The sequence below is a fragment of the Patagioenas fasciata genome, chromosome 2 (genome assembly GCF_037038585.1).
Source record: "Patagioenas fasciata isolate bPatFas1 chromosome 2, bPatFas1.hap1, whole genome shotgun sequence".
Taxonomy (NCBI): domain Eukaryota; kingdom Metazoa; phylum Chordata; class Aves; order Columbiformes; family Columbidae; genus Patagioenas; species Patagioenas fasciata.
In genome coordinates, this window is record NC_092521.1 from 40853475 (window position 1) to 40997653 (window position 144179).

Here is a 144179-nt window from a genome sequence, read left to right on the forward strand (position 1 = left end):
CATTTTCCTTTCCCTCCCTGGCAAATGAAAATAACAGAACCACTGTGAACTTCTGTGACTACCGCGTTTTCCTTCACTTCTGGGGCCAGGACTGGCAGCGCTGGGCTCCATACTGGCTTTCACAGGGTGCCATAGACTTCCATCTCCCTCCATAGATGCTTGCTGCGTGCTTTGCACCTGAGAAAATGTCTGCGAGAGGTAGCAGAAACAAGACTAGAACAGGTCCCTGATGGGGGACTGGTCTGAGTTGGTTACAACTCTCTCCAAATTCAGCGTTCGGCACTCAGGAATCTCTTACAGCAGAGATGAATGACGAACCCTCTCGACAGGTCTGCAAAGGCAGAACGGTCATTCTCATTTGAAAACAGATCTGACAGCGATGATGTGGTTTTTATGCAAACATACAGACTATAGCAAGACCATAAATAAACGAATCATATCTGCATAAACCGTAATAAAGTGACAAATGAAGGCAATTGTTATCTGCTTGTTCAAAGCCTTGTGGACATATTGTGATTTCTATTACTGCAACCTCACCAGAGCTGCAAGTTCAGTTGACTGTGAAGGTCTGGGTCCTGCAAAATCATATTCTCATGCACATTGTGAGCAGCAGGGACAGCGGAGTCAGAGCTTGTGCAGTGTCAAAGGTGCTGCCTAAGATCTCGGGTGAGGAAATGCTCTCTTACAGATAGCTCGCCAGCCTAAACCCCTTGTGGCACTGAAAGGAAATGAATTTGATTTCTCAAGAGCCTCTGGTTTCCTAACAAACCTTGGGAAACAAATTCAGAATACTAGCATATGCTCTAATCCATTTTCTAGTCATAAAGGTTTCTTTATTACTGTTTTTGGCTGACAACAGTTGAGATAGCATGTTTATCACCATTTTTAAAACATTTGAGAGAGAACAATGTGAGTGCATTTTTATTTCGGTTTTAACTTCTTTATTTCATTGCTGTACAGCTGCATTACACTTGGCTTTAATCCCTTAAGCATTATTTTCCTTGGCAAAATAGTCACTGAACTGAGTAGAACTTACTATTGGAAAAATATGCTTGAAAAATCAGCGTGATGTCAATGCCAACTGAAACCCATGGAGCTTAAAATGTCACAAATGTGCCTGTAGCTGAAATACATAGCTCCTCATTTTTTTGACCGAACTAGGAATGTTGTAGTCTTAGGTTGTGAAGCCAACTGTAAAAACCAAAGAGTAGATTCCTGAAACTGAATGTGTGCCTTTTTCTCCCCCCCATGAACAATCACTTGGAAAACAATGGTATAAAACTTGATGTAGGATAAATCCAGAGGCAACAAATGACTGCATGGCTTCGCTTCCAGTCTCGCCTGCATTGAATCTGGCTATCGGTAAGAAGTTGGGCTACAAGCTTCTTAGAGAAAAGATAGAACCCGACTCTGTAAAAAATCTTTAATATTCAAATATATAAATAAGCACTACTGAAGAATAATTCAGAAGACTGCAGTGATTCATTACGAACAGATGCTATAAATGGGGACAGTAACATTGCTAGGTAAGGAAGAAGCAAGCTATTTTAGGAGTCTTGAAAATTTCTTCTAGTTCTTCAGACAGATCATGCTGCTATAGTTACTTTATAAAAAATTATATTCTGAAAAGCACTTTAGTAAAAAGAAACCTTTTTACTGGAACTATTGTTTAACCAAGACCTTCTACAGCACTAAAACACACTGCAATTGAGTTCCCAATATAGTTTTTAGAATGGGAGGAGTTAAAAAGATAATAATTAAAAAAAAAGAACAAAAAACCTACCATACCTGCACCAGGAGCTATTTATTAGCATAACACTCTTCCTTTTAAAGATTTCGTAACAACTGAAGTATATACAAAGTCTTACAGCATTTACACAATAAAAAAGTTTCCTATTAGCTGATGAAGTATAAGTTAGTGCTGCAATTTACTTCAAAGCATGTATACAATAATCATGAAGCAGACCACTGTACTTTCAAAGTTTCTGTTATCACGCCACCGCTGTCAGTTGAAATGACAATTAACTAAATCACTGGGAAAACACAGATTGTCAAATGATCTGTAACAGGTTGACCTGCAGCACTAACCATCATAAGGAGGAGTGGGGGGAAATTAAAAAGAAAAGCTACATACTGTCATGTTTCTACAGTTTCCTAGAGCTGTATGTAACAAACTTTCACAGCCTTATATATAACATATGCAAGACAACATAATCACAATTTTTCAGTTATAGTTCAGCTACTGAGTGTATTTACTTCTGAATAGGAGGCATTATATTGATATGGCTGTGTGTTTCCATTTTTGTTCATTAAATGTTCAAATAGGTCTGCAAAAAACTTAAAAGACAGCATGGAGTTTGTAGTCATGACACGTTTCACTAATAAAGGCATTTAATATCAGCTATAGGATCTAATAATTCCTGTCAAAAGTTTAAGACCAGGAACCTTTGAATAAAAACAAACCCCACAAAAATCCCGCACCTACGCCACTTTCATGTGTTGACTCCAATCTTCTTTAAACTTTTTCAACAGGGATAATACAAAATCATTAAAACGCCTACACAAACCCAAATGCAAGACTCAGTTTGTAAGAGGTCAAGCAGATTCACTAGACTACTTCTGCTGTAAAACTGAGGGAGCTTACCGAGAAAAAAGAAACCTTTACTGAACAGTCCCTCACTGCAAGTAAGGATATATAGTTTAACAACAATATATAATTTAAGAACGTAGCATTCTTTGCCTTTTAGAAACAATTTTACATGTGCCAATAATGCACTTTCTACAAGATATAAGGCTGCTTTGCCTATCATCGCATGCCTAAACCTCTTATTTTGGCCAATTTTGCTTTTCTTCTCCCCAAAGGGATTCTGTTTCAGCTAGCAATGTCGGTTGACAACATCTATATTAAGACAAAAAGTGACATATAAAATCCACAAGGAACCACATAAATACCAAAGAAGTCATAAAACCTTTCCATGTAAACACTTTGATTATACTGAAGCCCTAATTAGATTCTTGTCTTAAACTTTTGGCAGATTATGTGTATGCTCAGCCAGGCTTTGTAGTTGGTTATTGTTCAAGTGGAAGCCAGGTCAGCTCACATGTTGACAGGCATGCAACTTGGTAACATTGCACAACAAGCAACACAAAGAGATTTGAGAAGTGTACAAGACTTCAAGTAGACTTCACAACCCTTCACAACTGAATATTCACAGACAAAGATACAGTCCTTGCTTTTTCTGCGGTGGATTTTTCTCTCACACATGGGACACTTTCTGTGACTCTCTAGCTTGCTTGATGCTATATAACCACTTGATGATTCTGGCATTCCTTTCAATGGCAGAAATGCCGTATGGCACACGGTCATTGGCACTGTCATCATTTCTAAGGTCACTGTTGCTGTCCTGAGACTGTTCACAGTCTGAGCTAATCATGCTTGCACTGCGAAAGTTGAGGGATATAATATCAGAGTTAGCCCTTGCAAAGTTTTCCATGCCAAGGTTTTCAAGCTCTTCAGGATCAAGTCCGCAGTAGTTAAAGAATCGTTCAACATCTGCGTCGACACGAAAGTATCTGTCGCTTAAGTCTGATTTTGATCGCTGGAGGGAGGGTCTTCTACTAACTCCGCATCCAGACTCGACTGCCTCAATCTCTGGGGATTTCAGGGTGGCGATGGCAGCAATTTTGGGCTTTGGAGGCAGAGGTGGGGCTGAACTACTGCAGGGTATTGCTTTTAAGGGCTTTGCACTAGTTACTTTCCTAATGTCTGAGGAGCTGTGAGAGACGTGCAAGAAAGTCTCTGCCGACTGATCCAAGAGCCTCCTGCTGACGTTGGAGCTGCTCTCCTGTGGGCTGCTACGGCCCTGCGTGGGGTAAACCTTCAAAGATTCGGCAAACGAGTGTCGGTTCAGCTCTGTCGAATCAGCTCTGTGGGGCGGCCAGTTTCGGGGACCGTGCTTATGCCCTGAACCCGAGCTGGAGCCTTCAGAGCTGTTGATGATGTTCTTCAAAATCTCGAGTTTCAGGTTTTCTCTCTGGACGCCGCTCTCGGTCTTGGCATTGTTGCTGAAGACCTTCAAGGTGGGGCTCCCCAGCGCTCGCTTGGCCGCAGGACAGACCGGTGGCTTCGCCAGCACCGCTGGCTTCACAGGCTCCTGCTTGGCGTTGATGACCTCCTGGCTCTTGACATATTTCGCCTTGTCGGCTTCCAGCCTCTCCACCGCGCTCAGTCTTTTGGGATTCGGCTCCGCCTGCCTGCGAAAATAGTCGGGTCCTTTGTTCAGGATGCGGAGAGGGACAGCGGACGTGAAAGTGACGGCAGGGCTGACCGGCTTCACCATGCTACCTGTCGGTAGTGTTTCTGTAGGCATGTTTGGTGGTCTTTCCCCCGCAGCCGTTTTGGATTCTTCTCTGGGATCTCCTAAATGCACGGTGCAGAAACATGTACATTAAGCACAATGAATAGCCGATGAATCCTGGGATCTGAGCGTTAGCAGCAGCGCCTCATCTCACAGCTCATTAAATAACGCCGCGTTTCTCTTTCAAAGGCAGCCTTTGTAGGGCAAGGCCACCCGACACAAGTCCAGATTTGTCTGCTCCGCCGACTCCTTTCTTCTTGCTGAGAGATGCGGGAGTCTCGCCGTTCCCTTTGTGCTCCGCTACCGGCAGCGATCTGAAACGCAGAGAATAACCAACCACACGTTAGCGAGAGCTCCTGACATCAGAGCGATAGCAACAGCCGCCTCCCGGCCCTCCTCTCCCACCACCGGGCCCTGGGACGCAGCCACCGGAGCTGCTGGCGCAGGGGAGGTGGCACTCGGGGCGCCCATGTCCCCCCGTCTTACTCTGCACATCTGGGTGTCTTACAAGAAATGTGTTGCTCGTTGCTTAGAGTCTAAGTTTACATTTAACATAATTACACTGGAAAGGAGAAAAAAGAAAAAAATCAAACCCCACCATGATACAGTCAGAGGAAGAAAGGGGAGCAAAATGGAACAAAATGTGCCAATTCATAGGATTAGATCTATCCGTCTCCTGAAGATCAGTGAGAGAGCTAATATCTTTGGCTTTGATTAGTTGATTTGTGTACATATTTTATCTCTAAACCCCAAATCTTTTTATAGGCAACACATTCTGTAAATCTAAGAAATTAAGTGTATTCTTCTTTGTTCTTAAATGCTCCAGAAAACTCTCTGGTCTAAAAAGCAGAGAACAAACGGAGACATGTAGTGTTTTAAGTGCAATGCACGCATTTCATCATTAATCTAATATAAAATCAACAATTAAAAAGTAGGAGATCTTGCTAAAGCCACTGATTCCAGTTTATAGCCTGTTTGAACAGTAGTTCCCAAAGCACAGGTGCTCCAGCAACAAAATAAGGATTTCCATGGTCTCGTGATCACCTTACTGGCTTAACAGAACAACAAAAAAAGGCTCTGTTTTTTGACAAAAGATTTTGGGAGCATACAAGAACATTCTGACTGGGTTTGAAAGAAAATAACTTGTCTTCACATTTGGATAAAATAATGCAAGTTTTCTACCAAGCACTAAGTGCAGATGTAGTTTACTTTCATCTAAACTATTTTAAGATCCTGTTGCTTCAGATTGCCACAACTGGCTAAATCCAACACCATGGACGATGTTACAAGTGCTGTAACAATTTTTCCCACACAAGGAACTGAAGGGCACTTATCACAGAATCTACTTTTCAAGCACTGATTTAGCTAATGGGTCCAATTTGTTTTATTACTGCCCCATTAATCTATACTGTCCTTTTTAATATCCTGTTTCTGTTATCGTTGTGCTCTTCAGGGAAGGAAAGAAAAGCAGCTGCTACTTCTTCACCCATCCTAAGGAATGCCGAGCAGCATCCTTCCCAGGGATGATGAGCTTTCATGTGCGCTGCCACGCTGTGTGTGCTCATCCGTCAATACCTAACTTACTGATACAGGGCACACCGTAAAGATATTGTTTGGAGCAAAAAAAAACCCCACAAACCCCTTTAAATTCCAGCTACAGGTACATTAACAGTAAAAAGAAAACTACCTCAAGTACTGATTCCCAGAAATACATTATATTTACATTGAATATTCCCTCTAAATCATTCAAGGTCAAAGCAAGTAAATAAAATATAACCATGCTATAATAAGATTATAGGAAAAAGCTGAGCTTTCTCCTGAAGGCTCACTGTCACAAGCATTCTTCAAATATAAACTAACATATTTAGGAGGGTGATAAACCAGACATGCATTCAGTGCAATTGAAAGGGTAGTGAAATGTTAATTAAGCTTCCCTTTCAATGTTGTTTTATAAATCCTAGCGTTAACTCCTCAGCAGTTTGACTTCCTGAATTTTAACTAAGTCTTTCTGAAAGAGAAAAAGCTCACTTTCCTCATTTGAATCAACATATTTATTGGTACTGTTTTGAAATTAAGTATCACATTTCCAAATGTGCTGAAGGCAATTCCATCACGTATCTGCACACACACATTTCTCTTCCGTACACACAAATCAAATCTTTCTACATCATCAGCTCAGACCTTGATGGCTAACTGCTTGTAAAAATATTCCCTTGGTGTGTATATTTGACACTTGTGTGCAGAAATCAAACCTATGTGAGAGCAAGGGTCATGTCAGGAGGAAGAAAACCCCCAACCAACCAAAACCTCAATTCTTTGTACTAAACATGGTCAACCAACTGAGTTAACACCAATGGAATAAGCGAGACCACAACTTTCCTTTTCCTTCTGGGCCCTTGTCACTAAAGGCCACCACAGTCCTGCCCTAGAGGACAGCTGCCAACTCCATTCTCCTCCCAGCAAACAGCACAGATCAGGGCTGTGGGAACCAAGGCACGGGACTCGAGGCTGTTTTTGGAAGTCTTTCCCCAGCACTTAACAACTTCCTCACTCACGACTGCCTTGGTCAATGCCAGCAAGCATCACATAGGAGGCTGAGCATCCACGTTGGCTTCAACACAACACTCAAAAGGAAAATAAGAAGAAAAAAAAAATCACTGTGGATGCATGTTCACCCAAGAGAACAAGACTGCTTGTTTGCAAGCACCTGTGGGGCCCAAGTGCCCTGAAGTCAAGGGAAATATGCTGTGGCTGGCAATGAGCTTCAAGCACGCCTAAAAAGAAAAGCAAAGACCTGGTGAGGAACCAGGCAGATATGTCCTGAGCCACGGTAGACACAGAGAGCTGGGGGAGTAACCAGCCACGTGGTTACATGGCTCAACATGGAGGTTTCGTACCTGTGGGGCTGCTTGTATAAATTAAGGTAAATGCAGCTATAAAAAGGGATTAACTACATTTCTGTGAGTTGTTAAAATTGCTCCATTTCACCCAGATGCAGCATTTAAATATCACTGGAAAGTTTACTCAGTAGTCCTACCTGAGAGAGCTAAAATTCATTAACCAGATATTGTTAGGAAAAAACAGTGGGATGAAAGAGAGGCAGATGAATGTAAAGTGCTAATGAAACAACTTCTCTTGCCTGTGCTGGTGATGGCTGCAGCCTAATTCTGCTGCTAGCTGGGAAAGTGAGCGCAATTCCTACCAGCCTCTGCTGTCCACGGGCAACTGAAACACAACAGCAGCACTGGAGAGCCCTGCAACTTATTAATTTCAATGGTAGAGAAAAAGGCTGAGCAGCAGCAGCACAGTCTGATCTTGGGAAGACAAAACCGTGCCACTTAGTTTCCAGTTGTGAAAATCATCATTGTAGCAACAGAGGTATAGAAATGGCTTTCTTCTGGCTTAAACTCCAAAGAAACTCACTGCTTAGGCATCTGAATTTCCTGTTGCAGAAAGCTCTGGTACCAATTTTGCACTATAGAAATTCAAAGGCAAATAGGTTTTCTTCATCCACTCCCAGAAAATGTAAGAAATATACTTAAGGACCTAAGAAGTGGTACTTTTACTCTATTTACATCAATTTTCTACTCTGTAGATGTAATTCTTCCATGGACTGAATTGGGTTTTTCAGGATTCACTTCTGATTTCTGTTATTGCTCTTCCTTACAACAACTACTAGACTGAAGAGATTATTTGAACAAAACCAAAGATAAAAACTTATGCACACGTTCAAATATATACTATGCATACATTAATGAAACCTTTCTTACAGATCTCGCTAACCGAGCCCCTCTAACACCCAGCAACTGCGGCAGACCTGCTGCGTAGGATACACAAAACGGACAAAGGGGCAACGGGTTTTGGCTTTTTTAAAGCTGCATTTTCAGCCAGAAACTTTGATTCAGGATTCCTTTGCAACAGAGGCCGAGATCCAAAGCATTTATTCATTCAAGGCATCATGCTGTAATCACTCTTAGGTCTGCAACATGTTTTTCAGGTATTCACTTTTAAATAATGCACTATCTGCATGATTTAGGGGATCACAATACAGCCTACAGTAGCAATAGTTATACAACTAACATTAACTATAAATAAATTATCTATAAAACATTCTTGCATTGATTTAAAGCCAAGACAGTAGGAGGAGATGAACTATGCAGAAACTTTGGAATGACAGTTTCATATATTATAAATATGCGGTTGTCTGATATTTTTTTAAAAAATTATGAACTGGCCACATTCTGGTAAGTATTTATTTCTACCGCTATTAATACAATGCTATTGTTCAATACTCAAGTTCATTTCATCTCTTGTACCTAAAGCATCATTCTAAACACAGACTGAATGATGCCAACTGACAGCAAACGTGCTTCCCTCCCTGATTCTGTGTCGCCCTGTAGCCCTGACACCTTGGCCAAGTTTCAGCCAAATATCCACAGAAGACTACTACATATTTTAACGGTATCCAAGTTGCAACAAAGCAGTAAAAATGGACAGTAAAAATCTGGCCCAAATGAGTGGAATTTCTGCTCTTGACTTGGGCGAGGACACAGCTTCAGCTGACAAAGCTACGATGAAGCTCGTGCTCTCAATCCATCCCTCTGGGACAAGGGATGAAGGGATTGTACAGGAGGTAGGATGAAGCACAGTGGATAAATATACTGAAGGCTGACCGTCTTTACTCTGCTTTCCTTGATATTTAAAGGCCCGTGTCAATTTTATTTTCCAGATGGCAAAATATAACTACCAATACCTCCAGATGAACCATAAACATCACATAAATTCCACCCTAAGTAATCAACAGGTGATCTCAATAGGCCTCAAAGATATCACAAAACAAGACTTGCACAGGAACACAGGATAAAGATGGAAAATGTCAGGTTCTGCTAACTGGGTGCACTTTAGAGCTGCTGGTCCCATTACGAAGATGCTGCTTTGTTAACAGTCCCTGCAAAGCCCATAAATGAGAGCTTCACTGAGAATAACTTGCCACAGGTCTATGCACTAACATATACTAATGTATATGTCTAAACCTGATATATGTTCTTCTGTGGATAATTATCATTGTAAACTTCACACTTCTATGTTCCTAGGTTTAAAAATATAGGCCACGCCTAACTAAATTAGGCTTAAATTGACAAAAGATAATCCACATCCAGAATGGCAGCAATATTTCATTTTTGAAACCAATTTTAGATAAATGTGTATGGATGTAGACTTGGTCTCACATAACACTAACTGTCAAGATAAAGCATAATGATACAGAACAATCTTTCAGATCTGCCATGACTCAAAATACTAATGAAACTGCTGATTTTCAGCTCTGCTCCCCCCTAAAATGTGAAACAGCAAACAGTAACCGAAGAGCAACATCTGTTCAAGCAGACATTTAAGACTTCAAAAGGTCCTAAAAGACGTGAACTACAGTGACCTAAACCCAGGAGTGGCAGAATTATGTAGATGTGGGACATTCTCCACCACATGTGAAGGCAATGACTTTGGCAAAGGCGGCCACTTTTCACTGCTGATGTGTTACTTCAACAAAAAAAAAAAAAAAACAAAAAACAAAACCAAATCCAAAACCCTACATACAACTAGCATTACATTTGTAATAACTTGCACAGACGAATGTGCAAAGGGTTGATATATTTAGGCTAACTCTGCTTTGCTCTTTCATCACACTCAAAGATTTGAAGATAAAACTCTCCACAAACAAAACTGCCATCACTTGGCTACCTTTGTATTTCACTATGTAGTTAAAATGATGACGTTTAAAGCAGGATGATGCTGTAAGCAGAAATGCTAACACTGTTGGGAGAAAACAGCTTCTGGAAAATCCACAGAGGTACAAATGCCTAGAAAGCAGGAAAGTAACTTAGCCGCTCTACTTACTTACATACTTCCCCTGCAATGTATGCTTAGTGCTCACTGGGAACTCGATAGATACCTCTTTGAAAAAAAAAAACCTTCAGAAAGCATTTTCCTTCTTTTTAGCTCTGAAATCCAGCACTGTTACATTTCCCACCCAGCAGTGAGAATCCATTCTCAGTGAGATTTGCTTCTGGGTAAGTACTGCCCTATAGATGGCTCCCAAACATGAAAACTGATTTCTTTCAAAATGCACAGACAGCTGCACAAAGAACAAGAAAGCTCAGATGTGAGATTTCTCTCTCTTCCAACTAGATAGTAAAAAAAACCATAAGTTGTCTCATTATTTAGACCAATATTGCATGCTGTGTTTGTAAAAGCTGTAATGGAAATCAGTTGTTTTCTTTGGACCCCTGTGTTGCCTACAACATACTGCACTCTTTCGAATAATTTCAGCCTCTCATTTAAACAAAAAAAAATCAGGAAAGGGCCTAAAAAAGTACAGTAAGGAATGTAACTTGTTATTACCTTTGTAGCTCTAGTTTTATGTGAATAACTCTATTTCAGTGTGCATTTTATGAGAATGATTCTCTAAACACTTTGCAAAGCTTTAGAAAACACCTTCACTGCTCATTCATCAGCCAGTGGCAACGATCCCAAGTTCAAAACACTTCTACCCTTTTAATCTTTTAATTCTTCAACTCTCCATAACCACCACGTTTAAACTTATAGCCTCCTCCTTAAAAGATCACAATTCCCAATTTACCTTGGGGTTTCCCGGGCCCATGTAATTTCCCCATGACCCCGTCTGCACTTTTGAAGAGGGGGATTGCATTGATTTCTAAATGCAGGATACCTGGTCCTGGTGCTCTGTTGCATTTCGGAGTTTCATCAGACCCCGTGACATGCCCCTGCTGCAGCGGGTCCCAGCTGTTTGGTCCCTCTTCTCTGAGAAAAGGGAGATTTTTTTTCTCTGCTTCTCCACCACCTCATCTTCAAACCATTTCCCCATTGCATCATCCCATTTTTGCAAGATGCAGTAACTCCTGCTCTGCTCTGGTTGAAAGAGCAGTGCTATCTGGACTACGCTTTTCCTTTCTTCTCCTCTACTCACAGGAAGAGCCAGCACATCGTCTCCTTGCTCCTGGCAGATGTCCTTCACAGACATGCTTGAATTCACCATCCTTAAAATGACTTTTTTTCCTAGTGTTAATATTTTCAACATGTAAAAAAATATTAATTGGGGGGTTATTGCTGAGCACTGGGAAAAAACAGAGGGAGGCAGAAAAACAAAACCGTTTTAATTACGAAGCTCAGCAAAAATGTTTTAAATGTAACACTATCCATCTTAGTTCACTTCTCAAATCTGTGGTAATTCTTAACAAGTCCATTTTAAGAGTGGGATGTATTTTAAGCTACTCAAACCTTTGCAGTGATAAGTTCAGTAGAAATCATATGCATTAGTGAAGAAGGAAATCAGAATTTTCTGTCTGCAACAATGTGAAGTTACACCTGCAAAGCACTCTTCTTCTAGTATTACCCCACGGATACACCACCACCTCACTAGCAGGATTTGCAGACTCCACACATCAGTCACCCCTGTGGCCCCTGACCACACAGCAAAGTCTGATCCCCTGCCCTGCACAGAACAACAGAAGCACAAGTGTAATCAGTAATTAGGCAGCTGGGAAACAGTTCAGGAACAGTTCAGCATCGCTCACCAAAAAACTTAATTACAATTAACTCAGCTATGGAAAATACATTTTGATAGCAGTATTTTCCAAATGCCAGTTCTGGGCCATTTGGCACACTGAGATAAATTAAACACAGTCCTAAATCCTTCAACTGTTTGGAAATTTGTACGAATGTTAAAGCATTCTACTGCAGCACACTTGTCATCGCCATTGCAACTATGGGATCAGACTTGGCTTAAACTTATGCTACGGCGTGACACCTAAAACATATATCAAGTTGGCTTGGAAGAACGACTGCATGTGAACTTGGAAATACTAAGAAATCAAGTCAGATTTTAATTGATAAAGTGAAAATAAACGTTTATATTAAATGTGCAGCATGTCTCCCAACACGGCCCTTGGAGTCAAAGATCTGAGGACCCACAACGAGGTGACTTCAGTACGTTTCTTCATAGCTACTGCAGCAAGGCAATGTGGTTTCCCTTTGGGATTTGGCCCCTTGCTTCATGCAAACCTCTTAAAGCAACCTTAGGCTGAGCACTCAAAACTAATGAACGCTGAAGCATACACATCTAGGGTGACAGATTCTGTAGGGAAACGGAGTCTCAGTGTTCACCACTTAAGTGATGGCAGTGTTCATAAAAATCTTGGGTAGTTGATATCTTGCCTTGAAGCATATGTGCTTCTGCCAGTACTTTTTTTTGCTTAAACTAATGAATTGAGAATCACTTCTGAGCTCTTCTGTCTGGATACAATACCCTAGCTATGTTCTGAACACCAAACCAGATCAAAACCTGGACGCTTTACCCATCTCCCATATTTGATTTCCATGGTTCCCCATCTCCCACATTAAACCTCCATGGAGAGGAACTGTTAGAAATCTAGAAGAAACATGAGAACATAAGACAGGCGGGATGTTCAGGGGAAGAGGCCCATAGGCATAGGTGCAGCTCTGATGTTTCTACCAACAGGCATGCACACAGCTAAGCCTGATGGCTAATTCCCAGGCTGTACAGGAACCAGAGATTTCCGTATCCATCTTGCTCATTCACAACATCTCATCAACAAGAGGGCCAACCATGTCCTGGGGTGCATCAAGCACAGCATTGCCAGTCGGGTGAGGGAGGTGATTGTCCCACTCTGCTCTGCACTGGTGCGGCCTCACCTTTAGTACTGTGTGCAGTTCTGGGCACCACAGGATAAAAGATCTTAAACTGCTAAAGAGTGTCCAGAAGAGGGCTACAAAGTTGGCGAAGGGTTTGGAGAGGAAGCCGTATGAGGAGTGGCTAAAGTCACTTCAGTCTGGAGAAGAGGACATGAAGAGGAAACCTCATCACGGTCTACAGCTTCCTCACAAGGGGAGGAGAAGGGACAGGCGTTGAACTCTTTGGCAACCAATGACAGAACCCAAGGGAATGTCAGGAAGATGTGCCAGGGGACGTTTAGGTTGGACAGTAGGAAAAGGTTCTTCACCCAGAGGGTGATGGAGCACTGGAACAGGCTCCCCAGGGATGTGTCACAGCCCCAAGCCTGACAGTGTTCAAGAAGAGACTGGACAATGCCCTTGGACACATGGTGTGAACTGTGGAGTTGTCATATGCAGGGACAGGAGTTGGACTCAATGATCCTTATGCGTCCCTTCTAACGCAGGACCTTCTATGATTCTATGATTATCTGGCAGGTATCTATTGGCCCTAAAAGTGCAGTCAGGGATAATGAAGATGACATCCTCTGCTTGACTTGGAGTGCAGACTGGAAGCAGGCCTTCAGGGTAGACGCTCAAAGTATGAGACTACACCGTATGTAGAGACAGATCCCTAGTCTGCACTTCTTTTCAAAGGTTTCCATTTTTGAAAAATAAATATTTGCAAGCTTTCCTTAAACTAAGGGAGAGTAAAAAAGCTCACATAGGCTACCTGGCAAGGAAAATGCATCACTAACCCTGTTCTATCTAGTACAATTAAGTAATTTCTAGAAAGTAGGACATTTCAGCTGAAATCAGAAGATCCACTCAATATTCTGCCAACTGGGTTCTTCCTCAGGAAACCTGCCCCAGTTTGGGGATTGGGGATTTCATCCATATCCCATTTCTCAGAGTGCAGCACTCTCTGATCTCATGGACATAAATGGATACCTGCTGCTGCTGCCAGCTTGTTTTTGTGGGGAAGGAAAAAAATTACCAGACTCTATCATAAGAGGCCAAAAGCCCTGAAATCTCAAGTTGCCATGTTTAGACGCTTAATTATTGAGAAAAGTTTTCTAAAACTGTTTACAATGAGAAATAGGCTAAAGGAACATAGTATCATGGCTATAAACAGATTTTTTTTTTGAGAAATAACAACAAACCCACAAGGAAAATAGCTGCAGTTAGACATTCCCTTGCAATTACTGCAGAACTCCAGAAACTCCAGACTGAAAGTAAACAAATATAGCATAGAAAAGAGAAATAATCCCAATAGTTTATGCTATGAAAAAACCAAAAACCATAAAGAGCTGTTATAAGTGGAAAAAAAACCCATAGTTAAAATTTCCTTTGCTTTAGTCAGAGATTTAATTACTAAGAGAGACTTTTTAAAAAATGTATCTTCAAAGTTTCAAAACAAAGCTTAATAGCATATTTCTCAAGTTTCTTACCCTTCATGAAAATATATTTGAAAGAAATAGTGCACAAGTATATGGAATATTACTTATAATGCTTAGCAATTTTTACAAGCAAGAAAACAGAAAGTCATATAAATGATGCATATTTAACTGCTTTTTCTGTCAGGTTAACAGCTTACTCTTGTTATATGGAAAATTATTTTTAATAAACTCTATACACAAACACAACCCTTTCATTTCTAGAAATAAATATTAAAATACAGTCAATGAATGCCTTTTACTGATATTAAGAGCCTACACCACGACCTTTAATAGCCAGTACAGAAGACACAATTAAAAACCGAGTATGCTAAAACCAATACCATTAGAAAAACAGTACAATAGAGTGGCCTAATTCTGACAACTGAGGACTTTGAGCCACTCCTTTGATTATCTGTGGTGCCTTGTTTGTCAGAACTCTTTGAATTAAACATCCTTTTCTGTAACATGAGATATTACTGCAGTAAGGTCAGCATGGCTACTTAAAAGTAATTTCTATACCATCACTGTTCTGAGTTAACCATTTCTAACCATTGAAACTTTACATATATAAAATATTGGCCAGTTATTTTTTCTTAATTAAACACACCATAAAGGTTTGGACTATGTAAAAACAAATCTGTTCTTTTTAAAATAATAACATCAACAAAAACAATCCACATGTGATTTACAGCAATGTTCCAGGGCACTGCAGCCTTCAGAGCAACTCCATGAATGCTATCTTTTATTTTTGACTGGTACAGCTGTGTTTTTCTCTAGATAAGAAGACATTTTCCCATACCACAGGATAGTTCATTCCCCTTTTCTCTGACCTCAAGTCTAAATATAAGTGGTGTTAGAAGTCAAGAAAGAAAATGAAAGGAGTGCTTTAGGTGTTAGCTGTTAGAATACACTGAGTATATTTTCCTCTTAATTGCTGTATTGGAAATACATGCACACATAATCCATGTGCTAGAACTACAGATCTTCACAAACTGTCCACAACCTGTTTGGCTGAAGATGAATATCCAGTTAGCTACCTATTAATCAGGATCCAAACTTTTATTTAATGTCCAACTTTGATGCTCAAAGTGTGCTTTCATATTACTGACATTTAATTTAATGGTTCTTCACTAAACAATGTTCTTAGGAACACAATTTTAAGAAGTCAGACTGTCCAGACTCAGCACACTGAATGGTTTTCACACACCTGAGGGCCCTGATGAAGGTATGATGATGGTGAAAATTCTTCCTGGACTCAACTTTTAAGAAACTGTAAAAACCTCACTGTCTTAAAGAAAAAAAAAGCTGTATCGAGTCACAACCAATGCATTCAATCAAGTGGAGATGGCTGCAGTGCAGAGAGGGTTGAGGCATCCCAGCTCCAGGAAAAACAAAACAAAACAATGCAAATCAAATCCAAATAAACACAAAACCAAACCAAACCAACCAAACAAAAAACCACACCAAATAACCAACAAAAACCTGGAATTTGGATTCTGGGGACAGAGACGAGTGAGAAATGGCAAGACACAGGGAGATAGAGGAGAAATGAAATTACTAGGAAAAGAGCAGAGAGGAAAAGGTGTTCGGAACAGGGAAGGGGCACCGAACAGTGGGTTGTGAAGCTGAAATAGATGACAAGGGCAGAGAAGGGTTAGAGGTAAAAGGAGAGACACATCAAGTGCTCACTACCTCCCTCGCAGCTCCTACATCCTGCAGAAGAAACAGAGCCAGCGTAAGGGTGCAGTGGAGAAGGGTATCACCCAGCGAAACTTCTCGTGAAACAAAGCTCCCCCCAACCCAGGCCACTTTTGGGTTGCAGTCGAGAGATATGTTCTCTCCTCTCTCCTGCAGCCTCCCTGTCTGAGGTAGACTGTCCATTGAGCCCCTAGCAGGTCAGCAGTGGAGGAGCTGGCACTGGGATGGTTGGCAGGAGGACATCGCAGAGAGATAACACCCTTTGAAACCCACACATTTTCAAGAGGAAAACAGTGGAGGAAATCCAGTCAAGCAGAAACACCAGCCAGTCAGTTGAACAAGCGCTGAGGTTTGCTGTAGCCTCCTCAGTAGATCCAGTCCTTTTGGCATCGCTTCAGCGTGCTTTCATGTGCTGTTTGTGTGTCAAGATATGCAATAGGTTTGACCCTGGGGATTCCTGAACTAGGGATGCTCTCAACCCTGTGTCCTGGCTTTGCTCCCTCCTGGCTTCTTGTGCACCTGGCGAAGCTGGAAAAGTCCTTGACTAACCAGCAACAACGAAAATATCAGTGTACTATTAACATTCTTCCAATACTAAATCCAAACCATAGCACTATGCCAGCTACTAGAAAGAAAATTAACTCTATCCCAGCTGAAACCAGGGCACTGTGTTCTCAAAAGTACCTTATACCATTGCCTAGAAAGTTTGCTAAAATAATTTCTCTATTCGCCCTTATAGTATCAGACTACCTCACCACTGCCATGTATCTGCTCTCCTCTTAGACCTGTGAGACGCAGCCACATCAGTAGGTCCTCCATCTCCTGTAAACAAAGCAATTTCTCCAAAGAGGGCATTAAATAAAGGATTGAGTATGATTGATCAAAGTAACAAGGGAAATTTCTTCCAAATTCAGAACTTGGATACAAGTATCCCAGGCTTGTAGCTACTGCTTTGCCTCAATAAATTGTTACTTTAGAGATTAGTATCAGCAAACTTTTAAAGTAGGTGTATCTAGAGAAACTGAACTTGAATGTCACAGCGCCAAGCTGCCTAAATCAGATAAAAAAAAGAGATATAGCAAACAAGGTGCCAAACCTCGAGTGAGGACACATGATGCCCGTTTTTCATCTGCCCGCATCTGCTGTGTTCAGGTAACCTCTCCTCAGGGTCAGCTGCCTTGCCAGCCCTCTGTCCCCATCACTGCTGGGGAATCAAGTCCCTCCAGTGAAGATGTCCCTCACTCATCAGCACCAGCTCATCACTGATCTGGAGTGGTTTCAGGATATCCTCAAAGCTAATAAGAAGGGAGGGCTGCAGCCAGGACCAAATGCTGCTTTCATCATAAATCAAGGATCCAGTCTTTGTGGTTTGTGAAATGAGCAATATATTTCCCACAAAACTACAGACCTCCTGGAGCATCTGTACAAACACCAAACATTGAATTCCCTTTTTAAGAAAGCAGAAATGAATCCCATATGGTGTGACATCAGGAAGGTAAAAATATGAAACATGAGGGTGAAATCAGTGTCAGTTAACTTGTGACCACAAAAACTAACACAGATCACTTGCACGGCTTTCAATGCTCCTGGTGTTAGTCCTTGGCATGGCAAACACAGTTTTGCTGCCTTTAATTTCATACTACAGCATATCTAGAATTTCAAGTTCCCAGTTTCCTCAGCTGACAGAAATGGCTTCTGAAACAATTCCTACATTCTGGGAATGGATTTTTACCATTAAAGTAGCCATGCATAGTCTCAGACTTACTATTTTTGTCCTGAAACAAAACAGCAGCAGTAATTGTTAATTTAAGACCCCACACGATGCAAATTTACATTCTGGAGCCAAATACCGTGATTGGAAACAGAGGAACATTAAACACCTTCTGCTGAGCAGAATTAAAACCAAATATTAGTAAAGCATGTTGCTGATTTGATACATGACACATCAGACATTGATTACTGTGTTTTTTCTTTGCTACCCTACTAGTCTTTCATGATTTGCACAACCATTGGTACACACGTACAACTCCTGTCCCCTCCTGCCCTCTTGGGTTTTAGCTGTTTGCCTCATACTCATCAAGGATGAGACTACTTGATAGATGACATTCTTTCTATTATTCCTGATACTAGATTTCCCTGTTTTGTTTAGAAATTTTAACAATTAATAAAATACACTTAACTTTAATGCTCATTTCCTGCTCAGACCTTGAAATCGGGCTCAGAGCATTGTCAGTGGACTCAGAGATGTTTTTTCTTCTATTGTTGAGTGCATTAGTAATAACCAGATAAATAACAGAAAGCACTGGAGGACTAAGGCTAGAAGCGCTTGCTTGCACTGAAAATCTCCGTTATAAAAAGTTAAATCAATCTACTGAATGAGAAGACTGTAACCGAAGAACAGGTTAGGAATAATGGATGGGAAAAATCCTGGAACTACTGGGCTGTTTGCAAACAGGACTCTACCGTGTTGACACATACATCGTTGCATGACTGAGGCCAGCAGAAGCAAGCCTCAATCTTTCTTAAACAGTACTGAAGTATATATCTGCAATTAATGAAGCTACCAACCCAACTGATTAGTCAAGGAAGAGAAATTTCTCACCAGAATATACATCCCAGGACAGCAGAAAAGGACATGTTAAAGTCCTTCTAAGATTGCTCTGCTTTTATCAAACCCAGGAAAAAAAAAAAGGGTATTTTAATTCAAAAAGCTACCTGTAAAAAGTGCAATGCCAAACTGTTGTCCACACTCTGAACAGAGGAATGTAATGCTCCAGGGGATTCTGGAAAAAAAAAAAGAAGAAAACAAAATATGCATTAAAATTCCCAACAGAACAGTTGCAAGGGAGGTGCACACACATCAGTGCTGCTGTGGTGCTGGAGGTCGTGGAAACTGGACGTCCAAGGCTGGTCCACACCATGAGAAGGGAGGGAAAGAGGCACACAGCAGCCACAAGAGCAACCAGGGCTATTTCAACAAAAGAGGAGATAAGTCAGGAAATCAGTGTGGCTGAGCACTAGAAAGGTACGGGCTGTGTAATAATAACAACTAATTAAAAAGTCATTTGGGAAGCCTCAGAACACAAGCTCACATATGGTGTAGTATCCAAGGTGCGAGACGAGACGCAGCCATGCTGTGGTGATCAACATATAAATGCAAACAGGGCCAAATTTCAAAATGACGTTTTTAATTCACTGAGGAAGGATAACATAAAATTGTGCATTTTAACTTCTTGCTACAGATAAACAATCCTTTTTGTTCTGGTTTTGGATATTTCCAGAAGAAGAAGAGAGAAAATACTGTAAAAACAAACAGACAAAATCCACCCCAACACCCTATTTCCATGATACAGCTTTAGCGGGGTGTGGAATCAGTGTCAGTTACTTTGCAAGTAACTCAGGAAAAATATCAACATGTAAATGCTAGTGTTACTTCAGAGCAGCTGCTATTAATAGTTGATTTTGACATGAAAACATAGAATTTACAGTGATGATCTTTTTAACTGACCTCCCATACTCAGAGTTAAGGTCAAAGAGCAAAAAGTTCATTCCCTTAAAAACCTCCCACACCTCCCTGCTGGGAACTACAGAGAGTTGACAAGATATTTTCCAAACTTACAACAACTGTGTCAAAAAACTACTAATGAATTTTTATACATCTATCAGGAATTAGCTACTTACTTTTCAAGACCTGTTTGAAGTGATTATTCGTGGAAGAACCATAATGTTTAACTGGTGGCACAAGATCAGTAAAAAAATCTGAATTTTGCTATTTTTTTTTTTATTAGCCTCCTTCTCCCCTTTTCTAAAGGACTCATTTTAAACAACACTTTCTTGAACAATGGCAGTAGTGTATTTACAAAGCACTACTCCTGCCTAGCCAATTGATACATCTTTTGTTTCATATGCATAATATTCTCCTTGTTATTTTCAAAATTATTAGGAACTTTTTTAGAGTTCAAAGTAGTTACTAAAATCCATGCAGAAAAAAAAATTCAATCCTCTGTATTTTATGTCACCTGCTGAAAATATTTGTATATATCTTCACAACACAATAGGCAGACAGAAAACACGTAATTTTAAAATTTTGAGATTATACTCCTGTTATTAAGGACTTGTAAACACAATAGTTAAGTGAAAAATAAATCATTGTATTCATCTGGGAGGAAAATGGCTCTGCTGCAGGATGCAGCCTTCCTCAGCACATTTTTATGTGCAGGGGGGCACTGACGCAGTGGGAGAAGCGGTTTTCCTAACCCTGCAATAAGGCTGGTGACACTCAGCTGAACAGTAGAAACACCAGGGTGAGGAAGACTCTCCAGCATAATGTTTTTTTAGGAGAGCTCCAAAATACAAACAGAATGTAAAGGCACACACCAAAAAGTTTCCTTCTTCCTGTAACAACATGCATAAACTTCTTTTTTTTAATTGATACAAGTCTCACATATATATGGTTAACTCCAATACTATGAACTCAAATGGACATGAAAACTACTCATGAGGTACACAAAAATAAATACCTTCAAAATTTTAGCATGACTAGAAAAGATTCTATCATATCCTCAAAATACGTAACACTTACTTTAGATCATCATTCAACAGCAATAGGGATCAACACATTTATGATGTGCCTGTGAGTGTGAACTATATAGTTGAATATGTTCTTGTTTAGTGAACAGCAGCATATATATTTAAAAAATGTGTAGTCTATTAGTTTAAGTGCTAGAAAGAGGTCATGGTAATAGAGAGTGCAAGTATTATTCCTGGAGTAGCGCTCACACTGTGGGTTGCCGTAATCTTCTGGCTCCACAATAAACAGTGCTCCAGTCCCAAGGGTTTCTTGAGAAGGTTTACATTGAACTGTGAAATCACCAGGAAGGGACATGCCACATGGGCTTCACTGAGCTTGGACCTGGACCCATGACAGCAACGTCTGAGGAAGATACACAAACAATGCTCAAGCAGATTAATGTTCTGCAGAGTTTTTAAGCACATGACTGGTTTCAGCATTCATGCTACAAAACAAAATACCAACAACTCAATTTAGCATCCACAAAACGAGCACACAGTGACAAAACTGTTAATGGAGGAGTTTGATAGTCAGACCAAGTGCTATGTCAGGTCTTCAACATGATAGCACAATATTCCCCAGTCTACACATCTCATCCATAGGTGGGACCAACCAGGAAGCATTACTGCAGACAACTATCTGTGAGGGCTTGGGTGCCTCCACTAGAAAGAGAGCAAATTTTCAGTCAGGCAGCACTAGATTTTGTAGGTGCAGGAAGAAGAGCCCAAGGCAGAGCCATGCATTAATTGTACTGTTTTAAATGGGTGAACTGTTCTGGTAACAGATCTACACCAGCACTTTATCAGTCTAACACAGTGCCCTTCAGTGACACATTTCAAACTTCTTCATCAGCACAACACCCTTAACACAGCTGAGAGGGACCAGGTACGCTACATTGAATATTTTTAAACATAAACACGCAACTGCAAGAAAAGGTGGAGAAAACATAGAATACAGCACAAATCTCAGAAAAAACATGAGTGAGGGCTTGTTGGGATAGCTAAAGGCATCAAATCCTCTTTTCCCGATTCACTACACTGTTTTAGTATAAGAGGTGTCATAGGAATATTTCTCAAGTTCTAATTGCCCATTCCTCCTGCATCCACTATGCCAGATCTCTGTCACAAACTTTTGGTTCCCCCATCTATTATATCTACTTGTATGGCCCAGCCCCAACGCAGAGCAACCCAGAAAGGTCACCACCAAATAACATGTGCTTGTCTTCTCCATGAGGCAGAAGGAAGGTGATAAGGAAACAGCTGCACTTGTCTCTCTGGAGAATTTGTAGTACAAGACGCCACCAGCCTTGGCTTGAAAGAGCCCACGTACTTGCGCCTAAACCACTACCAAATGCCTGGCTTCCAAGGAGGCAACATAACTTATGGTTGGCAATGAATATAGTTGATTCGCTGGTAATTTTAAAATATTTCTTGGATTTCTTCCTGGACCTGGAGGCTGAGGATTTGATTTCTCTTGCAGATGCATGGTTCAGATGAAAATACAGCTAGGCATGTTGCCATGCAATGGTACACTGGACACTAGTAGAGTCTGAAAATGTTTGCTGGCATGTGCGGCTATCAAGAGCTCAGTGCTTGTTTCTGGTGATGCGCAGACCTGCTCCCTGCAGACAGGGTACAGCAGGGGATCCCCATTGGCAGGGCTGCCCCAGCCTGCACCATCAGCTGTGCAGTTACCACTCCTTTTATTTCCCACTGCCACTCTTTCTGACATTATTTTTTCCCCAGTAAGGAACTTAACAAGGCAAGTGCTAACAGATTCCTATTACCTCAACAGGAAAGACTGGTCTCCACAATCCTTTGATTCAGGAACAATAAGTGGTCCCACAGAACTCCTCCTAAAAAACAATAATAGATGTGTTGATGCAGTGTCAAAGACATGGCAGCTGAGATCTGTGCACAGAACTGATCAGTCACTGGCTCTTTAACTAGAAGGGTACATGGGATGTAGTTGAACTCTGGCCTCAATGTGAATCCTTAAAGCGACTGTCCTTATTTTTCCAAAGATCTTGAAAAAAAACCCCCAAATTAAAATAATAATTAAAAAAAAGAGAGAGCAAAGAAAGAGATACAAATAAGAAAAAAGACTTTAAAACATCTCAGATCTTCAACAGCACAAGGAAAGCTTCTGTCAGACTTCTCAAAAATCACAAAAAACCACGAAAGAGAGCCATGTATACAGGGCAGTTTACGTCCTGAGCTTCAGCTGAAAGATTTAACCTACTCTGTAAGGGCAGAAGATGCCTAACATGTAGACAGGAAGCACCCAAACCAAGATAAGAAAATATGGACTAGAGTCCGACTGTAAAAAATACTTATTACTTAAATGTTTTTCAAATGAACCGATTATATGGGTGTGAACTATCACATTCTTCTCTGAACTGAGGTTTCTCTATAGCTTTTTTCCCTCTATAAAATCCCACAGCCTAATTCAAATTTCTCTCAAAAAAATCGTTCTGAAATGCCTTGGATAAAAACCACTCCACAATGGCCAGGCAGCTGGCATGCTGCAATTGCTCATTATCCTAACTCCAACAGTCTCTCTCATCTGCTGGTGAAATCAAGGTCAAGTGAAAAACATTAACAACCACTATAAGGAGATCTGGGGATCTCAGTTTTGTAGGTAAATAAATTCTAAACATTTCTACCATTTTTCAGATTTTTTTTTTTTTTTAAATTATTATTTGGCAAGCAAAAGGATATGCAAACTGTTCAGGAGGAGTGATGTTCCTTTTCAAGGATGACTGACTTGAGGAAATCCAAACCCAGGCTGGGCGCTGGCAGGACTGAAGTTCTCCTTCTATCTTTACCAGGATATTCTAGTAACGAGCCATGCTTAGAAGACATTAAATAATATTTATCTCCATAACAGGCTTGAGACCATTAGGACTAAGACTTACTGAAATGCAAAAGTAACTTACGAAAATAAAGATTTCCTTTTCTTTCTGCCTAGTATCCTTCCTTCTGTGGGTCAGCCTTATCTCTAAAGGTACCTGATCCTTCTGAGGTTGCATACACTTCCAGTAAGCGGGGCCATAAAACTCCAGTTTGTCCCACCAGTGGTCCCTTTAGTTGGCTGCTTGTCAGTTCAGGATCCTTAAAATAGAAAGCACTATGCTACAAGCAAAAACACTGTGGGTCTCAGATCACCAAGTATGGTGATCAATATTGCATATTCAGAATTTCAAAATCTCCAAGGAAGGAATGATCAACATGTCTGCCATGCAAGGAAGATACTGCTGAGGATTTTAAAAGGGAGAAAGTGGCCAGCCCAACATCCACATTTCTTATTTGAGATACATCTGAAGAATGAAAGACACCTAGCCCTGGATACTATCAGCAGACGGACATAACTTGTAATGAATTCTCAAAGGCATTGCCAAGGACACATCTTCAGCATCTCTAAACTGAAAAGCATGGTGAGCCTTGCTCCTGGGCTGAGCATACTGGCACCATGGGGAGGATTCAGGGAGCGTATCCAATGCTTCACATTTTTACTTGCTGGAAACTGGGGAGTTTGCTTCTTGAGCCAGAACCTGGCTTTTCCTTAGATATCCACAACCTGAGAACTGCCAAAGCTTATCTCCGTTTAGACTCAGATATATAAATCTGAATGAACAACAATTAAAACAAAGACCATTTCCCTTGCCTGATGGAAACTGAAATGAAAGAAAAATGGAACTAAATTATTATAAAACAAGTTTCAAGTACACAACATCATGCCAACTGAAAGCATCTTGCCTCTGCCCTCCTTACAAAAAGCTAAAATATTTATACCTAAATATACTTTCCATAGCTGTTCTGCTTTTTGCTTTCATCCAGGTTCATTGAAGTCTTGACCCTGAACATTAAACCCATAGAAATACCACAATAAGAAAAGTGAAAACCACACACTCAACTTTATTTGAACTATCCAGATGACAAGAAATCTTAATCAGGATATCACACACTAACAGGTGCAGACACATGGAGAGGAGAGGACCACATCCCCTGCTCCACTGAGGAGCACACAGTGCATGTAATACAGCCCATGCCTGGAATGCACTTGCCTTTTCAAAAAAAAAAAAAAAAAACACCAAACCAAAAAAACCCCAAACGTAATAGGGAGAAGCAAAACACATACACACAAAACCCCCCCAAAACAAACCCCAAACAAATAAACAAAAAACCCAACCCAAACCAAACAAATAAACTATGAGATAGTTCTAGAGCCACAAAGGCTAAACTTTTCAAGAACATAAAATTCAACTTATCACTGACCTTTGCCTGCATGAATCATGGGGAACCTTTGCTGGCTCTGCCAGCAAAAAGTGACTTCAAAGGTTTGATGGTTTATGTGAAAATACATCAGGATGTGCCACATTCTTATCTCACCCAAAAAGCGTACACAGTGTTTTCCACAATGGAATTCTCCATTTCCCTACTTCCATAGCTGTGTTGGTTTTGTTTCTGTGTATTTGTGTGTGTGTGTGTGGTTTTTTTTTCTTTTAAAGCCTCACAATATTTATGATTGACAAAAGACTGCAGGCAGCCTCTCACTCTGAGAGTTAATCTTGAATAGATGTTTCTGCACATCTAATTGTACTCAGTTTTGCCCAATCTACCACAAAAGAAAACCAATTTTTGAAATGAATAACTGTAGTTGGTGCACTGTAACTGGAGCATGTCTGAAGTATATTATCTTTCCCAACTGTTACTGTATATAATATAGATATAAACCTATTTTTATAAACAGACACATTTTTGCATAATTTTTACAAAAATGCAAATTCAGGTACTGAAGAGGTTAGGCCCAGATTTTAATGGAAATGGTTAATTAAGTCTAAATTCAGAGATGTTGTTCATCCTTTCAAGAGGTACTCAGCATCCTAAAGTCAAACTGTGATAATGAAGAAGTAGGGGCTTGGAATCTCTGAAAACCAAACGTAGCAATTCAAACGAGAACCTTTTGAAAAACTGGACCTCGCAGTCCTTTGCTGCATCAAGAAGACACCATGGAAGATGTAAGGAATATAGCCCATTCCTTCTAGTATCCGTGGTCCATCACCCTTGGCAGCAGACCATACATATCTGTTACTAACACCTCTTGGTGAAGAGGTGGAGATGAAAATAGGACTCAGATACATATGTGCTTTAGTACCAAAAGGGGATTCTTGCTTCCTCTCTCAAAAAAAACCCCCACCTTTGATTTTTATGCAGTTACCTAATTAAATTTCACTGTGCATATTAAGTTTTCTGATGTCTAGCTGTTTTATGTTCAGTCCAAAAATCAAAAGAACACATACACTAATAAATGCCCCTTTCATTAAAAGAAATCAAACCGAAAAATAAGACAAGGTTTGTCATATGTAAAGATATCCCCTGCTCTACTTTGGTTGTTTCCTCAGTTCAACCAAGGAAAAGAGATCATGCACATAACTCCTAACTAGGTCACAAACTCTACTTTCTTAATGTTTTATTCATGCACCTTGTAAATGAATGTACATTATGTCAAGTTCCAAAACGACAATCATGCTATGAGCACCAGCTCTTCAAGAATAGGTCAATATTGTGTTGGTTTTACTCTATTTCAGGGAGGGAGAGATAGACCTAATTTTTGCAGTCAGTGAGAAATAACTACAAAAAATAAAGTTGTCAATCTCTCGATATACTATTAGTTTTAACCTATAGTCAATAAGTAGTCCCTCGATGAGTATGTGGATTATTCCAGAGTAACTGTCAAAAATATTTACAAGATGAAAATGTTTTGTCCAAAGTCTAAATTCGCCATATAGAATTTACACATATATTACGTGACATTTAAAAGCCTGCACATCAAAAAAAAGTTGAAATCTACTGCTTCATATTACGTATTCTGAAAACCATAATGCTTTTACAATATACATAAAAAAGAACTACGTGCGAATTTTCAGCTGGAAGAGAATGGATATCTCAAAAAATCCCACTAGAATTCATAAGGTGCCTTAGCTCACAGGTCATTAACCTGGATGTTTACAATAAGCTTGATCCAACTTCTTAGGATCTTTCCAAGCTGATACCTTCTTTCAGACCGGTACTCATAATATGTGATTCACTAAGATTCTGAAATTCTATCTTGAATTTTATTTTTTCCCCCTCTCCTGGCTAGAAAATGTTGGATATCGACACCACACTCAGCACTGCTGAGAAAGAGCCTTTAGAGAGGTTAAAAGCAGACTCCGGGCACTGAGCCAGGCTCCAACTGTGCTTTGCCCTGCTAAACCATGTTTGGATTTGCTGTGAGAGTATACAGTATCTGTATAAAGGCTCTTGAAATGCCAGCAGCAACCTAATCTAGGGGAAAAAAAAAAAAAAAAAAGAAGCAGCAAAAGACACTGTTTAAGAGCCATTTTTCCACTTCAGTTACTAACAATGTGATTTACACCTGGATCCTGGATCTGGAGTAGCATCTGCCTTTTTGCATTGGATGTTTGCATTTGACCACAGAATATTTAATTTTATGCTAGATAATGCATTTTAAGCTCTTCAAGAAAAAAAAAAAGTCAGGATCAAGGATTGCTGGATGAAGACAGTTGTAAGAATGGACATTGCTATACACAAAAACAACTGTGCTAAGAAATAACAATTGCTTTTTTCTATTACCATACATAGAATTTGGTGTGACATCATAGTATGTGCAGCCATCTGAAAATGTTACTTTTTTTGGAATGTTACACAAAAAGATAGAAAAAAAGGGAGAGATTAAGATCAGTTGACACAAAAAAGGAAAAAAAAAGAACCATTCTCTGGATTAACATCTGGAACATAGCACAGGAAAAAGCAGCCTCGTCCCCTAGACACGCTGCCAGGTGCCAGACCCATACGGACCCACCAGTGTGAGGTATGGGACTGGGGCATTGGAAGTCTGCAACTGCCTGGTGGGAGGGGACACAGACTGTCCTCAAATGTGCTCAGAGAGGGAGAGGAGGCATCAGACAGAGCTGCAACATGTGAAATTCTGGCTTTATACAGGAAAAATTATTTTTATTGTCAGGGAGGTGAAACACTGGAGCAGGAGACCAAAGGGTCTGCTGGACCTCCATCCTTGGAGATACTGAAGACTGTCCCGTGCATGGCCTTGAGCAACCTAGTCCAATGGGACTCTATCTGGGCAGCAGGATGGACCAGGTGATCTCCAGGGGCTCCCTCCAGCCTACATGATTCTCTGATCTCACCTTGTTACCTCTGTTTCAGCAGTACCAAAAATCAGTGCCTCTTTACCTCACTCCATCCACAGGAGAGACAGTGATAAATATTACAATACACATATTAAAACTCATCACCATATATATCCATTCCTTTCTATCCCTCCTTTTTTTTTTCCATTCTTGAAAGACAGATGTTTTCTTCTCAGTATGCACCAGGAATTTCAACTGCTCTTCTGCTTTTTGCAACTCTCAGTAATTTAGTTGTCAACAGCACACGGAATGCAATGACTTGAGGAAATCAAGAAAACAAAGACCACCTAGGAAAAAAAAAAAAAGCATGATCTCTCCTTTTTAGCTGCACATACCTGTAACATAATTCAGTAATGCAGCCAGTTAACAGGTAGTGCTGTGCAGGACTTCTTTGTGTACAGCATTTAGGAATCAGTTCAGCAAAGGGCTGAGAAGGACAAGAAGCTGCTGATGCCAGTGTTTAACTGTCAGTAGGGGCTAAACAGGGCGTTAAGAGGCTGTGCCATTCTCTGCGAGTCTGGTTGGCATGTTGTAATATTCAATATGCTACCGGAACCCCAAATACACTGTACTGGTGATAACAGATATGCAGGGACATGCAGTGACACATAGGATTTGCTGGGACAGAACCAAGTGACGGGTATAACAAAAACTGCTATTCAGAAATGGTCTAATCAAATAACACTTGCTGATGCCACAAAACATGTACTAGGCAGGGAAATCACTAAAAGCCCCACGCAAAGTTCTGTATCACCTCAACTGAACTAGCCAGTTTGATAATCCTGATGTGATCTGCCCCCTGCAGCTCATGGAAGGTCATGTTTAGGCAAAACCGTGCCATGATTTTGTCAAAAGAAAAAATGCAAAAAAATCTTGAGTTAGGCTAATTATTTTGCTCTCTCCAATGCTTCCACCAACAGTACAGGCAAGAACATACAAATATTTCTAGTGATACAACTCAGAAGCCCTATTTCTATCAAAGAGTGACAGAGATCATCAAACACATTTTTTTCTGTTTAGTGGAAATAAATAATAGCATCATTAGAAACTGACAGAGAACAAACAAACCAAAGCAACTCAGCAAACCCACACAGAAACTGGCTAATTAAATAAACTCCCATTTTTTCACAGCAAGGATGCCTGGAATCTCAAGACTGTAAAACATGTGCCAGTCTTCCCCCATTTCATTTTGCTTAAAGCAGCTCTTTTTCTTCAGTATCCCAATCAAACACAAACTACATTTTACAAACATCCATCTTAAGAGATGAGCACAACTCCATAATGAAGCTATTGAAATCGAAGTACAACCCTCTGATGCTTTGTGACACGGCTCCTGGGCAACACTGTTGGGAGATGGGAGTCACTGAAGAAGCAAGTGGCTGCGCAGCTTGAATGTGTTCTGTGCAAGATCGTAGGGTCTGGATTCACAGCTATCTTATCTACTAATTACTAATGCATATGAAGCAAACTTTGCAACGGTAATACCGATGTTCTCACTAATGAGCCTCCAGATGTTTTTATGCTGCAGATGTTGTCCATGCTGTCTGTAAGCCATGGCACTACAAATGTGGTTTAAGGTGGGTAAGGTTTCCAACCAGTGTCTCTGCACCGCCCAACAATCTCTTCTTCAGTTCGTTTTCTCATCATGTTGTCTATGCTGTCCTTATTCAATGTGGTTATTACAACAGTATAACAGGAACCCAGCGAAAAGGAGTATTTATGCAGATGGAAATGTTTTACTTTTACCATTTCCTACAGAAGAACAAATGTATATGGCTCCTGTCACTGCATCTTAGTCTTCAGGTTCCAGGCATTATTTCCAGGTCTTAATAAGGAAGTTATTATTATGTTTACACAATAAGAGGTGATGTTAAGGATTAACAACATAAATGTAATGTTTATTAATTTCATACTGACAACTTATTTGCATTTATAAGCTATATCTCAGTTACAAACACAGCACACCTGTCCTCCACTAGTCACTGCAACCATGGTGCTTTCATCCTGCAATCCCTCCAACAAAGCTCACAGCAAAGAAAAGCATGACTAATGTAAAACGCTTCACTTCTGAATCGCTGTTTTATAAGTTATGGCAATACTACAGCATCCACAAGGTATTAGTTGCAGAGCACTGACCTAACAACTGAGTTCTCCTTCAGCAAACTGTATACCTGGTAGGGCCAAGCACCACCAGAAGAGGGGTGACCAGACATGGCATGTGCCCTCTCAGCCATTTCGTCTGTTCGGGATGGGGTGGCAGATGTGTGATGCTGGTGGACAGCTCACCTGTTAGATGAAACCAGCTTAGGGTAGGACAGCTCTGGGAGGGGGCTGTGCTACCACGGCTCTTGGCACAGCCGAATGCTGGAGCACTTGTCAGGCAAAGCTGCTCGCTGCTGTGACAAACACTGGTACAGCTCCCAGAAAGAGGGAGCAGAGACAGGCAGCTCAGCCCAGCCCAGTCCAGTCCAGCCCATCTCAAGTGGTGGGTGCTGCCCGCACTGCAGGTCAGCTCCTGTTCCCTTGTCTGACAATGGCAAATCTCTTCATCGCTTTGCAGTTCTGGGAACAGAAAATCGTCTTGTGAAATGACGATGTCGTTTACCATTATTAGCATTGTCTTCAGACAATAAAACGTTCTGTCGCAGTCGCTGTGGGATGACAGCAGTGAATTCACACTGAGTCACCCCACATCAATTTAAATAGCACAACTGTGTGAACACAGGTTCTTTAAGTAAATCCACACACACACTCAAAAGTAAAAATAAGCAGACCTCCAAGGAAGAACTCACTTTCTACAAAATGCAAAAGCAACCCTCGCTGCTGTGCTTTTACAGCTTCAACAAACACGTGACAAAGGGCTCAGTAAGACCACTCCTATTTTCTGATGTGGTAGTAGACAAGTACACAAAGCCACCCCCAAAGGGTTCTGTCATTAAAAACATATGTGCCTAAGCCTGGCTTTTTTTGGTGACCTCCACAGCCCAAGTGGAGACGGTACTTGCAAGCAGGTACTCAGCATCAGAACATTGGCAAAGAGAAATTTCGGGTTCTCCTCCCCACTTCAAATCTGAACAGCACCTCCCAAGATGAAAAATCACTCAGATATTTTTTTTGTTATGTGTAATAACGTACCTCAGTTATGTTCAACCCTATTCAGAGCAAGAGATACCCAGAAGATTTCGACTTCAAGCACAGGGAGACATTCACTCTTATCACAGGACTTGCTGTGCCGCCAATACACCACACACCGCTGATACCAACGCACATTCAAAACAAAGCAAACAACTGCTCTGTGTTCAAAGTTGTCCCTGCTTCTGCCCCTTAACTGAACTGCCACTAGGAATAGAAACTGGAAAAAGTTCAGCTTCTGTACTTTAAAATGAAACTACAGAGGGCATAGAGGGTTAAAATGAGCATACATTTTTTCATATTACACCTCTGAAACCACCTCCACAGTCGTCTTCACACCAAAGCTGCACAGCTGCCTGAGGGCACATTATTTTTACACTTCCTAAAACAAAACCTCCCACATCTAATGCTTCTGACATGCAATGAGATATACTCCAACCAGGAATCATCATTATGAAAGGATTTTGCTGTCATGCACACTCCCAATGTAGGGCACTTGAACAACTGCCCTGCCTGATGAAAGAATGACTTCAGTACAACATAGATGCAAAGCATGTAAACTGAGGTCAGCAGAGTATTCATACCACCAAGCTTCAGATACCTTAATTCTCTCTCTTTAGAAGGAGCCCTGGTGTGCCCAACCTGAGCTCCTGTCCCTGCCATGCTTGTTGGGGGAACTTCGCTTCCTCTCCAGTAATTCCTCATGGACAAGAGCAAGGGAAAGAAGTCCACAGGTGCCTGGCAGTTCTAAGGTCAAGTTAGACAACACAACTAAACAACACAGGATATAAAAGCATTCCTTTCAAGTGTAGATTTGGCTACAGTAAAAATAACACTAATAAAAATCCCTGTGTTTTTTTCCTCTAAGTATATCTGAAGGGGATTAGGTATCAAAGGCAAGTTCCTCCTTCCCTTGAAACAACAGCACCTACTGGAAAAACAAGTGATTTTCTTGCCTAACTGGAAGAAAGACTGGGTGTCAAACTCATTTTCCCCAGTGGCCACATTAGCCTCGCAGTTGCCTTCAAAGGGCCGAATGTAATTTTAGGACTGTATAAATGTAACTACCCCTACATTTATACAGTCCTAAAATTACATTCGGCCCTTTGAAGGCAGCTGCGAGGCTGACATGGCCCCTGGGGAAAATGAGTTTGACACCTCTGCTGCAGACCACAACTTCTTAGAGATCCAGAATGCAGGCAATAACTAGAAATCTGAAGAATCACGTTCCCCGCCCCCCGCATTTGAATCTTTACCCAAGTTTCTGCAATTGCCTAAACATAACATTAGACAAACAGTCAGTGCATCTTAAACTGCACTTGAGGCTATGTGTGAGCTGGAGAGAGGAGCGGGCAGTTGGCCACCTCACCAGGGACCAAGGTGACAGAACATGCTATTGTTACAAGTTACTTTTATCCTATGCTAATTTCCCCTTCTTCCCCTAGCAAGACTCTTGTGCATCTGTGCAACACAAGCCCGGTTATCTCTGCTGGACCAAACAAGCACAGCACAGCGTCCCTTCCAGACTCTGTGTTATATACAAACTCAAAATAACAGTGTGTCACAGGTACCGTGGCTGCTGGGGCTCCCTCGGGTCTGTATCGTGTGGGATGTGCGGTGGACAGAGACAACAGCTTCTGCGGTTCTCCCTTCTTTGCCCAACAGCAATCGAATGCCAGGTAACGTGCTCTGGGCATGGGAATACCTGGGAATAGCAACACTGGATATGCTTGGGAAACCACGACCTGGTAAAGAAGCACAGCACGCTACCGTCACCAACCCCTGCCCCTCTGAGAGCTTATTCCTCGTTAAGGAAATTAATGCAACTTCAAGCCCACAGAAATAGGGGAAGGACTATGGTAGAGAGAAATGCGTAGGTCTTTCCTGCAGAGTCACTCCCATCCTTATGTTGATCATTCTTCTACCTGGTTCCTCCTGCTGGAGACCACTGCAAGCCCCACAGGCAGGTCACAGGCAGGCTGGCTGTCACCCTTGCAAGTGGCATCCCACTCTTTTCAGATTAGACAACTGAGACAGAAATTACTAGCAGTGAGAAAAACTAGTCTAAGTCACAAAGTTGCACAGGGATCAAGGGTAATTTTAATATGGCACTCCTGAGCCAAACTATTAACTGGTCTCACATCATCACCACAAAGTGAAGGGAGCAAAGTTTCTGCACAGGTTGTTCCAGCAGCCCTGCACCAAGATCACTTAAACAACGTGGCATTTCCATTTTACATCGCCAAGCAGGTGAATCCTTCAAATGATACCATGCAAAACCTACATAAAACATCAAAATTTCAGTTCAGATCATTCCCTCTCCTGCTTGACCCCAGGCTCTTGAAACAAGGAGAGGTGCAGAGCTCTTCCAGAAAAGCCAGCTTTCTGGGACTTACAACTTATCCTTTGGAGCTCATGGGGAAGCTTGTGCTCTAACCATGTGAAAGCATTATCAGTTATTATTACATTGTTTCATGCAGATGCAAATAATCTATTTCTGGATTGTTTTCCCTCTGCCCCCCTCTTATTTCCTTCCTTTCCCCTCCTCTCCCAGACATGAACATAAACTTTAAGATTTATTCCCCAGTTCAAGAACAACAAAATTTTGGTGAAAAAACATCTAAGATGACAAAATGCCCAGTCAGATTTGCAACAGAACTTCAAACAGCCCCATCTATAGCCTATGAAGTGCTGTTATAATACAAACTTTAAAAGCATCGAATTTCAGTGAATTATGAAACTCAGCACTTCCCCTCTTTTTTAGCTGTAATCTTATATGGAAAGTGGTTACCAAAAAAGCTGCCTGCCCTTATGTTGTAAAGATGTTATTAGTTTATTTATTTATCTTACAGCTGTTATGCAAACCATGCACTAAATCACCCATTTTGTAAACTTTTTAAAAGGTTGAGTATCATTATGAGTTCTGGATTAAAATATGTGGCTAAAAGCAAAAGGCATAAGAAAAACAGGAGCTAGTAGGTACATAAAAAAAAATCAGGTTCATAAGTTTCATATTTTAAAATGCATGGGAGGCAAAAGACAACAAGAAAAGAAAAATCTGTGAAAACCACAAAATTCGTTAGTAATGATATGAAACTTACACTGAACAACTGTCTGCAGTTTATTATTTCTTTTTTTCTAGTTTCTCTTAGATTTCTGTATTTCCTGCAGGACTTCAGCAAAAACATATAGTATTCTGTTTTTTTGGGGCAAATCTGTCCATGTTCTTATCAACAAATCAAAATAAAATTTAACAAGTATGAATTTATACCTATTTTTCACAATGCACAAAGGTGAACAACCACTGGTATTTCTGAAGAAATCCATGTTAGCATACGTTCAAGACCTAAATACATACATGCATTTCTCTTAAGCATATGGAAGTACAATTCCTTGGGAAAGGGGAAGAACCCACAAAACTGCTAAATAAATTGATATGTGCTATATTTTTACAGTGAAGCATCAAATCATATCTATGTGACAGACTCCACCTTTTTCAAGTGATGCCATGCATGCACTGGAGGATAAATGTCCATCAGCCTGTTATTGAAAATTTCTGTAATAATTTGTGATTTTTTTAATAGCATCTTACTAATCCTCGTAAAAACGTTTGTCTGTTTTTTGTGGTTTTTTTTCATTCATTTATCTTCTTTCATTCATCATAGGTAGCTATAGCAGAAAACGAATAACTGAAAAGCCATATGTGGCCATTAATTTCAGTATTGCATGAAAAAACTTAGAACTTGAAAAGAGAGAATTAGAAATACCACCTTTTTTCTTTACATATACATATGTGTAATGTGCGCGCTTACAGTTTTTTGTTTTTTCTAATATTTTACCCTCAACTCCATAGAAATCACTGCTTTTCTCCCCACCATGCCTTCCAATTCCTACAAGGAAAGATGAAGATCTTAAGTACTATGTCATTGTTTATAATACAAAACATTTGATAAAGAGTAAACAGAATTTACCTCATGGCAGCGGGAGATAAGTGACAAATATCAGAAATACTGCCAGAGATATAGAGCAAAGACATTCATTAAAGAAGTTATTTAGTTCCTAGATTAAGATACCAAAGAAGGAAAATAACAGAGGATCAGCACTTCCACAGATTATGAGGATTTGGAGAGAGCAGAACAAAACATTTCTATACCAATCAAAACTAAAGAGTATCACACCTAGCCATCAAATTTTGTGCAACTTTTCAGTTTTTCCTCTGTGATGCAAATTGAATCTCCTTTCGCCCCAAAAAACCCTTTTCTTTCAAGACCTTTTCTGGATCAGTTCCAAGGGAACGGTGAGGCACAGATGAGCTAAAACAAGTAACCCAACTTATTAAACACACTGCAAGACTAGATGCATATGGAAATGAAATCTCCTACTCCCAAGCAGATAGACTAGATATGTCAGTATGTTTTTGCCATCTCTGATATAAAAATAAGTGTCAGCAAAACCCAGTTTAAATTCCTGCAAGCCCCTGCAGGAATGCTGCTGTTTTCCTCTGGACTGTTCAACCAGCACAACCACCCAGAAACTTCTCACAGTCGAGGAAAAAAAGTGTGTGGGGGGGACCCATCCCAAACACTCACTTGTGTTGTGTTCAAAACCCCCACCAAAACAACCAAAACGATTTTTCTTATCGTTCAGATGGACCTTGCAAAAAATATTCCTGGGTCATCACCACTAAGCCAGGGTTTGTCCCTTGTCCAGGAGGGAATGACAGGATCCCTTCCCTGGGGTGCTGGTGCCATCACTGGCAGAAAGGAAACAAGTCAGGAGCACTCTGTGGCCTGGCATTAAATCAAAACATATCTACTTTTAACACAGCAAAGGCAAAACGAGGCGTGCTTCTACAAGCTGCATCTTACTATTCCTGAAGAAAACCTCCCTGGCTTTTTCTGCTCTGTATTCTTCTGTGAGCAGGCATCAGGATCGGCAGGTGTGGGGGCTGTTGCCAAGTGCTCCTAAAACTCGCACTCCTACACCTTGTACGTGTGTGCCCGTGCTCACGCACGCAGAAAAAACAGTGGCAAACTGTGGCAGCCGTGACCCAGAGGAAGCACCAAGCACAGTCGGCCACCCGCTGAATCCATTTGTGCAGACTGCAAAGATGCTCTCCAGCAATCACTGTGGGCAACAGCAAAACACACAATAAAAAAACTGAGTTATTTTCAAAAATAATGAAAAAAAAAAAAATTGGAAATGTTTTGCCTTCAGGCAGCTCTCTGTTTCTCCTCCCACCCAAAAAAGCTAATGTTTTGCTTCTGTAACTCATTATTATCTTTCATATACACAAATATAATGATTCCATGCCTGTTCTAGAAAGCGAACAAACTGAACTGCTGAAACACACCCCAGCGTAGGACCAAAATGCAAGCTCTTGTGCATAAATCAAGCTCCTCAAGTAAAACTCCTATTTTATTTCTTCCTTTTTTTTTTTTTTTGCATTTCTTTCTCTTGCTTTCTCTAGTTGCCTTGATTTCGTTCCACATTTCCAATATCCAATTTTCAGTAGATTAAACTGGCAGAGACCTTGCTCCTCAATAAAAGCACTTGTTGGCCTGCAGCTGCAGCAGACAGACAGGTCGCAGCCCGAGGACGCTGGATCAGCCACAGAGTATGGAGCATTTCAAATTTAGGTCACTCGTGCTGCTCCGATCCCAGGGAACGGTGACGGCGTGTTTTTCCACACACGGCTGTTTTCCTGTTGACCTGCGTCTCAAATGAGGCAACAGTCCCAATGCAATATAAAGAACAAAGTCAGCACATGAGATATTAAATGCTGAAGATATCGGGAAAGGGTCGAAGTGACAGTGGAAAAAGAATTAACTTTCCCAAAGTTTGCCCCTGGAGGCTGAAGGTGCATGAATGTGCATCCTACGGCTGGGTTCACTGCCTGCATGACCAGGACACATCGGGGGGACTGACGGCAGGCAGAAATCGTCACCATGTGAGAAAAAGCGGAGCTGAGCCAGCAGCACATGCGATAAGAGTTATCTGTGCTGGAGGCTGCCCGCTGCGGCGCCGGCACCTCGGCTCAGCACTGACAAACGCCGGGGGGGGAACCAATGCAGAGAGGCTGGATCTCGGAAATGATAAATGTGACGCTTCGGGCAGTGGTGCTGTCAAACCGGCAGCATTTCTGCAAATGAGTCAACCCAGATGTATTGAAGAGAGTAAAACTCCTTCAGTTTTACCGCTTGCTCTGCAAGAAGGGGAGAAATGTCGCCAGGTCCTGTGCTAGTGGAAGGTGAAACGGGGGAAAACCCCGATCCTCTGCCCCTAGGGCAGAGGCTGGGGAGGTGGGGAGCGAGGTGGCAATCCCCAGCACCAAGTCTCCCGAGGTGGCCAAAGCCATCCCAGAGCAGTGCGACGGGGCAAGCTCTGATGGCTCCTCCACACCCATGCCTTCTCAAACTGCTTTCCAGTCATTGGATTAAATGTCTGGTGGTTTTCCCCTGTAGTTCTTTACAATTTAAAAGAAAAAAAAAAAAAAAAAAGAAAGATTACATGCTCAGTACAACACAGCAAATATAATGTTTTTACAGAAGAATGGTTCCTACGTGACTGAGGTGTTGAGCTACACATTAATCCAGAGGGGAAAAGCTAAAAAGATAGTAATACAAAGTATTTTAGCTTGCCCTGTAATTCCTACCATAGAATCACTTTAGGTGGAAGAGACCCCCAAGATGATAGAGTCCAACCATTAACCTAACACTGGCACTAAACCGTGTCCCTCAGAACTTCATCTACACACCTTTTAAACACCTCCAGGGATGGTGAATCAACCACTTCCCTGGGCAGCCTATTCTAATGCCTGACAACCCTTTTCATGATTAAATTTTTCCTAATATCCCAACTGAACCTCCCCTGTACAACTTGAGGCCATTTCTTCTCATCCCATCACTTGCTACTTGGGAGAAGAGACCAACACTCTCCATACTACAACCTCCTTTCAGGTAGTTGTAGACAGCAATAAGGTTTCCCTTCAACCTCCTTTTCTCCAGGCTAAACAAACCCAGTTCCCTCAGCTGCTCCTCATCAGACTTGTGCTCTAGACCTTTTACCAGCTTTGTTGTCCTCCTCTGATCTCTCTCCACCACCTCAATGTCTTTCTTGTGGTGAGTCTTGATCCTATTGGTTCAAAGCTGTGTCATTCCCCCATGGGCATCCCCAAGCACAGGTAGCGTGTGCAATCCAAGGGAAGAAGACTTGCAAGGATTTTTGCCCACTGGTTGTAGGCTTAGCCAAAGATTAACAGAGGGATCACTGGAGAAGCTACACCTACTGAATATTCACTAGCAACTAAAACAGCTCAGCTTGTCATTGAGCATTGCAAATGATTCACAAAGGAGAAAAACAATTTGGATGGGTCACAGTATGAGAAGAAAATTTATTTTAATGAGTTTGAATATATCCACAGATTAGTAGATGTTTGACCTGGAGGATGATTTTCAGTTTTAGAAAGGACAGTAAGGATATATATCAGAAAAGATCCAACTTGGGGGAAAAAAACCACGCTTTACGTAAATGGAGACAGGTTACATGAAAGAGCTGAGAATGAAATTATAAATGGAAGAAAAGCCAGTATCATCTCTATATCATGACAACAGAAACCAGACCTGTCATAATAAGTAGAGTTCATGTTGTCTAATTTAGTTAATACATTTTCAGACAAACAGTAAAGTTCATTCATGGCATACATTTTTTTTCTCCGATGAAAGATTTGCAAGAGGAGCAGTACAACAGGCAGTCTTGTAACTTCCACACATATAAATGGCTAATAAGGAATCAGGAATTACAGATGTTAGGAGAAGAGCTGATCCCCTCTCCAGCCCATTACCCTGCCAACTGAAGATTATTCTCTACCATCTCTTTGCTAATGAACGGCCAGATCTAGTACTACAGACCACAAATGCTAGAGCCTCTTCCCAGTTTCCACAGGAGATCATTCCCTGGGTTTACGTATCTACAAAATTGATATTAAAGAAATTTTGTTTATATTTTTCTCTGCTAATCCCCGATTCTCTTTACAGTCACCTATGCTGAAAATTTCTTTTATACTTCAATTTTATTTCTTGTATTTGTGCTTTTCTTTCCTGATACCCTTCCAATATCATTGATCTCCTCCAAGGGATAAACCATCTACTGCTGACTGCTCTTGTGAGGTGTCCACAGGAGAGAAGCACTGAGCTTGTTGCAAAGCCAATCAACATGAATAGGAAACCTCCGCCAACTTCAGTGGCATCAAGATCGGGCCTTCAGAGCTGCTACAGTCAGTTGGGCATTTTTATATGGCTAGTAAGTGCAATATCCTCCCCATTATATTTCATACCCTTACTGGTATTATTCCCAAGATTTTTCCAGCATTACCCTTTTTGAAGTCTCCCTGCTACTTGCAATAGTTCTATTTGGGATTATTGTTTGCAAAGTTAATTACAGTTTTGCATTTTATGTTCCCGACCTCTTTAGATTCTTTTGAACTTTAAATATTTGCCCAGACTTGTATTTTCAGATCTTCCTAATTTGAATGTGGTGTGTACAGCATCTGAATTCCCTCCATTTAATCAGTTTAGTTTTGCAAGGGCAAAACTAGTCTTGTAGCAGCAAAGCAGAACTAAGCTTTTGAAGAAAGATGCGACAGTTAAATCCTGTTTTATCACGCTACCGATCAGATTACTTTTGCTGAAGCAATTCTGACTTAAAGTCCTAAAATACTGGCACAAAGGAAATATAACCTATTTTGAAGAAAAAAGCCTCAACAACCCAGAATTAAAGTTATATAAGGTTAGACTGACTTCTTTAATAGAGAAATGAGAAGAAGCAAACTGAGGAGAAACAAGAGAAAACATCAGTAATGGATCTCTGGACCAGAGATTATATTGCCATATTTGAGAAAAATGGATGCTTCAAGAGATGCTAGCCTATTGGGAATACTAAACAACATTGCTGCTTAATATGTAAGAAGTAGTAGAAAATAATTGTTTATAGAGTTACAGTTGGTCTATCTTTAGCATCTGAGGAGTTATTTTTTTATTTGCTAGTCTAAGAACAACGTGGCCTCTGCACACAATATGCAGGAACTTGGGGAAGAAAGAAAAACAATTTGCCATGAAGACTTGAGTTTGGAAATAAAAGACAGTTTCCAATAATTTTTCTGCAGTAGACAATAATACAAGACAAAGGTGATGTAGGCACCATATGGTATGTTAATTCTAATCCTGACAACAGCTCTGTTCTCTATCTATTCCTTTGCTAGACTACGAGAAAACATGCAACTTGTGTCACTAACACCAATGGCAAAACCCAGCCTCACCAGTCATAGCAAACATTAATGCGTAGGTGAATAAAAGCATGGGATACTGGGAACACAAATTGTGAATGAGCAGCCATGCAAGTTCTCTCTCTCCAGGTGAGGAGCATTTCTGGGTGGATAAGGTACCACAGTAACTTCTTAGGTGCTGAGGGAAGCTGGGATAAACCAGACATAAATACTTCCTGGAGCAAGGAGGATGCGTGCTGCCTTTGCAGAACAACATACAACAACAAAAAAATTATCCAAATCACATGCCTGGAAAAGGAGTCTGAGTAAGAGCACCCCACCTTTGTGGGAAGAGGCAGCCCCAATGCCCCAGTGGTGATGCACCCACATCTTCCTTCCAGGTGAAGGGATGGGGAGGAGACAGGGACGAACTGCCCACAGTGTCAGTTCACAAACTGGCCCACAGACACCCTGAAGCAAAAGGCCCTGCACGGGCATTGGGATTTCAGGTGTGGAAAGAAACAAAACCATCTCTCTTTCACATTCGGCACAGCAGCGGCTGTTTGCTTCTGGCAGAGGCAGGCCTTGACTTTTCTAGATGTATTTTTCTCCTCAGCTGGTGGGCAGGGATATATTACACTTAAAGAAAGAAAAAAAAAAAGGGGAGGGGGGAGAACAACAAAAGAACAAAAGAGAAAAGAACACCACCCCACCCACCCCCAAACCCTCTGAAATTAATTATGCTGGGGTAACTGCTCCCAGCATCACCCTAATGATATTGCAAGCTTAGAAAACCTTGGGATACCAGTCCTCTAGCAACACGGATGAGACAAGCCTCTCAGAGGTCCAAAAAAATACAATTAGTAGCAAACCAAAGTAAAACTGGGAAAACTGAACAGGGTGCTAGGGCAGCACATGAGTACTTCAACTAAATCACTACCATCAGAATACATTTTAGGTAGGTAAATCCAGATAGACTTACAATTTATATATATATTTATTTTTAATTGCTAGATAATTCCCAAATGCCATTGTTACTGAGTTATAAGGAGCATGGCATGCAAAAAAATGGAATTGCTCCTGCTAGGTAATGTAATTCAAGCTCTAAATATCTGTTTGCTTTTGCAGGGAGAAGGGAGCAGCGGGCGGCGGATGGCACACTGCAGGGTGCGCCACAGCTACTGTCCCAGGGGCTGGGGCTCCCTCCAGCCACCGAGCACAGAAACTCAGCCAAACCCAGCTGTGTTTCACCCACGCTGTTTCTCTTCCCTGTCTTCCTGCTGTTAAAGGGGAGATGAGGCTGGGCTGCTGCCCGCTCCGCTCCCTCCCTGTCCTCACCAGTACTCCCTGCTGCACCAGCCCCAGCACCAAAGTGCCCCATGGTGAGATCCGGTCTGGAGCCCATCCCAGTCTGAGACCAGCTTCCTGAGGTATCATCCCAGTCATGAAGGTTACCTCTCTGACCTAAAATTAGGCCATTTTGGCCCAGAAGCACATCACTATGACGCTGTGGATCAAGTGGCTGGGCAGGGTCAGGCGGTGGAGGGAGAAAGCACGGTGACAAGGACAGGTCGCTGCAGGCACCATCTGCACTTAAATAAGGCTGCAGGGAGTGTACTCTGGCAGGAACATGGCCCTGCCTGCCTCCCATGTGGCAGCGAGACCTTTCTCTCTCCTCCGAAACATCCCTTAGGTCACAGAGCTGCAGCAAAATCAGGACAGAGAATTGACTCCGGATAAAAATAATGTCCTCCCACCAAATGTAGAAGGGAAGGACAAGAAAGAGAAGCATAATTTATAACCTGTCTCAATTCTGTGTGCATTTAATTGTACAAAACACTGATGTTTTCCTGCAGGTTTGTTCAGGTTTTCTTGAAAAGTCTCAATGTTAACTGCTTTATTTTATGTAAGTATCTGCATCCGACATGCCCTGCTCACATGCTGGCTGCCCCTTATCAGTGCAAACCTGCACAGCATTAACTGGTGTAGTAAAGCTTGAAATCCTGGCAAGAATGCCTCATGGCGCGGTTTTGGTTTGGGGTTTTTCCCCCTCCACCCACGGAGGAGCACGGCACACAGGCATGCTCGCTGTGTGTTCGGTGAAAAGTTATATAGCAGCCTTCAGACACAGGCTGCAGTTGTTCTGCTCCAGAGCTAACACTTCCTAAGCGCCACTCTGGTAGATGAAATGTCTCCAAGCTCTGGCCTTGTTTTTCTTTTTAGTAAAAGTTCAGAATCTAGAACAGTCTTGATTTTGGCCAAGCTGGTTTTGCAATCTAATCCTAGCTGTTATTTCCAGATCTGTCAATTTAGTACCAATTATAAAAAATAAGATTAAAACAAATAAAACCTACCTCCTTGCCCAAAAAAGGATCTGAGAAATTATCATGAAACAAGAAGCATATCAAGTCACTACAAAGCAGATTTGGTTAAATATACTTCTGCAAAGGAGGTTACTGCTTAGTCAACTTTGTTTCACTGCATTTCTTGAGATTCCAATCTTCTTGTCACTTATTTTCTGGCGAAAATCTTCTTTAGTTAGAAGAAGTTAGAAGATCTCAATTCAACTGAGATCTAATAAATACTTCTTATTTCCCATGCTAAGATTGGCTTTGCTTAACATAACTGAGTTAGGTAAAGAAGTGACAAATCCAGTTGTGCACGTATATAGTGACAGGCAACAGAAAAGCATGTGGCATTTTCTACTGTGACTGAAGAAACATTGCAGAAAACCCCCACAACAAACAAAACCAAAAACCCAAAATAAACAAACAACAACATGAGGAGATGTGGCGGAAAGGCCGTACCTTACCAGCACCCTGGGCATTCACATGCTTTGCTAGTCCCACACAACCAAGAGTTCTCACCAGCCTCAGCAAGAAATAAGGGCTCACGACAGCCTTAGAGGGCGTCAGGAGAACAGGTTCAAGCAGTTTAGCCGACAGATTACTCCAATGTATACGAAGTTACCCATGACAGGGAGTACAACAGGTAATCTTTTTTTTTTTACATTAAGAAAATAAAAATGATAGATGCACTAAAAAACAGACATACCTGATGGAAACAGGCATTTCTATTTGATGCCAAGATTGGCATTTCTTCCTCTCTACTGCTGTCAGTTTTGACTTTCTTTTTTCTGTATTAATTGAGAATTAAGTACCTTACTAGTTTCGTAGCATTTCAATAGTGCATTCGAATCACTAGCTTTTTTTAACATATGTGAGGGAAAAAATGGTAATAAAACTCCCCAATATAAGCATAGCTGATATAAATCACTATTGTTGGAAAGAATCTGTGATCACACACAAATAAGATGATGCAGAACTTGTTAATACCCAGGACTTGGATGGCGATATATTGTAGGAGAGAACCAAACATAAAACTGCACTTGGGAGGGTACTGCAGGAATCAAGGATCAACAATAATAGCGCCTGTTGCCGAAGGGATAAGTAATTGCACCTACCATGGCTTTCACAATGGGACCATAAAGGTCCAACTCCAAGAAGGAAACAAAACAGATTAATAAGAAAAACAGGACAACCATTAAGATAAATAAATATTACTTGGTTTCTGGTCACAGATATTTTTTAAAACATAAACTTTGTGAATCCTAATAGAAATTGAGGGGGGGAAAGTCCACACGTACCTATGGGGCACATCCTAAACATTTAGCAGTTACTTTGACAGTAAGTCTTTCCATGTTTTGGTATACTAGTGCAATGTTAGTGTTCTCAACACTAGCCTGAAGGGTTTCTAAATTAGCAAGTCAATGTTACCATGGTAACATAATGTACTACCAAAATGGACCACTTTTTATACATCCACTGTAATCAAGCTAGTGACCAAGTAAGTTACAAAAATTCTTGCTTTTTCTGTTTTGGGGGCTTAGGGTTTTGTTAGGTTTGTTTAACTGTTCCTACATGTTTCTAAAAATTATTATTAAAACGCAGACAGAATGCATTTTGTTTATCATGCAGGAATAGATCCTGTGCAAGCAGAGAAAGTCACCACCACCAACAACAAAAATGTAGCGCTTAAGACTTACCAAAAGTCTCTCTAGTTTCAGTTCCCGGGCACACAAAGTTTTAACACCCCATCTCTGGTTTTGCTTTTGCAGAGCGCTTGCAAGCAGAAGACGCTCTTTTCTTGTGACAATACTATTTAAAACAGAGTGACACCTCGCTCTCTGACCTTCTTACACACCAGGATCCTGTCCATGATGCTGCCTCAGACACCCTAGGGCACACTAAATGGCACTAGATGCCCTAAAAGTCAACCTGCCATCCTTCATCAGACAATCTTCAAACTGAGACTATCCAAGTTAAAAACATTCTCTTATAAAGTTCAATGTTCAAAAGACATCATCTTCACGGTCATCACATCCACACCAACCAGGGTATCTGTCCTACATTCACACAAATTCGATAAAGTTTTCATGCAATGGTCTTTATCCAAATGGTATCAAGTATTTGAATTAAAATCTAGAAGACCTGTATTTGGATATTTTCTATTAAAAGCTAGCATCTCATATATAAATATTTTTTGTCACAAGCCTGCTGTAACAGCATTCTTGAGGTATTCCTGTTGTCTAACCATTCACAGAAATATTTGGAAAAACCCTGAGATTATGCAATCTTTTTGTGCCTCTTGCTATGTTGGAATAAATGAGAAAAGAGTCACTGGTTTGTGGTTGTGTCAATAAGAGCTAGAAGTATCAGTTTATATTGCTTGCCAATAGCACTAACATTCTAAATTGATCGCTGAGTTCAATGAGTTATGTAATTAAAGGGGTTTTATATTATGAAAATTAATAGGAATTTTTACTTGCTTTTACTAGTGGGAGAATATGTCAAATATTCAACTTCTCTATTTTCGACCTGGCTAACTAGTTTTTATTCTTTTAGATGATGATGTCATTTATGGTTGAGAGGTAATACCAAAGCCTTTCTGATTAATTTGCTGAAACAACTGGCTATAATTTATATTCTTTTCAGAAAGCTGGAGGGAAAGGAGGAAACAGTGCCCAAAGACATTATGCAAATCCCTCCCAAAAGACTTACATGAGCACAGGATTGTCCTCGCCTTCTTTTGCCACATGAAGCAGCTGTAAGGGAGCCAGCAACTCAGGATTCCTGTTCCCCTCCACCCCCAGCTTTCCAAAAATCACATCCAGAAGATATAAAGGAGAAGCTACTCTCTGTTCAAAGGATCTTTCACTTGGGAAAAGACGTCAGTCAAAATAGAACATATATATATATATACACACACACGTATACATACACACATACATACTCATGCATATATTTGTAGTGGCATATATACGTGTACACACATACACTATATAGAGTATATATATGGCACTACAGTTTAGCTTGGGTGATCTCCAATGTGGATGGCACTTATTTAGGTATTAGAGACTTTCTGCTGTATGGGTGGAGTTTGGGGGAAGAGTACAAAATATTCTTTTCAAAAAACACATATGCATGAATGGGCCACCAAAGTGAAATTAGACATAAAGCTCAAATCTAGCATTGACCATCTTCACAGTGCTTGACTTCCTAACTTTAAATGGCTGGTTCAGCATGATTGTACAATGTGCAATACATTACAGTGATTTGTGTGTCTGGCTTTCTCTCCTGCTGTATGCCATTTATAGGCTATAACTAAAAAAGTGTGGCTCAACGATTTTTCACATACAGCACCAAACACACACCTGAGAAAAAAGTTAAAAACGCCACAGGCTTATCTGCTCACTTAAAAGTGAAAAAAGCCCTGTATCTGCAAGACCTCCAAATGTCACAGGAAAACTGTAAGCTCAGAGGCATTAGCAAATGTTCATTCCTCTATTATGTTATAAAAGATGCAGTGTGAAAAATCCTTTAGGATAATCTTCTCCGAATCATTAATTCTCTTCCATTTACATGAGAAAAGAAACACCAAATCTTTTTACATACTGTCACAAAAATCACAGTCTGGTGGTATTTGTCACCAACTTTGAGGTCACACAACCTGGTGTTTTCCTGGCTATTGTGAAGGACAGACCTTTACTTTAGGATTATACCATGTACATCATTAGGTAAGATAATCCTCCCACACTCCAGAAGTCCCAACAGCTGCATCTTAATTGGAAAGAAAAACCGAGAAGCACGAGAACCAACAGTTGTTACTGCAAACTAATGACTCTGGATCATCAAACCCCATGCAGCTGCCTTTCTGCCAAACAACAACGCATGGGTTGTAAAACTAAGGTGCTTTAAAATAAATCAAACACCAAAACTAAATTACTGCCAATGAGGACACTGCATTTTAATAATAAAAAGGCACAAAGCACTAACCAATTTCAAGCTGCACTAATTTGACCATAATCCTTACATGTAAGTCATAATTTATGGGAAGTAATAACATGAAATACTGACAGTAGAATTTATATCTTAATAGCTGGCATACCAATAGCTAAGATAGTTCACACACCTGGTTGTTTTTACACTATGTGAACTGCTGGGGCAGCGCAAAAAAATCAAGTTATTTTCATTGACGCCTACACTGAGAGCGCATCCATCCTCTGAGGGTGAAGGGCACCAGTGGGTCAGTGGCAGCAGAACTCTCAGTTCACATCCCTTTGCTGCACGTCTGATCACCTGCCTCAAAATACTGAGGCTTTGCTGGAGAATTTCACTCCTTGTCAGAGGAACGTTTAAAATACAGCATCTCCTCCTCTTGTCAACGATAATATTTATGCAAAATATATTTAAAAAAAAAACCAGCAGAAATTGCTGTGACAGTGTAAAAGAGTTGTGAATGTGCGAAGGGAGCACAGTTGTGAGTCCAGGTGCTTCTCCATCAGATTGGCAGTAACGTATGGAAGGAAGGATGACATGGAATGAAGGACAGCGGCTGCTGGGCAGCCACCCCACCATGCTCCTCAGCCCCCCTCTCCTCTCCCTCCTGCAAGGACAGTCCCAGGGTAAGGGAGAAAAACACCATTTTGAAGTGCTTTGCAGTTGCTTAGCAACTGCTACAAAACCCCAAGAGATTTCGGTCAATGAACCAGCACATGCACCTCTAAACATGTCGACAGCGACATGAGGAATGCCACCATGTTGTCAGACACCTCTGCTCTGGATGCCCCCAGCCCCAACACCATCATGTGCCCCCTCACCTTCCCAAGCTGCTTCCAGCCTCCACTCACCCATCCCGAAACTCCCTGAACCACAGAGAGGCAGAGCAAAGCGCCTGTGTGCTGGTAATGAGATTATTTTTAATTGTGAAGAGGCCAGCTACACCCTTCCCTTGGTTACCACACACCTACAAACTACGTCTGCATTAAAAAGCAATCAAGATCGAAAAGCTGCCCCGAACTATCCCTCCTGTGGTCCAGACTGGTTTTCTTCCCAAACAGTATGATGTGCAAGCAGTGACCATTACTGGCAATTCCCAAGCCTGTTACTAGTTTCAGTGGGAAGCGATGGTCAAATTGCATAAACCTTTTGGCCTTTGTGATCATACACCATCATAATGCAAAGCGTTGTTGGATTTTCAAACCCAATATATATGCGTATGCACAGATTTTGGCACAGAACAAAGATTCTTCCACTGCTCTTCCATGAACTCCCACTAGGTCCATATAATTTATTTGAACTTCAAGAGGTGACAAAAGGATGCTATGCTTGAAAAATATATTTTCTGTTCCACAGATGCTTCACTCCACAGAAGAGTACATATGGTGAGGGAACCACACCACACCGCAGTGTAACAAGTTTAGGACTTTCAATACCAAATAGGACCATAAAAAGTTGTACTCCATTTCATTATTCTTTAAGCTGTCCTTTATCTTGTATTAATGTTATTCTTTATCTTCCTTCCCAGGACAATTTGCGTTTCTAACTGATGATAATTCTCATCACATACAAATCCAGTCATCTAGAAATGCCACTGGACTAGACTGGTTCTCTGTAAATCAGCGAAGACACCTCAGCAAGTTTCTGTTGTGTTACCAATTTTTGCCTATCATCTGCACAGAAACGTCTTCCCAGCAGATAAGATTCTCCAGATGCAACGTTACAAGTATAAATGCAGGTTCTTCTGAAAAGACCTTTTTTAGGTCTTAATTGAAAAGACATTATTATTAATTTTGCAAGATTGCCTGTATCACAAGGTAAATTAAAAGAAGACCATAACACAGTGGAGCGCACTGAATTGATTTAACAGTATTAGTTCTTCCCAGGTGGAAAGGACGTAAAACAAAGCAAAAAGATAACTATTTGAAAGCATAACAACAAAGTGACTTAGGATGGCATTATAGAGACAGGAAGCCAACATTTTGATAATAAATGAGAGATGACAGATAATGCTAGGGTATCTTACCAAGAGTTTCAGTACTAGGTGCAACAGAGAAGAAGGAACCAACACAAAGATGTAAAGAGAGATGATATGATCAAAGCCACAGGCTTGGGAAATGCTCTTTCAAGCAATATTCCAAATTGATATAAGTGGGACAAGGCTGCTTTCATCCAGGCTAGAAAAGTGACAGTACAGTACTTCAGCAATAAAATTAAAAACACAGATGGAAGATTTCACAGTCCGGGCAGATAGGGAAGGCTGCAGCTTAGATGGGTTACACCAGGAAAAACTTCAAGATACAGCCTCACCCTTGTCGTGAAGACCTTGGGAGAAATAAAACAGGGATACAAAGGACTGGTCAGGTTTTATTCCACTGATCCCATACTTGATGACTGGTTTTTTAATGCATCCATTCCTCATTACTTTTTAAAAAGATTAACAGGTTTAAGGCAGGAAGAGATTCAAGTGGACTGCAGAAGTTCTACCTTAGGAGAAATTACGCAATTAGTGTAATTGCTACTTTGTCTGCAGAGATCATCATGAAGGCTCCTTAAGACATCAGGCTCTCCATAGGCTAACTTAATAGCAACTGCACTAGTTACACCAGACAGTGACCTTTATTGATAAGAAATACTGGGACCCTGAAAGCAAATTCAAGATTCCAGCTGAGCAGAGGACAACTTAGAAGAGAGACTAACGTTAACCCTATTTTTATGTACTTAAAAACTATATAGACAAAAAAAAACACCTATGCAGAAATAAAGTTGTATTCTAACTGTATCAGAGGCAACTCAAGCATTCATACCTTATGCCAGCTATTTAAGGACTTACTTTCAAGGGAGAGTATATTTAAAGAAGTACAAATCACCTCAGGTGACAGCTCATGCGAACAGGGATGTTAAGGAAATCCGCCTGGACTCCCGAACTATGCTAAAATCATGCTAGATATAACAAGGACTGAAACAGAATTACATCAAGTACGGTTTTGCTCATTGGGAGGGGAAATTTTTTTTTTTTGAGGCTGTATCAGTTCTGCATACATAACTGGGCCATCAGATTTTTCCCACAAGCGCAAAAAAATTGAAATGAACTAGTAGTAAAAGTTAACCTCATCAGCCTGTTTTCAATACTAGCAACTTATGTTCTAAACACAATAAACAACTCAGTTTTGAAGATTAAATGCAAACAGGGTCCCCATAAACATCATTGTATCTGGGTTTCTGTCCTCTTTACAGAAACACACAGAGCTTCCAAATTTCTCTGTAACAGCACAATAGTGCTGATGCAGTGACACAGGGTACAGGGTTGTACTTTGTTTGGTACTTCTGGCTGAAAGAAACCAAACACTGTCATGATCTCAAGCTATTATAATGATCTCAAAAAGTCACACCTCTGTCCCGGTATTCCTCTCAAAAACATCTGGTATGATCTGCCTTTGTACAACTTGCATTTGTTCCGCTTTACTGGGCTTGGTGTTACGTGATCCTCCAACTGGCAGGTTTCGGGAAGAAAATATCCTAGAAAAGAAGCTCATCCAACACCTTGAAACTTAAAACTCCTTTCCAGCCATGAAGAAAAGCAGGAAACACATCCTGGTACACGTTGGTTCCAGAGGCAGTGTACTGCTAAAACCATTTTGAAGATCTGAGATTAAGTCCCTAACATAGTAAACTCTTCCTTGGGGAACGCCATGCAAATATCCCAAGTACCTGAATGGGAACTCCTCCTGCCAACTCTGTCACCTCATCCCTGTGGTGTCTGGAAGGGAAAGAGGCGGTCACACTGGTGACACCCTGTTGTTTGCTGCTGGCAGCACCAAGCTCATCTCAGACTTGCAAGACAGCTTGATTTACAGGCAAGTCTCACTTTTATTGAAGAATTTCAAATCAAACGTTTGCAACGTTTCCAGATATATCATGAAAAAGGAAATTAAAAGCAAGTTTTACACTTTAAAATAGGGAACAGGACTTTTTCTTCTTGCTTCAGGTGGTCAAAGAGTCCTTGAAATTGAAATTCACGGCACACGTGAGCATTAGAGACTTGGGAAGAAGAGGTGCTGGAGGACAGAAGGAGGTATGGTTTTAAAGTACACATGCAGGAAGGGAAAGAAGAGCAGGGAAGTGAAACTCAAGCTGTCAGTATGAACTCAGCCCTTCTTTATGTGTGTTGGTGATGCCCAACAATACTTCTCCACTACTACAGGTTACTTCTAAAGGATTTTCAAAAGACAATTGCATAGACCAAAGAAAGTAATCTATTCAAGTGTAAAAGGCCTAAACTAAGACAAACTGGGAATACAATGGTACAGTTCATAAGAATTAAAAGATTTATCTGATTAATTTTTGAAAATTCAACAACAACAAAAAGTTCAAAACTTCCTAGAGACTGTGATTGAAGTTGATGTGTTAAGCATGGAACTAAGCAAGCTCTCATAAATAGAGATTGATTTCCTTCATCTTCAAAACAGATTATTTTATTATTATTTTTGCACGTACTTCACTGACTTAGGGATGTCTACGTAGCATCTCTAAGATGTTATGTCAAGACCTGTGAACAAGCAGGAAAAAGTAAATCCCACACCATATTTGACCAGAGAGCATCAGAAGAGAACATAAGGCACTGACATGTAATTTAAACACTAAAAGTCCGAACGTTTTTGGGAATAAAGATAACAGTTTCTGTAACTTCATATATAAAGCCCCAGGTCTGCACACTCTGTCAACTTATCTTGGCCAAGATGTTAACAAAGGCAACATCTTCAACCCCAATTAATATAATAGTAATAATGGTGATCCTTTAAACAGGAGGAACACTGATTTTAATGGGGGCTGAACAGGAGAAAGAAACCATGCTAATGCTGTAAGGCAAGATTCATGGCTTCAAAGGGACACAAGGAAAAACTCTGAAAGTATCTCTTTTTCCCCCACAAAGTTACTCAATTCATGCTACAAAGGATGCTCATAAACAGCTTCCTCCAATACCACCCCTGAAGTCACCTTGTGCTTCATGTACTCCAAAAACATGAAATGTAATTTTAACAGCCAGCCTTGTCCAGCTTTCTAGTTTTCAGCAACACTGTCAGACCTACACAGCTACTGCGGGCTGCAGAATCAGGGCTTAACATCACAACAGCAATTATGCGTATGTAGGACTCCAAAAAGTATTTGCATAAATACAAAGTGCCTGTAGAGAGTTCTCAATCCAGGACAGTTTTCTCATGTTTACTACTTAATTCGAAGAAATGTTTTTGAGACAGGGGAATCAAGCTGAGGGTACACCCCCCTCTTCTGACCCAGAACCTTTTGGTCTCTTTTTTCGCATGCAAATCTCCTTCTGGGTGCGCTTTGTGCCCACTTAACACATAATGTGGACCATAACAAAGATGTAATTATGTATAAGTAGAGCCCACCAGAAATAATCTACGAAAAAATAAAGCTTTCCTTAGAGAAATTTTATCTATAGCATTTTTTACTATACAGATACCTATACCTATTATAGTGGAAGGGAAAAACATCGCAATGGCTGCATAAAACACAGAAACCCAGTGTGGCCGATGTGAAACGTCATTTGTGTATTTAAGAAAAATATAAAAACATTCTCTTCCTCCCTTTTCCATCTGATATTCTCCAGTTTGGCCTAGGCTCCAGACAGATTTACACAGCAGCCAGAAATACGTAGGTGTATACATATGTATACATGTGCACATTCAGACCTAATGATAGGTATAAAATGTGAAGTGATTTTGGATAGGCACCTCTGGAGCTTGTCTGCTCCAACCCCTTGCAGAAAGCACGGCCACCTAAAGCAGGTTGCCCAAGATCATGTCCCATTTGGGTTTTGAATATCTCCATGGACGAAGACTTCACAACCTCTCTGGGCAACCTGTGTCAGCCTTTGGCTATCCTCGGAGTGAAAAAAAAAAGCAAATTATGATGTTTGAAAGGAATTTCCTGTATTTCAATTTGTGCCTGTTATCTCTTGTCCTGCCACAGGATACCACTGAGAAGAGCCTGCCTCCATCTTCTTTACTCTTCCCTGTCAGGTATTTATAGACACTGATAATTCCACAGTTAATTTCAGTGAGAAGCTCAGAAAAAAAGCTCTGTGTAGGATTCTAATTCTTCCAGTACTATGTTCCCCATAAGCCAGAAGTAAGAGTCACTATAAATGCCAGACATACATATTTCCTGGAGATGAGGGAGGCATCAATCCAGTTTCGGCAAACTTGCAAAAAAAAAAAAAAAAATTAAGAAAATCAATGGTAATTCAACACCAGATGGATTTAGTATTTGTAGATGTCTTCTAAGAATGGATGTTTTAAGAGTTACTTGCAGACATGTTTTTGATGCAGATTTAGGCTTCAGAGTCATGCTGAAGTAAAATAAGAAAGTATAAGTTGCTTTGTAACATAAGGAAAGAGAAAATACTTGCAAAAAACCTGGCTCTTTAGAGAGCTAAAAAATCACAGTAAAGCAGCATTCCAGTTTTTCTATACATACCATGGGAAAAACTCCTTACCAAGCCACACTAGAGATGAAGAACCCAAATCCTGTATACCTTAGCATGGGATGGGGGCATGATCTGCTTGGCTGTTGCTGTGTGAGAATTTAATGAAGGCTCTCAGCAAAACCTCCTCCCAGTGCAGAGCCTCCGGCTCTAGCAGGATCCTTTAGGCGCCCAGTGCAGCAAACGTGCCAAGTAGTCGGCGCAAAAAAGAGCAAAATAAATGTGACTTTAAGGCAATAAGCACCCACGTGGCTCAGAGCCCTATGGGCAGCAGGGAAGCTGTCAAGATTCAGGTCAGTAATGTGCAACTTCTGCCTGAGACACCTACAAAGCGTGGGACGGGCAGAAGCAGCTCCTGGGGTCAAGCACTCACAGAAGTATGGCTGGTGTGAGGTACCTGCATGGAGGCAGGACGAAAAGGAGCCCCGCTTGTGGAATGACCAGCAAAGCTCATTAATCACTTTGGAGAGATCTGATCTACAGGTGACAAGAGGATGACAGGAAGATGAACAGAGATGCTCGCTTTCAGTAACGAGGTAAAAGGCTGAGAGAGAAAAAAAAAAAGCTGATATATCAGACTTGCAAAGGTCAGGGGTAAGATTGGTATTTGTCAGAATGAACTTCCCAAGCAGGAGCCAAGGACATCTAGCTCCAACAAATAAATAAATATTTTTAAACAAACAAACAAAAACAAACACAAAACATACACACACCAAAAAAAAAAAAAAAACAACAAACAAACAAAAATCCCAAACTTAAGAAAGTTTCAGAGAACTCAAATTCTTCACCTGCTGCTGTTCTTGGGCACCTTTGCCTAAAAGGTATTTTTGAATATCCCCCCCCTTCCGAAAGGAGCAGCGGCTGCGAAGATGCCAAAGAGCACACGGCTGAATGGCAGATAGAAGCTGAAAGGCAGAGAGAGAGAGATCAGAGGAAAAAAAAAAAGATTTGAATGGGAAAACAGGGCAGATGAATTTAGCAAGGAGGTGGCAGCAAGCCAAGAAGAGAAAAACCATGAGGAAGAGAGAAACAAGAGGCATCAAAACGCTGAAGGACAATGACACCATCTATTTTGAGGTCCTGTTCTGTTGCATCCACCATGGTATCTGCCTTCCATATAAGATTAACAGCAATCTTACTGCTTCTGCTGGGCTTCACCCAGTCCCTGGGGAGGGCAGGGGCCAAACCAGTAAACCCTGCACTCCATGACATGCTCAAGGACAACAGGGAGGAATGGATGGGATAGGAGCATGGATTGTAATAGGGTTGATGTAACAGTAGTGGAAGAGGAAGGGATGTAATTTATCAAGTCCTTCATGTATCTTCTGATTAGACTGCTGTTGTAATGTCACAGTAGAAATACAAAGCTGCACACATTTTCAGATAATTGCAATGCCCAAAATACCCAATGTCAATTATGACACTGAGACAGAAGGAAACAGTCCTTACCCTGGGAAGTTTGTACTGTTAAGTGCTTATACAGACAGGAATAGTTCTACTGATTTTATAATATTTTTAACTATTTTTAAAGACATTTGCAGTGATGCTTTATGATCTTAAAGCACATACTGTTCATCCTACTTTGCAAGCACACAGGCTGTGGTCACATACAAGATGCTTCATCTTTATTGTTTCTGTTCCTCCTTCTCCTCTGCCCTTTTTCTGCCTATATTATATTACACAGGCAAGAAACACTTTGGAACAGGGACTGTATCATATGCATTTGCATTATCACAAAATCACAGAATGGTTGGGGTTGGAAGGGACCTCTGGAGATCATCTAGTCCAACCCACCTGCTAAAGCAGGTTCACCTAGAGCAGATTGCACAGGGAATGTATCCAGGCAGGTTCTAAATGTCTCCAGAGAAGGAGACTCCACAACCTCTCTGGGTAGCCTGTTCCAGTGCTCTATCACCCTCAAAGTAAAGAAGTTTCTCCTCATATTCAGATGGAACCTCCTGTGCTTCAGTCTGTGTCCGTTGCCCCCCATCCTATCATTGGGCACCACTGAAAGGAATCTGGTCCCATCCTCTTGGCACGCACCCTTGAGAGTATCATTACCTACAAACCCAATACCCAGACCTTAAAAGAATTAGTTATAACCATGGACCCTAAACAAACACAGAAGTCAAATACTTCCAAACTTGTAAAAATGTGCATGTCTATTAAAACCTGGATATTCACATTTCTCTCCAGTTAAATGGCACAATTAACCCAGTAAAGTTGTATTACACATGGCATAACTTTGCTACAGAATGTGTTTCTACAGACTTCCTAACCAGAGAGTAGAACAGTCTAATCTTTGGGCTAGTCTACCAACTCTCCAAATGCTAAGCTCCTTCAAGAGAAGTAAGAATTTAATATCCTTCTTTGCCATTAATTGGGATTTTGTAGTACAAGCATTCATATTAGTAAGGTATGAATGGATCCAGTAAAAATCATTCTATCAGACCAAACAGATAAAAATCAAAATAGATGGCCATATAATCATCAGTTGTATAAATGATATACTGTTTCAATTAATAAACCAATATAGTACAGAAGTATGAGGCAACTGTATGACAGGACATAAAACCAAATAATGGCTGTTGTGGAATGGAATGGACAATTCATGTTTAAAAATGACATATTTAAAAAGTGAGGAACCAGGTTGGAAACTTCAGCTGCTTCATGGATAGGCTGTAGCAAGTAGTTGTGCCTACAGGTGACTGAAGCATATCCACAAAAGACAATGCAAAATTAAGACAGAAATCTTGTTACCAGGATTATGCAGACAATAGCATCCAGGATTACTATTTGCCAGTTGAATTCTACATTAAATCTATCAAGCCGCATTTAATACTTCAGGTAATACATTTACAAACAATTACAATTAATTGCAACAGGAGATTAAGTGTAAAAAAAAAAAAAATTAATAATATCAATTTTGTTTTCAATTCACCATACCACTGCAGCTGTGAGAACTGCAAGAAAAAGACTGCTGTTTCTATTCCCTGGTCTATAAAACATGACCTTGCTCTAAACATTGCAAATGTTTGACAGGAAGATGCCAAAAGCTAGGCACATTTCTTTAATCTGCTGTTTGAAGTTTCTGACTCCATACAGTCCCCAGAATAACTTGTGGTAGGTGAGGAAGATCCCTGATGAAGGGACAGGGCAGGGTAGACCTTCCCCACCATGAGGCCTGGTCTTGGCCAGTCCTTGGGCACAGAACAACCATGTCCCCAAATGGGGGCAGTAACTGTCTGCATACAGACAACGTGGTCACATTTCCAGCCCCATTAATTACTGCTGCTGCATCCATGTGGGCAGAGTGCCATGACGATAAGGCCTTCCCAAATCACTGTACCCCTTGCAGAGCCTGCAGAGGGAATCAGCACCAAGAGGGCTGGCTCATTCTGCACCTCCCCAGCACCCGGCCCAACAGTTTTCAGGTTTAAAAGAATAAAAAGACCATCACCCAACAAAACGCAGAAAACAAGCTACTGATTTCCCATGAACTCTCAGAGTGTTCTAATAAGCATTTACAGATGGGCTACTGCATGTCTCGACCATTTAAATAGACAGACATTTCATCAACAAAGTGGCAATTGAAATTGGTTCCAAAAACAGAGGAAAATGCAAAAGGAGCTTTGGGGCACAATGTCGCTTTTCTCATTTTGATGTAAACCTTTACACATATATCACTTACTGCTACTCGACTTCAAAACTATAAAGCGTAAAAGTGCAAATCCTGCAAAATAAACACTGTGGTAATACTTTAAATCCCCAGGACTGTTCCTCAGGAGTATCTCTTTCATTGCTATCAGACTAGAAAAAAAAAATGCATTAACCTTAAGCGTCACCTTTCTGCTTCAGAGTTTGTATGCTTTTAAGTAACGCAAAATTCACTCACACACATAGCAGTAAAATACCTTAATAAACCAGAGCCACTGTAGCACTGTTTATTACAGGCATCCAGTTTACCGCATATATCCATCTCAAGCTAGCAGCCAAGGCTGGTGTTTCTGAAAACATTAATCTTGAAGGAATATTTATATTTCTACTGGATTATAACGAGACTACTGGTATGACATTGAAAGTGTAAACAACATATGAATTTCTACACAAACATATTTTAGTGTTAGATCATACAAGCGATTCTTCTCCAGCTATATATGGATACATGTGAAAAACCTGAGACCTTTATTTTTGTAACATACTTTTGTGCCATCAACATACAAATGCAAAAACGCACACGCACACAACATTTCTGATTGGAAAGAAGTTTCCCTTCTACTTAACAGAGGACTTGGAGGTTTATCTACAAGGCAAGATATCAGAAATAAGAACAGTTCTCAGAGGTGCATAGCACACATGCAATGCATGCCTCTCCTAACAAAGAATAATCAAAAACTTTTACACCAAGAAACTCACTGGCAACATTTGTATATAAAATCTCATTGAGAATAACCTGAAGTGTGCAACATTTCCTGTAGCAATATGCTGGTTATATTTTAAATATGTTTATAGCGACAAAGGCAACAACTTTTTCAGAGAGCAATCCACATGAACTGTTGCTTAAATCAGTTTTCTTTGTTTACTCAGAAGAAAAATGAGGTTATAACAAAAAAGAGAAGCAATAATTAAGTATTATAGCTTATTTCTTCCTGTTATTGTATTGCAAGTTTAAATTATACTTTCACCAGTTCTAGTTTCACGACTGCATTTTTATCTGGTGATGCTTGCATAGATCATCACAGCTCCTTTTGGAGGCAGAGATGTCCACACCTAAATAACTGCTGGTGCAGTATTTCAGTTCCAGTGGGTGGTGGTATTCCCTATACCAAGCACTAAAAATATGCTAACTTCTACAGTGTTTTTCCAGCTGTGCCTTATGTTACTTACAAATAACAATAGCTTAATAGATGGAACAGAAAATAACAGCCTCTTGTCTTTTAAAAATACACTGTATTGAAAATACACACATTACTAACATCACTGTTATTTGCAACAGCATCCCGTACAGGAGTAAAGGTCATAAAGATGTAGGTAAATTACTTCAGGTAAGGCATAGTTTAACTTAAAACCTCTTAAAGACACTTTTGGTTGTTAATTTGGAGAAATGAGGGAATATGAAACAGCCTGAGAACAACACGCCTTCACAGCCCAAGTCCTTCATATCCAGGTTTAACTGTTAACATGCAAAATTGCCATTTTCCAAGTCTACACAGAAGAGAACAACTTTGGAAATAAAACTGAGGTGAATGTAGACACCAAGATCACTATTTTAGTCAAGAGCAAAAATTAAAAGAAACTGGTATGTACTAGCTGTGATTAAACCTCCCAAATATTTTGCCTTTTGAATATGCTATCACAAATAACAAAGCATGCATATCTGTTGTACCACAGTCATATAAAGTTAGCAACTGAATAAGTGCTCACTTTAAAGGTTATCTACTCAGAGGGTAACACCATTTCATACTACAGAGCTTAAGAGTGAACAACTTAAATTTTGTTTTGGTTCAAACAGTAGGAAAAACCTCTTCATGGATAGGTGCAAAAAGAAGAGTGAAGACTAATACCAAAATAGTTCCCGTTCCTAACACCTTTCTGATCCTGCCTGAGACAATCCACTCATACCTCAGACGCATGGTGGCAGCCAGCCAGCCAGATGACTAGTGACTTAATATACAAGTTCATGTGGGCTCTGGAGTCTGACAGAGACAAGGGCATTAACTTTGGAGTCTCAGCAGTCAGCCTCAATATTCAAAAGTCATCAAATGAGGCATGACTACATTAAGGGACTTTTTTTTTTTCCTATACTTCATGCTTGCTTCCTTCTGTTCTGAACAGCTTTCACTGTAAGATGTGCTCATTAAATATGTATGCTTTTTATAGGAAAAGTTGTGATCAATTGATGTGTAGGTCAAGTATGAAAATAACTTAAATGGGTATGACGCTATGATAAATATTGTAATAGCCTCAGAATCATAGATTAAAAGGTCGGCATAATAGATATATCTATCTTGTTTCATTCTACTGATGAAGGCAGTTCTGACAATAAACACGGCTTTGGGCCAAAATTCAGCCTTTGAGAACAATACAGATATATACAGATAGCACAAATGTGTGTGCAAGCAAAGGATATACTGCAATGTACCAGGCAGGGTGGCTTTAGTTTCATTTTGAAAACCACCTAAAATAAAACCCAGTGGATGAAACAAAGAATCCACCCAAACATGAAGGCTCCAGCATCTTTGTTGAAAGAACAATAGCATATTACTCCTCATCCCTCTATCTTGTTGCAAGAGAACCAACAAGATAGTTATTGCTGTGATCAAATTAAAGAACACTTCACAGAATTATTCTTTAAACTAATCACTATTTATAGAGATTTATTTTCATGTGCCAATAGTTATAAATGCTCTAATTCAATTGCTCCGCAGAAAACATCCCAATAAAAGAAATATTTCAATTAGCATAACAAAAGGCAGCCAGTAAAAATCACTCACATGCACAGGCTCAAAATTTCAAACGAAAGCAATATTCCCATACAAATACACTATTTCTGAACTAAATCCATTCTAATGATATGTTTTCTAATCTGACGGTTCTCCTGCCGGAGTACACGTGATATTAATAAAAGCAAGATCAAATTAAACAGATGACATGATTAACAGTATTCATTTCATGCATGACTGTTTTACCAGAGAGATAAAGACCTGAAAGTAATTACCACCGAGTCAAACCCCTTCACTGACCTCCCGTCTTGCGACTAGCAGTCCTTAAGCACTGATGTTTTGCAACAAAGACCAGTGCCTTTCATCTGGGGGGGGTTCTTTTACGCTACGAGCCCAGCACCTCTCCCGTGGCACGCAGGCAGTACCTCTGTATCTATGTCTGTAATGCAGCATAAAGATGACTGGGGAAACCTATCAAACCGGCAGGCAGCAACCTCGCCCGCCAATAAGCGCCGGGCACATGCAGAATCCAGCACATGCTCGCTGGGGCTCGCAGCCCGTCACCATCACCGCTGCCAAGCCGGCTGCTCGGCTAATTATAGCCCTTCTCTGGAGCACGGGGCTGCCGAGGCACCGCACGCTGGGAAATGAGAGCTGGACCGATCACACCTTTCAGCCGAAAGCATCGACATTTGGGATTTGTCTGGGTGCATAAAGATGAAATTCCTGTTTGGGTTTCTTGGGCTTTGTTTGAATGATTTGTCTATGAGGGGGTTTGTTTCTGCGTCCGATATATTTAGGAGTGCTCTTTCAGAAGATGAGCACTTGTAGTTTGCTAGGTCTATTAGAAGGAGATAATAAAATGCAGCAGTTTATTCCGCCAGCATTCTTGTTTTGAAGGCACACGCATCATATACAAAGCAGATTTCAGATTGGTTTATGTCCAGTACTTCAAAATCTACACCATAACCCTCAGATTGGTGAGGCACCACACATATTCTTAGTGCACAGTAGCCCTACAGAAGTCAACAGGATCCCCTCTGTCCTTTACATTGACACGTGGGTAGATACTCAGATGACCCCAGCGCTTCTGTGTGCGTTGGCACATGAAGTCCTAAATAAGCTTTCATGAGGTTACAATGGAAATGCCAAGGCAATTTCTGCCATTATGCACAACAACTGAATTCATTTGGAAAATACTTAACCATGAGCAAATACTCCTTGTAAGTATGGAGAACTGACTCAAATAAGGCTTACACACATCTTATAAATATGTAAGTCTACAAAACTAAGGAATGTTAAGATCTAAGAGACAACTGTATATTTGAAAGATGCTGAGAGCTCCTATAGTATCAGGTAAATAATTATGAGAAAAAAATACAGGCACCTGTAATTTAGTCTTCCTTGACAACATATTTCAATTGATCTCTCTGATTGGCACAAATCGGGGGGGGGAAAAAAAAAAAATCTGAAGTTTCCTGTCCCTACATGGTTCATATAATCACCTAATCTCTACACCGACCAAAAGGTTTTCAAATGTCAGTGGCAAGATGAAAGTACACAGCCTGTTTCTTAGAAGTTCCAGTGCCAGTTGTCTCTCGTGAGGTACAGTATGTTTTTCATAACTGATATTGCCAAAACATCATAATGCTACAGTATTATGTGTACAAAAACTTTACAACACTTTAAGGATGTTCCACTAAGCTACACATAAACCACAGCCACAAACATTATACTTTGAATAGTTGGAACCCCACTGCAATAATGAGCTCCTATGTGCCTACACCAGCATTCTTCCTAATTCTTTACTCTTATCACTAGCACCATACAGTATCAGGCACAGCCCAAGTGCATGATATTAAGGGCTGTTTATAGATATTTTAATCTATCATACTTAGCTTGAGAACAAAAATTATATTTGCTACTACATAAAACATTACTAATGGAACAAGACTTCCATGTTGCAACACAGTGCAAGACCATATTTATTGACAATATGTAAATAGCTGTGCTACAGCTTTTTTAATCTGCCAGTGAAAATTGCTCATAACGAGTTGCTCTGTGCTAGAAACAGACTTCATCTCTGTACGAAAAATATTCTCAAGCTATATATGGCTAGAAATAAAAATGAAACACAGGAAGAGTGACATTTTGCTCCTTGATTCAACTTTCAGTCAACATTAAGCTGTGTGTTGCAATAAACGAAGGAGGCTGTTTTATTAAGTCTTCCTTTTCAGATTACAGCATTTAAGGAGCACATCAATTTTTATAAACTGTGCTTCTTTAAAATACTGTAAAATATTCCAGCTTTCTCAGCAGTACTGCTTGAAGCCAGAAAACTATGTATTTCATTAATAAAGGCAGGAGGGGCAGTTATACAAAGGTTAAAAACTTAATTTAAAAAGCATTCAAGAGACATGGGAAGAAGAGGTGCTCAATTATTTGATTATCAGATAGGGAATGATTTTTCTAGCAATGTTTTGCTGAAGGTAGCAACAGGGGAACATGACCAGTAGTCTTGGCCCCAGACCTCTAATCAAGCTTTTGGCAATGTGCATATTTGCCAAGCAAACGAAAATACACACATATACATACAAAATTTAAAAAACAAAACTTAAATCATTATTCTAATCTAATCCCCCCTTCACAGACCAACAAGCTACCTATGACAGGTGACAAAACAACCAAGAATCCTTGAACAGAAATTAAACTTCAGCTGCCACAAGCATTTGTGGCTCACTCCCATGCAAGCTGCTGAGCTCATGTCTCCCCCACCTCTCCCCAGCAGCTCCCCAAGCCCTCACTGCTCCCTCCTGTGTGTGTCGCTTTCTTTTTTTAAAACCTCATGGCAGCAGCAGCTGGGGGACACCCTACCAAATCTAAGATCACATCAGGTCCTCCATTAGGATGTTTCCCCACCAACAGCTGCAAACTGCAAAGCTGAATTTCGAGAGGCACCTACTTGTCTCTGCAACACAATCAACACTCACTAATCTCCATGCTTAGCTAGCAGACAAGTCAGAAGTGTCTCCATATCCATCTCAGTTTGAACAGTCACTTCTAACCATCACAACAATGTGCTGGGCAATAAAGGTGTAGGGAACAGCATGGCATGTCTGATGTCTGGAGGCAGTGGTGGTTTGCAAGGGTCCACATCCAGCAAAGGCAGGTGGCTAAAACTCCATCTGAGAACATCACAGAGCTCCATCAGCCTTGTCTCCACCACCTGTGGTGACCACACACAAGTGCCTGGACCGTGTACAAGACCTGGTACAGGACACAGGCCAGCAAGAGGACAAGAGAAGTTTCAGGTGGACACAGTCACAAGAGATTCCTCAGCTCCAGCAAGTCTTTGTTGGAAGTCAACAACTTGTAAAAGGTAAGTGAGTTGGCCAATATTCAGCAGAATTTGTACAGCTGGGAAGCCTGCAGACCAGTGGCAAACTCACCACAATATCTATCATCATTTGTGGAGGAAAATAAAACATGGGCCTAGTGTCTGCCATATAAACTTTTCTCAGAAAGTCACAAGTGCCAACCTTCAAGGTCAGCACTCAGCATGGAAAAAACTATGTCTATTTCATGGAGCACAGGGACACTTCTCGGATTGATCCTGATTTCAGTCGGGTAAGACAGCAGTTACCTGTACATGTGTGCCTATACATCTGCATATATGTTGGTGCAATTGATCATGTTTTAAAGTTGGTCAGCTAACCTGCAACTTTAGAGCTTTTTTCCAAATAGGCTAATTATAAATCCAAGTGCTCCAGACAGCACTTCCTCTGGATGCTTAATAACAGGCAGAGACATCTCACTATTAAAGCCAGAGATTCTCTACAGGACAGTATTAATACTGATTCCTACAGAGTATTTTTAATAGCAGTCATATTCACTTTTTCCTCAGAATCACAAAAAAAAAAAAAAAACACCCCCACACCCACATTCCAAAGGACATGACCACCCCTCACCTCCACAGACCTACAAGTTGGCAGTGTCTTCACTGTAGACTGAACTGACTAAAATGAAGACACCAGTCCATCATCACCACCTCAGTGAAGCAGGGGAAGAACAGTTAAGCAGTCAGTGAGGTGTGTTTCATCCTACCGCTGATGGATACAGTAAAGAAGGATCTTAAGTGAAGCCTGCAGCAGGTTTACTACACTAAGCACTTGCACTTTGCCCACACAACCAGATGTGGAAGAACACAGTATCAGAATTCTGTGAACACAGAAACTGCAAATGTGAATGATAAGACATTTTGAAGACTCCACATCCCCCTAAAATGTGCTTCCTATCACATACCACTCTGACACTCCTCCAACCCAACGTCAACCTTCTAACATCCCAGTGTTCTAATTCCTCAGGTTCCTTCCATTTCTCCTTCACTGCAATGTATTTTTCCACCCCGTATGCTATTTCAGCAATCACCTCAAACCACACAAATATCCTTTGTGTCCTCTTGTCTTTCCACCCTACTTATTTTTAGTTCCACTGCCTTTCCTCACAGCTGGCAGCAGAGGTGCAGTATGAACTGTACATTTCAGAAAACAACACAGCTGTCAGCACAACCGAGACCTTAGCAAGACCAAAACATGTGTGCCTCCTAGCCAGCACTTCATGACCTCTGGTTGACCAGCCAGATGGCCATGAAGTTGGTAAACCACAATATATTCATTAACGATTTAGATGAGGGAATTGAGTGTACTATCAGCAAGTTTGCTGATGACACTAAGCTGGGAGGAGTGGCTGACACGCCAGAAGGCTGTGCTGCCATCCAGCGGGACCTGGACAGGCTGGAGAGTTGGGCGGGGAATAACCTGATGGAATTTAACAAGGGAAAGTGTAGAGTCCTGCATCTGGGCAGGAACAACCCCAGGTTCCAGTATAGGTTGGGGAATGACCTATTAGAGAGCAGTGTAGGGGAAAGGGACCTGGGGGTCCTGGTGGACAACAGGATGACCATGAGCCAGCACTGTGCCCTTGTGGCCAGGAAGGCTAATGGCATCCTTGGGTGTATTACAAGGGGGGTGGTCAGTAGATCGAGAGAGGTCCTCCTTCCCCTCTACTCTGCCCTGGTGAGACCCCATCTGGAATATTGTGTCCAGTTCTGGGCCCCTCAGTTCAAGAAGGACAGGGAACTGCTGGAGAGGGTCCAGCGTAGGGCAACAAAGATGATTAAGGGAGTGGAGCACCTCCCTTATGAAGAAAGGCTGAGGGAGCTGGGGCTCTTTAGTTTGGAGAAGAGGAGACTGAGGGGTGACCTTATTAATGTTTATAAATATATAAAGGGTGAGTGCCATGAGGATGGAGTCAGGCTCTTCTCAGTGGCAAACAATGATAGGACAAGGGGTAATGGGATCAAGCTGGAACACAAGAGGTTCCACTTAAATTTGAGAAAGAACTTCTTCTCAGTGAGGGTAACAGAGCACTGGAACAGGCTACCCAGGGAGGTTGTGGAGTCTCCTTCCCTGGAGACATTCAAAGCCCGCATGGACACATTCCTGTGTGACCTCACCTAGGCGTTCCTGCTCCAGCAGGGGGATTGGACTAGATGATCTTTTGAGGTCCCTTCCAATCCCAAACATACTGTGATACTGTGAAAGGGACCACGCTGGTTATTAGTGACACAGTAAGCATAAGAAATAACCTTAGGTAGTGCATACAAGTCATGGACCCCATATAGTGCATGCCTGGCTCGCATAAAATGAATGCTCATGACCCTAGTGAGCCAAAGATTGTAAAATATAGTATAGAAAAAGCAGCCTCTGCTTCCGAGTGGTCAAGTGAGAGGAGACGTTATCAGACCAAAGAGAACAATTTAAAAAAGGACACAAAAACAAACCTCAAACAAAAAAAAAGCCCCACAAACCAAAAAAAGAAACAACAAACATGACTGACTGTAAGATGCTAAAGTCCTTACACAAGGTATAATGGTAGCAAAAGTCAGCTGCTTACAAGGACATGGGAGGTGTCCTTGTCTACACTGGAACAAGACACAAGAGGGTTTTGTAAGTGAAGATACATTTTTTTGTATTCCATGTGGTGGAAAACAGGGAACCTGAGAGCGTCACTTAAGTCAGAAAGCTGACAGAAATACAGATTTTCCTCAGTGGAAGAGCAGAAAAAAAGAGCTTGCAATATAATAAGTATACTTCCCATACCTCTACATTATTAATCTTCATCACTAAGGCTGGCGCTTTCTTCTCCTCTATTTACTATCATTTTCACTATGACCACATTAAAGCAATGGGTGACACAATCTGATGCTGAGTATATCTAACTGAAATATCTATAGATTGGCCTGGGAAAACTTTAAATTCTATTCTTCCATTAGAAGACAGGTGCAATTTTTCAAAAATGCTATACTGCAAAAGCTGAAAGGATGAGGTGCAGCACTCCTCTCTTTGAAGGAAGAACTCCCTCAGACTTGCTCACTTCTGTAATTAAGAACATTATTTCCAGTTCTGAGTAGAAAGTGAAGCTCTGAGGCTTTCTTTGATCTTATGTGATGACAATGAAGACCCATCAAGCTCTCTAAAGCCCATTGTTTTTTTATTCTTCAAAGACTGTTTTCCGCTCTCTTACATCTCTCTATGCAATAAGGTGTTTATGTTGAACTGCAAAATGCAACTAGAAAGCAAGTCAAGGTGTGACTGCTGGAACATGAAGTGGTTCCTCACAGATGCCAACACATATAGGCATTCACTTAACATCCGGCCTGCTGCCAGCCAGCTCGCTGAGAGCTCAGACACTGCAAACCTTTCAGACTTCAAGTCTCCAGTCCACACCCATAATTCAGAGTTTCAGAGCAACTCTCAGATCTTATTACTTTACACAAGAGTTGAAGATACTCAGCACAATGAATCCCAGACGAGAACTAGCTTTGAATGCAATGGCTTTGGTTATCATTTCAAGGCTCACAAGTTTGAAGACAGCCTACTAAACTTTGAGCCTTTTTAGCCAGATGTAAAATAAATTTAGATTTTAATCTTTGAAAGACTGTTAATTTAATGACTAGAAATTGTGTCCATCTAAAACCAGCAGCTGTGACTTGCTATACCAGAATCCAGTCTCGCAGTCTTCTTACAAGAAACCAGAAGCACTTTGCTGGCACAGATGAAGAGCCTTTCTTGGAAGAGAGGTTTAATTATTTAATGGAGCAAGCCAAAAGCCCTTTTATGAAAGAGTCTTCGGGACTCTCATTCCACATAATGTTCCTGAAGAAGAGCTTACTTGCACCTCGGGCAGCTTGTAGACCTAGCAGTTAAAGTTTGCAGGGCTGATAAGATCCCAGCCCCTGCTTGCAAGAGTGCTTGTGGCTTTTATTCTACCCTCTGATGCAAAATGCATGCACGGGTCACATAACTACAGCTATGAAAAATTAGTATAAATGGGTACAGATAAGTGCCCACCTCTCAAGTCTAGAGACTCCCACTCCTTGTTTTCCACCCCTTTCTGACCATTTGAACAGACATCCCCCTCCCTGCATACTGCTCTGACTAAGGTGAGGGGGGAGAGTGATGTCCTACCAAAACTGGCACAGGAGCTGCGGAGTGCTCTGAAGAAGATGGGAAACATGCACCACGGGAACTCAGTCACATTGTGGGAATAAATTACTTACTGGTCTGCCTTCTCAAGCTTTTCTTGGGCAAAACAGCAGGCATTTTCTTTACCTTCCCTTCCTAGGCCCAGGAGCAAAAAATGTTGCCTAGTTTCTCTACAGCACATGTCTGTATGGCAATGTAGCCTCACACAAGTCACCACTTGTAACACTGCTGCTGTCGATAACCAGCGTTTCTTCAGGTGGCCATCCTCTTGAAGTGCTGACTGATCGGAGGATCAATCTCAAATCAGATGGAGCCTTTTATCCCCCTTTGTCCCAGCTGCAAATCAACAGGGCTTCCAGAATAGGGTTCTAAAAGCACAGGCATCAGGATCTTCAGTTTTACATTAAACAAAATGCAAGTACAGAACAACCTTTGTCTCACTGGCAGTGTCATTTAACACCACTGAATACACACATCATTTTAGTAGGCATTTATTTATTTTGGCAAGAATTTATATCAACATAAGATCAGGAATAAAGCAGGCTAATGCTTATAGGTCTGAACCAAGTCTTCACTGCAAACTCAAACGCATTTTGTGAGCATAAATACGCAGCAAGTATGCCTTATCCTTTCTAATACTGCGAAGAACAGCACATTTTTGAGATCACTGGTTTCCCAATGCCTCAAGCAGGTCATATATCAGCGGTGAGTCTAAAAGTCGCAAACATATCAGAGGGGGAAGGGGAAATCAGTAATCCCACAACAACGTAACATTAAGAGCATAACAATAATCCTTTCATGTCCCTATAAGAATTAGGTACAAACAAAGACGGGAAAATAAGGTTAAAAGGTGATCTCTCAAAATTAAATGAAGTCAGAACTGGAGTTTTCAATCTGTCTCAAACATGTATCTCCTGCATGCTCTATGATAATGTAGTCCTTAGCGATGTGAACAAGAAAGTCTCTCCTTGCTCCCCAAACTTTCGCCTTAATCAGGGTCTAAAGAAGGAGCTGCTCCAAAGCTAATCAGCAAATAAAACAGATATTGATATTTTCAAAGCAAATTCCAGCAGCCTGTAGTCAAAACATAAGCAGCATAACCACAGTAAAAGGGTTGCTAGAAAAGGGAAACATGAGCAAGTTTCAAAGTTGCATAAGTGCTTAACACTGACTTCACTGTACATGTTATTCATATTTTTTAACAGAAACCGCATAATTATGAAAAACACTGCATAACTTAAAAGCCATCATAATTTCTATACTCAGCTGGATTGCTGCATGCAATCCCACCATATCCCACCCACTAGCATAAATATTCATATTTGGAAGGACCAAGGAGAAGCAATGTAAATAACCCTGCGCATAGCGCTGAGATCCATACTGATCAGCACACAGGCTACAGTGTGTGCATGGCTAACCTGTAATATCTAACCATTTATCTCACTTAAAGTATTCAAGCTATTCTGGGTATTTAGAACCGCCCCATTTATATAATTCCGTATGTGTTTCATTAAAACCAAATTGAAATAGCTTTGAAATACTGATGTTGTGAAGGATTTAGAAGGCTCATTTTTCTCTTTCGGTACTTAGAATATAATAATCTCTTGTGGTAAATCAGTATACCATGTCGGGAAACAGTAGGTTCTACTACTGCTCAGCATCTCATCAATACAATGAGACAAAACCCAAACAAATTTATTTATGAATACTTTTCTTAAACACTAATTTAGAAGTTAGGGTAAAGTTTTAACTATGTTTAGAAGCATCTGCTCATTCAGAACACGGGATTTAAATTGACATTTTCATATCTGAGACTGAATAAAGGAAAAGTTGGAAAATTATCTTTCACCTTTTGCAGTAGTCACATTATTTTAGAGCTCTCTAAACATGTATCTTCAACTCCCAGTGAAAGCAGAGATCTGGAGTAAAACCAGAAACTCCTTCAAGCCTTCCCAATCATATTGTGCACTAGAATATCTGATGTCTTCCATCCCATGGCATCCCTCCAGCCTTCCTGCAGCTGAAGACTGAGTTAATGTTTGGTAGAACTTATAGACAACTTCTTCAAGTAAATAAAAATACAAGAGGAAAAAGTACCAAGCCAAACTAACTCTGGATATATGAGATAGGCTGATGAAAGAGATGCAGGCCTCCTCTTCAGAAGTTCACTATGTCAAAAAAAGCTCAAAAGAATAAAAACAAAATGGAAAAAAAAATAAGAGCCCAAAAGAAAGGGGCAACAAACCCCACACCTAACAGATATTAACAGGCAGAGAAGTCCAGAAAACAAAGTATACTTTCTAACTGGCAGTACCTCTTTGCTCACCTCATCAGCTTTGAAAGCCTGCTGGCAGCAGATCTACAAAACTCGTGAGGAAAGAAGTAAAATTGTCATTGTCATGTACGTTATTTGCATCTCACTTGTAGAAATCTCCGGGGAACCTACTCGTAACTACTTCAAAAACAGAATTATCCAGGCAAAGATCCTTCCCAGTAGCAACACAAGCAGCAGTTCATACTAACTGTACTTCATGCAGTGTGGACATAACTTTTTTTACAGGTAAACAGATTTAATTTACGTAGTCCTCGAGGCAGCCAAATGGAAAAACACTATTGATTTCACATCTGACCCCCCTGCAATTCAGCACTACAATCTAGTGAGCTAAAAAGGCAGGCACCCTGACCTGTGGTTAAATACTGCAGTCTGTGGCACACAGCATTTCCTCAATAGAGGAGGAAAGTAGTGAAAGCCAGCCACCAAAATGAAAGCATTGCTGGAGCTGATTGCTCCAGGGACACCACCAACAGGGCAGAACCCACAACAAGCAGCAGAGAGAAAACATTTCTTCTTAAAAATGGTCTTTACCTTCAACTTAAAAGTGAAGCCTGTTGGTAGGCGGGGTTAAATATTTTGTATTTGAAAGTACAGTGAAAGACGACAGTGGACTTACCCTCGACATGCCCTGACCATCAGAAGAAAGAGCCTGTGAAGAGCCTGCAGAGGCTGTACTCGTGAGAACACTTGGGAACGCTTCATACCTTGTTTTGGGGTTTTGTTTTCCTAAACATTAATGAAACTCACTGTAGCTTACAACTGAGAAAATGAAGATAGAAACAAGGATAAGAAGATAGAACAAAGCTAAATATAGGTATAGTTACCTGATGCTTTAGATAACTGGTGAGTCATTTGAGTACTTGCACTAAAGCATTCAAAAATTAAAGGCTGCTGGTGCACAATTTATAAAAGACGACTACATGCATATCCACACTACATCTCATAAATCCTTTTTTCCTCCCCTCCTCTCCAAAATTACCTGTCTTTTATATTACAAGATGAAACCTTTTAACACAAGGAGTACCATTAATATGAAGACTCAGTGTATTAAGCTAACAAGATCTGAAGTTACCTATAAACACCTTCTTCCTTTAACACTGACATTTATAACATAGATTGTGACTAAAACAGATGAGTGCAGTAACTTGGTATAATCATAAGCAATCATTCCAGAAGAATGTGATCTAATACTTGTAATTTAAAATTATCTTGCAATCTGACTTACAAAATAAAGAAAACAAAGATATCATTCAGGTGAGTCAACATTTTCATTACAGGCTGCCTATCCCACTGAGAATTCAACTGACTGAACATTGCAAAAGAACGTGTTCTTGTAGAAATAAGTTATCAAGATATAACTCGAAACAGCCACAAAGTAAGCATGGTGTATATAGGTTTATTCATTTCCATGAAGCTTTTCTTATTAGTAGAACACAGACAGATGACAAATAGAAAGCTCTATAGAAGACAAAACCCCATTGGAATAATCCACAGGTAACAGAAGACTTCATTTAGAATTGATGCAAATACATCAAGCTTGGATATCAGAATGATTACATTTTAATGCAAGCAATTCTGGCTAGAGATAATTTAAATCACACTGAAATGACTGACTAATTTTCGGCTGAGGTCATGTATCTTAGTCTTGCTTTGTTCAAGCAGTTTACCACGGAGCGCTTCTGATCAAACACTGTTTGTTTATATGACACATGAGAAAATCCTTCACTCCTCTGAAAGTTTACAGCATCCTAACCTAATATAAATTATAAATTGTGGCTGCAGTAGGCAGTAGCAATGAAAGAGAAAGTGAATACTTTTTTTTAAACAACATTAAACAGATCTATGCATAAGCATGTCTCTTTTTAGAAAATACCTTATATATTAAAAAAACTATTTTATAGATGTTGGCACATATAAATAAGTGAAAGTTGACTTAGGCACCAGATTGTGCATTTATCTAGCATAAGAATTTACACTTTTTAAGTCTATTAAGAACCCTGTCATTTGGAAGCTTGTTATTTTGGGCGGAAGAGGGATAAGGAGGGGGTAACAAGCTCTTCTCATGCCCCAGTGCCACAGCAGGAGGGCTCAGGGACAATGGTGAAAAAGTAAAATCATCTCTGAATGAGTTCACTGAAAAATTATTTTCTATTATTTGTACTCCTCAGACTTCATTAAAGAATAGAGCCTAGTACTAGTTCCTTGGGAAAAATTAAATAGGGATGTTTTTAATTCAACACATACTCTAAGAAACAGACTTGAGTGAAAACATTAAATTTTATTGCATAGCAGGCAATTCTGGATGATCTACCATGACAACCACCATGATATCAGCTGTCCTTATAGAATCATTTAGGTTGGAAGCACCCTCAAGATCATCGAGTCTGACCATAACGTAACTCTGGCACTAAAGCATGTCCCTGAGAATCTCATCTAAGCACGTTTTAAACACCTCCAGAGATGGTGAATCAACCACTTTCCTGGGCAGACTCTTCCAGCATTTTACATCCCTCTCCATGAAGAAATTCTTCCTAATATATACAAAGTGAACCCTCCCTGGTGTAACTTGAGGCCATTTCCTCTTGTCCTATCACTTGCTACTTGGGATAAGAGACCAACACTCACCTTGCTACCAACTCCTTTCAGGTAGTTGTAGACAGTGATAAGGTCTCCCCCTCAGCCTCCTTTTCTCTAGGCTGAACAGCCCCGGTTCCCTCAGCTGCTCCTCAGACTTGTGCTCAAAACCCTTCAGCATATTTGTTGCCCTTCTCCGAACTCTCTCTAGCACTTTAATGTCTTTCTTGCAGTGAGGGGCCCAAAACTGAACACAGGATTCGAGGTAGGGCCTCACCATGCTGAGTATGGGGGGAGATGGAAGGATAAGGACTATCTAGAACAGCTACACTGGGTAGAATGATGCCACTTCTGGTAACCTGGGAGACAGCTCCAAAACCACCAGCCACAGATGTAAAACTTCAGCAGGACTGGACTGAAGCCCTCCACTCTAAGTCCACTTAAGCCTCATCATGTTGCATATAAAGAGAGCTGCTTCCTTCCATGAAGAGCTCTTTTCAGTGCAGACAACACATGGCCTCTGCCTTCTGAACAGCTCAATGCTCCATTATCAGTACTGGTCAGCACAAACCAGGGTTAAGTGAAAAATCCACAGTAGGCATTTAATGCTTGAGATTAGCAGTCAATTCATTAATGTGACCTACTGGCCCATTTTGTATGTCAATTCTCTTCTGCAACCATGCCTGGTAGACGCAACAGGAGAATTATGCCGCCTAATGCCTTAATTTTGAAAACCTTCCCACTCAGAGAGGGTCTCAAGAAACTTGCGTTAAACAAAAATTAGATTCACCACAGGAGTTAAATTCCTTTACAACAGAGAGAAGATTCAATATCATCAAAACAAACAATGTCTGTTCTACATTACATGTTTTTGGAATATCCTTCATAAATTTAAGTTAGTTTAAAAAAAAAATTACAACGTCTAGAATTTGGATGTTGGTGGGTTTGATGGCTCTTTCAGGGAAGCGATAAAATCACATACCTAGTATTTTGACAGTGTAGTTCTGGAAATTAATGTAGCTGAAAATTTCATGATCTCTGAAAGTGTATCCACTAAAGAAACAGCAGGAACACCTAGTTTGTTCAATTATTTGTGGCTGAGAGTGGAAGATCTGTCCATCTCCAAGGAGAATAAACTTTACAATTGCCATAGCCGAAATAAACACTTTTGAATGACCAAAGCTTGTAACTCCTCATCAACACTGACTAGTAGCTGAGAGCTTATAAAATTATTGGTTATTGGGGTTTATTTATTTATTTTGGTTTTTTGTTTGTTTTGGTGGTTTTTTGGTTGTTGGGATCTTTCTGTTTATTTGTTTGAGAGGTTTTTTTAAGAGTTTAACAATTAACAAAAAGATCAGGAGAAAAAGTAGAGGCAGCCCACACACTCCTGCCCCTCAAGTCATCTCCTCTAGAGAAACTGACTGAAGAAATTCAGGTCAACATGAGCCAATGCAAAAGCCACAGAACTCCTTCATGTATCTGAGTGGCTTCCAGCAGTGGAAGGGGCAGCTGGGAGACAAGGAACAGCTCCAGGCACGGACCACAAGGGTCAGGACAGCAAGTGCTTCACCGGACTTCAGTGTGAATGCAGCTCTCCAGCTGGCAGCCACACAAAACACTGACTTTGATACACAGACACTCACATATGTGCTCAAAGATTTTCCCTCCCATCACCATTTTCTTCACCGCCTCAGTTTGGAGAGGGCTAGTGAAGAGTGAGACCTGACTACTTCTTTATCCCACTGGCTGCTCCTGCCTTTTACTAGGTCAGAACTTCAACATGACATGACAAAAAAGGTTAAGACCACAAGGTGATCCTCCTAGCACTGCAGGGCACCTTAGGGTCTGAAAGCCACATACAATGCAGGGAAAACAATGCTGGAAAAGACATTTTATCTGTGTTTCTGCAGTTGATGACCTTCACCAGACTACTCCTCTGACAAAACACAAAGCACTGAATACAAAAACCACCAACAAGGACCTAACTAAATCCCATAAATGTCTGGAGAAGAAGCAATAAATGATTAATTCATGTTTATAGAAGTTTGTGTAAACTGAATAGAAGTCCGAGACTTAAGATGACCATAGTTTCCCATGTATGAATTCATGGCAGAGCTTTCTCATGGTTTTAGAAGCACAACTGTATACAGCTATACACAGATATGATCATCTTCACACTATTCACTGACCTGTCTCAGGGTCACAGCAAGCTTTGCAGTACTCTTTCTCTCCATCATCACTTTCAGATGCAGTTCACCAATATTAAAATAAAATGGCTCGGTCTGGTCTGAAATACCCTGAGAAGTACAAAATGAGCAGAGACCAAACAAGAAAATTGAAGGAGATTGCTCAAGCAGCAAAAGAAAAACTTGTCTTACAAGATCTTCTCCCTTCTCCTCTCTACTTTTTGCAGCTTTCCATTTCTTCGCACACTGGCCCACCCATTGCCAGGAAGGACTGCGTGATTATGGCTCAATTCTTTACCTGTCAGAAATGCCCTACAAGACTCCCTCATCTCACCACTTCTCTCACAGGCACTCCACAGACCTGTACCACACCTCTTCTTTTCTCTCCTCTCTGCAACACCAACCACACTGCAAAGATGGCTCAGAGAGCCTCATCTCCCTCAGCTGCTTTACTTCCACATGCCATCCAAGCCTGGCCCTCTCTAGTTTTGCCTTTTCACCAGTCTTGCTGCGATGCTCTCTCCTGAGCAAGCGTTGGCATCCCCCATCCTTCCTGAGACACCACTCACCCTTACAGCGATCTGCTCCCTCCCACCCCAGGCCTGTTCCTCCTTCCCCAAAACTTCCCGTGTCCTGAGACACCAACTGACTCACCTGCCTCAGCCTCCCACTAACTCAAATCCCTTCATTAAGCCGCTTTGAGCACAGCAACTTCAATCTTGCCACCAATGACTTTTTACCACTGCTTTTCCAGAGCAACATCTTTAATCTGCTGGCCTCCTGTCAACATCTCCTTCCCCGTCGTGCACAACTGCTTTGCTCCTGTTTGGGGGCCACTGAATAAGGATGTTGGATGATTTTGTGTTGGGTATACTAATGTGTGCCTAAGGAATAGTAAGCCTCATACTCTCACCTCAGGTATGAGGTTCTAGAACAATTTTGAAGACAAGAATAATGAAGGACACATCAAAAACTGGAAAGTAGGATGAACTGCAACATACATCTGCCAGAAGTATATTGTGCTAGACTAGTCCAGCACCTTTCCTTAGCACTGATTTTTCTAGATAATGACAGTGTGTATATTTAATTCCTAGGCTCTGCTACTCTAAGACTTACTAGAGTAGCACAAAGGGAAGGAACAGTAGCCGCACAAAGCACAAGTTCGGTAATCAAAAACTCTGATAAAAATGGCAATCATCAGCTGAAAATAAGAAAATAATTAAGACCATGTGCATGCCTGTCTCGACCATGAGCTGCTGTTATGAAGCAATCTGTTGCTGGGGTCTTGGGCAAAGCCTTTCTCAGGAAGAGAAAAACATTATGAATGACTGACTGGAACACTGCTTGAGATGTGCAACCTTTTCCTCTGATAAACAGAATTAGAAAGGCCAGTACTACATTTAAACCAGTTGAAGAAAGAAAATGACCAAAAATTTTAAGGCACATTTTCAACCATTCCTATAACTTCAGCAGAGATACTTCAGCGGATAATCAAGATAAGAGTTTGCACCTTTCAGAGGTGCACACTTGGTGAAAACCACCGTGTCAAGAAAACGTAGATTATTCACCAACATTTCTCCTTTGAATCAGCACAGACACAACAGCTCAAAATACAGATTGGAAGAAACAACTGTTCATTTTGAGGAACAAGATTTCTACAAGCTCATAGAAAACAGACATCAAGCCTATCACACATAACACATAATGTAGCGTGTGCTACTTGCAGCATAAGCAGTAAGATTAGTATATACCAGTGTATTCATGCATCAGTATTCTTTTGCATACAAATACAGTCATACATTTATATCCCCTAGCAGAGCTGCAGAGCACAGTGTAAGGAAAGCTGGTGCCAGTAGAGGGAGGCAGTTGCTCTCCATGACATGCTTCTTCACATTCCCCCAGGCACAGTAGGAAGCCAACGAGTTTGTTTTTATGGAAGTGAACTCACCCCTCAGCCATTGTGTAAATGTGGCTTTAAATCAAGTTGTAATTAGATTTTTCTGTATTTAACAAAATGCCTCTTGTTGCTCTTCTTTTCCAGCTCTAGACAGGAAATAAACGTATTCATGAGAGAAAAAGAGAAAAAAAGTTTATGCCTCTTCCTAGAGCATATCCTGGCACACATGCAAAAGTAAGCATAAAACATAAAACAGTAAGCTTAAGACACTCAATCTTCACATTACATAGGAACACCAAGTTCTCTCAGCTAGTCTACTGTTAAATGTCAGCTCAATTTATCAATATTCTGCTTCACCACATTAACCTTGTTAAAAGTTACTAACAGCCCAACGCTTCCAGTCTAGCTTTAATTTGTAAATTTAATTTACCTGTCAGAAAACAAAAGTAGAAATCCTCAGCTAAAGACTCAAGCAAACTAAGCCTGCCACGTAATCATTTTAAGACAGATCTTTTCTTTCCCTCTTATGTCAGCTATTTTGGCCATAGCATTCCCATTTTTAACCAAATATCTTCATCCTTCTCTCGGTCTTTGTACAGACTGGTACTCATAAAATAAAACTGCACGTTTTCTTCAAATCCACTGTACTGTAATACTCATTGCCCAGGGTGGTTTTATTTGTTGGTCTAAGCTCTTTATGGACTAAACTGCATATTTTCACTGCACTTTGCATTTCATTACTAGAAACTGCATAGCAAATGAAGTTGAGCCCACTCAGAGCAATAAACAGTTCTGATTGTATTTTGACTCCAAATTGTACAAAGAACTTTACAATGGTGGCAAAAAAATGTGGACACAATGGTAAACTGGTGCAAGGAAGTCAAGAGGACATGCCCAAGGTGACACAGCAAATCAGCTGCTGACCTAAAACCAAAAGCTTCTGCTCTTAGCCTAGACCGTCTTCCCAGGGAGTCAAAACCTATTGATAACCATTTGGTCTTATAGAAGTTTCATATTCTTTAGAAGAAAGGAAAATAGACAACCACTAATTACTTACTTGCATGCATCCATTGCTTAGGATTCATTAAGTTACATTGACAAGCTACTTATTTTTAGGAGACTCTGAAAAGGAACATCCTCTCCAATACTCTAATTCCCTAACAAATCTTCTGTTATGCTACAAGTTTTAAGAAACCAAAGGGTCATTAAAGTAAAAAAAAAAATAATGAGAGTAGATTATTATCCTACACTTGTAGGAGAATTTATTTTGTTTTTAAATAGCCAATATTAAATCTTTCTAAAGGCAGGATAATGATGTTTCATTCAGTACCAATCCAAAATGACAACTCACAAATTCTTATTATGTGCTTCTGAAACTCTAAATCACCTGAGCAAAAGCTCACAGGTATTCAGCATCCTAATTCGTACCATATCTCTACTGATACCAAAAAACAAACAACTACATTTAAAACAAAACAAACACACCTCCAAAAAAAACCCAAACAAACAAAAAGCCCTACTAAATTTGCCATAAGCAAAGAGACTATAGGTACACTTATTTTCATTCATCTTCTTCGACCACAGAAAACAAGAGGGTTTTTTTGTTGGTTTTTCTGTTTGGTTGGTTTTTACTTCTCTTTTGTTTGGTTGGTTTTTTTGTTTGCTTTTCTGGAGGTTGGCACAGTGTGGTTCCATGATCCACAAACGTGTGAAGCATTGTGAATATTAATGTCTAACTAAGACAACAACTCAGAAAAACACCGGGGGAGAAACCCCCAAAGGCCTGTAGCCAATGACATGGTGCCATAGCTAGAAAAGGGAAGTTTCTACACAAACTCCTGAAGTAGAAGCATACAATAGGATCAGCCTTCTCTTATTTAAGTTTCGTAACAACAATACTGCATCCTTCTGACAGCAGTCTGTTTCCAGCAGGACTTCAAGTCACAAACAGTCCTAAAATAAAGTAGCAGTAGCTATGTCTGGCAGAGCTGGAACCATGAGGACAACACAAACAGCCAAAATTGTTTTTTTTTCCTCTTGAGTCACACCTGAATAAACTAATTTCAGACTAGATAAAAATAAGACACAATGTACTCAGAGATGCTTCAAGACTACTATTTTTAGGTCATGCCCTGTACTTTTTCCTGCTTTTCAATTCATGCATAGGAAGGTCAGACCATAAAGTGGCTTCAACTGTGGCATTTCAATTCAGATTGCTCTCTACATAATAATTAGTGTCTTTCTTCTCACCACTTACGTACTGTCTTGCTAGTCTGAGAATGCTATTTGTTATTTATTTCTGAGAAGCTTTTTTTAATCCCTTCAAACTAGCAGCATCCTAGGTGTAGCTATCTCATGCTCCATGAACTTTAGTGTAAATACTGTAGGCATTTTTTTCTTCGTAACAACTTCATTACAGTGTTTATATGGCAGAACAGTGCTACTACTGTAACCATGCAAAGCAAATATGCTGTAGTAAATGTAAGCTTTATTCAAAGTGTAGCTTTAAAAGTGTTTATGGCATACTCCAGCCTGGACTGCCAGTGCTTGCGTAGGGAAAAAGGCAAAAGGAAAAGTACATGACAGACCTTTCACGCTAACAAGAATTTTGGAGCAGTCAAACTCAAAACCTATGGGCTAAATATATTGCCAAAATATGTCAACCTGTTTGTTGAAGTCAGCTGCATTTCAGCTCTAGACAGATAGTCTGAATAGAAATGTCTGAATATCAGGAAAATCTGATTTTTAAAAAAAAAAAAAAAAAAAGGGGGTGGTAATGAGGCAATATGTCTCTTTCTTCTTCTAAAGATTTATGTGCTTTTTCCTTATAAAATCCTTCCTTGAAAGACTACTGGAGGGCAGTACCTCCAGTAATTTTATATTCAGCAACACAGGCCAAAATTTGCAAAATAGTAGCCAGGGAGAAATGTATGACTGAACAAACACTGAATCACAGTGACAAATCTGGATCTTAAGTGATGCTAATGCTGAAGCATTTTGTCCATCCTCAGGAAGCACTTCAGAAAGAAAATTTAAGCTGTTCAAACCTTCTTGGCAACATCTCATATCTGACATCTCTATTATGTCTAAGTTAGCAGCTACTGGATATTGGCCACCCTTATATTTATAGGAAACATAATCACACTGTCACTGTATGCTCTCCCCCACTACTATAAAAAAGATTTTGTAGCAGGATATACATTCAATACATCTTAAAAATTCAGTATTTATGCTATGAGTAAAAATATTCAGTAGTTCGAAAATTAAAGGTTTTAAGAATGTTTGAAACTGTACTGAAATTCAGGCTTGTAAATCTGATGTCTTCATCATTTTCCTCCCAATAAGCAACATCGTTAATATTTGCAATTTGGATTCATGTATTTCTTTACTAAGTCTCACATGGTGGCCTTTTCAAAGAAAAAAATGCAGCTACCAGCAACATCACTCACCATCTCAAATCCCTATCTTATTCTTTGCTAACTCACCGCATCTCAAGCTACCCCAACAAAAATTACCTCAGTTCCTTTACAACATTTTTTCAGGCTACTCATCCACCATGAGGTTGTTAAATATATGGGAAAGAATAGTTACGAAATTAAGAAACCTGATAAAAATTACTTGAAAATTGATGTAGAAATTGTCTTTTTATTTTTTAAAAAAATTAAACGTACTTCTGGCAAGCTATCAGGCAAGTATCAAGCCATAATTTTCCTTCTGGTAGAGTTAGCACAACCAGCAAACAGACAACCAGCAAGGGACTTCCCAAGGAAATATAACCCTTGGATGGAAAAAAGAAAAAAAAAAAAATAAGCTGCACCAGGGACCCCATCCTAAAGGCTACTTTAGATAATAATTTCTGCCAGAAGTGAAGTGCTTAAGCAAGACTGAATCCCATTAAGGAAGACAATAAGGAGAGAAACAGCAAGAGTCTCTTAGAGAGCTTAAATAAAGTCGAAGCTATTAGTGGGGGCAGAAGGGAATAAGAAAGGAAACAAGGGCATAAAAGTTGGTGTACTATGAAAATCTGCACAGTTGGTTTCACTTCTTAAAAAAAAATATAGTACTCTTTTTCAGAACTTTTTTGGACTGAACCAAAACAACATTCCCCTAGCAGGCAGAAAATCAAAGACAACTCAATGTTCAGAGCTTCTTCTGTACAAAGTAGGAAATTATTATGCCAGCCCTTAACACTCATGTTGAATGAAAGCCTATTTTTTTTGCTTTGCCCCTTTTTTTTTTTTTTTGCCTCAAAAGAAAAAAAGACTCCACTGAAAGGCACACATGGCATGTACATAGAGCTGCTTTTGCTGATATCACTCCCACAGGACTAAGTACTTTAATTCAGGAAATGCAGCAAATAACTATATCATTTGAGGAAAAAAAAAAAATCATAAACGGACTGAACTTGCTATTTTGAAATTCCAAGCTACAGGATGTTTCAAAAAGATGGACCCAATTTGAAATCACTACTGCTTTGAAACTGGCTCCATCTTTTTTAAATACCCTGTAGTATTAATGGCAATAAAGCAGAGGAAAGCCATGAATAAAATCCAACACCATAATATCTCAGAGATACAGCAGTGCCTGAATAAATCAAAATCATCAGTTTTGGTTTGCGGTAAAGAAGTTTACATTTGAACACAGCTGGATTGCAGTCAACCAGCCAGCTCCCATAGCAGCAACCTCAAGCTGTATTGATTTCTACAGAAGAAAAAGCACTGTAAATCTGCTTGAGCAGCATTGCGTCATTCTTTTGGTTGGCTTGAAGAAGTAAATTAAATGTTTTCCATTAGTATGGTAAAGAAGCCATACAATTTTGTTTTCATTTCAAATACAGTCTCAAGTTACGGAACACTTTAGCTAACTCTGTGGCAAGGACTACATGTTTCGTGTTTGTAAAGCCAGCAATTCATGCTTATGTGAAACCAGATGTGTACACTGCACAGTTCCCAGGCCCATGGAGGTTTTTTTTGAAATGTGTTGTTGTCGATTGAAAAAGACCCTTCTCAGTTAAATCACGGAATACACTGAAGCAGAAACAACACACTCTAGAGGGGAAAGAGGAGGAGGAGGAGAGCAAAGGGGATGGGAACAGAAAAAAACTTTAAGGGAATAAACTCCGCACACACAGAGCAGCATATGAGCAGTGCTGTAGTACAATAAAGAGCAGCACAGTTCTGAGAAGCAATAAGCATAACATTACTTGAGGTAACAAGAACTCCTTGATCAATTATTCATACAATTTACAACAACACTTACAGCTGCATCAATGAAAAAAACAAAAAAAAGAATTTAAAAAGAAAGAAAGAATCTAGGACAAATATAAAATCTTCACAGCTATGAAGTGCCCTTGATTTTCACCAGAACATTTGGCTGTGTCGCATCATGTGTTTCTGGTTAGCAACACACTAGTCCAAACAAAGGGAAAAAAGAGACAGAAAGGCACAGAACAAACTGCCTCCCTGGAAGTAGTGATAGAGTTCAAGGCTGCAGTTCAATCGTGGACACTGTGCATCACCAAAAACTGACAGCACCCTACAGTTGTACAAGTATCCCAGCCACCACCCACCTCCCCACTTACACACATCCATGCACCCCATGGGACTATGCAGATACCTTCTATGAAGTCTTTACTCTCTCAGTGTGTAAAACTGCGCTTTTTTTAAACAACATCCAGATAAATATTCTATTTTTTTTTAGTGCATGGTTATCTCAACTTGTATTGTTTCATGTACTCTACTCCTAAGGCAAATGTAACAAAGGAAAACATTAAGGAACTAAAAATTTCTGGATATTTTTTTTTCTCCAATTTGAAATCACTGCATAATCATCATCATCATCAGTTTTTCTGCTCTGCCAAGGTTTCAATACACTATCCCCAGTTATTCAAGATGACCTTGCTAGTGGGCTGGAGAAACAAAGTGGAAACTGAATTCAAAGAAGTGGGAAGCAGAGAGAAAGGGAATAGTGTAAGAAACGGATGAGTGTACTTGACTGTCCTTGGTGGTCCTGCTCCCAGGCACATACAGCAGATCATGACAGCAGGTTATGGAGTGAAATGCTGACTGTGCTAACGGGAAAACTCATGCCTACTTTAATTTTACTCTATGGATGGTAGGACAATGAACTTTGGCCTAGTTCAGTGCTCTAAATCCAGTCCAAATTAGAAAAATCAATAAAGCATTAACCAGAAATATCTACACTTCTTCTCAGATGAATCAAGAAGTATTTATTTAAAGAACCTTCCAACAATGAAGTTAACACTTTGCAACAGCTATTTTTAAAAAAATGCAGAAGTTGGCAGACCTTTAGAAGGACCTACATTTAATCTTGAAGAAATCTGTAGAAAGCATTTCCACTGCTACTCACTTTTGCAGCCAACTCTCTACACAAAGTTCAATCAATCTTGTCAGTATGAAGGAAAGATATTGCCTATATCACCGCTACATTCAAAATCCTGGCTATCCAACAAAACAACAGTATAGTCAATTCTCCCAAAGTGCCTGGGTCTGTAGTGCTGATAGGTTCAACAAAATTCTTGGGCTCACATTTCTTTTTTGTCCATCAGCATTTGTACTTTACAAGCAAGAATGAGTTCTGGATGACCATACTAAGAAATAATTACAGTGCTGGTAAACAGAAGTTCATCACATACAAACCTTATTCTCCTCCCATTACTGAAGACATTCGAGAGTGTTTCCATATTTTTGTGGCCACTCAAAGCGAGTTCTGAATGCAGCAATTAAATTGGGATATGTTTCTAAAAACAGAGCATGCTGCAGAGCTCTGAAACAGCCTGTTCCCTCGTCAACAAGGAACTGCGGATATATCTTTCTACTATTATTATAAAGAATTACTTCTGGCTCTAACATACAATACACTATGTTGTTTTTTTTGCCCTCCCCCAGCATTTGCTAGGACAACATTTGTACCAGGTAGCAAGCAGCAATACACACCAAAAAATGAAGAAAGCTCAGAGATGCATTTGTGTGTTTATTTAGTAAGAAAACAAGTCCTTTTTTTGAAAATTGTATCAGACACTTCAACTTGCTTTAAAAATTAATCTCTTTACCTTGATGTAGGATTTCTGAGCTCCCGGTAAGGCTGCCTGGCCTGTTAGGAGGTCTTCATCTTTAGCAGAAGCCTCCAGAGGCAGGTCTCTTCACCCTGGAACTCCCAAAGGCTCCTTGCAGCAGTGCCTGGAGACACAGCAACAGGGAAAGCATTCAGCTTCATGATCATGAGTCATCAAAGCCACAGTTTTAGGATGGGCAACAAGCATCTTTTTACAGTGAATCTCTTTGCCTAAACAACTGAAATTTCAGATATCAGAAATGTGTGTTTTCTTTTGGAGACTGAAAGGCTGCAAAGAGATGGTTGGTAATACTGCACAAGCACTCAGTCAGCTGTAGATATGTTCTCCAGCGTTTATATTGCTAGTCCTAACATCATAATCTCCAAGCTCTGAAATTGATACCCACAGCTATCAATTCTGAGTTTCATGTCATTATTTTTCCCATACTGAAACTGCTCAGAGACATGCTTTGGGAATGCCACAGAGCAAAAAGCACAAGTGGGGTGACAACATCTTCTCGGGGGAGTCGCACAGTGCTGTGCCACTGCAGGCAAGAAACCCAGCCTGCAGACCCCCTCACCTCCCTGCCCGTGAACTCCACACCCAGCTGACAAAGCACCCCTTGTTAAATCTGCACTCCAGAACATCGCCTTTTGTTCAAAAAAATTCAAAATAAAAACCCTTAAGCTCCACCATCAGAAGATAAGGACAAGACTGCCTTCCTGAAATGAACGCGATTCACAGCAGCTTCTTACATGGGAAAACAGACACAGAGAATTTAGTAGGTTACAAGATATGACCTAAACCCCTGTTTAGGCTCGTGTTCTTACCCAAGGTAAGATCAGCCCTCGTCATAACACTCTAAAAAGAAAAGTACTGGGGTACCTGAGATTTCTGGGGTTTGGCTTTATTTGACAGCATGTGCTCAAGCATCCTTACTGGCATGAGCAGATGGTGCAGCAGCTTCTTCTAAACAAACATTTCTGAGCAGTTTCAAATGATTTTAATTTTCTAATCAGTTACTCACTCTAGAAACAGGGCTGAAATTAGGTTGCAGACCATGTGATAAAACGTGGGGTTCCTCTAACAAACAAACTCAAAAATATTTGCAGAAACTCTTTAAGCACAAATTCAAGAAAACAGTTGTGTCTTACCAAATTGGGAGCAATATTTGTCAGGTTACCAATTACTCTGGGTTTCCGCACTCCCAATCTTTGAGGAAATTGCCTGAATTTGGGTCTTGACATTAGTACACCTAAGATGAGGGTTCCTTTGTGTTGGGTGGGTGGATGGAACTTTGTCCTAAAGACTGGCTGCCTTTGCCACAGCGGCACAACAGAAACGAGCAACAGTGGAGGGATTTCAGAGACAGATGAGCACCTTCAGGTAAGCGCTTATAAATCAGAAAAAAAAATAAGAAAAAGATGAAGACATAAGCATATTCAGAGTGACACAGCATTACAGCTACCAAGTTATTATGGGACTTCTGTAGCATTGTTATTCTAGTATTTGGTAAAATAAGAAGAACAAATGAACAGCATTTTAAAAACACGGGAAGGAAAAAGGGTGTTTTCCAACCTTGCCTTGTTTAGTACAACAAAAAAGCCCAGCAACATATTATGAATCAAAAATACACTCTCGTATTATCACAAATTACTCTGATATTCCAAATTACTGTGTTTTAAGCAGTTATTCCAAATTGACACTCGTTTCAATTGCAAAACTAAAGCAATTTAGCAAGCAAAAGGATGGCAGCAACTCATAGTTTAAGATCCCTGTAAGCTCATATTTGAACAGTCAGAAGGAAAAAAGGGAACATGGCCATTAATTGCAGCTAGTAAATCTGTTCCAGACATGTTTCTTAGCCAACAGCTTGAGCAAGTTCAAGTACAAGCACTTGCACCTCCCAGTTGAGTGACAATTTTTACAGCTATCAACTGGTCACGACAAAAGACACTCCCAAAATCCCTAGAAGGCTGCTAGATGTATCACTTAAAAAGAAAAACTTCTGACAAAATACTGAGGGGAAAAAACAAAACTGTGTCTTTTTGTGCAGGGAAATACTAAGCTTCAAGAATTCCTCCCCTTCTGCCCTGTTGTAGTCCCTTGCTTTCTGCTTCTCCACTAAGCTGCTACTTTAGAGTCTGCAAAGAATACAGGTTGTAGCTCCCAAATTTACATCTGGTGTTGTTAATGTTACCAGTCTCCACCAGGAAGTACATATCACCAAAATGAATATATTCATATTTAAAGAAGAAAGTATGGTATAAGTGTATGTGCGTGTATGAATGTGCACAAATATATATACATACTGAAGCAGCTGCACATTCAGTCAGCTTCTCTGAGGCACTCAGAACTGCACTTTAAAAATATTTTTATGAGACTGTTCTGTATTTATAAACTACATCCTGAGTTTCAGCCTTCATCCAACAAGCTGGAGCCTTTATGACACACATTGTTTCCTGCTTCGCTGTCCAGTATCAACAAGTCTTTGGGCTTTCTTTCTAAAAAGAGTTTTCATTCTCTCTTGCTATTTTCTTCCTCTCTTTCATTCTCTTTCTAAGTATGAAATCAACGTTTTAGTGCTTACAAAAATACACATCTCAAGGAAGAGAAGCCAAATCCAGTTCATAAGTATCTGTGAATGAATGGGCTTCTCATTCTAACAATCCTAAAGGCACCGATTTAAACCTTCAAACCTCACTCGAGTCTAACCTGAGATTTCTGTAATCCAAACGCAAGTCTTCAAAAATGCAGGATTTTTTGACAAAGAAATAAACTGATATGGAAACTGAGTAGCAGACGATTAAGCATTTGATAACTTGCTGCTTTGATAAGGCACTACCTTAATCGCTGTCACTGGGGAGAAACTGAAGTCAGGAAACTGAAACTAGGCACTTGGAAGAACCTAGCTCCTCAAATACATAAGATGTCCTTTCTGTGCCAAAAGGAGATATGAATGCTTTCTGCAGCCAAAACAGAGCACAGATCCTAAGAGAGAATAAAGTTATTTAACAAAGCAGAAGAGGTATAGGAGATCTCAGCCGTACACATAACCAGAAACAAGGAAAAATTTACTAACAGATATGGGGCCAAAGAAAACCCCTCAGTCTGTTTAATGCAGACCCTACATTTTCACAGGCAGAAGGTGCTAAGCCACTACTCTCATATCTCTACCGTTTACAGGTTAAAAGGTCAAATCAAACATAAATTAGAAGGTGTAGTCAATTTAGAGAATATGATTTTCAGAAACATTAATTAGTGGAGTTTTGTTAGGAGAGGGCCATATCCACTAATTCCAGCAGTTTCTCCTCATGTAGACAAACATGTTTACGAAAAAACAAAACCCCACCAATAAAACTGAACTGTAATCTGTTCAATTATTCAGCATTAAAGCACTGAAAAGATGAAGGAATCAAGTTAAATTCAGAAAAACCAGAAGTCAGGCTTCCTACAATTAATGTTAAAATCTTCATAATTCACACAGTGCTATGGTAAGTAGTACATTACTCTATGGTACCTTTGTTGGCAAATAAATGCAGAAGTATTAATATCTTAAATACTGGAGGTTTTACTTCTGAGCTGTAAATCCAGTCTTTCCCATTTTCTGACTTCATACACGGCTGTTAAAAAATTCACCCCAACTTAGACCAAGAATAATACATTTCATCACAAAGACACCTTAAGTAACTAGGAGCTGTGTTATTTACCACAAAGTTTGATGAAAATACTGCTAATTTTCCCCAACAAGAGTTACATCAACAGGACAACTGTAAGGCAGAAATGTCTTCAAAAGTATCACAGTTTCAATCCCACTTCTTGCAGCCCTGAGCATCTCACTAGAAGACTCTGGGTCAGCACAGGTATCCAGCCACTATATGCTACCAGGGAAAGTTACAGTACATTTATAGAAGCAGAAGATATATTATCTCCCAAAAGTTAATTATACTGACAGAAAGTTTCAATTAGAAGCAGATTACCAAGCCCAGCACACTCATTTTTCTTGTTTGCTGGTGTGCATGTATGCATGTTTGAAAAACATATTTAAGAGAAGAAACGAAAAGCAGAGTTTCATTTTACCCTTGTTAGCTTTCTGTCCACATTCTCAATTATTCTCTTTTTTACTCTCTAAAACTGAAGGTTTCATTTAAGGTTTGTATCAGTTATGGATTAAGCACTGTGTCCGTGGAAATACACACATCAGGTATAGATAAGATGTCATTTTATGATTCACATGCACTGCTGCACCACTTATCAGGAAAACAAAACACAGTCCTTACTGCAATCATGATTACTTACAAAATCAGAGCTTCTGTCCTTCCAATATTCTTCACCATATCTCTCACAAGTTTATAAAGGTAAATAATAAAATATGCATTTATTCTAGGAACTTTTTAATGGAAGTCTAGCACTTTACTGGAATGAATCACAAACAGTTATGAAAATGTAATAGGAAAGAAAAAAAATAAAGGAACACAGAAAAACAGGTTGCTACCAGGTTCTGCGGGATGGCTTTTCTTTTTCTAGAGTTGAAAAAAGAATGAAAACAAATATAAACATTATGTTGGAAACAATTAGGGCTCTTAAGCGCCAGTGGGCAGCCCAGTAAAACCAGAATCCAAAGATGAGTAAAGAGAGATGGCGTGTCTCTTGAGGAATAAATTGTCTTCAAGAGTAATGGAAGGCAGGGAAACTACAGTACTCGGAACAACGCAGCAGTACGGATGGACCTGATGGGTTTCCATCCTGCCACTCTCTTTGTGTACCCAGGGAATAACAGTCAGATGCCAAACCAATGATTGACAACAAAAAGCAGTCAGATTTAGGTCTGCTAAGACAAACAGCTGAGATAGGCAGTTATCGAAAAGGATGGACACAAGTGTCATGAGGAACCATTCCTTCAAGAACCTCCCCTGAGAAAAGCAGCAGATGTTTGAAAGTACTCCCCAGCTGAAAGCACCAACACAATTCAAGTACCCATGAAAAACTGCAACTGGGAATTTATGAACTGAGTTTCTGTGCTATTGTACAACCTCCTACCATCTTCTGTCTCTGTATACATACACCTCTTGCCAAGGGACATGAAAGATGAAAGCCTGGATACTTGTGAATGTTCCTGGGTTCAGTGATGACAGCGGAGCTAAGAGTTGAAAGAAAAGCTGTGAAACAGTATGGAAAATGACAAAAAGCAAGTATAATGCCTCAAGTGACAGTAGAAGATAGGCTTAAGAAGGGGCTAGTACCCTGATTTATTTTAAGTAGACATGACTAGGAAATTCAATCAGAACAAAGAAGTTTCTAAAATTTTCCCTACAGAAGGGAACAGGTAAGTACCACCCTGCCTTATTACTATAAACATCACTGAGAACCATAAAATAGAGAATGGAAGTTGAAATTAAGGCAAAAAAGAGACCTTCTGTAAGAGTTTCTGGTGACTTTTCTAGCTGTTAAAGTCAATTAAGCTTCTTAAAAGGACATCATTAAAGTAATTAAGAATCACGCATTCAGGGATACCAATATATGTATGCCAATGAGATTCATACCTTGGAGCTCTTGAAAATGGTTTGACTTGGGACACAGCCCTGGATATTTCTGTTTATAAAAAACAGTGTACTCTCTGAGTGTTTATTGATGATCTGGGGAACTTGTCAGTATACACTACCTTAACAAACTATGGCCAAAATATAAAGGTTTCTGAATGACAGCCTAGATATAACACTTGAAGTAAATAAAATTCTGAACCGTCCTTTGTTAAGAGTTTGCAATTTAACTTTATTAATTTTTTGTAGTCCCCATGGAAGCATAATCACTTCGTAGTTCAGGAGCTGCAAGCTAAGTAATTGGTTTGATTTCAGGACATTAAAAGCAACCATATGCTATCACCATCTTTGCCTGCTATTTGGGAGAAATTTTAAGACAAGACACTCAGGAAAATATATATGAGAGTAATTATATACAGCTGAAGAGAGAATCACATATGTTACACTACCCTGTCTATGTTCTCACAACAAACTTTTCAAAAATTAGCAGCACTTAATGGGTAGAGCTGGAACTCTGTTAAGCATAAGAAAAGCATGGAACTAAAAGCATGAACTATGCATGAGACAGATTTTAGAACTGACAAGGGTGACACCTCTCTCTGGCTCTTAATAGCAACACCATTATCATTTTAAGAAAGACACTCTGGAAAGCCTAGACACTTTCAAAAGTCTTTTCAACATCAAAGTTAGACAAATGTTATTTAATGCCTTCAACAGATTTGGGCTCATGATTGCTTTTGTTGCAAACGCAGCCATAGTTGAAGAAGTAGGATTTTTATACAAATTATAAAACAAATTTGCTGTAGCCTCTCATCTTCTCCTCATCTTGCCATATCTGCATAAGACAAGCTGTGCAAGAGACATGGGAGTCCTAAGCCTTCTACTCTGGTACTGAACTATGACATGAGATGTGTTAAGTTCTCCCTTGAGTATGACCAAGTGACAATGACTCACATTCAAAACAACACAAGTGACACCCAATCCCATTAAATGGTCAGATCAAGACAGCTCTCAGGTTCTCAGGACACAGTTTGTTGCAGAGGTAAAACTTGCCCAAGGCATTATGCCAAGGAATGGCAAGAGTGGCTTTCCAAAGTACCTGAATGACTCGAGGCAGTACGGTACTTTCATCAGATGTCTGGGAAGACCAGGAAGTATGAAAGTGCCAGATGGTTACTAAATACCAAGTACGCATTTTGGAGGAGTTTCAGGTGACATTCATTTGCTCACCAGCCAGCACAACAAGAACTGAATTTACAATATAAGCTTGAGAACTAGAATAAGTACAAATTATTAATAATGAAACATTTGCAAACACAGAGGGGGAAAAAAGAGAAGGAAAAATAAAAAACAACAAAACAATTATGCACTTCAGAAGAAATCAGAAACAACTGGCAGGAAGAGTCAGCTGAGGGAAGCAGTCATTGATCTATCATTTCAATGGGCATGGCTGAAATACAGACAGACATTACAGCCTGTAAAGGCAAATTTTCCTCCGGCCTGAAAGAATCTCCAGCCCACACTTCTACAGCAAGTTATTAAAACCCCAAGGTAGCAAGAATTTAGTTTAATCTGTATTCACTCGAAGACAGCCACTTGCTTACCTTGCATGACACTCAGGCTGCAATTCTCCCTCCACATGTCAGTATAAGCAGGAAGACTAACTTGGTTCCTGGTTATTCAACCGTAATTGTTTCTCTTCAGATGTCTTACAGATGGAGGAGGAAAGGATTCATACAGACAAGTGAACTCAGTTTTAGACTTTAAATCAGTCAACAGATAAAATGTTAGTAATAAGAGATACGAAGCAAATATATTGCCCATGACAAGAAATACTACTACAGCTGGGCCTCAGGAAAAAAAACAAAACAAACAAACAAACAAAAAAAAAAAAAAAAAAACCACCACCATATAGAATTCACTTTGCATATCTTCTGATTCCCAGCAAAGTTTTGACTTGTGGTCAGACCACAGGGTCAAACACACAAAGAGGACATAAATTAGAGATTATTTCTAAAACTTAAGTTGCCAAAGAACAACAGAGTGAGCTCCAAAATATTTATAAAACATACTAACACTGAAAAAAAGCCAGGTATGAGGGCAATATATAGTAGTGTACAGACCTCAGCCAGGCACAGAAGTGCTGTCTGCTGCAGCAGTCAGTCCTGCTCCATCACCAGCCAAAGCTCAGCGACCCAGCTTGACTCTTTTGGCTCTCACGCCCAGGATTCATCCACACCAGCCCTAAGGAGCTCTGTTCCCCTGGACAGTAAGTCACTGGGGAGTACCCCAAGACCCCACACTACTGACCAAGCTGAGGACTCAAGGTAAATCAGGTCAACACCTCAGAGTACACACACTACAAACTTTTCCTAGAAATTACATTAAAGCATGACTGTTGTTTATTTAATATACCCAATATTGGACTACAAAAAAACTATACGCAGTTTAATGCCTCCCTTTTTGACTTGTTTCAATACTTCACTATCACTATTGATAGGAACAGTAAAATGATATCATACTTAAAGGAAAAAGAAGTGCTGAGTATAGGTTATCAATGATCCAAATTTAATGAGGCTGCTGAAGGAGTTCTTGCATCACTCTCAGTGACGCATGAAGATGGGACATCTAACCAAAACTTTTCCTCCCTGGATCTCAAGAAGTAGAGCGCACCCCTAGGCCATGGGCTCAGTACTTAGGACAACCCAAGGGATGTTTACAAAAGCAGGAATTAAGCACAACGCACCAGTTCTGTAAAGTGTACCTTCACCAGAAACACTTAATAACAACATTCTTGTGCTGGACATCACAATTCTTTGAAGCAGAGGAGACAGCTTCATATAGTGATGCAACTCTAGCTTAGAAATGTGCCATTTCTGGAAATTCTGTACAGAAGTAAAACCAAAATATATAAGATTACATGATTGTTTACTTTTGTTTGTTTAAAACTAGTTAGCAAACGATAGTCACAAGATTTTAAGGAAAATACATGTTATTGCTACCCAGAATGTCAGTGCAGTGCTACAGCACTTGCGTAGCCCAGGGGAAGCAAATCCAGGCAACTGCTCTGCTCCAAGTAGCAGGAAGCTGGCAAACAGAGGCAAGGGGCAAGCGGCCAAACCAACTACTAATGCTAAGAGCAGTATAAATCAACAGTTTGAATCGGAAGGTTTTACACTTCCTTTCTGAGGACTCAACCACTTACTGGTTCTTTTACAAACATTTATCAACCTTGTATCAGGTCCCTATGGTAAGGCATGAAAGTGGCAACGTTTATAGAATTTGGGCCACTTTTTTTGTCAAATGTCAAACCAGGAGGGAAGCTTAAGAGACTATATTCTCACATTGTTGAGACAACTCAAACTTTTGACGCTTTTCTTATACTTTCTAAATAAAAATATCAAGTAGTCGCATCATATCACTAGATGCAGAATGAAAAGCCACAGACAACTGATGTGGCTTTTCCATGGGCTGCCACATGCATAGTCTTCCTTTGGTAATTCTTATCCTCACTTAACAGCACTGAGGTCAGGGAATAAAGCAAGCGCACACAATATTAAAAAAAATAAGCTTTCAAAATAGGAGTGGAATTCATAAGTAGTTATTTCACAGCTGCAGTCCGAAAGGAAGAGAAAGGACACACGGGGGGTTGCAACTTGACAGTTGCACATCATCAGTCCATAAAACAAAGTCTCTTTTCTTCCCTGAAGCCAAAAGGCAATTAAGAGCTCATCCCATCCTGTCACTCATTCTGCAACTACCTAGCAATTCTTTTTTTAAATAATAGAGATGGATCCTTAACACTTGCACTGGTTAATCTTTGGTACATCAAATGATCCCACAGCTAAGAAAATTATGTCCATCATTTGGGTTACAAAAATACCTCCCAAAATACATGCAAGATTTTTGTATATCAAAATATGTATATTTCAGTGGAAGCACTCACATATCCCTAATGATGCGTATTTTGATGATCCCACCAGACTAACAAAATGTCAATATGGCATTCTCCCTTGTAGAAGTTTCTAACATTTTCTATATCAGATACGATGATATTCCTGCAGAAAATTCTGTGCACGTTATCTACAGAGACAGGCACCCAAACAACTATCAAACCCCAAACTCTGAATCTGAACATTGTGAACTGTGAACTCAAATACATGAAGCATCTAAGAAGGTGCTTCTGTAACATACAAAAATTAAGTATCAAACACACTAAAGACAAAAGGAACCAAATTCAAAATGAAGCCCAACATCTAAAGAGATTTCTACCTTGATCTTTATTGCAGTGCTATAATTTTTATTGCTACGTTTTCATACTCTACGAACAATGCATTTAAGTTTCCAGTTATTATGTTTGCGTGCTAATAAAAAGGAGATAAATTTTCAAAGGCATGCCTCCTCAGAGCCTTCTGCAGGTTTTTATATGATGCAATTCAAGCAGAACACAAGGCGTTTCAGAAAGATTGACTCAATTTTAAAGTAATTTCAATTTGAAATTGGGTCCATCTTCTGAAATACCCTGTATGTCCAGTTTGCTTGTCACAGAATAGGGACTCATTATTCTATTACACTTTAAAGAAAAAGTAGTATACCAAAAGTCACCATTTGGTCACTAATTATGAAAGTTAAAATAAAATAGGTGGGATGTGAACAGAATTTGACAGTTACACTTAAAATACATTTGACATTTTTCTCTCCTGTGTTTTATGTTTTTAACGATCTTGATAATCTTTGTTTATGTTACATGCAAATAACATAACTACACAAATTAACTTTTTAATCCAGTAAATTTCAAGTGATTTTCAATATACGAAGAATTTTTGGGAACAAACTTTCTTTGTATTGACACTACTTTAGCACTTACACTGCATAGCAGTTTATTCAAGATGTCATAATTCAGTCCTGTGTGGGTGTGAACTGACTTGCTTCAAAGTCTGCTTCACATCTACAGTAGCTATTCAAGATGATGCAATTATATTAGCCACATGGGCTGACTACAATGTCTAAGGTTTTCACACATCTTTCTTTTTGGAAGTTAGGACCTGCAGCTCCACACGTTTCAAGACCCCCTGTGAATGCGATAAATATAACACATCTTGTCTTCTATTGGTGCAAAACCAAGCTTTGCAGAGCAAAGGTCCCGCAGCAGCAGACAGGTAGGCTTGCTGCCCTCTCCCCACATCCACAAGACCTTGGGCAAGAACAGGAGAAAAGGAAAGTGTCAATTCAGGAGTCTCAAACACAGAGTTTTAACTTAAACGACCTTTCCTCCCTCAAGTTTGCCCTCCCTGATTTGGTGTTAGACATAGAAATACAGACTAATTCTCTAAACCTTCAAGTCTGAAGGAACCACTCCAAAAACAACTTCAAGATGCCAACACAGGTGGCATCTAACTTACTTAACTCTTCTGTCAAGTACATCAGCCATATCTTATAAACAGCACATTTTAGAGAAGTCTCTTATCTTGATTTACAGAACTTGCAAATTGATGGAACATTCATTACATTCCCTATGTAAGTTGTTCCATGATTAATTATCCTAATTTAACTACCTTTGCTTTTGGTTCTAGGGTGACACGGAAGCTTAAGGGAAAATTAAAGGCTTCATAACAACTGTTTTTCCCAAGTTTGTTTAAACTCCTAATACAGATTACTGTAGCTGATAGAGCCAAGAATTTCCCTGTTCTTCCAGTTTAACATATTTAACTCACTGGCACTGTGGGGCTAAACACAGAGGGCAGTGACTGCCGAGGAAGAGGAAAGCCCCACAAGGCCAAGGGAGAGATTTCATGGTTTAGTATCTCCCAGCGAATTAAAACAAGAACTGGCAAGCTTTCAAGCTTATTTATTTTGAAGACATGGATGTTTTCACAAAAGAAAAAAAAAATAATTTGGTCCTGTGACCAGAGGTTGTTTTAGCAACACAAGATCTGGTTTCTGTGGAGTGCAATCACCCACGGTCAGGAGGCCGAGGCAGGGCTGGAAGGCCGAAGCCATGGCTGGACAGCGGGCACACATGGGGGGAAAACATCACAGGTCCCTGGGCCCAAAACAGAGAAACACACAAACACTGTGACCCTGAGATCTTTTATGGTGGTGATCAAAAACACATGGGAGAAGGTGAGCATTTTAATGCCCTGATGGAAATGCTCCCACTAATCTATAAGGGCAGTGAGTTACTTATGCAGTCAGAAAGCTTTCTAGCCATGGAGGATAAATTTTTGTTGAATAAAGCCTTAAGTTACTAATAAGAATGAATCTCCTGACCCAGATTTTCTCCAGCTTACAAAAAAAAAAAAAAAAAAATCTGCATACACACACAATACAGGCTGCCTCTACAAACACTAACATTATATTCACCATACAACAGAGCACTTCAAAACAGATACTCCACAACGGAAACAAAAAAAGGCTTTTCATGGCCTTTCCTTACCCAGCTTTGTGTAAGACCATGAATACAGATGATGTCTGATTAAAACAGAAACCTGAATCCCAGGTTGAATGTATTTACTTTTCAAAAGCATTTTACAATTTTATGTTCTTCTTGCCTGCTGTGATAATTGATGAAAACTACACAGGGATTAAAATGAGCACAGGTGCGTGCCTACAGAGTTCAAAGAAATCTGATCCCAAATGAAAATAATTAAAAAAAAAAATAAAAAAAGCTTGAGCATTTTTAGGAATGGATTTAACACAGCCTAACCAAGTAAGCCTAGATTAAGAGTAGGACTTTACAGTCCAGACTTCATGTTACTAGAATTTAAAACTCATGTTTCATAATGGAACAGAAACTTTCATGAGTGATACCTGATTAGGCTGGCATTAACACCCCTCCATACTGTAAGTGTCAGAGTGGATCCAGAGGAAAAAAAATAAAGGCTCTAAAGACAGTAAATAGCACTAAAATACAGACAAGTGTAACAACAGAGCCTTGGCATGAAATCAACATTATTTTTAAATTTGTGAGAGGTAAAAGGAAAGCCCAAGAGCTGAGAATATTTAATGCCAATACACAAATCTGCACAAAACCCACGTTTATTTTCGTTGCCAAATTTATACTGCTAGAGCTGGATCACAATTTCCTTGTACCCATGAGGTCAGGAATTGCTTGAAATGAAATACATGATAGAGCTAATATTTGTGCCAACTAATAACTAATGCAAAAAATGTCAATTTCCCCATTTTTCTGTCCCAGCCTCCTTCAGCAAATCTAACTAGCATGTTGGTAATCCCAAATTTGTTGCACTACTTTGTTAAATGGATTTAAAAGACAAATACACACAAATCACACAGGATAAAGAATTTATTTTGTGCTCAAGGCTTATTGCTGAGCTTCTTTGAGAATAAAAAAAAAAAAAAGCACCCAATTGTATATAAAATAAATTAATTTGTCTCAAAGGCATGCCAATGGAAGACTCCACGTTTATGTAGACTATTCTATAAAACATCTATTTTCTTGCCTAAACTACCTAAAATGCTATTCCTACAGTAACATGTATTCAATCTTCTTTTTGAAGCAGAATCCAGTATATTTTTAGGCATCTCAATAGTAACAGTAGATTACAAATAGATGGATCAGAGATGGAAGTACTCCCCTTCTTGCCCTCCTCATACAGGGGGGCAGCTCAAGGCTCCCTCAATGTGGGACACAAGAGCTAATTAGTGGTACCTCCAAACAGAATTAATTTTTGTTCAAGAATCTTTTTTATTAGTGGGAATGAGGTAATGCTAGCAATCATTTTTCAGAAACACTTCATTGAAATAGCCAACATCTGAAATTTTCCAAGCAGCCCTGTAACTACCCTTACCTCTACCCATGTTCATTTATGTCTTACCACAGACTTACATTTTTGTAGACCCACTACAGTGAGTGCTATCAGAAATCTAAACTAACTGCATCTCCATTTCAAAAATCTAATTGACTTAGAGCCTTGGAAACCTCTGAAGTTTTCACTTGAGATTTTCTAGATTTTCACACCAACCCTCAGATGTCTCACCAGGGCACCAAGCCCGGTCTTTCAATAGACTGGTAAAGAAACTGAATTTAAGACATGAAATCCTAGGGGAAAAAAAAAAAAAGGCCACAAACATATGTTTCTAGCATTTTTGTTTCTTTAAGCAAAAAGCCATAATTGGCCATTACTATACAGCTCAAAAACATTTCCTTTAAATTCCTTAAAACATCAAGAAAGTAATTTGCCTATTGCTTATACCAGCTTGTATACTAGATACTTTTTTAATTAATGACACCAAATTATTTAAATAGCTCCCTAAATACAAAAATTTTGAGGATAAACAAAAGGAACTGTGTAAGGAGAAAACAGTCTTTTACCAACTTCTTGATCAATTAAACATACTGGTAAACAAATTTAGTTGCATGTTTTTGTCCTGGCTAACATTAACATTTTAGATTAATTTGTGCACAACTACATTCAAAACCACAGGGATCATAAAAAGTACAAAAAGCAAGGCCAGTTAAAAAAAAAAAAAAGTGATCAAATGATTTTTCACATTTCAAAAAATTCTGAAGGTCAGTCCAAGCCTCGAGGAAGACAACAGCAGTGGTTTTTTATTACAGGATATCACTCTGCACATAAGAGACCATATATATTTACTGTAGAGTTAATTAACAAAAAGTACACTAAGGCATTCATGGGAAAAAAAATACTTCAGACCCTAAATAATTTAGATACTTTGAAAGAAACAAAATCTAAAATTGCTATAATTTAGTTTTAATTAGTGGATAACTAATTCCTATTACTGCAGGAATTTGCATAGCACATGGCTAATTACTACCCTGTGAAGAGTCTGGGGGCTGGGGGAAAAGGGCTTAAATCTTAACATAGTTCATCAACACAATAAAAATCAAAATACATTTGTTAGTGGTTTTTTTTCTTTTTTTTTTTTTTTGAGAGCAAGTATAAATAAAAACATGCTCTTTAACACACAGGCAACTAAACAGGAGTAAAACTATAAAGTGAATCTGCACAGGAAACCCAGGATTAGGGCTGAAACTCTATTCTAATCCTTCTGTCCACAGAGAGAGCAGTCACCAGGCAGCACGTGGTCTGGGCAGGCACCTACAATCCACAGGCAGGATTTAAAATACTTACAGAAAGATCAAGCTTTGTCCAAGAAAAGTTTCTTTTTGACTTGGGAAGTGGAATATCTGCCTTACTCAAAAACAAACAATAACCCCACACACCAGCTTGTCAGTGATTTTTCCCAGAATGTCACCTGGATGCAGTGCATGTGCACTCAACCCATCATTCCTCAGAATGGACCTGACAGCGAAGAAAAAAGCTCAACAGAAAAAAACCCTCTTCTTGCAAACTTACTAAACAATTCAAGTTGACAAAGCCATATCACACCACTACTCTGTGAACTTTGCATTACCTTTCTGTAAATTCCTGGATTAACTGATGAAGTCTAAGCATTTGGTAAAGGGATTTCCCTAACAACGAAATCATCTTAAAAGACAACATCCTTTCTCTAGTCATTTTGCAGCACCACTTAAAGAACAAGCTTCATCTTTAAATACCATTTCCTTTTGCTACACAATCTTTTCTGATATTTTAATACTAGAATGTGAAGCAAAGTCACATAAGGTGCTACACCAGGAAACCTCCAGTTGGGCCCAGGACCTCAGGCATTCCTGTTGTCTGTAACTGGGGGCTCTTCTGGTGCACCCAGGAGCTAAATGAACATGAGCCATTCAAAAGTCCATGGACCCATTTTGTTTCAGGGAGGATTGGTCCATCACTTTAAAGTACATGGGGAGGGGTTTCTAAAGCCTGTGATTCTAGTTTTGGCATGGAGTGCAATAAAAAAGAAGAACCACAAAGAACAATGTTTTCCAGTGCAACAGCTGTGAGAAGTCTTCGTTTTCCACTAGGACTGAAACTACTGCTTTCAGTCCTAAGCCTTTTTGTCATAAAAGTTTAAATACCAAAGCAGCAAGAGACATTTTGCTTAGATTAGGTGATGCTTCCCTTAAAATGGAGTAGAACTTATTTTGGTGAGATTCAATTCCTAGCCTACTGGTAGGCAGTACTGCCAATAAAACCACAATTTAACACCAGGAAGTGGAAGTATTTTCAGGCTACTTTCTGACCCTTCTCTCTCAAGTATACATGACAAGCTGATTCACATCAGGGCAGGTTTAACACTATTTCGCATTTCACGATCAGGTATTTTTCTTGCCTGAAGAGTCAGATGCAGTCCACCAGTAGATATCACAAAGCAAGGAAGAACAAACTTACTTGTTTCCATACACCACAGGCATGTTTGTTTGTTTGAAATGAAGCTACAGGATCACATTACTAAGTATATTAGGATTTTTATCGTGTTCATTCTTATTTTAAAGCAGTCAGAACATCAGCTGCCATATTTGAAGAAACTATCACAGGCAAGTTAACACACTCCTAAAAATTGGCATTCACTGAGCTGATACTAAAAAGATACTTGGAGAAATAAAATAGCACTTCAGCTTCCAAGCTGAATACTTTTACATAATTAAGATATGCAAATAGAGGGAAACTAAAAAAGAAAAAAGTCTTTACGTGATCTGACCATATCTGCAACCATTTGCCTACTTGTAAAGTTACATCCTTGATTTTCAGGTTAGCAAGAGGAAAGGCTCAGATAGTTACTTTGTATCTGCTAACTTCTGAATATTATTCCTGTGCTGTTACTATCAAGTACTAATATTAATGGTTATTTAAAAATTCATGATAATTATATAAGTTATCCTTTTTAAACAGCTTACTGTATTACATGCTAAACAGCTTTATCCTGCATAAAATTGAGCCTAAAATGCAACAGAGCATCTTTATCGCAACCCTCATTTTTTCCTTTGAACACCAAACTCATTATGTTCTATAAGGAGAATAAAGTCTCCAAAAGAAAACCAAATTCTTTCTTTCTCAAAGACAGGATCTGAAGAGATTGCATTAAAAAAGGTTTTATTCTTGGCTCAAATACGAACATTTGGGAATCACTACTTTTGAGTAAGGACTCACCCACTTAAAGGCGGAATTTATTCTGAAAATCGGTGTGAAATTTCAAGGGAAAAAACCCACACACATACTTCGCACTTCCCAGCTTTTGGTAGTTCTCCAGCTAAGACAAAAATCTCAAAATAACCTCTTCCCCATATAACTGTTTTCTCATAGATGTTGCCAAGTTATCTTACACCACCAGCAAGAACTTCTACAAGAAGTAACTACTTCCAGACAAAGTAAATCAGAACACAGACATTAAGTGAAAATTAAAAGCATTTGAAGTATTTTAGAAGAGATACCTGAGAGCAGGGTGTGAGGAATACATTTTACCAGGTGCCCACCACAGGCTGCCTTGCCACCCATCTGTTCAGTGCCCTTCAGATGCCATCAGGGAGCAGCACTGTAGCTCAGGGATTGTGGGCCACCTCATCAAGACACAGGGGAGGACATGAGTTTCAGTCCAGCCCCACCAGTAAGCACTACGTTCCTATCATAGCTAACGGTCCTCAGAGGAGCAACATTTCTCCTTTGGATTCAAACCATGTACTGTAACTGTTTCCCCGGACTGGGTCCAAACCAGCTGCAGAAAGGGAAAGCCCATCTAAAAAACATATCAGGTCCCTACAGAAACATTTAAACAAAGAATATCATTTGTGCATGTACACATGTGGACACCATTCCTGTTGCAGAAAAAATACCAGGGGATAGGGAGGAGAATTCAGTCTTTTGTCTCCAAGATGACTCAAGATTACCTGGAGACATCCACATAATGTTTCTTGAATGTTGAGGAATGCTGCAAGTCCTATGGTCAGTGGTTCAGGTCATAAACCAGAGCTCTCCAAACTACTCCTTTTCCCTGCCTCAAGCATGCACATTTTCCTGGGAACATTGTTTTGTGTATTCTCCCAGTGTTTTATGTGAAGGGATTGCTCCTTTCTCTCTGCCTATGATGCAAAACCTTGACTGTGACCTGTGAGTGCTCTGTGTGGTCAAGCTGCTGGCACAGCAGCCCTTGAAGTGGGTCTCCCATAGAGCGCCCCTCTCAGAACCGGAGGTAGAGGACACCAAAGGATCCAGGAGGAATCCAACCCAGAGGCCAGCCAAGCCCCGATCCCAGGCAGGTGGTAGACAAGGCCATGTACCATGGCCTACTTCTTCTCAAGAGCATCAGGGAACGGGACCACAAAGCACACCCCACCACTAGGACACATCCACTACATGTGACTTGCCATCAAGACTGATGGGAGAACTGCAAGAAGATTCTGCCCTGAGCAGGCACTGGGCCTCTGCTTCGCTGCAGATGTGTCTCTACGAGCTGCCTTTACAGCAGAGTCAGAAAAAAAAGGCATCACACAGCAGCTATTTTGACAAATGCACTCCCTTCACAAGTGCCAGTCTCCAGCTACAATTACTGCACCAGGCACCAGCTCATCTTCTTTTCCCCTTTTTATTTAAATACCTACACCCTGGAATGTGCACAGGAGTAAATTAAGGTACTTTTATTATATAGGTCAAGTCCTGGCCTGTACATCTGCATACATTAGCATAAAGGTAAAAGTACTACAGACATCAAAAATGAAGCATTAATGTTAGCTTAAATACACATCCTAGAGATTATTACAAGGAAAAAAAATACTAACTGAAAAAAATTTAAGACAACAGAAAAGTAATAACTGAGAAAGTGAGGCAGTATTAAATTTGAACCTTCTCCCCAATAATTTCCCCTTGTGAGTAGTTAGTTGCATTTTACAAGCAGACAACACAAAAAAATCAGACATCTTCAGTTTACAACATTCTACATTTCATGGGTACTCATGCTGAAGACCAACTATATAATTCAAGACAATTCAGATCAGTTTTGAAACGCGCTTTTAAAAAAAGCTGTACACAGGTTTACAAGTAGAACACATCCATTTTCTTCCCAAGTCAGAATAGAATTGGTTAAAACAAAAACCATCGTGTAACTGAGAGCAATTAAGCAGGTACGTTTTGTAATTTCTCAGCAGGGGAAAGAAGTTCTCCTACACTTCAGGTTGCCAAAGGCTGTGAAGCTGTGATCAAAGACATGATAATACTGAAAAACAAGAAAGAGACGCTGGACAGCAACCCAATGGCACTCTGCCTTCTTTCTCAGGAGCCTTCAGAGGTACAAAGCCCAGCAGCCAAGACTAACCCAGACATACTCTCAGCGCTCTAATTCCCTCCTCCACGTCCTTAACAACCTGTGCCTCTTCCCTGTCCTTGGAGAATACTCAATAGAGGTGCCAGCAAAGTTTGTAGGGTGGTGACCACAGAGCTTCTCACATTTTCACCTATACTTTTATTAATTGTCATGCCAATGAGCTAGCTGATCATGGATAATAATTTTAAGAGCTGTTTGACTTGATGAACAAGATAAACAGTACTCAAGTGAAGTATATCTCATTGTCTGAGACCGCAATCTTTGCAAGTCCGAAAAGTAAATTCTGACACTGACATTAGAAAAAACCCAGCCTAGGAAGATTTGCACAACTCTGTAAAACAGTTTCAAAAAAAGAAAAAAGTTGTATCCGTGTCACTGCTCTATGTAAGAACAAGAGGATATTTTCTTCACTCCAACATATCAGTTATTAGAATAACACTTAAAGTGGATTTTAAAAGGCCCATGTTCTATACATTGCCTAGTAAGAAGAGGAAGGTATTAAGGAAACAATGATAAAACCACTGTTGAAACTCCAAAATTGTCAAGTAAAAAGAACTTAGTGCAAAACTATATTACTGTTTCTTTCAGTTCAGATTATTATGGTACAAACACACTTCATGAGGGTTGCTAGCACTCTCAATCTGGTTCGACATCAGAAACAGCTGACTTTCAAATCCTAGATGGCTTTCACAATTTGCACTATATTGAATGAAACATTCCATAAAAGCAAATCACGCTGATTAAGGAACAGGTTTTGTTTCTCATTAGAAATTCAACTTCAAATTAGTGAAAGTTCTAGGCATGGGAAAGACACAGTAGAAAGACTGGAACCTCACAGCAGCCAACTTTGCATCAGAGTATCTGTACCACAACTGCCATAACACAAACTGCCTCCTTGCCCTCCTGTCCGACTCACACTACAATTCCTTTATGCTCAAACTGCAGCAATGGGTGACATGCCACCAGCCTGCACCAATGCAATGCTAACCACGTCCACTCCTAAGCACAATTATACCTATATACAATTTGTCCCTAAGGCACAAATACTACCAGGGCTTTTCCAATACTGGTTTTGGTCCCTCCTGTCTCCATCTCAGCTGCAACACCTAGCAGAAACGGAGTTTGAGGGGAAAACGTTTTGGCCCTGCAGCATAATGGGAATGAAGGCTCCTGCGAGAGTAAGCGTGTGTCTGCAGGGTAGGCAGCTCTTTCACTCTACATTTACAAAGCTCTCCTCCAACCAAGTTATATAATAATATTCTGCTATTCAGCAATAAAGCAAGCCTACTGTCATTAGTAGCTTTTGATTAGCATTGACCATAGTGATAGTGCAGGAGGCAAATATCCCTCTCTACTCTCTGGCTGAGCAGTGCAGCCCACATGACACAGGAAAATTCAGGTAGGAAGTGGAGCGTGAGGATCAGATTTCATATTGGGGTAGGACACCTTATAAAAAGTCTTTTCAGTAACAGTCAACCAGAAGTAATACAGAAATCAAACTGGTTGACTGCAACAATCTAAACAGCATCATTTGATACCTTCACAGCAGTTATTGGATAATGACAGTTTAGGGAAAGGAATCCTGTCTTTATTAAAACCAAGACAGCTGGAGGAGAAAGCCCCATCCTACAGCTTCCATTTTAGGCGAAGTTATGAAACAATTACTGCTACTTAGCCAGCAAAGCACAAGTTAATACAGCTATTATCTCACCAAAGCCTACAATTCTTTAGGTCTAGTCTTCACGAAGACCACTTTAAAACATTTAAAATACAAGGTGAACATCCATATAACCATCTCTGTACACGTCTCTTCAGGTGTGGTAAGGATGCCAGTCCAGAAAGCACCGTGCAGTGCACAGTTTCCCTCCCAGGCACTGGGAGGACAAGCAAGTATACCCACAAAGCTAGGGTACAAAAAGAAGTCCAGAAAGTGACATGCATGTTCACCATCACACAATGGACAAGCCACTTGTGAGGACACGGCTGTTTCACGAGTGCACAGTATCAAAATCACAGTGATTATGCAGGTTGCAAAGACACCAAAGCGCAGCACATGCTGTAAATGTTCACATAGGGTGGGCTTCAGGGACAGAAGGGGGACGGCATCACCACAGAGCGCAAACAAAGGCAAGAAACATCAAGCAAAGTCCAAGAGCTGTCCAAGATGTGAGGAGATGCTATTTGAGACCACTGGATCCTTGGGAGGCCACCATACTCCAAATTGACTGTATAATGCTTACAAAGGTATCCTCTAGGATGGTCCTATACCAGTTTTAGTCCAGTGTCTGATTCCCCGCTCTACAGAAAATCAGCCCTTACCTGCTGGCATTAAGGGAGGCCTTCTTATGTTTTCATTCACATTCATCATTTTTTTGGACAATTTTCCTTTGTCCTTGAGCCCTCCAGCCCACATAATAAGACAGGTGATTGAGAGTAGTATGCCATTTACTCAGTTTTGCATTTTTATTATACTGAGGAGAAAGTATGCTGCAATCATCTTGTTTTATCTCATCAGTACTCCTGTTCTTTGATATATTTTTTTTTGGATAACAATCATGTAGACAGATTAGCAGGGTGATATTTCACATAGTTTTTGGTCTTTATGGTTCATTCTCTCACTTAACTATGTTTGCTGTCAGTTGCCAGGTTCCTAGATTAGGAAAAGGTAATTCACACATCTGCCTACATTAATTAAAAAAAATAAAATAAAATAAAATTTTAAAAAGGCAACACACCACAACACAGAAAGGCCAGAAGGGAGCAGATGATTTTCCAGTCCCACAGAGCTTTGAATACCCCATTTAAAGTTCCACTCCCAACACTGACAGCCCAAAGAAGCTCCAAGAAAGGTACGCAAGAAAATTTTGTTCTGCATGCTACTGATTTTATACTTGCTGAGTGAAAACCATATGTCTATTTGTGTGCATTTCTGCAATTTCACTTTTTCATTCATTAAGATGAGAAATTGCTTCTTTTATGCAATCTGCTACTTTTCAGATAGCAAAATATTGTGATGTCTGGTAGCAGCCTTGCTGGTTTTGGCTTTAGGAGGCTTTTTTTTCCCCCCTTCTTCCTGTGAGAGGAAAGCTTTTCCCAAAGGATTTAAGTGATTTCATAAAACAAATGTAAAAACAAAGACACTTTTGTTTAAGGACTGAAGGTTTTGTTTTGTTTTAAGGGGGATGGAGAGGGAAGGAAATGAAAAATGACACTGATCATCTTTCAATTAAACAGGAAAAAAAAAGAAGATATCTCATTCCCATAATAGAAACTTTGTGATAGCACAAACTTGCTATAATAAACAGGTCACACCAAAAAAAAAAGGCAAGTTAAGATTTTTTCTAAATAAACTCATTTTGTTTATTACAGTCACAAGTGAACACCTCAAACCACTACAGCAAAGATCAGACTAAAACATTTTTCTCTCTGAATTCAAGAGCTTACATTGTACATTCCTATATGCTGTGCTTCATTAGAATCAGTTTCTCCTTTTCCTCAGTCTATCAAATGGGAAGAAAGAGGAAACAAAGACCCAAAAAGTGTGGCTTTACATACAAGAAGATTTGGGGGATTCACTTCAGCTGAACCAAAGTTCTAGCTGAATTTCTCAATAGGCATCATTTCATTTACTATAATAGGACCCAATACTACAACAGGAGTAACCCCTTGAACTTGCGCAGCAAAAAAGGCTGATGAGGACAACACAGTAACAATAAATAAAAGAAAAACTAATTAAAACATCTGAAATCCTTCTGCAAAGCATGCTTGGAGGTCTTGCAAAAAATCTGAGCAGACCTTCACATCTGCAAATGTCCTGCAAGCATTTACACAAACACATTGCAGAAAACACGTGTTGCAGAATTCGGATTCTAGTTTTCGATTAGCAGATATTAATCCATGGAATTAACTGACTTATCAGTAAATCTCTATATATTGTATCAAGTTTTATTACATACAGAGAAGTTTAACAGCCACAAGCAATCTTCAGTGAGAAAACAACCTGTCCAAAAGGAGCAAAAGTGATCTAAGAAGTCTCATTCACACTGCCTACCATTTAAATTCATTCAGAATTGCCATTCACTGAAATTATCATTCAACATCCAAAACTAACACACCAGGAGAACTCAACAGCAATAGACTTCAGTAATATTACAGCTGAGAAAGGTAAAAAAATATAGATAATAAGAATTTTGCAATTAAATAAAACATGCAAGTAAAATCTATCACATTTTAACTACTTGTACTTATATGACTAATTTACAAATGTTAGCACTAAATTTGACTTTTTCTAAATGTAGTCTTGAAGTCAATGCATGCATGGGAAGCAACAAGACGTTATTTTAATTAAGATGTTAAAAAACAGGTCTAAAACCATTTAGGGTAGACAGAAGGATAAATAACAGTCTGTCAAACAGACCACAGCATTACTTTTTATACATATAAAGTACAAATAAAATATATACTATGATCATCTTAAAAGTGTTCTACCCAGTCATTACTTCATTTTCTTCCTTCCTAGTTTAAGCTGCATATATATATATATATGCACATACACACACAAGAAGCAGTTTTATTTCCAGTGGCCCCCTGACCTCCCACATGGTAACATGCACAGATTAACTTGTCAAATAGAGAAAGACAACATACAAAGGTCCTTACATATCCAAAGGTCTGAGTCCACTCATTAATTTGGGTTGTTACTTAAAATAGACTTGTATGATACTGTGTGTAGGTACTGGACAAAGAGGAAGACACTGTTACCAACGGTTCTTTCACTTCAGCTCCTATTTGCACAAAAAAAACACCATGTGGAAATCTTAAAGTTAAACCACTGGAAGGTTGCGGAGCAACTTTTCTTCCCCCATTCTTCTGCCCACAATTCTTCTCTTTTCTTTTGCTTTGTTTATGAACTATGTGAAACACAGTGTAATTTACAGATGCTCACACCTAAAAGGTTCTTCTGCAGTTTGCTCCAAGGTTGTTCTTTGTTCTTTCCCACTGTAACCTCCCTTCATTCAAAATGTGTTTTTCTAAACTGTGCAACACCAACCAGCTAATAGATACCCCACAGTTAAATGATAGCAATAAATAAAACATGAGCTTTCCAATTTAATTTGGACATAAGTTAACGTGCATGCTGAGTTCATGTGTAATATATAAGCGTTTCTCCTTCATTTCCCTGTCCACCAGTTTGTTCATTCAGTCTTCCCATAATTCTCATTCTCTTGCACTTCTTCATGTGCGCGTCTTCCAGGTTTTATGTCTGTCTCTTGTACCACCTACTCCTTGTTCCAATCCACTTCTCTCTGCTTCCCAGTCTGACCATGCTCACCATGAACACACAGTTCCTTTACCTATTAACAAGAGGGATGTTCCTTTCCACTTGCTTGAGCTGCAGACGATACTGGATGCTGCTGTTATCTTCCCTGTCCAATAAAGTCTTAAAACATTTCCTCCCATTTCTTAGTGTAGACTTTTCCAAGACCTCAAATTGTAACAGGAAATTGTTTGAGTGATTTTGTTTTTTAAAGAACAAAGCAAAGAATCAGGAGACAACTGTTCTGCTCTCTGATTTCCTACAGACTGTTTGAATTTAGGTTGAATCTCTCCTTTGTAAATCTGAAGTAACTCTTCTACCTCATGCAATAATATTTGGAATTTGAAGGCTGTCAAGTGAAAGACGCTATACAAATGCAAAGTCTCATCTTTTTAAACAATACACTCAGCACTCATATAAAACAGCAATAGGAGCAAATGAAAAATCACAATAAGTGTATAGCCTAATAACACATGCTAAAAGCTACCAAGACAACAAATTCAATTTTCCCTGAAATTAACTCTTCTGATGGCTGAACACAATCTCTTCATGTTTATTTCCTATGGGGGATGCTGACACATGGAGCTCATTACACAGCTCCTCTTTAAAGACAAAAACATACAAGCATTTAAAGCAAACATCTAAGATACAATAGAACAGATTTTTAATAAACTATGCTGGAAAGGAGTGTGCAACTGCATTACTTCTGAGGAAGTTAGACACCTGCCTTATAAATTCAAAACAAACAGGCATAAAGCAGTATCAAGAGACTGATCTTGCTTTGATGTACAAACACACTCAAAGCATCTTGCTTTTTTAATGATTCTTCAAGACGCATCCACACAGATCGCATTCATTCTCGTTCCTTTCTGAAGGGTCATCTTGAAACTTCCAGAAGTTTGCACGAAAAAAACAGCTACAAGAGAGCTTACAACCCTAAAGGCCCTTATGCTACAGCAAAGATCAAACTAAGACAATGCAGCGAAGCCTTCGAACCACATACACCTTCGTTATGCTTTCTGTGAGGCACATGCCTCTTTGGTGGGTACCAGACAAATCTTCAGAGGTACTAGATAAAGTATCTGAACTGACATGATCTCATATCTCAATTTGGTCCCGCTGGTCAGGTAGTGTTGGCCTTTGTACAGCTCAGCACCAGTGCCCAGGTCACTACACTTGGAAAAAAACCCACAGACGAGCACACAGCCTCCTGGCTGGGAGTTCCCACCCCGGATCTTCAGTGGTCCCGCACTTCACCTCCTGCCCAAGGCGCTGCCTGAGTCCCTCCGCAGGCAATACCTCCCTATTCCTGCTCCCACGAGCATACTCCTCAAACAAGAGGACGCAGCTGGCGCCACAGAGCACCCCTAACACCAGAGAGCACAACATCAGGCTGAGGATAGATACAAGCACACACTCAAGAGGAAAGCATATTTTTTAAATTTATTTCTGGGTTCAAGACGGCCATCGTGACCTCCAGCCTACACATCCATTTATGCATTTGCTGTCCCACGCATATTAATTTGTGATTATCTTTAATATTTTATGAGTTATACTTGATCCCACCCCATTATACACCAGAAAGAGAAGAAAAAGCAGCAGCTACTAACGTCATAGATTGGGGTTTGCACTTGTTATAAGTTCAATTCACCATCAAGTGCCTGGACAACATATACTCCCCAAAAATAAATAGTTCTGCTCATCACACCTCCTCCACTGAAATGTCTTCTGTTTAGGTTGACTAACAGTGAAGATTGAAGCACAAAAGTTATGGTAGTTTGAGTTAGTTGAACTGTCCATTTCCTTAACAGTCATGTACAAACCTTAACCCAAACTGGGACTTAAGAGAACTACAGCTGGGAGGGCATCCAAAATCTGACAGTTCGGAAACTCATTTTGATTTCCCATGCACAATATTCTAACACTCCTTCAACAAGTCATCAAATCATCTTCCTGTATGTCAAGTTTTTAATCTAAAATTACAGATGAACCTTTGGTTTACGACCCTCCTTCTTCTCCAAGAATTTGCCCGAGGGAGTTTATTAGCAGCTGCAATTTCCCCTCTCTGTCATTACAAAGCTACAAAAGCCAGCACCGCTTAAGTTTTGGTCTCCTGTCTAACTCCAAACTGTTCACACCCCATCACCCTTGTAGCCTGGATATCCCTGTACATCTTCTGTTAGAACTGAATATTTTCTGTATACAGGTGACTGGAACTATGTACAATATTTGACATGAAGTCTCCCTAATGCCTTGCACGATAACTTGCCTATCTCCACTGAAGAGCTCTCACTGAGGATGACATTTGCTTTCATGTTATGCCCAACACCAAATACAGTCACGCCTGTTTGACTATAGCATTCAGGCTTTTCCTCCAGGCTTGTTTTAAGGGATGACCTGCCAGCTGGTAGCAGATGTGTTGTTGATAATCACTCAGTAGATAACTTCACTTTTAGAGCTATTTAACTTCCTCTCATTCCTATTGCTTCAGTCATCACAGGCATTCAGTTCTTCCTGTGCAATAATCCAGCCCCACTCGGTGCTGACTGTGTTTCCTAACTTTGCCTCATCAGCAGTCGTCCTTTGCATAGAGTTATCTCAGCCAGAACGGCGAAGTAAAATACCAGCCCCACACTAATGCCAATCTAGAGCAATAATTCCTTTATTCATACAGTCACAGTTTCTCCTTCAGGTTGCTCTCCCAAGCCACCTCACCATTCTTTAGCCAAGCCTCATACTTCCAGTTTAGTCATTTTCAGTGTCGGCCATGGTTTACACACATTGAACTGAAGCCTTCTGCTCCTTTTGTCTAGGATATTCAGTATTTAACCAGTAATAATATGACTTTAGTCTTCCATGACCTAATTTTGGCAAATCCATGATGCATTTTATCCTGTTTTCCACTTATCTTTGTATACTTCATTACTTTTTCCATTCCAAATTTGTTCTAAATCCTTGAATACTATTAGGACCAGAGCAAAATGTGAACAGATCTCATTCTTCTCTCCTCCTTTTAAAATAAATACAAGTACATTTCTTCTACTATATTACTACCACAACTGCTACATTAAACTTGACAGATAACAACCAAAACTTTTTTTCAACCTGGCTCCAGTGTTCTGCACCAACGCTTTCAGACCCCTAAAGTTGAGACCCTTCGCTTCCTTAGTTTGACTGTGTTAAATCTGGAAGCAGGAATAAGACATTTATTCTAGTCATTTCTGTTGACACCCCATTTTCTTCCCCCATATTCAAATACTCATCCCTATCTAAAACTGGTTACAACTGCTAATTTTGGAGGCATGAGACATTTTTCAACTACAGTATAGTCCTCAGAACATCAGAGCCAAGTTCTCCTCTTTTTTTTTCCCTTTCTTCATCTTAATTGTCTTCATGCTCTAGCTTTTGGCAATACATGTGCTATCCTTGCAGTTTTTGCTCTCCAATGATCAATCCCCTCCTTCGCTTCATTCCTTACAGGTTTTCCAGTAACTCGCAGTATCTTATTCTTGCAGCAAGGTCCGCAGCCCCACTTGGCAAGCTTTTCATCCTCCTCAAAATGCAGCTGTTGTACCTTCCACTTGAGAAAGCCCAAGCCTTTTTTTATTATTACTTAAACCTGTAACTCCTACAGGTCTTCAGCCCTGCAGACTTTCACAAACTAGTTCCTCTAACTTCCCAGAACTTGCCCTGCTAAAATAAAACTTCCTTGAAATAAACACACTCTGTAGCTGATATATACTTATCCTTCAGTTTAATTTAAAATTATTAACTTGTGGCTAATCAACACACGTGCTTAAGGCCTTGTGGAACAGAGCTGTAACCTAGCAGTGGAAAGCAAGTCTCAGTGTCAGCCATGGAGAGACCAGAGACACTCCTTACTCAGCATTCAAAGATACGATCTCTAGTTCTGGGCAGGCTGTAAATATGAGCCTTCATTTACTCTGCATTCCACTACAATTAATGACCCAAATCTACCCTATGATAGTTCAGTGTACTGATTTCCAATCTAACTATGTCACCACTGGGAAACATACTTACAAAAGCGCATTTGAGAAACATATTCCTTTTATACACCAGTACGGTACTTCAAGTGCACTCTGTAGCTCTGGGCAGCCAGAACACATTTGCAGGGCTAAGTTCTATAATTTGACTCAGCTTTGCCTCACGAAATCAACGTTAGCCCTCCAGATTTTGGAGCATAACATGAACCTTTAACAGAAAACCATCTCACATCCACTGGAAGACTCTACCAATACTAAGTGCCCCCAGCAACAATTTGAGATCACAAGACTCCAGCATGCACACCATAAGGTGTAGAGGAGGAGAGCGCTGATGGCCAAGTGCTATAGCAGGACATGGAAAGAACTGCTCTGGCACAGCAACAGCAAATTATCTCTATATGAATCTAGAAAACACCAGTTCCCTCTTAACTTTACCTTGTGATACAATTTTCTTAACAAGGATAAACTGACATGAGGGCAGTTTAGGCCCTCTGTGCAATAGAATGAAGTTGTTGGCGTAGGCTATCAGTTCCATCAAGGCCATAAATCACACTAACCACCACATTCCTGGTATACCTGCATCTACTCTGCGGCACACAGGCACCTCCTGCCCACAGAGGCGAAACTCACTACTGCAGCATGAAATATCAACTGATAAGTCACCAGCCCACATAAAATGGGGTCCCAGGCAGGGCATTCAACTCTGTCAACTTCAACAGCCTCACACCACAGCAAGGACCACCCGCTGCCTCTGAAGGACCACTGGCGGCCTCTGCACCCACCTCCTTTGGCCATCATCACCAACAGGGACATGTCCCCAGGGAGCACATTCACATTGCTGGTGCCTTCTGCTCTCCTGACCAGTCTTATAAGCTCAAGCCAAGCCTCCACAGAAGTGGGGTGTTCAGCCACCTGGTGATCGAGGAGCAGGGATGGCACTAGACACTTCTAAAAAGCAATTAACTGTGTTAGTTTCACAGGAGATAATAATGTACCACCTTTTACTCCAGAAGTGCTTAAAAGTGTTTTATCTTGTTAATTCTAGGTCAGCTGAGCACATGTGTGGTATGGATTACACTGACCCTTTTAGAGTTCTCAACATTTTTAAGTAAGTAGGACAGTTAACATTAGACACAAGCCAAGCTGTGCACCTCCTATACACCATGCACCAAGATCAACCAGCAGGCTTTACGGGCAGAAACAAGGACAAGCTGCTTTATAAACCATGGCTCTTATTGCAAATGAGTACAAATGTGAAATAAATTATAAATCTGACCCAGTATCGTATTAAATCAATTACAGGCATTGTACAAGAAAAGGAAGTTGAAGTGACCTTTGCAAATTCACCCAACAAATCAGTGGCAGATTTACAAACAAAGCAAGTAGCTACAGCTAAGTGATAAAAAGGTCTGCATGAAAGATAAAAGTTGTCTTACTGCTTGCAAAATACAATAGCATTGTCATTTTAAGAACAAAGAAGTTTCACCCTTAAATATCTGAACACAGTAACTGTAGACTTTCAATACAAGCAAGGATCAACACAAAAATGACCGTAAAATTCCAGTTTAAAAAAGTTAATACTATGGTTCACTAAAGATGTTAATTTGCCAGTGCCGGGTCTTTTAAAATTTTAACGTTCTTCTATGCCCTGTGAGCTGTCGTATATATTGGACCCTAGGACACAAATAATTCCATTGTTTTCCCTTCTTTTCACATATGCTTTGTCTGACTGAGGGAAAAGGGAAGAAAAAACTAGACATTTACGTAAATTACCTTTTGAATAAGCCTCCTCCCTTCTCCCAGCTAAAGTTTTCTTAAGGTCAGATTAACACTTTGAAACGAAACCAGGCACCGGCAGGCCCGGTTTCAGGCGATGATGTTGTGACAGATGCAGCGCAGACCCCGAACAGGGCGAGCGCCGACCCGGGGGAGGCGGCCATGTGCTCAGCTCCGCATCCCCCGACACGGCATCCCGGGGAGGAAGTTCACACTTCGCACCGACCCGGGGAATTAACTCGGAGCAGTTCAACAGCCATCATTTCCAGCGGCTTTCTCTTGGGCCATATGTTTTCCCCTGACATTAGTGAGGAATTTCAGCGGAGCCAAACCACTCTGTCCGCCCCGCCGCGGACCCGCTGGCAGGCTGGGGCCCGGAACGGCCACCCCCAGGGCATAGGACGAAGCCGTTCGGCCCCGCTTCCGCACGGGGCACCTACCCCTCCGGGCTGCTCTCTGTCACCGGAGGGAGCCGCCCGCCCCGCCGACCCCCGGCAGCAGGGCAGGGCGGCTCCTGCCACAGCGCCCGGCGGGGCCGAGCCCCCTGCCCGTCCCCTGGACAGCGCGCCGCCGCCAGCCCCGCACCCCACCCGCGCTGCCGGCCCCGGCCCCCTCCCCAGCCGCCCGCCGGGGCTGGTGCTGGGGGGCTCCCGCCCGCCGCCGCTCCCCAGAGCCGCCCCCAGCAAGCAAGGAACCGCTGCGGGACGGCGCTGGGCTCAGCCCCGGGCCCCGCCGAGCCCCGAGCAGCAGCCCGGCCCGGCGCTGCACCTCACCGCCGCCCTTACCGTCCTCGCCAGCGCGGCGCAGGAGCCTCCCGGAGAGGAGCGAGGCGAAGCCGCGGGGAAGAGCAGGGAGCCGGGGCCGAGAGAGCCGCCGCCGCCGCGAGGAGGAGGAGGAGGGGGCGGAGGATCGGCAGCCGAGGGGAGGAGACGGGGGGCGGGGGAGCCGAGCGGCTGCAGCCGCCCGCCCGTCGCGCAGTCGGCGCTTCCTCCCGACACGCCGCCGAGCCGGGCCGGGCCCAGCGCGGGGGCCGGAGCGTGGGGTCCGCCCAGCGCCGCCGGGCACGGCTGTCGGGGCGGGAAGCCCCGGGCGGGCGGGGATCGCCCCTTCTCCTGCCCGCGCTGTGCAAAGGGGACCCGCCGCTGCCGCCTTTGTTCGGCCGAGCGGCGCCCAGGAAGGGCGGGCAGCGGGGTGGCAAGCTGGGCGCTTCTCCCACGCGAGGGTTGTTCCTCCAGCCCTGGCAAACACGGAGTAACTTCACTAAAGTTAATTTGGGTTTGTGATGAAAACCCCCTCCACCTGTGCCAACTGCTGCTCGGCATCCAGCATTGAAGTCAGCCTACACACGGTGCTTCACCTGCCTGTTTACGCCTCAGGAGCTGACTGGTGACTCCGGTTAAATTAAGTTTTGGGTTTTTTTCATTGCAAAGGGTAGATGGGATCTTTAAGACTGGTTTCTTCGCATTCTGCACTTGGCAGCCACCAAGAACTATTAAAAAATGAATTTCAGTTACACCTTTATCCCATTGTCTGTGGCAGTTCACAGATTTCCCTTCAAACCTGGGTTGTCATTTGCTTATTGATCTACATATCCCGTGTAGATCTGACTGATCATTGAGGTGTCTTTTGAAAGCACATCTTTTGCCACAGTACACCATCGCTCATCGTATAAACCTCCTCTAACCTTCCTGATTTCAGTCCTTCAGGTACTAGACTTCATGCAGCCCTGTCACGCGACTTAAAATAGTAGAAAGGGGAACATTTTCCCTCATTCATGTCTCACTTAGAAGAGACTAACAGACTTAAAAATGCCCTTTTATGAAACCTTCTCTGAAGGGTAGTTAGACTGCAGTCATTTGTAAAGAGGTGGAATAAGCAAAACGACTCAACCTACAAGGACTATCTACAAATGAACTTTTAAGAAACCAAAAACAAAATTAGACTATCCTAGGGTTGTTAAGACCAGGCATAAACTGAAAAGCTCCTTGTCCAAACAGCCTCCCTTAAAAGCTCTTTTCCCTAATGTTCATTAAGCCCCAGCAGTTAAAAGATCCCACCTGGGGGTCTTCACTGTTTGACCAGAGTTCTGTTTCCCAGGCTGTAAGGAGCAGAATAGCACAAGGCTTTTGGTGCTCAGCAGGCTCATTGGGTTTAGTATTAGACTGAGTTACTTTGGTGTGCTCTTAAGAAACAAATACTTCATCGGTTCCTGTAGCTATTGCCTAGAAGTTACCTGTGAGGTCCATGAGGTGCCTGTTGCAAGGCACAGGTGTGTGAGGAAGGAGGGGAACATGCACCTTTTGTGCGCTTCCACGTTTTTAACAAGGGTTTGCTGCTTCCTGCGTGTGGTAGCACAGCCACATTAGAGAATGGGAGAGAAAAGTACCTCGTTTGAACCTTCTGTAGCTGTGTTGTGGGGGGAAATAATTTTTTGTTATTGTTTTAAAATTCTCAAAAAAGGAAGATGAATTGATATAATTTTGATTGCTGGGGGGAAAAGAAGTCTGAAAATATAAAACCATTTGATAGATATGGAGAATCCTGTTTAAGCCATCAGGCAGCCTTGAGTAAAGTCAATGTGCTAGAGGTGTGAGCTCCATCATCTATGCTAGGTACTGCCCAGTCCTGCTCAGAGCATTATTTCACTAGGGACAGAAGCCAACCATCAGCCCCAAGGTCTGTGCTGAAGAGAGCCTGGGCCACACAATGGGCTGCTCATTTGTCACGTAGGTGTTCAATATAGCGACACCCTTGTAAAAGGTGTGACCAGCCCTTTGTTCTTTAGGCTGGATATCTGTAGTAGTGCGAGAAGCAGGCAAATACACCTCATCTCTGTTTACAGGAAAAATTAGATGACTTGTTATGGCCAGATTTCCCTGTTCCTGATCGAAACAGAGGCTTACCAATATTGTAATTCCAGATCAATATACAAATGTTTGTTAAAGCCTAGGCATGTGTATTGTGCATCTATTGTGCCCTTACTGATGAAATAAGAGCTATGGAGTTGTTTCTTACACTACTAACTGTTAAGTTTTTTCACACCCAGGTGTCCCATGATGGATAGCTTCAATAAATTATGCCACACTGTGCAGCTGCTGCCTCTGGAAGGAAGTATAGAATGATACAATTAATGTCTTACCTTTGTATTTTAATATAGCTACTAAAATATCTTCATTCTCACCATCAAGATCAGTGACAGCCTGGCCTCTGCCTCAGCCAGATGACTAACCCATCGAAGCAGTGGCTGGAGATCCCCCAGCTGCAAGGCAAGTTACAGATCTGACCTGATCATGAACACCCATGGACTTCATCACATTTCAAATTAAAACAAGCATCCTGGCCCCAGGATGACATTTAAGGGCACCTTAAATGATTATCGTTATACACAGATCTTTGCACTTTGAGCTGCCATAACCTCTGATTTATAAATAACAACTAAGGCACGAAACTAATTTTATAAATGTGCATATACCTGATTTAGCTCATCTAATTCAATAAGACTACTCAATAGGAGTAAAGTAAAATGTGCATAAGAAAATGTGTTGTCTGGGACTAAGCTAAGAACCTCTGGAGATAACCATAAAATTACTCAGTTCCAGACTTAGTTTTTCCTTACCCTTTCCTGAGAACAGATTATAAAATGTATTAATCTTGTCAATCCATTAAAATATTTTACAACTTTCAAAAGGTTTTGACATACAAAAATTGTAAAACTCAACTATTAATCATAACTGTCTTCCTAAATCCATATTCTTACAAGACAGAGAATAAAGCATTTGTTGTGCTAATCAGTAGGTTTACTCAGAAACAGCTGACACTACTTGAAATTATGTTAATTAACACAGGTCCTCAAAGTCCTCTTCTAATGCAGCACAACACACGGGTGAGGACAAGCTCTGTCCACCTTAAACAATGTGTTATTATTGTTCATGCTGCTTGAATCTGCCATTAACCGTAAGTCTTCATCTCACAGCTGCTTCTAAACCTCAGGCCTGCTTGCATTCAAAGAGAATTTCAGTTGTTTTTTGGCATTGCATGTGCTATTCACAAAGTCACCTGCAACTGTGTGCAAGAACAACTGAGAACAGAGCAGCTTGTTTCCCTCTGTTTAGCTCTAGAGGCCTGGCTGCGGGATGTTTGGATTTTGGATATGTCCTGCTTGTGTAAACTTACATGTAATGATCAAAATATGTTTCAAAATCTGGACTGCTGCCTGAATTACCACAACAACTCAAATACTGAATGGTGCAGCTTTCCTCCCTGTCCCTACATATGTAGGTTGTATTTACTCTCAAGTCCTTCCAGTCTACTGCCCAGGAGGTGTGAATGGAGGTCAGCAACCACCTGTGTTAACAGGCCAGAATGTGACCTGCAGCACCTACACCACCATCAAGTATTTTAGTGTACTCAGCCTTGGTTAAATTCATGAGTAGGGCACATGCGTGTCCCGCCTGCTCAGCCCATCCAGCCATCACCTCAGCTATGCCTTCTGAGGTAGGGGTGAGGTAGACAGTGGAAAGCACTGCTTTAGCTGTCACAGCCAGATCAGACTATGCCTGCACATCACTGAGCTGCGTGTGCATGTTCAACAAAGCTCACTGAGCAGTATTGCACAAAAAAAAGACTGAATTCTCCATTGCCACCCCTCACGCACAGCCAGCTGCTTGCACAACCAAGCTGGTGCAGGACACCCTAGTCCTGTCTTTGTGCACTGGACAGCTTTTTTTTTTTTTTTTACTTTAATAATAAGCTCTGTAGAAAATGTGTGAGCAACCTGTTACTGGGGGCTGTAAATGATGCAACCATTTAGGAGTGCTGGGAAAAGTGTTTTCCTACTATTGTTTGAAGCAAAGGGCTGATGACAACGGAGATGGGTGAGAGTCATGCTGATCCATTCTTTTGGTGCTCAAATGCCATCATGGTCCAAAAAGAAACAAGCCAGAAACCCCCTTCTGAGCCCGCTGCAGCTCTCAGCTCTACATATGAGGACTTGCTGTTATCTCCCCTCAGTCGCTATATTCTCCCCATCAGTTTCAGTTTGGCTTTGTTTAAGATCCAGCACAAGGCATTAGTTTTGTTCCTGTTTTTTCTTTACTATCATGCTGGGCTTTACTTACAAGGGTGTTATGGTATTATTTACTTTCCAGTTTTGGAAGGTGTGCAGAGGTAACCCCAGCCAAAATGGAGGAACTGAAAGGTGTGAGGCCACAAGTACATCACTTGACATCCTGTCTCAACCCACACAAGCAGAGAAATAAAGACAAGTCTGCTCCTTTTCCCCACATACACCTACTTTGAGAACATAGACCCATTAAATCCGAGCCAGACAGATACCAGTTCTTTAATTAAGCTTGTCCTTTTAAATACCTCAGGAAAATTATTATAAGAAATACTATATGGTTGCCCAAGGATAAACAAGATATGCTTTTAAACACCCTTTATTACTAACATTGCATAAGCATTCCAACAATCAAATCTAACAGTTTGTTATCATAGTTGCAATCCCTTTGGCTTAGTAGCAGCAAGATGAATAGCATGTCATATCTGTTCTCAGCAAATAGCTGCCTGCCTTTGTAAACAAAACTGTCAAGACCAATTCTCCATACACATTTGCAAATTATGTCCATTAGTTATGTGTCTTTCAGCATATTTAGTATGCTGCCAGAGGAATGGTACCCTCACACTACTTTTTTATGTTACCAACATTACATTGTCAAGGAAGAAGTTCCTTGGTAACTATGGCTTTAATTCACTAATATCTCCCACAGACCCCTAATTAAAAACATCCTTATCATCTAGTTTACAAACACGCAAACCAATCACTCCAAGAGTAATTCCATGATTACTCCAATAAACAAGAATCATGCAAACTTACCATAAGTGATTATACACTTATTTTAGTCCTAAACCTAGGACTAGGTGGTAAGAAGTTTTTGATTACATCTCTGAACATGCTATTTGCTTTCTAAGTGTGTACCTGTCATTGCAAAACACCTTTGCACTAACAACAGGTACTTTACTGTCCTTGTCCTCAGTTAAATCCATGAGTGAGAAGTGTATATGATATCCTGATATTCCAGCTGATCCGAAGTACAGAGCCTTTTGTCCTCATCCCAGCACCAGCTTTTTTACTTACTGGCTGCTCAGGAAGAATTCACTTCCAATTCCTTGTCTCGGTTTAACTGCATGCAATACGATAATATGAATTACTTCACAGAGAAGAAGGGCAAATCAGTTGCTGTGTGCCCTGTGCTCTAAGATCATAGAGTGAAATACGAGCTTAATACACATTTCAGACCCCCCCTTTGGCATTTCATGGTATTTTGAATTTTATTGAATCTGCATAATACATGCAGAGGACAAAATCATGAGTCACTGGCTTTTTTAAAAGTAAGAATTCCATTTTTATGATTTATATATAGCAAAACTTGTGTCTAAAACTCTTTATAAATTATATTAAATATCTTAAAATACTAATATATAAAGTGCTGTGATTTTGTTGATTACACTTACAAAAGTAGACCCATTTCTTGTATACAAACATCTATCATGCTAATTTTGACATTTTGCGTTAATGATATGTAATAAAGTAATGTCATTTCACCAGAGAGTTCTAATTAGTTGCCAGTAACACAATATAGTCTTGTATAATTACAATTTTTGTGTGTGAGGAGAACTGCCTGGTTCTCATTACTGGGACTAAAACCACAGAGCACCACATTTCTCATTATTGTACCAGAGGAATGTAGGAACACACTCATGACCACATTAGGGAATGGCACATAATAACAGAATCAGTAACAGATAGAAAATGTGATGACACTAAATTGTGATGCAAAATTTATCCATGGAAAAGCCCCCACCCTACTGATGCATTCCCATTGCCCTGCAGCTCTCTGGCTGTTACTCAGCTCTCAAACACCAGGGCAGGCATTTCTTCAGCTAATCAAGGCAGCATGGGAGTGATGCTGTTGGGGAAGGCTGGATCAGAAAAGCAGATGAGCAATACCTAGCACTTCCTATAAAACACAGTAAATGCTAGAGGAGAGTCAGTACGGGAGTCATTTATTGACCCTTGCATGGATTTCACCTTTGATTGCCAAGAGCTAGAAAATTCAAGTTCAAGAGAGATGGTTCCATGGTGCCAAGCGTGACTGAGTACAGCTCAAGTCAGCTGAGCTGCGGTGTGGATGTCAGTGTGTGAATACAACCAGAAGCTGTGAGCTCTGGTTTCAGGGCCTCACTGTTATTTAAGCAGATCTATTTTTATTTCAGGTGTTGTGTGAGGTGCAGAACTAGCTCACAAACACATGTGGAGAAAAAAGGACAGAGCAACACACTTAGTTCTCAAGAACTAAAAACGGTTTGGACTGGTAAAGCATTAATCCAGATAGTGGTGTTTGTTTTTCTGAAAGAAAGCTTGCTATAGCCCTTTCTAAAGATGTATTTACTCATTTTTTCTCAGAAAAGAGGGTCAGCTTTACAAGGATTTTGTGAACAGTTAAGGAAGGAATATTAAAATATGAGTGGGAAGTGAGTAGAAATAAATAATTTGTTATTTAAGCAACTATGATATATCAAAATAAAGATAAATTAATCACGATCTTTATTTCATGGTATCTATTGTATTTGTACAATTTTCTGAGTATGAGGGCAGACCGGTTATACTGAAGTACTTAGCAATTGAAGTAACACACTTGATGTGACAAGCAAAAATCTTAATGAAAGGCTGAGATATAAGATTAACACATGAAACCTTGTATTGCCTTTATAGCTATGTGCATTTTTTTTTCCCTTTTCATTAAAGCACTCTGCTGAAGGAACAGGTGCCACTTTCTCAAGAACTTAATCTGTGAGAATTGCGGCCCTGAACCAGCTCTTTCCCACTTTTTTTTTTTTTTCCAGTCTACATGAAGAGGGGTCCAGAAGGCTGATGGTTTTAAGTTGCATGAGAGGTTTCACTTCCGCTTGGCTTTCAGCTGGCAGCAACGCTCTGACACCCTCTCTGAGTCCCAGCTGGCACACAATCCTACCAGGCTGCAGGGTGAGTCACATTAATGTCCCTCTATGATGTGGCTATCAGAAAGAGGTTATTTACAACAGTTTTGCAGATTATGAAGCTACCCCACCTTCCATAGCTTGCTTTTTCTTCCTCACTAGTTTTCTCCACCAGGAACAGCACAACAAGCAGCACAACATGGCCTTATCCATTGTCTAACACCAAATCTGCGATGCCACCCTGGTACTCACCTGTGGCCTTCCTCCACTGGAGCTACAGCTGCATTCCAGGCACTGCTTCCCCCCAAACCCTGCTTTCAAGAGTGCACCAAATACCTTGGCAAGGACAGATTAAAAATGAATGTATATCTATATCTATATTTCAACCCATGTTACTACATTGGAGCTCCTCAGAAGGGGCTCACCACCTTCCCAGAGTTATCAGCTCTTGCTGCTTATAGTTACGTGGCTCGTACTTATGTAGTGCGTGTGGGTAGTGACTGTGTCCCTTTCCCTGCTGGCTAATCCAAGAGCTTCATTTGACAGCTCATACATGAAAAGATCTTGTTATTTTTTGAAATGTAGTGACAGAGGTTTTATACTTTGGGCCAGAGTGTGGCGGAGGCTCTTTGGGGGCGAGTGCATTGGAAGTGACAAGCAATGAATAACTGACATCAGGCATAAGTAATATTTGTAGTCTGACTTTGGTATGTTATTCTTAAAAAAAATCCAGTCTGTAAATACAGTCTACATTTGTTAGCTTGAAAGGAAGGAAAGGGGATGAGGGCAAATACAGAAGAGAGAAATGAATAACAAAAAAAAAAAAAAAGGCAAAGAAGTAAGCTAATAAAGAGAAAAGGGGAGTAGGAGTATTAAAATAGAGACTATAGACATACAAATGGATCAAAACTGATATAAAATTGCAAAAAAGGCAGCAGAAAAATTGAAGATTAAAGGATTCACAATATAACATATCAGGAAAAAAAAAAACTAAGAAGAAAGTGTTTGTAAACTTACAACCAATAATGACTCCAGCACCTTATGAAATAAGGACTTGCTTTTCTAAAACAATGTGTGATGAAGTCCCATTTATGGTGGGACAATCTAGTTTGCAAGTTAAAAAGAAATCTGTGAAGGTACTTAAAATATACAGCAGGAGTGGGTGGGGCAGTGGATATGTGTAGTTTAGAAGCAATTTGGATGGTGACAAAGTCATGCTGTAATACAAATATTATGTTTAACCCCCTTAGGAACAATGCAGTTATTTCAGCAAGAGGAGAGTTATGCAAGGGAAGCCATTTGAATGAACTTGTGAGGCTCTTTCAGCAACTCCGGTGAAGCTGATGACTGTATTTTCATTCAGACCTTTTGCTTTTCTTCATTATCTGTTGACTAAAATGGTGATGAGAGCAACAAGCTGAAAGCGGGTATGCACTTACATTGTATTCTTCATTCACACATTGACCATTATTTTCTTTGAAAGCAGAGACTGGCATAGTCTAGCAGGGAACAAATCAAGTAATTGAAATATTATCTGAAAGGAAATATTTTACATCAGAAAACCAGAAGAAAGAGAGATGAAGGGCTTCCAGGATAGATGAAGCAGAGTATCAGCTACCACGTGGTGGTCTCATTATCACCCCCAAACCTCACTTTTACATAGAAGAGTTGTCACATGAAACTTCATGTCAGCACACTTTGTCAACATACTGAACATAATAACAGGAAAAATGTGCAAGTCAGCAGGTTTGAATATCATAAATCATGGAAGAGACACATTGTCTATCCATGAGGGAAAAAAAAATACAGTATTTTAATATTCTATTACAGAAGTGGAGCATCAACTGCTTCCTTTCTGTACTTGGCTGTTCTGAGGACTTAATTAAAACAGAAAAACCATACATTAAGTTTTTAGGAAGGGATGGAGCCAGCGCTGGGTACAGTGGTGTAGGGACCACACTCAGCACCACTTCCAGAGCAGCTGCAAGTGCTGAACAGCATCTGAATGCTCATGTTTCCACAGCTGTGAATGGAGACGATGCCTTTGAAAACAAGCTTTCTGCACTTCTGTTCCCGGAATTGAATAAATATTTGTTCTTTCCTCGTTTCACAAGGCCTCTATAAAATGATATTATAAAGTGTGTAAATAGAAGGGAGCTCTTGGCTATGAGGCACTACACACAGCTAGACACTTAGTACCTTTATTATACAATAGATTAACTAGGGAAGTAACACATTGCTTAGTTAATTACTTTGTCTATAAAGAAACTATTTATTTTCTAAATAAATTTATTTAAATTTTTAATTTTTATTTATTCTTTCTTTTCCAGAATTCCTGGGATTACTCCTAAAGTAATTGCCAGTTTTTTGAGTGGGAGATGTTTTATTAAAGGTACCATGCACTGGAATACATTCTACTTTACTCATCAACCATTTTTAACTAGCAACAAGGAAATTTTCTGTGTACAAAATGATGTGAACTATTGGAGCATGTGAGTAAAGATTGGCTTCTTGTGTTTTATACCCTGTTACAAAAGCTCAAATACAATTCACAGCTGCTCCAAAACCACTGTGCAATATTTAGTTGCATATCGTTACAGATAATACATGGAACTTTGCTTACAATCGTAATTCCCAATATTACAGTGCTTATTACACATACAAAGCACAACCTGAGTGCAGAACAACATCCGTTTTCAGGGATACCTCAATATTTAGTTCATGCTTTCAGCAATAGACTTCAACTGCTGCCCAAGCATTTCCCTGAATTTTGCCCAGGCATATGTAATATTCATAATCTATTAAAAATATGAACAGAACACTGTTAGCTTTTTGGGAATTAGTTGTTTGTTGTTAATGTTGCAGATTTAAATTTAATCATATATTCAAGAGGTACATTCAGCTTGAAATAGGTTTAGTGCTACACTACAGAAAATTTCCTCAGAGATATGTCAAATAGTTAAGAAGGCTGCATACAGCTGATTTCAAGGAAAGAGATAAATATTCTTGTTTATCAAAGTTTCTGGCTTTTATTTCTTATATGCCCTAGTATGTTATGCTGTACCTTACTTAGCATTACAAAGCTGTTATTAATATGTTTTATTCATAAAAGAAAGTGACAAAAATACGTTGCTAATCCTCTTGACTCGATAATAAAATATTACTTGTCTGCTGTACTATAATATGTACATTCAATAATTCAGAAGCAAACTTGGGTCCTTAGGTAGTAAAAGTCTCCACATAAAACAACTGTTCTTTGGCGAAAAGGGATCTCAAATCTTTCTAAAATCCCTAGGGGTATTTCACATGTGAGCTTTGCAGGGACCAAGTTGTTCCCCTCCAACTCCATGCATTGCTGTGCTACTGGGTCATTACGCCAGGAAGGGTTAGCTTGGTTTTGTACCAACAAAATGAAGAATGTGAGGAATAACAAGTTCTGTCCTTTACCTTTTCATTAAATTTGAAGTTGATTTGTAGCAACATCTACTTTGTTTCACCCAAAATAATTTCAATATACCAGGCAGGAAACATTGGTACAACTGTCGAGTGTATTGCATGTAATCCTTGGTGGAGTGTTGAGAAGCACAAAACATGTAATATTAGTTGGATAAAAAGCAGGTCCCAAACATTTGTTGATACTTTAATAATTCCTTTCCCTGAGCAAAAAGGTATTAACATTCCAATGCTATAGTGTTCCGTGTCTTTATGTGGCTGCCTTGACACCCTCTTATAACAAAACGAAGCAAAACAAAACAAAACTACCATCAAGATAAGGGTTTTAGTTACAAAGTGCAGACCCAGACTTCATTGTGAACCAGATGGGGCTCCTGGTTATAATCTTGGGTCTCTTGTCAGTTAGAAAACAGAGAAGAATCTAGAAGTCATAAAATTTTTGGAAAAAGAAAAAAAATGTCCAAAAACATTTTGTTTCTATAATGTTACTATAAGACTAAATAGATTCATTTTCAAAGAAGAGACAAAGTTCCCATTTATTTATATTTTATGGTATACACATATTTTTTTAAATTTGTATTAATTTCTCTCTTATAACTACTTTTACCATGCTCAGGCAGCCCAGAGCAATGCACTGGATGCAGGACTGTGTCTCCCAGCCGACCAGAGAGCTGACCAGGAGGAAACAAACAAGTATTAAAGAATCAGAGAGCTCGTACTGTACTTACTCTTTGTTCTGGAGACACTGGATTTTAGTTGCTTTAGTCAAACCAGAGGCAGACATCCCAATAATGAAAGGATTTATAAGTGTCAAATGTGTTTCTGCTTCAGTGCTGTGAGGGAGCCCAGTCCTCAAGGGATTTCTTGCTGCCTTGTGTCTCTGTTGTGGGTGCCGTGCAGGGGTAGCCTGCTCAACAGGGACAGGGAACAGGGTTTAATTGGTCCTGTAGCTGTGGCACCAGTTGAGAAGAATAAAAATATTGAAAGCAGCCATAGACTTCAGCACTGTAGCTAACACTTTTCCTTCTGTTCCATTACACCTTTTAGGCTGTCCCATTTTTTTTGAGTACATTCATTGGAAAAAAAAAAAAACACAGTCTTAATATAGATTAAAAATATATGGCTTATTTTTTATTTTATTCTTTCTTTTTCTTCTTACTGTATTGTAAACATGCAGTATATTAAACTCAAAGTATGCTTTTTCTAATGATACCAAAGGTTCAAAACACAGTCCAAAGTCAGAACCACTCATCTTCAAATCGCTGTCCCATATTATGCCACAGATTGCTACTATTAATAAGAAAACTTATATTACTATCCCCCTAGGCCTCAGGTGACTTTATATGAAAGCATCTATTTCCTCTGTGTATTCTCTCAACCTTCTTGCCAGATGGTAATCTTGATATTTTGAAGGGCTTCTTCTTGAAAACTTTGAAGTATTTTGCACGATTGGGTCTGTAAGGTTTGCTGACTTTAAATAATCCATGTTTCTAATATTAAGTCTTTGCCATTACATGTAACACTAGGTGGAAGAGTGATGGAAACTGTCTCTATCTTAATTAAATCATAAAAAGGTGCTAAATGCAAAACTGATTGAAACAAAATGTTTTCAATTGAAAGGAAATCTCATTTGATTTTTAGACAAGTTAGTACTATTTCTGTGTTATTTTTTACTTCCCAGTCTCACTTGACCAAAATGAGCTATAAAGTATATTTGCCTGCACAATGAATCCAGGGCTACCTTGGGGTATCACCTGAGTTGAAAGAAGGAAGGAAGGAAGGAAGGAAGGAAGGAAGGAAGGAAGGAAGGAAGGAAGGAAGGAAGGAAGGAAGGAAGGAAGGAAGGAAGGAAGGAAGGAAAAGAACAACAATCTCTAGGAACACAGTTAATCAGATATAAACCAACTCTGCCTTCAAGGGAGCCACACACTGAAATTACCAGCAAGATTTCTAATGCTACAAAGATTTCCAGGCCAAACTTCAGGCATTCTGTGTTTAACCCAATGCAGCATTTGGGTGTTGCAATATGGGTATAACAGTTTCGACCTCTTTACTCCTGTCCTCTAGAAACACAAAAATACTGTCATAGAATCAAAGAATCATAGAATAGTTTTGGTTGGAAGGGACCTTCCAAGGTCATCTAGTCCAACGCCCCTGCAATAAGCAGGGACATCTTCAACTAGATCAGGTTGCTCAGAGCCCCATCCAGCCTGACCTTGAATGTCTCCAGGGATGGGGCATCTACCACCTCTCTGGGCAACCTGTACCAGTGTTTCACCACCCTCATTGTGAAAAATTTCTTCCTCATGTCTAGCCTGAATCTCCTCTCTTTTAGTTTAAAACCATTACCCCTTGACCTATTGTAACAGGCCCTGCTAAAAAGTCTGTCCCCATCTTTCTCATAGGCTACTTTTAAGTAAACTTTGATTTCCTATTTTGTTTTCCTAAGAGAGTCTCCTGTTAGGACAACCTGTAAGGGGCTTCCTGCATTCCTCCAGCAGCAGAGCACATCTGTGCTGGCAGATGTATGTCCTCCAGCATCAGCTTGCACCTGTCCTTTGCAATTCCTGCCATGGTCAAACAAAGTGACACTGTGAAGCCAGCCGCTGGCCCCGCCTGAGACCTTATCACTATGGCAGCCCACAACAATGGAAAATAATGAAAGGGAAAAAGAAAAAGTTTTCAGCCTTCATTCCTCTGTGAGGCAATTGGGAAGGTTATACCTATGGTTAAAGCATAAGAAGCATAAGACAGCACCAAAACAGCCCCCTCTCCATCCTGAAAAGTTGCAGTTGTACCATGAAAAAATGGAATGAAGAAAGCACTCCTTTCTGGATCTTCATGAAACTGTAAGTAAAGATCTGTATAACAGCAGTAACTACAGTTATCTTTTGTAATCTTTCAGAGCTTGAAGAAATATTTTTTCAGGATCTGCCATGTGAACCCAAGTCTCACTGACTTGTTGGTGCTTAAGGTATTTTTGAAAATGAGACAGCATAATAGATTCTCTATTTGGGGAGGGTATGAGTCTAAGTAACTTCACAACTTCTGAAAATTTTACCATGAAATAAAAAATACATATTTATGAGATTAATTCATTACTCATAACATGCCATAATTCTCCTGGGAAATTATAAGAAATCTGAGTTCCAGAATGCTGCAATTAGCAGAAACTGCAATTATTGTAGAGCTAAATAAATTCTTTGTATATATGTCTGCTTCCGGCATAATATGTAGTACAGCTGGTTTGTAAGTAAACAAAAGTGATGCATGTATTTATGATGATTCATATCTACAGCTAGATTAAAAGACAATACCATAAATGAAATATGCTAATAACACAGAAAAATATTTGCTAACAGGAATTATTTTTTCTCATTTATGGAGTGAGTGTATTGTATATTGATTATCGTTAACTATTCAATGTTAGATAATGTAAAAAAAAACAACAAGAATAATCAGCTAATCAAAACAAAACCGTATTTGCACATTTCATTGCAAGTTTCTGCTTCAAGAGACCAGCTCTGGGAGTTAATGAATATACTCTCTTGTTATCTGAAACATTAATCTGATACTTGTTTTAGAAGTATTGGGGGTAAATAACTCCATAATAATAAAGCTGTTACTAGGAGGCCTGGAGAAACCTAAACCAATTTGACTTGGAGAAACAGATAATCAGCATCTTAGCGCATTCTTTCTAACGTGCCCCGCGTGCTTTTCCCTGAGAGCAGGAAATCAGTGAGTGGAGAATAAATCTCCATTCTGATTGTTTACAGAGCATAATGAGGGCCTCGAGCAAAGAAATGCATCATTTGCTTTATACCTGTGACTGAACTGCAACACATCCCATTAAATACCCGCCAAATGCCATTTGAGATGTGTAATAAAAAGCCGTCATTTTACATGAACACAGTCTTACCTTTCAGAGGGTACAATTCTTTGGAGGAAAGTTTAAAACAGTCCATCCTGAAGACAGTTTCTAGTTGTTTCAGATTTTACAGCAATGGCCTCTCATTTCAGTTCTCTCATTTTCTTCCTCATTCTTCTGTGTTACTCATTCTAAGTAACAACTGATCCAGAAGTAATTTGCTGCCTTTGTTTCTCTGAGCTCCACCTTTTCCCCAATCCTGCTGCTTCTCTTCCTTTTTCTCCACTATGGGCCTCATTCTGGAGAGGGAGAACTGTGATTTTGACAGCATCCTGCTCACTCCCACCCCATCAAAAATGTGCTTCCTTTGCTTTCAGTTGTGATCACTCAATAACTATATTTTCCAAGAGGAAGCCTCTCTGGGAGCTTCAGTGGCTCCCTGGGCACCTCCAGATTCCCACCCTGTATTGCTCACCACTCCTTGCCTGTAACCTGGCTTATTCTCATTCTCTTTGTCACCTGAGTGCTTCTGACCTCCAAATCCAAAACCTCTTTTTTTCCCTCTGAGCATGTTGCCTCTGCATCTACTTGTCGTGTCCACTCCTTTCTATTGGATCTCCCATTGCTTCTCAAAATCCAGCAGCTCTACAATGGTGCTTCTCATACTTCTTCTCACCCCTGTTGTTCTGTCACTGGTTTTCTCTGCAACTCTGAAGTTCGGTATTAGCTTTGATCTTTTTTCGCTTCATTTTCCTCCATGTGTTGAGACATCCACTAAAACTTTTTGCTTATACTGGAACACGCGAAATAACAACCCTTTTTGATAGATATGTGATAAAAAAAATCTGACAGTGATTGTCTCATAACTGGCATTAACCACTTCCTATTACTTTCCTTAACTGGCCTTTCTTTAACCTATACAATGTTTACGGTTTCAAATAAACTTTGTTCAACACTCACATTCACTCACCAGAACCCCCATATATCTCCCTCATAAAATTCATGCTTCCTTACTCTCATTTTTAAGACTCTTTGAAGCTTTTTCCTGACAATATCTCATCTGTAGTTTCTCTCTACTCTCCTCATCTCTCTCTAGATATTGCAAAGATTTCCCTTCATCCCTCTTTTCCCTCATAATCTTCTTCCCTCTCCAAGCAAGTTTATTTTTCCTTCTTTTTTTGTTAACTTACTCTTTTGACCTCAATCCTCTAAAAATATTTTTAAAAATTATATTGGAATCAACTATTAAGAACAACATCAGAACACAAAAACAGTCAGATGTATGCCTTTGGCTTCTGTCTGATACTTACAGCTAGAAAGGAGGGGAAGAAAGTTATTCCTTACATTTCAAACAAGAAGAAGATACATTTCTGTTTGTCTATTGTTGTACAAGGTACCACAAAGGATTTCTGTGAGTGGTATTACCTATGTTAAATTCACTACAGTTGAGCCCCATCAGTGAGACTTTAATTTCTGTGTTGCAACAATAATTTTCTTAAAGTCTTGATCCAGCAAAGTACTTAAGCACATGCTTTTGCTCAGACTTGTGAGTGACCTCACTGTAGATACCAGACCTGCACACCTCATATACTTGCAATTAAGCACACGAATAATTATTCCACTGAATTTGTGCTTTAAGCTAGCTTTGTGGTTTATTACATTCATTTTGCATTCAGGACATAAAAGAAATCATTTGAAGAAACCTATATTTTGCAAGATGCTGAATTTAAGCAGATTTTTCAGTTTTAAAAATATTTTTAGCTGAGACATTAACTTTTTTTTTTTTTTTTCCCCAGATCAAGGCATTAGTCTGCTGACTTTCATGGAAGCTCTCAGAAAAATAAAGAGTTTGTTAAAAAAATACGCAATCCCCTTATACTAACACCTGAGGATGAAAATGGTGGCAATTCCTCCTCTACCTCATATAAAGAATGCTTTACCATAATGACACATTTTAAAGTTTATTCCTGTTAATGAATACTGACTTCCTCAGAAATAAATATATGGATAAATTTATATGGAAATGTGAGAGCATGCCATAAAGTATTTATTGTTGAAAAAAAGACCCAGTGTTCTTTCCCAGGTACTACTCGAAGTTATTATAGCATTAGTAATGGTGCAAATACTGAAAAGTCTAATTGCTTTGTATCTGGAGCCAAACCGAAAAGGCCCAAATGCATGTAGAAAAAGAGACAAAAAGACATAATATTTATCTGGTACTAAAAAATGGATATATCCTTAAAATATCAGGCAGCATAGGAGGAGTATCTGGAATATGGAGTAGAATTTATATATGCGTATTATATTTTAAGCTTACAAAGGAGAACATTTTTTTCTTTATAGATAAAAACAACTTTTTCACTCTTTTAAACATTTACAAGTTAGGATATCCAATATTAATGAATAAAGCTTCACAATTTGGCTGTGATGAGAAATACTTACCACTTTCTCAGGGAAGGGAAGTTTCATGACTTGATCATACAGTAACTGTTCAAGAAACTCTCAGAGGAGCCATGAATGCAGCTTAAACAGCGTGGCTCAGACTCTTGGATTTTAACCAGTTTTTTCTTCCCAGAAATTCCCCCTTTTTGGGTATCTGCCTTCAACAAATGCCGCCTTTACATATCTTTGCTATTCCTCCCAGATATCCTTTTCCAGAAATTACTTCATTAAAACCTCAGAAGCTCTCACTATTTCAAAATATGTATGACACTGAGATGACAGCTCTCAAGGTCACTTCCCAGAACCTTTTCTATTGATCAGCATTAAAACCAAGTTCCCATAAGATGTCTGGCTGGGTGGATGCCTGATAGATTATTGCTAGCAGCTCCTCAGGGTTTAATCTGTTTTATGGAACAGCACATGTATAAATGTAGATCTTTTTCCTCCAGGTATCCCATTCCTGCATTTAAATGTTACGTAACATACAGGCTGGGAGCAAACCAGGGGATTTTCTCGTGCAGTGCCCTGTGGAAGAGTAGCACAAAAAGCTGAGCTCTGCAGCGCCCTAAGCGTGCTGGCCGGGAGTCAGCACAGCTCAGCGCAGCCAAGATGGTCCCTTTGATCAACAGGATCAGAGGTTCAGCCTCTTCGCAGATCAGGCCATTGCTAGGCTTTCAGCAGGGAATTTTGGATTTAGGTTCTCATTTTTAAGCATCCTGATCTGTAGCTTGAATTTAGTGTTAACGTGTTCACTTCTCACACATGTGGGGAGAGGTGCTGGTGTGTGTCTTCTGCCCTGCACAGGGGCAAGGTGTTGCAGGATGGTGCTCTGAGATCAGCCCCCTGTGAGTGAGCTCCTTGGCCAAATCCCATCTGCCCAGAGATGCGCTTCTCCCAAATCAGTTATTAAACCATTTTGCATCTTGCTGTGGTGATGGACGATGTGCTTTTTAGAATTTCAGAAATTTAGTTGTGAGAAGACAGTTCTGCGGTGCCACTGTAGTCAGGCTTTGGGGAGGCTGACGTTTCTGAAGAGGAGCCTCTGTGCTGGTTTTGGCTGGGATATAGTTAATTTTCTTTGTAGTAGTTAGTATGGACTATGTTTTTGAATTTTGCTGAAAACAATGTTGATAACAGAGGGATGTTTTCATTACTGTGGAGCAGTGCCTACGCAGAGTCAAGGCCTTTTCTGCTTCTCATCCCACCCCACCAGCAAGTGGGCTGGGAGTGCACAGGAACCTGGGAGGAGACACAGCTGGAACAGCTGACCCCAACTGATCAAAGGGATATTCCGCACCATATGACAACATGCACAGCATGTAAAGCTGAGGGAAGAAGAAGAAAAGGGGAGACATTCAGAGTGATGGTGTTTGCCTTCCCAAGTAACCATTACACGTGATGGAGCCCGGCTTTCCTGGAGATGGCTGAATACCCGCCTGCCCATGGGAAGTGGTGAATGAATTCCTTGTTTTGCTTTGCTTGTGTACATGGCTTTTGCTTTGCCTATTAAACTGTCTTTGTCTTAACCCATGAGTTTTCTCACTTTTACTCTTCCGATTCTCCCCTCATCCCACTTGGGGAAAGTGAGTGGCTATGTGGTGTTTAGTTGCCAGCTGTGGTGAAACCACAACAGCCACATAGGCTTTCGAAGATCTTATCTGTTTCTATCACACAGGGAAAAATCTGCCATGTGGTTCATTTTCCAGCACAAGGGTTAAAGGCTGTCAACCCCATTTTCTGGGCTGGGCCCCAGTTCCATCCTATATGCATGCAAACAACACTCATGCTCACACATCTCACTTAATTAAGGACTGAGTCATTCCCTCCTACATTTAAACCCATGTTCCCAACAGCTGCTACACAGTGTCTTCTGTAGCTTTTCATTTAGTTTTTTGAATTTTCTTGTCTATGGTATGGATTTAGTGTTAAATCCTGGTCACTGTCCTCCAAAATCCTGACATTCCCGGTTTCTACTGTCAGGGCATCAATACCTGTTCTTCCTGTTGTCAGTTCTGTGGCTGTTGTTCTTATAAAGATGTTTCTGAGAGTATTGAGAGATTTGATTCCTTTAGGCAAAGACACCAGCATCAGCCTGGTTCCCATGGCTACCAACTCCTCAATCTCTCCTCAATCCAGAGTATTCAGCTGCTCTCATTAAAAAAAAAAAAAAAGGAGGAAAATAAAAATCGTTCCCTTATCTTTGGACACTGCAAGTTGAATTTCAGCTTTCTTCTGTTATTCACACTGGCAGCGAGAAATCCTAGAGAGAAATTAAACAAATAAGGGCACATGAAGACCCCCTTTGACCGTTCTATGCAAGGCCAGTGCTGTCACAAGCACATCATACGATGCCACCTGTAAATCTGTTAAGCTCCGTTGTAATATAACTTCTAGTATTTTTTTTCTTTCATTTTTTTCCAGTTAGAAGGTTGAATTGATAATCATTTTTTCTGGTTTCCTTGACTAAGTTTGCACTTTGAACCAAAATGAGGGCATTTTGTTCCCTGTTTTCATAATGAAGAACAAGCCATGCCAAACTGATAACCTTTTGTTTTCAATTGGGGCAACTTTCACAAATGCAAGTAATAGAAAATATACAAGTAACTGTGAGCACTGTCCACAGAGCTAAGTGGGAAATTGAATTTCTGTTCCCTCTTCTTCAGGTAAGCCAAAGCCCATTTCCCTGAGTGAACAAGAGTTTTTTGCCTTATTTCAGTAACTCTTTAAGGACTTTGCACAAAATCTAAGATAGCTTTAACAATTTTTCTTCATACACCACACTATATTCTCTAGTGGAACAGTTAAAGCAGTCTCCTGACATACTCTTATACCAGGAAAAAAAATTTAATTCAGGCTTTTCAGGTCCAGAAAGAGTGTCCCAACCCATTAGCCAGTCAGTGAGGATTCCTTTATCTCTCGTTTCTAAATCCAGTCATGTACATGGGCAAAATTCACTTAAGTACGCAACTGGCTTTAGGATGAACAACTTGCATTGCTTGAATTCAATATACTGGTTTTAAGGCTCTAGACTTCTGACAATTGACTAAAACAGCATGTAGAATTTCAGAGGAGATCCTATTAATATCTTACAGTCATGTAGGCATGCCATACATTAGCATGCCATATAACACTTTATGGCCCAAAATACCTGATTTGGGTGTATTTTAAACAAGAACAAGTCTGTAGGGTCAGGGAGCCTCACGCTCATTTACCGCTGCTTACGTTGCCCAAACTACACGAAATTGTAGAAACCAGAAAATCTTCTGGTGGCATAATAGCAGTGGCAGCTGGTCAAAGGATGAGGAGTAGGTGCTACTTTGAAAAAAATTAGTCCTTCTTTTGAATTATGAAGTTAAAGTAGTAGTGGTGCATATAAAATATAGTGTCTTGATTTTTTTCTCGTAACTGATGCAAAATATTAGCTGAGGGGAAGCAACTAGATTTAGACACTAAAAATTGATTAGCTAACAGAAAAGATATTTAAATTCAATGATAATGGAAGAAGTTTGTACAGATATGATTCTTTTGGGACAAATATGAGATGAAATTTCAGTCTTGTGTAGGATTCTTGTATGACTTTCCAGCTTGGTCTTTGTTAGGAGCCTGGATTAAATCAACCCTCCAAGTATTTTCCTGCAATGACACAGCCGTCTGCCGCTCTGCTACACCAAGTGTCTGCCGTCATGGTAGTTTAGCTCACTGATCCCTTCGAGGGGTTGCTCTCCTACTGACAGTCACGGTAGGGCTATCTAGTGTCTGCATTTCCCCACATACATCCTGTTTGCTCTCTGGAAGAGCTGCATGGTAGCGTATGAGGAATGTGTACATTTGCCTGGGATTTACGGATAACAAAGAACCAAGCTGGAATAGTTTCTTCATCACAGGTTTCCTGCTATGTGAGGATCAACTTTTCACCATGTGTGCGATAAGTCTGATGTTTCTGGAAGGCTTCAAATCTCCTGCATGTGTGCGGTACAAGTGGTCTTTCTGTGCACAGTGAATACAATTGGGGTTACTGTGGACCATCTGTGCAGCTCACACAGGGAATCTGACACTTTCTGTCATCATTAAACATATTAGTGCACTATTCTGCACAGGCTTAAATAATGGTCAGAGCAACTAAAACAAATGCATTCAACCCGCAGCAATCCATACTTATCTGTGCTGGGCTCCTCTTCAGAAATCTCTTCTTCCAAAAGTTGAGAGGAAAGGTAGGTTTCATGTGACTATTTGACAAATTAATCTGACCAGAAATATCCACTTCTGGACAACCGACTCCCTGCTGAGTAATACAATAAAATAGGTAAGATGAACTGCTGCCTAAGACTGCCTGTTTCTCTCTTGTTTTAATGGAGACCCTAAAATGAAAAGCTCAGCAGTGAACAGATAGGACAAGAGGAAATGTCCTCAAGTTGTGCCAAGGGAGGTTTAGATTGGATATTAGGAAAATTTTTTTCACGGGAGAGTTGTCAGGCATTGGAACAGGCTGCCGAGGAAAGTGGTGGAGTCACCATCTCTGGAGGTGTTTAAAAGACTTGTAAATGAGGTTCTTAGGGACACAATGTAGTGCCAGTGTGAGGGTAATGGTTGGACGCAATGATCTTGAGGGTCTCTTCCAACCAAAATGTTTCTATGATTCTATTATGTATACCTGACAAAGGCCCTTATAGCTATGTGAGAAGTGCTTGTGTCTTTCAAAAAGCTTTTAGATAAATCAATGTCCTTCTAAGATGTTTTGTGCCTTCCCAGGGCTGCCTGCCATTGCATCCATCCTGCCTTCGATCTGCTTGTCGCTTGCAGGAGGGCCTCTGGGTGAGCCAGAGGCCAACAGCAGGAGATAACTCCACTTCTACGGCTTTCCCACACATAGGATGTCTCTCTCTTGGACTTCTGTGGATATACACCCAGACCTTGTGTACCTCCTCAGGGTCTCATGAACAAGTCTTCAGTCCACATACTTAATTGCTTAATTAACAGCTCATTTCCAACCCCAGCTACCAGCACTGTGAAATGACTGATTGGGCACATGTGTTCCTGGGTAGAGCTGAAGGAGAACAAATGCATTGAGAAGCTCAAAGAGATGATGAGGCTGGTTTGTGCTCTTGAAACAGGGAAACTAAAGTTTATGCCTTCTAATTATCAAATATATCCTACATTAATTTATAAACTTAAGGGTGGACCCTAACTGTTGGTGATGCTACTATACTCCCCAAAATTAAAAGGAGTCTATCTTGTGGGGGCTGTTTGGGGCTACTGCAAGCCCATGGATCTGGACCTTTGTTTGAATGTGAAAACTCTGTCAGGGGCTCTTACACCAGCATTTAAACTGGGTGAACTGGAACTGAAATTTTTCACATAAGCCAAGCATGCATTAATATTCAACTAAATACTTAATTGCTTTCTTGAACATTTATACTTTTCAAATCATTAACATCCACTTGGATACCAATTGCACCAAACATTTAAAATATGACAGTTTTTCTCAGAATTTTCATTACTGTAACATGTAACTCAAAGTGAAACTACCTATAATTTTAGGCAGATTCATGAACTCCACCTTATGCCATTGTATTCAAGAAGGTACTCATTGAGTGTAACTGGAAAAATAAATGTTTATTTCTTCAGAAATAGACTTCCCAAATTTTGTGGGAGCTGCAGGTTAAGTTTTGTTACTGCTGAAAAACAGACCTGCTCCCTGCTATATTTGTGAAATTCTGCCCAAGACTTGCATGTTGCAAGTGTGTAACTGAAGTTTCATTTAGAACTATTACGTACAGTCTAATCACCGTGCAACACAACAGGAACTTTTCAGTGATCTCCATGGCAGAAGTACTAAGAAATCAGCGGAAGAACTACTCACTGTATTTTTCAGCCATGTTTTACTATCAAAGGTATGTTAAATATAGTCTATTAAATCTGGTAACAACTTACCTCCCCTTTAACTGCTCCCTCAAAAATCATTGTTCTCTCGTGTGGTCTCTTAATAAAAATAATATATCAATAAAGTTATTAATATGTATAATATAACATTAATTTATAAGATGTTATCTCTTTAGTAAGCCATTCTGACACACTCCCCTCTCTGAAGATCGCAAGAATTAGTAATTAATGAGGCCTTATTTTCAGAATACCTTCTGCATTGATAATTTCCCCATGTCTCATGAACTTAACCGTGATTAAACTGTGCCCTATATGTAAACAGACAGGAGGAACTAAGCCCAAGAAGCAGTCAACTCCAAGGGGGGAAATCTCTCCTTTCAGTACTTCTGGGATCACTGAGATATGGGGTGCCAAAGCTGTTTCCCGCCATGGCCAGCCAAGCTGTACACGTGTGCATGTAGAGCAAAGAGCACAGTCCAAGAGAGGTGCTAGTTCTCCACACTCTTCAGTAGTTTTGGATGCTCTAGAAGGCATTTTGTGTCTTCCAGCAGCTCATCTCTTCCCCAAGGAGGAGCAGTCCTTGCTCAGTCATGAAATCCTATTCAGCCCTAGAATGTCATGTCACTTTGGCTGAAGTGGACACTTCTCTTCTGTGAAGGCCTTGGGTAGAAGTGGCATGGATCATAAAGTCTTGGTTGATACTCCAGTATTTTTCTAGTCCTGATCTATTCCTCTGTACAACATCAGGACAGCTCATAAATATTCAGAAATCATTTATCTGGTGCAAAGCTTTAGTCTTCTGCACCCAACTGAGCTTTATAATTGAGTTTAATATGCTGAGTTTGGGGAAAGCACTTTTTTCCACAAACTTTTTCTTTATAAAGCTGGTATATATCAGACTCGTCTGTATTACCCTACAGATCCATGGTATTTTGTACGTTTGCTGTACCATATGTTAGTTGAAGACCAGCATTCTACCCTGGTGTTTTTCCTTAGAAGAGGACTGACACAAACACCATGAATCTCCCCAAAACCTGTGTTGCAAATACCAGAATTTATGGGGCTCATACAGTATAGTGGCCTCCTCTCTGTTTCCCTGTAAATATGCTTTGATTAACATCCTAATCTTTGGTGTGAGGTTGGAAAAAAGTGAGACAGTTCAAGAGATTTGTAAATGGCATGTAACTTGTTCAAAATTCAGCTGACAGTGCTCACCACCACCACTGTACAGCCACAACATTGCTCTGCAGGCATCCACATATTTTTTTTTCCTTTTGTCTGTCTGCCAGGCCTCCATTCTGGCCTATTGGCTTATTTATTCAATGAAAAACATGATATATTTCAAAATTGAAAACTTCTGGTTAAGGTGGTGGTGTGAAAGGATTTTGCATCTCTCACATTTTGAAGATTTGGATGATTGTTACTTTTAAGTAGAATGTAAGTGTTACAAAAATGTTTGTTGAACAAGTTATTTTTGCTTTTATCTTGTTGCTCTGATGGTGCTTTACACTATATAAAGTAATATTATATCTACTGAAAGACAGAAATGGAGCATAAACTAATAAAGCGATGACTAAAAAGCCAGTCTGTGGTTGCCTGAGAGATCCCATCACATATGCCCTTCTTGATTCACTGACACAATTACAGGCAGACAAGATGCTGATGTTTGACCTCCATTTCACAGAACAGACTCAGTTGCTAACAGATGTTGACCTTACAGGCTTGTGAGTCTGCACCCTGTCCTTTCCCCAGAATAGCTTTGATTAGCTCATTTTCAGATTGTGCTTCAGTGCCCATTTGTTTTGCCTGATTCTTGTTAAAACACAGTGCAATTTGGAAAAAAACAAAACAAACAAACAAACAAAAAAGCAAAAAACCCAAACAAACAAACCAAAAAACCAAAACCAAAACCAAAACAAACAAAAACCCAACAATAGTTTTCTGTTAAATAATTGGCAAACAACTGGATTTTGCATGATTTTGATGTAGCGTATCAGAATAAGAAAAAACAGCACATCACTTCTTGTAAAAAATAACAATAACAATAACAATAATAATGATGATAATAATGATTATTATTATTATTTTATATATATCTATAAAACAAGTGATTCACAGTGCAATTCTCACCATCTATCTGCCAATACCCAGCCAGTTCCTGAGCAGTAATCCCCTGGCTAACTTTTCCCTAGTTTATATACTGAGCATGACATCATATGGTATGGAATACCTCTTTGGCCTGTTGGGGTCAGCTGTTCTGGCAGTGCCACCTCACAGCTTCTTTTGCATCTCCAGCCTCCTGCTAAAAAGTCCTTGACTTGTTATAAATATTACTTGGCAATAACCAAAACACTGGGGTATTATCAACATTCTTCTCACACTAAATCAAAAACACAGCACTATACCAGCTAGTAAGAAGAAAACTTTATCCCAGCCTAAACCAGGACAGGCTCCCACTTTTATTCTATGATTTCAATAAGTTGAATTATTTTTGCTCCTTGTAATGAATGAAAATGGTGTGTAAATTCTATTCCCAGACCAGCCAGATTAACAACTGTAAAACCCTTCAACCCTCCAGTTGGCAAATGATTTATTGACACGACATTCAAATGTGTTTTCCTTCAGCATTAATGACAGGAGTTCCAGAACTTCTGTCACTGAGGTGATAAATGGACCCTTATACATACAGCCTTGAAAAACTGGGAACAGTGCCATTTTTCCCTTCACTTTATTGAAAATCACATATCTTTACATTTACAGGAAGTAGCAACTTCTTTTTCTTTCTGTGGTTATAATACATCACCATTTTGTTTATGAATGGTTAATCACTTTATTTGACCTAGTGTTATTGGGAGGGTATAGATTAGTATATCGGAAAAGTACACTGAAAACAGCTGTTGCAAAACTGATTGTTTTGACCTTGAAGAAGATAACTGAAATGAATAAAACAACCTAATTAAATGCAATAGTAGTAAAACTGCCATGGTTGTGAAATGCATTGGTGGCACATTTCCTACTGTTTCTGGTTTAAGTATATCTACATGAGCTTATCAAATGAGGAAAAGAGATTCCAAAGGATGAGTTGTTCCTATGCTGAGATAAAAACATTGACACTGAAGTCAATAGCAGTTGCTGAAATATTTATACAAATGAAAAATCACAGATTTGATCATGTTATAAAAGTTGGAGCTCTCTGATATTTGCAAAAGAAAGATGTGAGAAACATTGAATTTCACTCTTATCCAAAGAACAAAGATAAATTGGATTTATTTGTTATCAAAAGCTTTTACTCTGAAGACTCAAGTGTTTTGTGAAAAAGGACAGATTTGAATGAATTTCTTATTCGGGATTTTGTTTTGTAAAAATGCTGTGAATTCATCAAAATGAATTCTATTTTCAAACAGAAAAATTCAGAATATTCATGTTGTGATGGCTGTTACTTAAGCAAATTGATTGAACTTATAGGAAAGAAAAAAGAATTATACAATATTTAAACAAAAACAAAACACTTTTGCACTGAAACTTTTCAACACTTTCCATTCTTTCTTATTATTAATGGTGACCAAGTTAAGGAAATTTTCTGTATTGACTGTTTGACCTGGTTTGGGAGTGAAAATTAATTTTTAAAAACTCAGCAGTTTCCCAGAATGAGAAGACCATTCTCCATTCTTTTGTCTTAAGAAAATATTCTAATAAACTCAATCTGTTAGCATGGGTCATTTGGTATTTTGAAAAGATTCTGTGTTCAGATGTCCCCAATAGGTTCAAACCCTTTGCTACCATTGCCAGACAGTATTACACCAATTAAGCATTTCACAGCTCAGTCACTGCGTAGTTATCCCTGCACGCTGAAAGGACCCAGGTGTCAGACTGCATAGACATGAGAAGGCAGGAGTGAGAATTAGTGTTGGCTGCCTCAAATTCACTCCTTACAGCAGCGGTGAGGCCAGCCTTCTCCACTCACTGTTTTAAGGTGCCTAAACTGGAGGGTTGTTATTCAGATTAAAATTGAGGCTGCTCTGCCAAAGAAAGCAGGAATAAGCTCAGCGTGAGTCAGTCACTTGCTCTGATCTACAGCTCGGTACAAAACACTACCCAGACCAGCAACAGCTTCTGCATCTCTAGCGCAGATGATCCATTAAAAACCCAAACAATCCAGTCGTTAGAATTAATATAGTGCCAATATTTTTTTAAATGTGTCTGGAGTTTGTCACAGGTCTAATGTGAAAAACTGGATTAGAACTCCTGGGGGAACCAACTTCCCTTCCTCTAGTGAATCTGCAGTTTTTGTGCATTGCTCTTCTCTGATATTCACAAAGCTGGAAAAAAATTGGAATGAAAGCAGAAAGTGCCCTTGTGTGTGAAAACCTTAAAAGTAACAAGGAGTTAACTGAACTTTGATATACCCTGAATGTGTTGAATAAGTGTTTGACTGTTGGGTGGAATCTATTGGATCATTTTTTGGTTAAACTTTTTTTCCAGTCCTTCATAACAGTAGCACAGCCATAGCTTTATTAGTGACTTTTCTATAAAGATACATCTTTAGCTAGGACAAACTTGATCAAATTCATAACTGGTCTACTCCTGAATGCCTGTTTGTTCTGGAAAGTGAGAGCTGTGCCTCAGGCAATTAGATTTCCATGTAAAACTATCTGCTATGATTCCCAGGAGCTTCATTCCCCATGGAAGATTAAATGTAGATTTTCCAACTTCGTGTAGGTTTCCTGAGTCTTATAGGAAACACTCCTACTGTTCAATAGTGCAGAATGGAGTTTAAGGTCAGCATTAGGTAAGAGGGAAATATGAGCTCTTTTATACTTGAACAGAAATCACAGGCCTTACAAAACACTAGTAAAGTTTCAGTGCTGTGAGAAAAATGATGATGCATTTTTTATTGTTATGAAATGTCTGATAAAGACTGAAATAGAGTCATGGCAGAGATTTAAATAAAGTTTCTATTACATTGCTTCCTGGCATCTTATCAAATCAGATGGATGCAGACAGCCTATAATATTGTCAACCTCAGTCCCACATTCAAACTCTCCAAAGCATCTGAAGGGAGTAGGAGTGCGTGGATTTGTTTTACTAATTTGTGAATACCTATGGGGTAGACTGGAGACGTGAAGATGCTGTAAAGTAGTGTATTTTAGCAATAGTTAGCACCTTACCTTGCTTGCAACCTGTATTGCTCATCGTTGGCTCCCTTCAGACTGCCATGCTTTGAGGTTGCTGGTGACTTGGCACAGTCCTCAGCAAAGCTGGCTGTAGTCTTCTGTAGCCTCCTGTGAGGCTGTTTTCAAGAAGAAAAGCAGCTGGAGAAGCAGTGATAAAGAGTGATTAAGATTAGAATATGATACATCATCTTGTTTAAGTATAGAGTGTTTATTATATATACATATATATGACTTGGAGGAAGGAGTGATCTCTGGGGAAAAGATGAGTCAAGATGACTTAGAAGAACCATAAGAGGAATACAAACCTCAGCTGTCCAGATGAATGATGGCAAGTGAATTTCAGTGTTAAGCAATGTAAAATCATGCCTATTGAAGAGAAAAGTATGAACTACCTAGACATTAGAGTATTCTCAATTAACCTTATCAGCCCAGCAAAGAGGCCAGGTTCTCACCATAGCGCCATTAAGGCTCTGCTGAATGCAGTCAATAAAAGACAGGATATGCCGCAGAGATAAGAATGGGGTGATAAACCCTGCAGAAGTTATAATGCTGTAATCAACTGTGCAGCTCTGTCTCAAATACAACTAACTGTACTGGGGAAAGGAAAAGAAAGTTCAGGAAAGAGTGGCGAAGAAACCAACCTGCAAAGTGGAACTGACCACAACAGAACGACAATGAAACCAGGAATTTCAAAAAAGGTTTCAAAGGGTTTATAAAGAATGACAACATTTTTTGTGAAGTAGCTTGAAAATCTCATGCATAGGCTAATCTTTACTGGATCAGGAGGAGACATCATGATGAGGGACAACTACCCCATCTGCACTTACTGAGAGGTTCTTAAATTTTACATTGAAACGTCTGCTGGGTGTTGAGAGTCCTGGACTTCATTTCCAGTGTAACAATTCCTACACTCCTATATTGGTTGAAAATTAAAGAGGAAAGTATGAGACAGAATCACTAATATAGCTGCTCGTAACTTTACCCACTAAAACTCCTAAAAACTATTTTTCAGCCCTCCCTTGAATTTCTATGGAAAGTTACTGTGCACATGCTTTCTGTGTGCTTGTTCAACCATAAAACAGAAGAATCTTTCTGTCAAAAGATCACCATGAGACCAACCTCTGAACGCTAACCTCAGAAAAGTAGTTTTGCAGTGCTGCAAAATTAGACACTTCTTAGTTTCTTTTCTGAACAAGCTGTTAACACTCACCCTTTTTTCAGCACTGGCAGAAATAATTATTTCTATTTACCATTGTTACTCAGTCCTTTCAAACTACATGGCTATTTGGTGTCCCGCCTTGAAAAGATTTTGCAAAAATTACATAAACACAACTAAAACTAAAGAGATACAAATACGTTGTAGTTAATAAGCCACAAAGTTCCATTTGAAATAGGATTTCAAAGATGTGATTTGAACACAGTGACAGAGAGCATCTGATGTATGAAAAGTTCTAGATTCAAGAAAAAAACATAATAAAAATAATGATGGCCCATTAGGAAGGAAAGTGCTGATGTGTTTACTCAATATATGTACTTTAAAAGCTAAATTATCTATCTAGTTCTACTTACATCATAATCAAAAGCCAAACTTCACCTGTTTCCAATTCATTTTCCTTTCCATGGTCCAGTAAGACTTTTGACACCACATATTCCGTGCAAGTTTTGGAAAGTGCTTGCATTCCCAGTGTTATCTACTGTCTAAGAGAGGCTGGGTTTGAACCCGTGTTCTAGGGTCTGAGGAAGACCTGTGTTTGGCCACGTGCCCTCTGATGAGCAATTGCTGATGGGCATAATTGTCATCTCCTTCGTTTTAAAAGGCCAGGGTGAGCCTAGCTCATTTTTGAAAGCAACACCTTGCTGTCTAATTTAAGGGCAGGTTTTGAGCTGTGAGTCCAGAGGTACCATTGGTTTCTCCTTCGCAGGTCAGAATCAGACCAAACAGAGGGAGAAATAAACATCTGTTTCTCAGTGTTTCTTAAGGGCTGGTTTAGGTAAGTGCCCTCAGTGTGCTGTCTGTCCTGAATCCCACTTGAGGCACCTGACACTCCTCACCCACAGCAGGGTGAGCTGCGATGCCAACCCCCTGGCAGCAGATTCCTCCTGGAGAGGCTGAGGATACTCGGAATTGCAACACCCCCTTGGAGGCACAGCTGCATTTCATCTCCTAAGTCTACTGGGGAGCACTGGAGGAGAGCAATTAATCAGGCTCTTGATAA

General features: G+C 40.1%; 1 protein-coding gene across 6 annotated transcripts; it reads right to left on the minus strand.

Annotated features, from left to right (window-relative positions):
- Positions 1–1785: 1785 nt before the first annotated feature.
- Positions 1786–114059, minus strand: FAM110B (family with sequence similarity 110 member B). Of its 6 annotated transcripts, XM_071804089.1 has the most exons (5): positions 86169–86309; positions 84478–84716; positions 83321–83447; positions 18956–19023; positions 1786–4672 (listed from the first exon to the last, which is right to left on the minus strand). In XM_071804089.1, the coding sequence occupies exon 5, from the start codon at positions 4368–4370 to the stop codon at positions 3258–3260; it is 1113 nt and encodes a 370-aa protein (XP_071660190.1). In that variant the 5' UTR covers positions 4371–4672; positions 18956–19023; positions 83321–83447; positions 84478–84716; positions 86169–86309; the 3' UTR covers positions 1786–3257. The 6 variants fall into 6 exon arrangements, with proteins under 6 accessions (XP_071660190.1, XP_065687907.1, XP_065687911.1 ...); XM_065831835.2 differs by lacking the exons at positions 84478–84716; positions 86169–86309 and adding an exon at positions 113934–114059; XM_065831839.2 differs by lacking the exons at positions 18956–19023; positions 84478–84716; positions 86169–86309 and adding an exon at positions 113934–114059.
- Positions 114060–144179: the final 30120 nt, after the last annotated feature.

Coding starts and splice junctions, on each gene's coding strand:
- FAM110B (XM_065831839.2), bottom strand. CDS start 4,370: ATGCCTACAGAAACACTACCGACAGGTAGCATGGTGAAGCCGGTCAGC.